This window comes from Elgaria multicarinata, chromosome 8 (assembly GCF_023053635.1).
Source record: "Elgaria multicarinata webbii isolate HBS135686 ecotype San Diego chromosome 8, rElgMul1.1.pri, whole genome shotgun sequence".
Taxonomy (NCBI): Eukaryota; Metazoa; Chordata; class Lepidosauria; order Squamata; family Anguidae; genus Elgaria; species Elgaria multicarinata.
Window position 1 is genome coordinate 68,283,599 of NC_086178.1, and position 144,179 is coordinate 68,427,777.

Genomic DNA, 144,179 nt, shown 5'->3' on the forward strand with positions numbered 1-144,179 from the left:
CTAAAAATATCAAATTTCATTTAAAGGTGAAAACATTAAAGCAAGTTACATAAACAGCCAAGCATTTTATGGAAGTGAATTAAAAAGAATTTTGAATTAACTGTTAGCCAAAGTTAACTTTTTTTGACAGTGAAAAATTAGAACAAAAGGGTTTTTTTGCCTGGGAGGGTGAAGCAAACTTTCAGTTTTCTACTTCCTCCCTACCACTTGAACACCCGATTATATATGAATTTCGTTGGAAGTAAAATCATCTAAGGGGATGTAAAATCTCATCTAAACAGATGATTTTACTTCCAACGAAATACATATTTAGTATTAAATTCCCACTAACTTGGAAGGCAAGGTACATTTTCATTTTTTTTGTACAGGGACAAAAGCTGATACATTACAAAGGTAAAGCCACAGGTAAAAACATACTGGTTTTAAGGTTTCTGTTTTTTAAAAAGTTTATTTTTAAAAAATCCTTGCGGTTTAATAAAGCCACTATAGAACCCATCTAGCTATACCAAATATTTGCCCAACTCGCTCTGCGGTTGATAAAAAAAAGGTGCTATTAACAGCCAGCGTGGAGGAGGTGAAGAGTGTCAGAGCATCCTGCTCATTGCAACACAATGATGGAGATGCCAACAAAAATCCAGCTGGCTAAATGAGCTCTTTACACATTGTCTCCCTAGTATTTATCCCTCGCACAGCAGCTGCAACAGCAGCGGTGGGGCCATCTGCGCCACAAGCGATAGTTTTCATGATTTCTTCCTGGACTTCTCTGAGCCAGACGCTTGCAAAAGTGCCCCGGGCTCTGCACAGAGACTTCATCTGAACATCATCCTTACAAGTTCCATGAATACAGAAGGGACGTATTTGCAAGCACTTGAGCTGAGTTTTGTTGCGGGAGGAGGAGGAACCGAGGTGACCAAAACGGGGTGCAGAATTGGGGTGGGGGCGCGGACAAACGAGCGAGTGAGTCAGGAAACGCTTTCTTTAACTGGTGGCTGCCAGGAGCGAGCAGTGTCCTAAAGTCGTGGTGGGGAGAGATAAGGATCTGGCGTGACGTCAAGGAGGAATCTGGTAAGTGGAGCTGCCCAGAGGCGCTGGGAGCTCTTTGGAGTTCGGTTGGAGTCCAAGCAGCAGCAGCAGAGCAGCAGCAGCAGGCAGGCAGACAGACGCGGACTGGGCAGGTTGTAAAGCTGTGGGGATCGTGGCGGCTGGGAAGCCTTGCGCGCCCACGAGGGTAAGTGAAGCCTCTGTAGCGTGGTGATGGAGTAGAACAGAAGGGGAGGGGGCATCACCAGTCGGGGCAATTATGCGGGCAAGAAAATGGGCGCGGAAAGTTAGTGCGAGTGTGCGGCGCGCGCCCGCATTTTGTTGTGTGGCTGGAACGGGGTGTGGAAACGAGGCGTGGGGAGGGGGGGGTCTGTGTGGAGAGGCACTGGGTGTCTGGGGGGCAACGGCTGAAGAAAGCAGGAGGAGTCGGCGGAAATTCGAGGATGTGGGCAGTGGTGCAGTCAGGGCTGGACCTAGGGGTCCACAGCCCAATAGGGGCCCAAATGACCTACCAGAAAGGAGCATAGCAAGCTGCATTATGCGGAGTCAGACCATTGGTCCATCTAGCTTAGTATTGTAGATACTGCCTGGCTGTGGCTTGCCAGGGATTCAGGCAAGATTTTTTGCTAGTCCTATCTGGAGATGCCAGAGAGGTGCCCTAACGCCGCCCCCCCCCCATTATTGTCTAGAACAGTGATCTTCAACTGGTGGTTCAGTCCACTTGGGTCACATCAAAGCTGTTGCCACCATGTTGGGCAATTGTGAGAATGGGTCCCATGTTGCAGGTTGGGAGTCTGAGGTGGGTCTCTGGTCTGGAACAGTTGAAGTCCACTGGTCTAGATTATTATCTATAGAGGCAGAGGAAGAAGCAAACTCCATTTTATTGCTGTAGCCAGTGCGATACTATCATTTAAATAAGATTAAAATGGAAAACTACACATGCTCAGCACGCAAACACTTTTATTACTACAACATATCAGGAATGTAGAAGGCTTTTAAAGCATGGTTAGACAGTGTGGGGTGGCTGAGAGAAGAAAATTAGTTGTGTGTTTCACAACTGAGTTAATTCTCTTACCATCCAAAGGGGCCTCATAAGACCATTAAGTCCAGGGTCTAAAATTACCTAACTGCCCTACTGGATGTGGGATAGAGTGGTTACACAATGGGGCAGCAGACAGTATGGGGCAGCAAGGATGTGGCGGTTGAGGGGGTGAGTTCAAAAGGAGAGAAGTGTGGCCATGAGAGAGTCAGTCCATCCATCTCAGGACTGTTGACACTGGCAGCAGCTGTGAAGGGTTTCAGGTAGGAGGTTTTCCAGCCCTAACTGAAGATGCAAAAAATTGCTACCCATTGTTAGACAGAAATGGCATTTACTGTAATTGGAATGAAAATTAACGACTTCTGCATCCAAAGCAAGCCACAACCCCTACTTCTGGGGCATTGTAAAGTAAACAGTGAAAATGTAAGAGTGATTGAGCTGAGACACAATTCTAGAGCTTGTTTTCAGCATCAGGGCTCATTTCGAATAAGAGAATGTTTCATAGCATGCACAAAATGCACTTCCTTCACTCAACACATCTAGGATTGGAAGGCAATGGTTCCAGGTCAGAAAAGGTGCTTTCAGGCAGGCTTGATTGGTGGCAACTCTGTTTTAACAGTTGGAGGGAAGGACAGCATTAGGAGAAAGGGAATTCAAGCACAGTGAACTGTAAGCCGAAGACAGTCCATGTGAAAACCAATTTACATGTATTTTGGGTAGTGACAGAGAACCTACTGTGTCTCTACCACATGATTGCTGAGACTCAAAACTAAGAGTTACTGGGCAGGTGGTAGCGGAACACACAAAGCAAAGCCATTTTGTGGATCAGTGCCATGAGGTGACTGCAGTAATCTGCTTTTCCTTTCTGGTTAGCCTTGTCTGTTTGTTTTTACGAAGATTTGCCAAAACAGATTAAGCAGTTGTAAATGCTTGCCAGAGAGAGTGCATGATAGTTTTACCTCTGTTTGGGGGTTTGAAGACATAGGGGGCACTTTGTGCAAACGGTATACTTAACCGTGTGTCTTCGGTATAGTGGACGTTGTTCTTACCTGTTGAATAAGGAAAGGAGTTAAGTTAATACAGTTTCTCCTATTTGCAAGTCAGAAATAGGGGGAGACTTCTGGGAGAAGAGCTTGGAGGGATTCATGAAGGTTGTGCTGGATCCTGTTCCCCTCCCCACTGCTTATCTATATTGGGTACCTTTTCCTTGTAGTCCAAGTTGCAGCATTAAACTTGGGATCTCTGGTCGGTGTTTGTGCCAGCAGCCTTGGAAACAGGTACCCTGAAGAGGTTCAGAGACATAAAATGTTACTAATCTGCTTTTCCTGTATTTCTTGTTAGCCTTGTCTGTTTGTTTTTATGCAGATTTGCCAAAACAGATTAAGCAGTTACAAATTAGAATTAGAGATTTTGGGGATTTGGGAACTGGGTGAAACAAACCACAATAAGAGAAATTTCTGAGTTATGGTAGAATGTGAACTTACATGCGTAGAATTTGGAGTTGATTGGTCATTGATGAATATTATCAATGGTCATGGAGATTATTATAAACAATGCAATAAGTGCTTGATTTTGCTTGGCTGGAGAGCTACAGAAGAAATTATTAACCTAGTCAGTCAACACTCATGTTTTTAATGCATCTAAACCTGCATTTTAATATGCCTGGATGCCTGGTGGGCTCCCTTCATTTCTAGCTTTATTTTATTTTTCTTTAAATCTTTCTTAATTGGACTTTGCGCAGTGTAGCTTGGATCCAGGATCTACTTTCCATATACAGAAGGACTGTGCTTACTGGTTGCCCCCCCCCCCAATGCAATTTACCCATTCAGCAGGAGAAATGGCTTCTTCTGTACAATAAATTGGAATGGTAATGCTGAAGGTAATTATGAGCGCTTGGCTGGAATAGTAATTTATGATTTGATTATTGATCACAGAAAAACACTTGTTTAAACAAAGATTATAAGTAGATCTCAAATTCAGAAGAAGCCATTTGACCCCCCCTCCTTATTATGCCTGGGAATGGAAAAGAAGCAAACACCTCTTACTTTAGTTGTGGCAGATTGGGAGTCACGTTCTCCCTTAAGACTGACATGAAAACAAAAAGAGATGATACTTTTTAATTCTGGATTAGTGTTAAAATATCATTTTTTATGTTTGCAGTATAAGCCATTACTCAAGGGAAACTAAACCATGGCTTGGAGTGAATTCGGTGTCCTCAGTTGGCTCAGAGAGAGTCGGCAATCCCGGAAACTAATCTTATTGATTGTCTTCATTGCTCTGCTCTTGGACAACATGCTGCTTACTGTAGTTGGTATGTAGATTTCCTCCCAATCCTACATCGTATTTATTTATTTGACAACTATTCAAGCATACAGGCTAAAATGGGTTGTATTTCTCTGAAAGTGCAACTGATTTTCTTATAAAGAAAGGCAATCATTTGGGATATATTCCCCAAACCATTTGAAATTTCCTATTACTACAAGTAGTATAGGAGTTTTATTTTTATGTATATTTGCATATACTATTGGATGATGTTTTGGATAAAATGTTATTCATAAGACTTAAACATAACAGTATTTTATTTCTGCAGCAGTTTCCTTCTTTTGTGGTTTTGCAAACCAAAATGATATGGAAGATAAAACTTGAGATGACTGTTTCTTTTTGATAGATTTGCAAAGCCACAGTATTTAGTAATCATAGATTATGAAAGTAGCAACAAATTTAGTTAATGCAGAAGCACAGGTTCTTAACCAACATTGGTTGGGGAGATAAATACTACAGCTACATTATAGTGGGACACTATTTTACTTCAGCAATGTATAATCAGTGCCAGATAGACTTAGGGCATGATTTCGCATGCAATTAACCCATAGTGAAATCCTTTCAAGTTAATATGCTCTTGTTTTTGCAACAGTTGCTTGTCTACTCATAGGAGCAAGTGTTAACCATGAAATAACACAATAATTTTGTTTTGACTCGGCTGTTGAGAGTTAATTGCTAATGGTCATTTGCTCATATAACCAATACTGAGTTTTGCCTTCTGTAATGAGGCTGCAAAAACAGGGGACATATTCACAATACAGTAAAGCTATAAACATGAGAAATGGACGCACAGCAACAACCTTACATTTATATGGCAGATCTGATTATGGCAGTCTAGTACAGCTCCTGTATGTGGATAAAGGTATCTAAACCAGAGTGAATACAACTAGATTATTTTGAAAACTTTTTTTAAAAGTGTGATATAAATAATTTAAATAAATGGAAATAAAAATTTAAAAATAAAGAGTAATTTCTAACATTTAAATTGGATTAGGGTTTTGTTGCTGTTTTAAATCCCATGTTATATTAACCTCTAAAAAATAACGTAGTTTACAATGAAATATCAGTTTGTTGCTAACATGTTAGAAGTCTACATACAATCTCTTAAAACTGAATCCAAGATCCTATATTAAATACATCAGCTAGGTTCAGACATAACATGAAACCATGCCTTTCGTAACCATAGTTAAGAATCCACACTATAGTTTGAACTTCCAGATGTATAAGAGGCAAATCATAAGTTACAGCTCTTTTTAGCTTTAGTTCCTCATCTGCTCAGAACTAGGCTTCATACTGTGTCTAGGATGCAGCAGCCTCATGAGGTGGACTAAAGAACCTAACTGTGGTTTGTCAGTGGTCTGTAATTTCATACAAACAAATCAGTGACCACATTCACACATCATGCTAAACCATGCCTTCATTTCATTCATTTATTACATTTCTATACTGTCCAATAGCCAAAGCTCTCTAAGCCATTTACAAAGATCAAAAACCTTAAAAATACAATACTACACATAATATAAAATGATTTACAGATAAACAGTCAATACACACACGCATATATATATATATATAACAATTTTAACAATCAATAAAAAATCCTAGGATCCGATTAAAAGCCCTATCATATGCTGTCAAATGCCTGAGAGTAGAGGAAAGTCTTAACCTAATGCCAAAAAGATAACAATGTTGGCGCTAGGCAGGCCTCATTGGGGTGATTGCATGAGCCTGAATGAGTCTTGGGTTCAAACACTCCACCATTCTTCTCCCATGCAGCTGAGAGAAAGAGTTTGGAAGCTTTTGCTTTCCCTTAACTGCTGTTTGTTGTGTTATCTTGTGCATCAAACTGGGCTTAACATTAACTATGATTAGTTTCAAACAACTAAATTTGAAATTGTGGTTTCTGAAGCTGGTTTGTTTAAATTAACTATAATTAGTCTTAAGCATAGTTCTTAGTTTCGAAAACAAGGGAAGCTGTGGATAAGGGAAAAGAGAAAGCAGAAACTTCTAGACTTGGCTTGGGCATGTGGGAGGAGGAGAGATGAGGTGGGAGTGCAAGAGCCCATGCTTTGCTGCTGTTTGTGCACATTGCACTAAACCAAGGATTAACAATATTGTGGTTAATCAGGCCTGTTGAGCTTCCTTGGTTTCCTCCAGGGGTGGAGCTTCCCACCAAGGAATCTGCTGGCAGAAAAGGTATGTGGCTTCACTTGGGAATGATTTCACTCAGGCCTGGATTGGACAGTTTGGAGTTATGCCCTATCCATATAAAGTAATGGGCTGCTCCTGGCTTGTACAACCAGAGGTGAAATGCTCCTTTGTAAAATAAATGTTCTATTTAGACATAAACCTGTATGTATTAATCATTAGAACTAGCAATCCATATGCATGCTCATTCGGAAAACATGTGCAAAAGATAATTGGAAACTTATTTTAATGCAGGCTTTTAAACCAGCCGTCTTTGGGGGTATGTGATTTAAGTCCACTCTAATCTAAACTATTTCTTCGCCTCAGTAACATCCTTGAGTAGCTGAGCAGCAGAGCTTTTCTGAGTGGTGAATGGGCTATTAAAATCAGGACTTATTCCAATTATGATGGAACCGGCAGAGGCTTGCTGTGATAAATTTACAAGGCATTTTGAGGATATAGTCACTCATGTTCACCTTGAACTTGATGCCATTCTTGATACAGCTCCTGATACAATTTCAGTTGATGTGGCCTGAGGATGTGAATGACCACCTTGTCCATCTTGGCTATTGTTAGCTGGAAGGGATCCAAGACAATGCCTCTTGAAGAGAGGGGGTGATCCCAGCTGCCTTGAATAAGGTGGTTGTGCAGGCTTTAATGACTTTGTATCCATGAGATTTTGATAACTATCGCACAGTTGCTAATATTTTTATTTATTTATTACATTTCAATACTGCCCAATAGCCAAAGATCCCTATTTGGGACAAGGTACTGGGGGAAATGGTGGTGGCTCAATTTCAGGAACTTTTAGATGACATAGATTATCTTGGTCCATTTCAATTTGGATTTAGGCTCAGTTTTGGATCTGAGTGGCTTTGGTCTCCCTAATGGATGACATCTGTCAGAGGAGAGATGGAGCGAGTATGAACGTGTTAATTCTCTTAGATCTCTCAGCAGCTTTTGATACCACTGTAAAGGAGTGAACATCAGATAGACTGTACATATACCAAGTAGCATAGAAGGGGTTAAGTGGTTTGGGTAGTTTTAGCATAGCATTTTTAAAATACAGAAGAACAGTACATATGATGGAAAATGATGATAATCTTATATACGTAAGCAGACTTTGGGTGTCTCAGAGCTCTCCACAGTAGCAAATAGGATTGCTCTGCTACAAAATTAAATTTGAAATCCATATATTATGGAGTTGATGCTCTTCTGTGTTCTTGTATCTCTCTCACCAGCACATTCACACAGCAGTGACAACATAGATTTCATTGTGCTGGCATGTCACACTTATAATTGATGTCATTGAAGAGATTTGCTAAAACAGGTTGTTCCGAGCTTCTCTACATGAGCAATTATTGCATGCTTGATTGGCCATTCATGGAAGTTTGCGGGTCCTTCACATGATCATAGAATCATAGAATAGTAGAGTTGGAAGGGGCCTATAAGGCCATCGAGTCCAACCCCCTGCTCAATGCAGAAATCCACCCTAAAGCATACCTGGCAGATGGTTGTCCAGCTGCCTCTTGAATGCCTCTAGTGTGGGAGAGACCACAACCTCCCTAGGTAACTGGTTCCATTGTCGTACTGCTCTAACAGTCAGGAAGTTTTTCCTGATGTCTAGCCGGAATCTGACTTCCTGTAACTTCAGCCCGTTATTCCATGTCCTGCACTCTGGGATGATCAAGAAGAGATCCTGATGCTGTTACCCTCCAGGATGTCTCCTGCACTTTACCTTGGTAATCTCACTTTTTTAAAAAATATGAAGATAATGCAGTATTTAAAATAATCGCGGATGTCCGCAATGTGTAAAGCTGGCATAGCACTATAATTCCACAACTATTTATTTATTTGAAACATTTCTTGGGCTCCTTTCATGGCAGAAGCCCTCCTAAGGCGGCTTACAGCAATAAAATACATAAAAAGTTAAAATATTAAAAGCAATAAAAACGTAAACACAATAAATAGCAATAAAAATCAGCAACAATGGATGCTACTAGATGGTGCTATTTCATTGAACGTAATAGCATTGCAAGAGGTGAAGTTTGTAATTCAAAATCACCTGGACGCTGTCTTTTTTTTTTTTTTATTAAATTTTTATTCATTTTCAACACTATATAAACATAGATAAACATTACCAAAATATAACTGAAACAAAACACAATAAGAAAAAAAAAACATCAAATATCTGCTGCATACATATTGAATGATTGTTGAGTACAAATATCAAAAACTATTACATATACCTTATCATACTACAACATCTTCGTTCTTAACATAAAAGTGCACCCCCCACCTCGGGATCATTCTTGAGTCCAAAATCTAATCGTTTCTTCTGCTGGTGGTTTCCCACTTCCCTTAGTAAACACAAACACTAGGAACTGTTTCCAAATTCGTTCGAACTCATTTATTTTAGTTACGCCTTTTCTCCACTTAATATTACATGTCAGTTTATCATTAATGGCTATGTCCCATACTTCTTTGTACCATTCCTCAATAGAATATTCCCCTTGGACCTTCCAGTTCCTAGCTACCATCAGTCGTGCTGCAACCAACAAATTCGATATCAGCTCTATAGTTCCTTTTCCACACTTTATATCTTCAAATAGTGACAGCAATGCTATTTTTGGTGTTTGTTCTATTTTCATTCCCACTATTTCTTCAATTTCTGAGAACACCATCTTCCATAATCTTTGTACATATTTGCATTGCCACCACATATGTAAATACGTTCCTTTTTCCCCACAACCTCTCCAACAATTTGCTGAATGTTGATCACTTATCTTATTCAATCTAACCGGGGTTAGGTACCACCTCCATAGGATTTTAAAATAATTCTCCTTTATTCTTACTGATAAACTTCTCAACACTCTTTGTTTCCATAGTCCCTCCCAGCTCTGTCGCCCTATTTGTATCTTCAAATCTGATTCCCAAACCATTTTCTCTGTATTCTCTCTAAACTCCTTCTCTAACAATATTTTATATATTTCACTCATTAATCCTTTTGAAACTATACTCCCTCCTTTCCCTTCCTCCTTACTTACTACTAATTCTTCAAACCTCGTCATCTTTCTGCACATTCTATTATCTTTAATCCACTTTTTATTCCATTGCTCTAATTGACCATATTCTAGCCAAGATAGTTTCTTCTCCTTTAACAAATTTTCCATATCCTCTCTTGTTTTAATATCTCTTACCCAATCCTTTAATCTTATTTTATTTTTCTCTTTTAATATTTTACATAATCTACCCTTTAGATCCTCTGGGAAATTCTTTAACATTATTATCGGTGCTAAGGGAGAGTTGCTCGGAAGCAGCTTCCCTTTAAATTTACTCCAAATTTCCCATTGAGTCCTCAGGAGTGGATTATCTATACTTCCAACCCACTTTCTTCCTCCGTCTTTAAAAAAAACATTCTCCAAATTCATCTCTACCTTATTTATGGTTTTTTCTTCCATCCAATATAAATCTCCTACTCCCATAATTGCTTCTACAACATGTCTTAATCTATTTGCTACGTAGTATAATTTTATGTTTGGGAGACCCATTCCCCCCTTTTTTTGGCTTAGGTACCAATTATTTTTATTCACTCTTGCTCTCTTTTCTCCATTACAATATTTATTAATAATATTTTGCCAACTTTTTATCTCGGTTTCTGATATTTTTATAGGTAACATTCTAAATACAAAATTAATTTTAGCTAATATCTTCATTTTTATTAAGGCTATTCTTCCGAACCAAGATAAATTTAATCTTTTATATTTCTCCAATTTCTCTAATACCTCTTTCTTTAACCTCGTTAAATTTTCCTTTTCAAGATTCTCTAAATTTTTTGTAATTTTAATTCCCAAATATTTAATCTCATTCTTAACTTTCAATTCCATTCCCTTAAATTCCCAATCCTTTTCTTCCTTCTTGGTATAGTTAAACAACATCATCTCTGATTTAGACCAATTTATTTTTAACCCTGTAATTTCCTCAAATTCCCTCAACTGATATTTAATTCTTTCTAATTTTCTTAATGGATTCTTAATGGTCAATAAAGTGTCATCCGCAAACATGTTTAACTTTATTTCCCTTACCTCTCCAATTCCTTCTAACTCTTCATCCTCCCTTAGTGCCTTCGCCAAAACTTCCATAACCATTACAAACAGGACCGGCGAGAGCGGACATCCTTGTCTTGTTCCTCTGGCTAGTCGTATCTTTTCAGTAAGTCCGTCATTTACCACCACTACCGCTGTATTTTGGGAATATAGCTGTTCTATTACATTTTTAAATTTATTTCCAAATCCCAATTTATCTATAATACTCTTTAGTGCCTGCCAGCTCACACAATCAAAAGCTTTAAAAATATCTAATGCCATAATACCTGCCTTAATATTTGCTTTTTTTATTACATTTATTACATTTAAAACTCTACCCACTAAATTATGCATATGCCTTCCTACCACAAACCCACATTGATCTGCTCCTATATATTCTGCCAAAAATTTATTTAGCCGTTTGGCCATAATAGATGTAAAAATTTTAGCATCCTGATTTATTAAAGAAATAGGTCTATAAGAATCGGGATTAGTCAAATCTTTATCTGGTTTTGGGATCAGAATTATCACTGAATGTTCCCATGATTCAGGTATCTTCTCTCCTGATAATATCCTATTATAAAGTTCCATTAATTTTGGAACTAAACAGTCTTTGAAGACCTTATAATATTCTGGACCCAAACCATCTGCTCCCGGTGATTTACCAACTTTTAACTTATCAATAACCTCTTCAACTTCTCTTTGAGTTATTACTGACTCCATTAACTCCTTATATTCTAATTTTATTCCCTTCTTTATAAACCTTCCAATATACTCCTCCACCTTTTCTTGTTGAATTTCTTTACCCTTATACAATTCCTGATAGAATTCCTGAAAATTTTTTATTTTAGCTTTCATTGCATGACAATAATTCCCTCGGCTATCTTTCAACGTTTCTATCCCATTCCTCCCTTTTTCTTTTTGTGTGAGCTTGGCAAGCAACCTCGAGTTCTTATCACTGTTTTCAAAATATTCCCTTTTCATATACATTAAATTCTTTTGAATCTCTTCTATATTTAAATTTTCTAATTGTTTCTTCTTAGCTTGTATTTCCACTAATTTATATTTATCTTTAACTCGCCAATATCTTTCCTCCAAGTTTTTAATTTCTATCTCTAACTTTTCCTGTTCTGCACGTTGTTGTCTTTTTAAACTACATGTTTCTCTAATACAGATTCCTCTTGCTACAGCCTTCATGGTGTCCCAAATGACTGACCCAGCTGTTCCTCCTTTTTCATTAATTTCCCATGACTCCGACAGTTCCTTCCGAATTTTATCTACTATTTTATGATATTTCAATATCTTTGTATTCAGCTTCCATCTATATGCCTCTTTATAATCTTTCTTAACTGTAAATTCTAGACTTAACAAGGCATGATCAGTTACTTTTATTACCCCCATTTCCATTTTACAAATCCTCGTTGCAAAATCTTTTGAAACAAATATATAATCTATCCTGGAGTATGTATGATGAACTGGGGAAAAGTATGAAAATCCAGGCCTATTCCCGTTAAGTAAACGCCACGAATCTAAATAATCATTTTCTTTTACTAATTTATTCAATATAGTCATATTGTTCCTCTTTTCAGCATTAGTGGGATTTGACCTGTCCCGTTTATTATCCATAACCATATTAAAATCCCCAGCTAATATAACATACCCCTCCTTAAATTCTTCTATTTCTTTAAACAACTTTATAAAAAACTCTCTATGCCTCTCATTTGGGGCATAAACATTAATCAAAGTATAGACCTTTCCCTCAATTTTACCTTTTAACATAAGATATCTGCCCTTATCATCCTTTTTTACTTCTTCTAATATAAACCCACTTTTTTTTGAAATCAAAGTGGCCACTCCATTTTTTTTCGATGTCCCTAATGACTTTTCATAATAGGCTAACCACTTTAATTTTATCATATTCGAATTCTCGGAGCCTTGGTGTGTCTCTTGGACCATTATAATATCTGATCCCTCTTTATTAAGCATTTGTTCTATTCTCTTCCTTTTCACGACTGCCCCCAAACCTTTAACATTGAGTGTTAATACCTTTATCTTTTTATCCATAATCAACCTTTTGAAATCTCTTCCGATCCCTTGTGCTCAGCAGTTCAAACTTGCTTACATAAAAAAACAAACTCCATACATAAAACCCCCACCCTCCTACCCCAATCCCTCCTCTCCTACCTTCCCCCCCTCCCCACCCCCCCACTCTAATCCCCCCCCATATCCCCGTGAGTCTAGTACTCCAGCCATCTACTTTAAAGGGGGGGGGAGGCAGTGCTGCGCCTGGCCGGCAGGTTTCTATATTAGCATTTCTATTTGCAATTATCTCCAAACATAATTAACAATTCCCTTACTCTCCAGATGTCCCAGCCTCATTCCCTCCCCCACCCACTCCAGCCCCATTTGCTTCCCCATCCAGACCCAGCCTCTTCAGCAATTCTTTACCTTGATCCAATGAGGTTACTCTGTGTTCCCTCCTCCCATATGTAAATCTTAAGAAAACCGGGTAACCCCATGCGTATGGAATTTTGTTCTGCATTAACATTCCAGTTATTGGTTTAATACTCCGTCTCCAATTTAATGTATGTTGAGAAAGATCATTATAAATTTGCACTGCTTTGCCTTTATATTGTAACTGGGTCAAAGATCTCAATTCTTTCATGATTTGCTCTTTTTTATAATAGTTACCAAATTTCACCAAAATATCTCTAGTCCCTTTGTAGTTTTGCCCCCCCACGCGGTGGACTCGGTCCAGATCCGATCCATCTATTGGTATGTCAGGCATCAGCTCTTTGAACCAGTTCAGAATGATTTCTCTAAGATCTTCTCCTTGTATCTGCTTCAGCTGCTTTATTCGAATCGAAGATCTACGAGATTGGTCTTCCAAGGCGATCAGACGTAATTCCCATTCCTTAAATTGAATATTTGTTGATTTTTCAAAGGCCTCTTGCTTCTTCTGGTCCAATTCCGCTTTTGCCTCTATCTCTTTGATCTTATCCGAGTTTTCTGCGGTCTTATCCGAAAGAACACGCATTTGTTGTCTAAATTCATTCATTTGCAGATCCATTTTTTTAAAAATGATGATATTATTCTCTACAATAACTGCCTTAATTTCTGCTAGGGAGGGAAAGTTGCTGTCCATTGCTTTTCCCCCTTCAGCCATATTCTTTTCTTTATTTGGTACTGTATCCAAAGAAACTGGGTCTATAACTTCGTCTTCCTGGTCTGTTCCAGGGGCTGTATCTTCCAGGTGGGAGAGGTGGGTTAAATTATGATTTGAAGGTTTCTTTTTTTGTATATTCAACTTTTCCCACTTCTTAATCTTTTTTTTAATGTTGGACATAGGACCCTTCTGAGTAGGGCATAAATCTTAGAGCCCCCACTTCCTTAGCAACTTTTACTGGCTTCTCTTCTATGTGCCAAACACACCACCTTCTTCCCGAGGGGGAGGAAATATATTCAGTTCACAACAGCATTCACTAGAGGGGATCAGATCCAATCATTCACAGTTTCTCAAAATCCCACATCTCCCTCATAGAATGCTGTTTCTTCCCCTTCACCCCCCCCTTCTCGGCACACCGCAAACAGCTTCCACTTTCCACTTTACAAAGATTACAGCAAACAACTTCAAAGCCAGTATTTCAATCTTTCCAACTTAAGATAAAGGATGAGAAGTGAGGATCGCTGTAAATCAGATCAACGTCTAACAAGCATAAGTTCTTTCTTTTCAAACTGCGACATCAATCATGTTACTTTCGGTTTCGCCTCTGCAGTTTATAAAGACATTCCGTCAAGCTCACCTCATCCCATCGGCTCTTCTCAACACTTTCCAGCTCCGATAGCTTTTATAATCATTTCCTGTCGTTTGCTCAAAGATTTATGCCCATTAGAAAATAGATAATTGCTTTTTCCGGCAACGCCGCTCAGAGCCTCAGAAGAAACCTGCCACCGCCATGGCTGCCAAGCTCCGCCCCCCCACCTGGACGCTGTCTGAAGAAGCCTGTAATAAATGCAGAAAGACTCCAGAAGAAGAAAGTCCGATAACTATTCTGTTTTTTCCTCTTAATGTAGAGACACCCTTTGTCTCATATTTTAGTGAAACATATATATTTTTTCTAAACAAAAAGCTAGCTTTGTCTTCACTATCCAGGGACTGCCACTTCAGAAGAGAGAGCTTTGGCTACTGGGTGGTTTAGAAATGTAATACATCTCTACCTATAAAGCTGAAAGTATGTGTGAGGGATGTATGTCCATAAATGTTTACTTCCAGATGAGTTAGAAAATTGAAATTTGGCACACTGATGCAATGTACCAGAAAAATAAAAAAAATGAAAAGTTGGGTTTTAAGTGTTTTTTTTAACATTTAATAAACCTACGTTTACACCTACAACTCCCAGCATTCCTTGGGCAGGAGGCCAGACTTTGGCAGCCATTGTAAGTGTGTGGGTCTGTGGCTGTTGCATGCCTTTCACAACCCAGACTCCTAAGGTTGGTCTTGAGTAGTCAACCCAATTCCACATAAAAGAAAACAACCCAAATAAATGGGCTGCATGCATTTGCAGTGCCTCCTTCCAACCGGTGTGCCTGCTTTTAAAATCATAGCTAGATACAACAGTGTGACACCGAGGCCGAACTCTGAACATGCTTGAAGGGATCCCATCCTGATACCGCTATTTTCTCATAATCTGGGGGAAGTGTGTGTGGGGGCTTCACTCTGAAGAGGGAGGGGGAAAAGGGAGGCACAGACCCAGCAAAGAGAGGGAAGTGCCTGGGCTAGCCCCGTCACTTCAGTACAGGCTCCTGATGGAGCACTTGGTGGGCAAGAAGCGCGGGCTGATGCAATCCCAGCAGGATTTAGCTGAGCTGGGTGCATCCACTGACAGCTGCTTACCTCCCCTCCTCAGCGATGCTACTCCTCGACGCTCTATCAAAGAGCAGCATCAGTAACAAGAAGATGTCTCAGAGGATGCAGGCACCTGCGGGCCACCAAAGGCATGCTGGGAAGTGTAGTACTGGCATGTAGAGTTGCTGATTTTAAATAAAGCATGGGTTAGCAAACCAGGTCACTATCTCTCAGTCCTAACTCAGCCCCCACTTTCGTGACCTCTTGCTAACTGTCTTTATTCTCCTTCTACCTGACTTTCTCCAACTGCCACTCACCCCGCCCAGCATTCCATTCTAGCCCCAGCTATCAGTCACTCCTCCATTTATACTTCTGTTACAATGGTATATAGTCAGGCTTTTACATACAAAAATTATAAACTTTATTTAGTAATTCCTGCATCTGTCTTGGGATGTTGTGGTTTAGTTATGACAAGGAAAAAAATGCAACATAAAAAATCTCATCAAGTTAAAAGGCCTTGGGGAAAAAAATCATTTGGCACTTAAAAGCCATTAATGCGGTCACTAGGCAAGCCTGCTGGGGAAAAGAAATCCACAAGCAGGGAGCCACAACTAAGAAGGCCCGCTCTCCAGCTGTATACCATCACACCTTAGATGTGTTCAAAGATGAACATGTTATTCAGAGACCAAGGCTTACGCCTACAACTCCTTGCAGGATTGTGAGGGTGAGAGAGGTAAAAAAAGATACGAATTTAATTTGTTTAAAAGTTAACCCACTGGCCTAGCACCGGCCTACTACTTTACGATGATTACCTCACAGAAATATTTTTAGGGCCCCCGAGAAATGCTGGGTATATCAGCAAGTAAATGAATAAAAATAGTGAAATAATCTGGAATGGGATTGGCTTTGAAAAATGACTTTCCAAATGATTTTAATCCTTGAAAGTTAGCATCAGTTTCCACTTGCCTCTCTCCATTATCCAGCTTTCCTAGCTACCTCAGTGCTTTGCATCTTTTTCTATGCAGTCCGTCCCACTTAAAAGCACCAAGTATCTATTCAAATAGTTATTTAACTAACACCCATTTTCACTATTACTAAAAAAAATAGCTCTAACAACAGCAACTGTATGAGTCAGGCTCTGAGACATTAGTATTCTTCCGTGTTTGATATTATATTCACGTAAAAGTTACCTTTTTATTCTTAAATTGAAAAAATATCGCTTTGTAAATATATTGCCATATCAGTAGTTATTCAGTAATGCACATGCTAAAGGCCTTTCACTTATCTCAGCACAAATGTTTCCTGAATAAATATAATTGTTGTCACAGTAAATAGATTCTGACATTTACAGGACATGATACATGTAAATGACTGTTTATTTTGTCACTAATAATCCCTGATAAGCATACTGTCTCACCTACTTTTATTATTTTAAAAGTTCTCATTCCTTCTTTAATTATTAATACAGTTAGAATGCAATTAGGATTTTAATCACATCCAGAATTTTACTTTTACCCTTTCTGCTTCATTGGCTCCTGTTTCACTGACTCCTAAAGTAATAAGGAATGATTTGAACATCAATGTCTGAACTCAAGTGGGTTAATATAAAATACAACAAATTTCCCTTCAGGATCACTGAATTGTATTATAAGCAATATACTTTATTAGCTCACATACCTCAACTTAAATGTCGTTCTGCTGCATATATTTATTACTGTTAGTAAAATAATTACAGCCAGTGTACCTAAATTCTATCAGTTGGATCCAGACTAACTTACTTGCACTTAAGCCCCATTGACATCAATGTGAAATGTTAGCTTTGACTTAAATCTGTTGATTTCAGTGGATACTAAGTGAAATTATATTAGTCTGGATCAGAGTCTAAATGTATAACCTTTATTTTTCTCTTTCAAACACTGAGTAAAACATTTTTAGAAGGAACATATTGGAAAAAAGACTTGCAGAAGGTAAATATACTGTTGATAGATGCTGATGGCAAGCTGTTGAGTTTTATCACAGTTCTTACATTGTACTGCAGACAAGAGGAATTAAGACAGAAAACACGAACATTACTCCTCAGCATAAAAAAAACTTACTTGTATTTTATTCTCCACTTTTGCTATATCAGTGTTTCCTTTGCCAGAGTAAATGAAACATAAGGCAGATAAAGTGGGAATTCCTTCGACCAGATTATGAAGGGGTGGTAATGCCCCTTGATGGTGGAAGTGGCTGGACTCTAGAATGCCCTCCTCAAAGAGAATGGACTAGCACTAATGTTGTATTCTTTTAGTTACACAATTAAAATGTTTTTATGTGCTGGGACATTTTATTTTGTTTACAGCTTAACATTTCTTTGGTTTTTAGCTGTTTGAGTTGCTGTTTTATTCCTGTTTTATTCCAAAAAGCTTGGTGCTTATTGTATTTTATATTGTCTTGTTGATGCTTCTTTTATCTTTGTACACCATTGTGGAACCCACTTTTGTTTATGAAGGCTAATCTACACATTTTTAAGAAAAATAAATAAAGGGATGCATGTTATTTTAATTCTTGGCTTTAAATGAGGAAGTATTTTTTCTTTTCTATTCAAAGTACCATTGGGCTTCTCTGGTATGGAGAAATCGACTTAGGCATGGCTTCTGCTCTCAATTTTCCAAAGATGTGTACATTCCCAAGCTTTCTCCTTATAGGAATGCATAGTAATTCTTGGGTTCCCAGGGTCACAGTACATCTCTGCCTACTCAGGGTCTTTTCATTGTCCACTATATCCTAGCAGTGTTTAAGGTATAGAAAATGAAATGGTGAGGCTCAAGTCTATCTGGATGTCCATCCCCCAATACCTAATGTATGTCAGGACTCTATTTGCTTGGTAGTGAGGGAAATTGGTCGGGAACTGTTTAATTTATTTTTCATACATATTTAGAGGTAGTCAGCCTGGTGCCCTTCAGATGTTTTGGACTCCATCTCCCCATAATCCCCAGCCAGTATGGCTAATGGTCAGAGATTATGGGAGTTGTAGCTCCAAACACCTGGAGGGCATCAGGCTGCAATGAAAACAGATGCTGAGCCGAATTCTGATGAGATCTGCTACAAGTTGTCCAGTGCACATGGAAGAGTAAAGAAATTCCCATAATTTTAGAACTGGGCAAGATGGATTTTTTCTTTCTCTCCAGTACCTATGTTCTTCCAGACAAGATAGGAGGATAACAAAGATGATTGTACCCCTGTTTGCTTAGGACATCCTACATATACATTGCAAGCAGCCCAATTTAGGATACAAATGTGAATTAGCTACTCTTTCTTTCTTTCTTTTTTTGACAAAGAATTCTATATAACCTGAAAACTAGCATAATCTTTATTCATATATTTTGGTCCAGTAAAGGTATAACCTTGTGTTTATTTTTGATGTTTTGATGATGGCATTTGTATGTCCCCCTCCCCACCCCCTATGATACTTGTTCTGCTTTCTTTTTCAGTGCCAATTATTCCTAGTTATCTGTACAGCATCAGACACCCCCAAAATGCAACAGAAATACAAACCATGAGACCAGAGACACCTTCATTAAGCCTAAACAGTTTTCAAAGTATTTTCTCCTATTATGACAACTCCACAATGGTTACTGGAAATCGCTCTGAAGGGACAAGGCCAAGAGATTTTTATCATACTCAGACAGAGCAAATGGTGGTAAATATGACTAAGATGACGTCATCATCATCATCATCATCATCATCATCATCATCTGACTGCCCAAAGGAAGACAAAGACCTGCTTAATGAAAATGTACAAGTTGGTTTGCTGTTTGCTTCCAAAGCCACTGTGCAGCTCCTCACTAACCCTTTTATAGGACCAATGACAAATAGGTAGGCTTTTTTTCTTATGTACTAAAGTGGCATTTAATACTAATATGTATGTGTGTGTGTGTATGTGCATTTCAAGCAGATTTTCTCTTTTATGCTTGTTGCATGTATATTCTTATTGAACTTTTAGAATGATTTTACTAATATATGCATTTGAATAGTGAATCTACAATATTTTGTAAGTAGCAGGAACTTCTATAAAGTAGCTCTTATTTTAAATAATTTTCAGTTTTTTTCCTTCTCTGCTCCCTGAATAGCACCTATTGGTAGAAATATTAATAGGAAAAGTGAACTTCTTTTGAGCCAGCTGAAGCATTAGAGTATGTGAAATAGAAATGAAATGCATGACAGTAGCTACACTAGTAAAACTCTTGCAGATTGATTTTGTCAGAACGCTTCAGTACCAGTTCACACGAATACCAATAGACTCCTAAGATTGGAGAGCCTCTGAATGTAGCTTTGATGCCATTTTACTTGTATCTTTCTGCATCACATGCAAAAATACAACCATCTTGCTCTGTAAAAAGTTTTGGGTTGGTTAATTCAAAACATATTTAAAATGTGAGAATGTGAGTGAGAGCCATGCACATCTTTCTAGCTATGCCTCCAAGTTCATTTGTTTTAAAGATTTATAAAACCCTGTTAAGGGAATAATCTTTTCAAGATGGTTTGTTTCAGCAGACATTGTCTTCAGGATAGGAGATGGAATCTACATGACAGATAGGGACGTCTGTTGCTAGGAAATATAGTTCTTTTTTGGCTCAATGGAATTGCAGCATGTACAACTCACTTTGCATCTGTGAGACGAGTTGTGGGCTGTTCCCTGAATTCCAGGAACTTTTTTGCGCATTTGGCAGGGGTGTAGGGAGGTTCTGCAGTTTGCGCAAATTCAGATGTAATTTGTGCCAATTGCTCACAAATGTCCCAGAAAATCCATGAACTGGCTCGACTCACTGCACAGTCATTTGGAACCAAAACAAAGTCCGGGGGCTTGGGTGGCGTAGTAAAATTCATCAAACAACACCCCACCCCCATCCCCCAAATGAATTTCTCTAACATCCCTAATCACAGAACATGGAGTGGCCAAGCCAGGAGCAAAAATAGCTGCAGATTGTGTAGACCGTCTTAGGTTGATTCAGTTGACAAGGTAAATTGTAACTGGCTTCATCTGAAAAGAAAACAAGTCAAGCAGGCTGATCTTAACCTGCTGCACTGGTGCGCCACCACACGAGCATCATAGCATAGTAAGATAATCACAGTCCTATATTTTCCCAGCATCAATCAAAAGCACATGCAAAAAAGCAGTAGTAACAAAAACAAATGTAGCAATAGTGACACCTACTCCCACGGAATCCTGGGAAGTGTCCCACCTACCAATCATGATAATGCTTGCTGGAGACAATCCTATTACCCATGCATGAAAAGCAGCAATCAACACACAGCAATTGCCGGAATGCTATTGTATAGATCCTAACTTGCCCATGAACATAATTTGAGAATAGGAGCACTCTTTAAACTATTAATACTTGATAATGTGTTCTACTCATTACTCACTGAGTTACATTATGAATTGTGTGATCCTCATTGTTGTAAATTAGTTTTACTGGGTTTATTAATACTATTGACATCGGCAACCCTACAATGGAATAAATTCTGGATCTGTGGCTTATTTTAAATGTTGTTATATTAAACAGATAAAAAGGTTGTTTTAGATGCATTAAAATGATGGTATAATGAAGCAAGATTATGTTTGCAACACATTTAGAACATTCATAAGTGCTGTTTAAATGCTAAGTATTGTTTTGTATTCAGCATTAACAAAATGTATAGATTTAAAAACAAACATGTCATTAGTTTTTGTTTAGGCTAAAAGCCTGATCCTCAGAACGTAGGAGGTTTGGCTCACCATATATGTATGTTGTGAAATTGCCTGACATGTAGACAGAATACTTGAGAGAACCTCATATCTAGTCTATGTAGGTGTTTTAGAAGCAGATCCATGTTTAATCTGAATATGTGTGCTGGGAGCTAGATGGGCAGAGAAAGGGAGTATTTGACTGAAGTTGCTTTAAATTGCCTAAACTTCCAACATTCATTTTTTAAATATTTATAAGGTTTTGTTTATTACATTATTTTGTTTATTAACATGTTGTTGTTATATGTATATGTTTACATGTCACCATCCTCAAGCCTTCTGAATAGGTTAGGTTAAACATCTATATTTAAAAAAGTTTATGAAAAACAAATGGTAAAGCAATTTGCATATTACATGAATGAGCTAGCCAGATTTCAGCATCTGTAAGTCCTATTGATGTCGATGAAAGCATGTTTGTGTAAATCTCTCCCTCTTTGAAATTTTAAAAGTGCTTAACTTTGGCTAGATCATGCAGGTTACTAGATATTAGTAAAAATATTAGCAAACTGCATCTGGTGCAACTATAATGAAATAAACAAATTTGTCACATGAGTAGCATTAGATCCTGACTTGTAGCAGGTGCTTTCTTCTTTGTCATTTTATTTGACTGCAACAGAACATCAATGGTTTACGCCATGATGTGATCTTGTTAATGAGCATTCTCATTACTAGAGAGTTTGTAGTCCTGGATCATTCTTGTCATGCAGTCTTAGCACTTTATACATATTATCGCAGACAACCGGTAAGTCATTTTCCTGAAGTAAGGAAACTACTTCTTCCATACTTTTTAAAGCTAGATATAGACCTTTTAAACATGGCAGATTCTGGGCTGATCCACATTTTCTATCGGTTAGTGAGGAAGTAAACATTTGAACCAGGCAACTATGATGAGAAATGTATTGGTCCAAAACCTCCAATATGCCAGAAAAATCAGTGACTTGCGTTGGAACTATCCATTACCCCAACATAGGGTTGCTGCTGAGAATGCATCTAAACATCCATTTCTGCCTCTTTTGGCCCATAATGGGGGATGTGTAGGACCCAGTTAATGCTTTGGGAACAGTTGGGTCTGGAGGAGAAACAACTGGGAGGCACATGTAAATTGCCCTTAACTTTCTAAAGGAAGAGCATTTGGGGCTTTCTAAAGGAAGAAATAATTATTTTAAAGCTTTTAAAAATAAAGGAAAGCACAAATAACAAACCAAAATATTGTGTTGGTTTTGTTTTCCAGGATAGGCTACCAGATTCCTATGTTTGCTGGCTTCTGCATCATGTTTGTTTCAACAATTAGTAAGTGCTGTTTTCATCTGCCTACATCTCCAAGTGCTGCAGTAGGGAGGGAGGGGCAGAAAGGAAGCAAGCTTTTATATTGCAGTACCTGCCAATCTTGGAGCAATTCGATATCCTATTGCTCTGGGGGTGCTTGAAACTATGAATAGAGAAATTGAACCAGTAGTTAGAAAAAAATCTTTTATATAACTTAGTTGTTCCATAACAATGTAGTATTTTTCTGTTTTTATTGCTTTAATTTTTAAATAATTATTTATTTTTGTGTACTTGTAATTGTTTATTGAGTATTTTAATAGTGATTTTAAATATTTTAGCATGTAAACCACTTAGAGATGTTGTTACGTCAAATGGTATACAAGTATAATAAATAAACACATAACTAAATAAAGTGATATAGACATGATCCCTCCTTACTTCATTGTTTTGGGCATGATCTCCTTGTCCAGTCCAACCCTTTCAACCAGCAGCACTCTAAGCAGAATGGGTGGAAAAAGTGTGTTCCAATTTCCACCTTACCTTCCTTCACTTGTCAAGCTGCAAGCAGCCATAGACAAATGGGGAGAGGAATACCTCTGGATGCCCCGCTGTCATTCAGCAGAGTGATCCTTCAAATTGTGTCCTTCTTCTATATTGTGATACATATTCACCATGGAAGTTTGAAATTGGCCTGGCTTTTCCTATGCTATTTTCAGCAAAGAATTTCTGCTTAAGAGATCAAACTATATCTTGGTTGGGATATGATGAATGTGTCTTGAAAGGTCTATACAGATGCAGCCTTAATAAAGATGTCCCCAATGCCTACATTTCTGTGTTTTGGGTTACCAGGAGGCTTAAACATAGGGGAAATAGTTCAACACTGATAAATCTACATCGAACAAGAGAAAATAATACAGATAGTACTGAATGTGTGGGGGCAGTCACTGAAAACTATTGGTTAAATTAAATGTGTTTTAATAACAATAAACATGCCTTTAACTTCTAAATTTAGTTAGATGGAATCCAATTTTTTCTTTAAAAGACCTTCCACCTTTTCCACAGTGTTTGCCTTTTCAGAAAGCTATACATTACTGTTTATAGCAAGATCGCTCCAAGGAGTAGGTTCTTCTTGTTCTTCGGTAGCTGGTAAGTACTAACATGTTTACGATACTATAGATTACTAGCTACAAGATCTGTCATTTTGAGCATTAATCATATTCCTGACTGTGTTTTGTCTATTAATTTTTATTATTAAGATTTATGTTCATTAAAATCAAATTTACTTTTAATCAATGTTTATATGATTAGATAGATATCCTCTACAATTTACACAACAACCATGTAAATGCAATGTGATAAATAATAAGGCAGTAGTGCGACCATTCCTGAATGAGTGCACTCTGGACCCAATGGTATATTTGACAACTGCTACCCAGTTGCAAAAGTTCCTTTTTTAGGGAAGGTACTAGAGAGGGTTGTAGTGGAACAACTGCATGCACTTTTGGAGGATACTGATTATCTAAATTCATTCCAGTCTGGGTTTTGACTTAGTGGAACTGAATCAGCCTTGGTTGCTCTGATGGATGACCTTTATTGACAGAGGGAGTGCAACCCTATTCATTCTGCTCTATCTCTCATCTGTTTTTGATACTTTTGACCATGGTGTCCTCCTGAATTGACTCCATAGTATAGCACTGTAGGCACTGTGCTACAGTCGTTCCAGTCTTACCTGCGGGGCGATTTCAGAGAAAAACATTGGGTGACCATTCCTTGGCCTCTTGGCAATTGAGCTATTGGGTTCCACAGAGTACTGTCTAGTACCGAGGGTTGTTTAACATCTATATGAAGCTGGTAGGAGTGGTCTTTAGGGGAATTGGAGCCAAGTGGCATCACTGTGACGTATGACTCAAGTGAGACTGTGCAAGTCCTGGGTTGGTGCCTAGCAATAATGGGCTGTAATGAGGGCCAATAAACTGAAACTGATTCTTGGCAAAACAGAAGCCCTGTGGGTGAGTGGTTCCTGGGTATATGCCTATTGCTTGTTCTGAATAGGATTGTATTTCCTCTGAATGATCGGGTTCATAATCTAGGGGTACTCCATCACTGATGCTGGAGGACTTAAGTAGCCGTGGTGGCTCAGAGTACCTTTTGCCAGCTTCAGCAGGTTTACCAGCTATGGTCTCTCCTGGACAGGGATAGCTTGGTCACAGTGGTACAGGCACTAGTAACCTCAAGACTAGATTTCTGCAATGTACTCTGTATGTGGTTGCCCTATAAGTTAGTCCGGATTTGGAACTAGTGCAGAACCCAGCAGCTCAGCTGTTGTTAGGAGCTGCCCGTTTTCAGCATGCAACTCTTTTGCTGAGGAAACTGCACTGGCTGCATATTTGCTAACGGGCCAAGTTTGGGTACTAGCATACAAAACCCTAAACAACTTGGGACCAGGATATCTGAGAATGCTCCTTCTCCCTTACCTGTCCAATCACTGAGTTCATCAGAGAGTGGTTCCATATGCACCTATGAACTCGTTGAAGTCCACCTGGAAAAGAGCCTTCAGTGTGGTGGCTCCCTTTCTATGGCACTCCATGCCTCTGGAGCTCAGGTGGGTGCCAACACTGTATTGTTTCCGGTGCCTCCTGAAAACAATTCTATTCCAGGATGCCTTCCTTGACTGACAAGCCATGGTTTTTATTGACATAGACAGATGTTGCAAATAAATAAAGTGTTTTTCTTGAGAATAATTACAGCATTTTCCTTGGTTTATTAATTATTATTTTTTAAGCCAGTGTCATAGATCAGATGGAATTAATATATGCTGTGCAATGGGGACAGTATTTTACTGCATGTAATCTGGGATTTCTTTCATTTTCATTGGGAAATTCCAGATTGTATCCAGTTGTGTCCTTCTGTCAACAGAATACTCGTTGATCAAGTAGAAGCTTCCATGAGCAGAACAGGGGTTCTTTCCCCTTACAAATCCCACCTTTTGCAGCACCCCCAACTCCCAACCCTCTAAAACAGATTGGGGGGTATGGAGAGGTGCAGAGGGAAGGCAGATTTTTAAAATATTGCTTTCTCCCCTTCTATTCATGGATGCCATTGCTTGATCAAAGACATTTCTGTGAGTGTGGGGGCAGGGGGCAAACACACACAATTGGATTTAAGAAGCTTGCAAAGGTCAGCTTATTCTATGTATGTTAATGTGCTTTCATGTGGTATGGCTGTTAGAATTACTGTGGGCTCATCTACACCTAAGGGTGTAGTGGGAGGGAGGGGGGAGGATCGCAGACTTACCTGCTTCCACGATCCTCCCCCAGCTTCTATATGGCCGTGCAACGTTCTGGAAGGGAAGAGGGGCGTGACAGGCGCCACTTCTTTTTTTAAGAAGAGGAGCCCAGTCTTGTGGCCCTGATCCAGGGAAAAAGACCCTCCACAGTCAACCTCACCATCCCAGGGATGGCGAGATTGCTGCCACCCCCCCCCCCCCCGAAGGACACGTAACCCCCTTGAACAGCTCCATGCCTGTTTTGAAAGCTGGAAGATGCGGGAAGAAGCCAGGATGGGTGTCCACACCCCCTCGGAGCTCAGAATCTTCCCAAGACTGCGGGAAAAATCAGGATAACCAAGGTCTCGGTTATCCCAGGGAAAATCTCGGCCTGTACCTGGTTGCCCCTGGGATCCCCTGTGTGACTTATGGATGCACAGGGATGCTCCTGAGCTGATCCTGGGATAATTGCATGATGGAGACACATGGCCTGTGTAATTTTCTGTTTCATTTCTAAACTGAAAACAAGGCAACTTATTAGCAACTTACCCTTTTTTGTTGTCTTTCTATGCAGGGATGGGTATGCTGGCTAGTGTGTATACTGATGATGAAGAAAGAGGCAATGCAATGGGGATTGCCTTAGGAGGCATGGCTATGGGGGTATTAGGTCAGTATAATAAAATTCACTGGAACAAAATGTGCAGTTTTAGAAAATTTGATGAGCAGCATTTTCATACAATGCTGAAACAATTCCACAATGCTCTTAAAGTGCAATAAATGCATGATTTAATTTTTTTGTATATAGTAATCTGTGTTTCTATATTGATATATTATGGAAATGGCATTCTCTAACTGTCCTTTCAGATTTGTTTTTTCGGCTGCAATCCTAGGCACATTTACCAGAAAGTAAGCACCATTCAATACTGTGGGACTTCCTTCTGAGTAAACATGCATAACATTTCAGTTTTAATTAAGTTATTTGATTCATGGTTGTTCCTCTGTGTTGGTGGTCAAAGAATTCAGTTTTTAACATACAGACACATCATTATCCTCACTTTTGTTTCATAGCTCATTTTAGTGGTATAGATAACATTTATGCTAGTTATTTTAACTTTAAAGGCTTTTGTAAATGCTAAGAGCAATGCTTACCCACACATCTCTGAATTTCCAGTGATAGTGTTTTCTCTCTGTAAAATTCAACAAATGCATGAGATTCCCAATGGCATGTTCAAGCAAACTCTCAAATGCGTCTTGTAGACAACAACCGTATGTCTCAACATTTCTGAAGCAATCTTTCATCAGTTTTTTCACTACCCAAGAAAGTGATACCCTCACTATTTCTGCAACTTTCCCCCTAATGGGATAAAATGTTTATATATAAATAGCAGGATGAATGTTTATATCAATAAAGAACTGCCATTAAAATTATTGATGGTTTTGCCACTGATTTTACTATGATTCAAGTCATCACTGAGAAAATTGACTTTATAAATGATAACTTTTCTCTCTTAGTCGGTCCACCTTTTGGAAGTGTGATGTATGAATTTGTTGGGAAGGCAGCTCCTTTCCTTGTGTTAGCAGCATTAGCTCTTTTTGATGGAGGTAAGTAGAATAAATGTTTATGTTTTGCTTTAATTGATGACTTTCTAATGAACATAATTGAAAAAATATCCCTAACTTGTGGTTCATTTTCCTGCAGCAATACAATTGCTAATTCTACAGCCATCTAGGGTACAACCAGAGGTAAGTATTTCAATAAAACAGTTCTTATTTTTTTAAAAAGAAAAAAAATGCTTATGTTACTCTTTTCCTAACTGTGGGTTTACCTGTTGACAGAGTCAGAAAGGAGCATCATTACTGACACTTTTGAGGGATCCATACATCCTTACTGCTGCAGGTATTTGCAGTTATTACACAGCTGCATTTTTTATTGTGGCCATTTTTGTTCTGTATTGGTAGTCTGTAGTGAAAAGGGAGTAAAAAGTGGCAAACATAGGATGCGTTTTGACAACACAGTAGTCAATGGTGGTTTAACAGACAACTCCATGGTTGATTATGATGCCATGTTTCTCGCCTGCCTAAGGGCCTCTACTTCCCTTGCTCGGCTCCGTCCATTTTCTTCTGCTGCCCCTTACTCCTGGAACGCTCTTCCAGAACATTTGAGAATTACAAGTTCAATCGCAGCTTTTAAAGCTCAACTAAAAACTTTTCTTTTTCCTAAAGCTTTTAAAACTTGATGTTGTGCAGACTTTATACTGTTAGTTTTACCCTACCCGGCACCTGCTTACCCTACCCTGTGCCTGTTTGCATTCTCTTCCCCTCCTTATTGTTTTACTATGATTTTATTAGATTGTAAGCCTATGCGGCAGAGTCTTGCTATTTACTGTTTTACTCTGTACAGCACCAGGTACATTGATGGTGCTATATAAATAAATAAATAAATAATAATAATAATAATAATAATAATAATAATAATAATAATAAACTGCCCAATAGCTTTGGCTATTGGGCAGTATAAAAATGTAATAAATAAATAAACAAACTGTGGTGAGGATTAAGGCTAGCATCGAGCAGATTATTAGTCAATGTTGTGTTTGATTAACACATCCCCTGCTCTGTCCTTTCCGCAGTTCTCAGGTTGGTATCCCATCAGCCATTGCTGCCCTAACTCTCTATCCCAGCAGCCATCACAATCCAGAGTCGTATCACCCAACTCATGAGCTCTTGTCTGAATACGGTTGCAAGATTCAATGCAGCAGTGGTTTTCGTCTCACTTTTTTAGGAGTTTGTCAATGGGAAAATAAGTAATTGTGAACAATTCCAGTGGGCAATACCTTTATTAGGAGCAACTAAAATCCCACAAAACTGTAAACTTTTGAATTCTCCAGTACTCTTGATTACTTCCCCCATCCCTCGCTTTTTGTACTATTTGGCCTGATGAGGAATTCTGGAGAACCCAAAAGTTTGCAGTGTAACTATATTGTTAATTCTGAACAGCCTTTACATGTATTGAAAGTGAAAAAGATTGTTAGCATTTGCCAAATCCCCCGATATATTGTTGAGTGAATTCTACTGAGTGTTGATTTATTGATTCAGCTGCCTTGTTGGCTTATACAAACCTGTTTTGCCCTACAACAGGGATGGGGAATGTGCAGTGCTCAGGTGTTTTTGGCTGTAACTACCAAGATCTCTCACTATTTCTTATGCTGGCTCGGGCTGGTAGGAATTTCAGTCCAATATCTAGAGGGCCACATGTCCCTAGAAACACTGGATGGAACAATTATGACTGGGAAATCTCACATGACCATAAGCTTATAAAAGAAGGGTCCAGTTCAGAGAAGGTTATTAACATTTAAGTATCATTAAAATTAATGGGTCATGTTAGTTGCAACTAACATTAAATTCCATTAATTTCAAGTGTGACTAGCTTTCTGTGGATTATTCTGAAAATTATATTAACTTCTTGTGTATTTATTGTGTGGAATTACATTAGGCTGTAACTTAATTGTTCGTGGCACTGTTCTAAATGAAATATTGTTAGTCCAAAATAACTGAGTATCAAAAATCACAAAGTGTCATTGCCTCCTTGTGACTGGGTTGCTTTATCTTTAAAGCAAGCAAGCAATGTTACAGAACTGAATGTCTTGGGTAGATAGATGGGGGATACGTTCAGAGAAATGTAAGATACTTTCAGGGAGAGGAAAGGAGATTCTTTAGGCACATATTTAAAGCTGTGGTTTAATACCTGACTGCAGTAGTAAGATAAAACTTAGCTATATTGTCTACTTATCAGGTTGCTTTCGGTAATCATTCTACATTATTGCATGTGCATGATCCAAGTTACAAAGGGTATTGATTGATCTTTGCTAAGCTTATTTAAGTGGAATGTCTCACTTAAGAAAAGAACAGAGCACAGTAGATGGCACTTGTTTTGCTTTTTCCATAAATATAAAGAAATATTTAAGTTCATGGCATTTAATTTACCACTCTTCATTTCGTATTACACCCATAGAGCTTTCAGTCTGTAGCCATATAAATAAAATAATTTTTTAAACCCTTATAAAAATGGAAGTGGCAGTAGTAAGATAGCAAGGAGCGGAAAGGGTTTTCGTTGCTCTTCCTGGCCTAGCCATTCCCAACAACCAACGAAAAAAATTGCTCTGCCAGGTTCAGACATCATGCTAAGACACCTTGAGAACAAGCCAGCTTAAACAACACTACCACAAGCCATGGGTTCTCAAAGTCGCTTGTGCAAAATTAGTCACAACAGGAAAACTGCTCCAGGTTCAGACATCACACCAAGCCTTAAGAAGTCGCCATGAAAACATGTCTTGCTTCTTTCTGTTTTTACTTTCATTGTTTGCAGTATATTGTAACCACATACAATATAGTCACATAATAGCGTTGAGTCAGTGAAGCTGTGATGCGCTTTGCCAATGCATTTATGTACTTATACTCTTCTAACCCCCTCCCCATCAGTGTATTAATATCTAAATTAGATTTTTCAAATTGCATCCCATATCTTTGCTTAATTTAGAAGACCATATTTCTAGAATGTGTGCGTTGTTGTTTTGTGAAGTGTAGTCTTTTTGCTCCCCAAAGTTTTCTTTTTTCAGCATCAGATACCTAGTTTCTTTGGACAGATCAAAATTTACTTCATTATGCTCATAGACATATGAGTTCTTCAGATACAGACTATGGTGGAAAGATCAAATTAGACATACCATTTTATCGTTCTTCGTAACAATAGTGCTGAGCTCTTGCTTCTTGCCCTCAGGATGATAGCACTAGTGAGACTACAACATCGTTTTAGAGATTCTGTATACACAGGCTAATGCATCTTGGCATATTTGAACAAAGAATGACAGCAGTGGTCATTTTGTGCTGAACTGTGTGATAAAAGAACCTTTTCCCAGGAGAAATATTTTCTCTGTGGCTTAGGACATATTAGACTTAGATAGATGAAAATATCCTTGAGCTTTAAATGGTTGCAGCATGAGCTTCCAAAAGAGCAAGTATTCACAACAAAAACCAGATGCAGCAAATTATTGACTGGGATTATTGACTTCGGATGATTGCATAGGGAGAAGAAGCCATCCCCTCCCCCCCTGTGCATGGTGCACATGACCACCATTTGAATAATTCCCCATGACGCGGTGCAGATTGGTGGGTTGACAGCAGTGGTCATATCCACCCTGCAATCCATGATTTCCAGAAGGGGTTGTAAAGTGGATCCGAAGCCAACCCTGCCGTACTGTGCATTAGGTTCAGATAACAGGCCAACCAGCGCTTCCTCACTGGGAATTATGCAAATGGTGGTCACGCATATGGCATGTGCGGGGGTGGGCGGAGAAGCTACGATGGCTTCTTCTCCATACACAATGGTCTGAATACCCCTACTAAATGGAGTATGCAAACTAGGTGTCACAGTCAGTGGTAAATCTCCTACTGGTATTAAAAATTGTGCATTGTCCCTACTAGGATTCAATATACTTTCTGAATGTGACTGCACTGAAATTTTTTGTTTCTACCTTGAAAATAGTGCAATCTTTTATTGTTTATACATTTGGACAGCTGGGACATATATAAAATTATAGGATTTAGTGATGTTTCTCCTACCCTAGCAATTTAGACATAATGAGTGTTGTATATTTGACAAGCAAGTCTTCAAAACACGTTTTATTTCTGTCGATGTTGCCCTTTCCAGATGTTGATTAGACTTTAAGTGAAATAATTCCTGCAATCTGTTTTCCATCTCTCTTCAAGGATCAATATGTTTTTCAAATATGGCAATTGCTATGCTGGAACCGGCACTTCCCATCTGGATGATGGAGACGATGTGTTCGAGAAAATGGCAACTTGGTAAAGTGCAATAAAGTATTTTCTTTGATTATTGTATCTTTGATCCTGAGAATGTTTGTGATAGACATCTCAGAACTTTTAGTAATATTTTGTTTTTGAAATCTGCCTCTAGCTAACTGAATATGTATCTGCACAGTATGTGCTACATATTACCAAGGATAGTGTGTATCATGCTACAACTTCATGCTACATCTGCAGAGTAACTAGGCTCAAAGGGGGTCTGCTGAGTATGAGCTAGAGCAGAGTCCCACTAGAAACATATGGATTGCCTAAATCAGTCTTGCTAAATCATTTTTAGGAAGTTCTTGCTCACCCTCTGTTTTACTCACCTGGATAGTTTCTTTTTCTCCTCTTCCTCAATGAATGTAAGCACAAAATGGATATAAGGAATTTTATACATAATGGGTTGTATCCAATGCTGTCTTTACCAGTGGAATGAAAACTGCTGGTAGAATGGATCCCCTTTCCCTCGAAAGCTACTGATGTATTCCAAAATATGCTCTGGGAGGCTGGGAGCTTCTCTTGCTATCAGTCTGTTTGCAAGCACAATTCAAAGTGCTGGTTATGACCTAGAAATCCCTATATGGCTTGGGAACTGGTGATTGTCTTTTCCCATACAAGTCTGAATCCCAACATCAGAGGCACATTTGGTGAAGTTGCAAGACAGGACCTTCTCAGTGGCTGTTCCTGCCTAGAACTCCCTTCTGAGGGAGGCAAGGTTGATCCCCTGGTGGTCCTCTCTTGTAGCCATTGGTAGGCAAAGACACTTTTCTTCAGGTGGGCCTTTGGCATGTAAGCCGGTTTGTTGCTGAAGGGCGTTTTAATTGGTTAGGTGCTGTCTATTTCTTTTACTGCTGTGGTCTTAATTGTGTGTTAAATTTGTTTTGATATATTTTAAGATTTTGTTTTTAATCTGTATTTTATTGTTATTAGATACCTTGAGCTACATTTTCAGTGGAAAGTCCTCAGTTTTTGGTGTAAAGTCAGGATACTGCAGCATGTGGCAGTGGTGGTCATGCACCACTTGGGGGATTCTTCGGGATTAAAAATGACTCTTGGAGCCCTGAAGTTGCCCACCTCTGATTTACATTGTGTGGGGGTGGGGGAGGGGAGGGAAGAGATCTGCTGCATTACTGTTTTGCTGTGGAGGTAGAGGGGCAGCTTTTTCTATATCCCTCCCATTGTAGTGGAAGGGAGGAGATTAAAAGTGCCATTTCTGTGAGCATGTCAGGGAAGCGCTGGGGTTTTGGACATGGCATTTTAACACTTGCTGCCAAAATGCTCTCAACATGCCCGTTTTCTCCCTGCTCTGCCGGTGGGTCATTACCAGCAGAACGCCTACACAGGTGAAGCTTTCCATCAGCATGTTTGGCTTCTTCCATGATATAGGTGTCATTCTACCAGCGCTCCTCCATCTTTACTAGTGGGGTAGCACTTATGCTGCTTCTTGTGACCCCTCAACTGACTTCCAGCAGAGGTTAGGATTATTCTTTAAGTGTGAATCACCACGGATGGTTTAACAAAACTGGATTGTTAAAAGTAGTGCTCTAATTCTGTTAATATCAACTCCCAAAATTTGACATGAGTACCATTTTATCATTAAAGTAGCATTCTTCTTAATTCTCCTTTTACTAAAAGTTCTTATTATTGTATTTAATTTGGAATATATTTTCCTTTCTTTGTTGTATACACGTTACACCCACCCACATCCACATACTGGTAGTATTATTTTTGAAGTATAATAATGCTTAAAATTTGATGGATAATCTTGCTAGATCTGACAAAAGGCTTGAAACAAACCGGATATTAGATTTTTTGGTTCAAGCTGTAGACCTTCATTAGATGTGTTCTAATCAAAACTGCTGTGCCTGAATTTATTACTTTTTCTAATGCTTCACTGAAACCATTGTTGATAAGATATCCCATTCCTATTTTTCAGGCGTTGCTTTCATTCCAGCCAGTGTCTCCTATCTGATTGGAACTAATATTTTTGGGGTTCTTGCACACAAAATGGGACGGTATGCTGAATTTACATATATCTAATTCCTTGACAGAGTTATGTGGTGTTTTCTAATTTTTCTTAAAACAGCTACTTGATAAAAAACACACAACATACTATGACTTTGGTGATAGTAAAAATCAATTTTTTATTTTAAAGCCATGTTATTACTTCAGTGTTATTAACTACAATACTGCTTGAGGAATACACATGTTTAGTGTCTACATGTTTTGCTGTCTAAAAGATAATGTTTCTCCTTTTATAGGTGGCTTTGTGCTCTAATTGGGATGATAATAGTGGGAATAAGCATTTTGTGTGTAAGTAAAAGTTGTTACTTCTCTACTTTGAAAATCAAGTTCTGTTCTTCATTTAGTTTATCAGTGGATCCGTCTCACTCCTTTGTGTATAGCAGTAGAATGGAACACAATGAACTGGTTTGCACATAACTTTAACCCATGGTTTCTTGCCCCACCCAAGGTTTGTTCTGGCAGATGGTCGAACAAAACCCCTCAATTCCTGGGTTGTTTGTTTCTCTCCTCCTTCCTTGCTCCTTCCCTGTACCCAAACAACTTTGCAATGCTATAGTATTGGCATGTAGAGTGGCTGGTTTTTATTTTCTTTTTTTTACACACTCTTGCCTGTCGCCTATGTAGCCTGGCAAAACAATCCAGTGTTTTGCATTTACGCATAATGACAATCCATGGCTTAAATAGCACAGAGTTCACAATTGAACAACAGACCATGGGTTCTTTTTCTGGGTAGTTCATGGTTAACAAACCATGGATTGTTAGCATGGCTGGGTTCGCACATCATGACAATCCAGAATTCAACAACCCAGGGCTTAAATAAAGAATGGGTTAGCATTATGTGTGAACCAGGTCAGTATTTGGAAATCAGTCAGGACACTAACTTTATTGAAACTGGAAGGGAAACTTCTGAATTTGAATGCAATTCTCTGAAAAGATACTGCCATTTCACTCTTTTGCTTTTATGCAGGAAAATATGGATAAAAGGCTGCAACAAGCTTCTAATATATTATTTATATATGAAGAGTGATCTGAACCCTCTTAATCATACTATATTTGTATATATCTTCCTCATCTACAGCAATACCTAATGAGCAGCACCATCACTATGACCTTTTAACTTTCCTTATACTGAATCTTTTAGCTGTAGGGCTTGTAGACTTTTAATTTTAAAAGCTGTTTGTTTTTTCATTAGTGATACTTATGTTGAAAGGAAGTATGTTCCATTGAATAAAGTGGAATTTCTTGTGCAAAGGATCAGGCTTGCGGAAGCATATTTGAACATCTGTTTTTTGTGTCATGTATAAATGTTGTTAATGTGGGAGAGAATTTTATTGGAAAAATAGTAATCAAATGTACATCCTTAGCCAGTGCACATTTTACACTAGTTACAAAGGAAATTTAAGATTTATGTGAAAATGAGCTATTATTCCAAAGCATTTCAGATCGAAGTGGACGTGTTATCTTTAATTTCAAAAGACCAGAGTTCTACAAAACTGACAAATACTATTAGAGTATAAATATTCCTGTGTGTGCGTGTACGTTTACACTTATGGGTTTCATTGCAAGAAAGCACAACAAGGAAGTCAATAGGAAGCCCATAAGTTATTATGGGAGTCGTACTGTCAGAGCCTACTGACAACAGTGCAATGTAATTGTATAGTTACAGTTTTATAATTGAAAACTTCTAGATGTGGACTGTGAAGTCAATATTATAAATGCCATAGTTTAGTAAAAGTGGTATAACTAATTTAAGCTAAAATTATACTTTTGCATAGCTCAACCCATTTTGTCACATAGAAAGTTAATAGGTTAGATGAGATAAACACAAGGCTGAAGTCTAATGAAAAGTATATGCTGCAACCTAGTTAAAGGTCTTATTTTTCATTTTGTTTCTTTTTCTATTTCCAGGTACCACTTGCTAAAAACATATATGGACTTATAGCACCAAATTTTGGGGTTGGCTTTGCCATTGGTAAGGAAAACAAATCCTGTGTAGCTGGAAATTTGATTTAAAGGAAAAAAGTGTAGCTGCAAAGTTATATGTTGTACTGACATAGCTATACAGAATCTGAACTTTAATATATATTTGTACGTACAGCGGTATAGATTTAGATCTCTGATATAGCTATACAGAATCTGCACTTTAATATATATTTGTAAATACCACTGTATAGATTTAGTTGCTATCACAACTACATCAGCCAATGGCCATAGTAGATCAGTAAAGTAACTAACAATGGGTAGGGTTTTGTTGGTTTGAACTTGATCAAACTGGACTCTGCTGAGGTCAATGGCAAAATGTGGGGCATGAACCATCCACCTATATCTGCAGTTGCACCCAGACTACCTATGTACATGACCCTGGGGAGGAGTGGGCCTTCTGGATGTACATTGGGGAGTTATGCACATGCCTTTCGTGGGTGACGATGGGAAAAGGGCTCAATGAACCTGTGGGTTGCCTCGCAGATACACTGCTTTGTATTCTAAATTTTAATGATTATGTTTCAGCATGTCACCCCTGCCAGTAAGGCCAGTGAGCAGGTTTTCCCAACTGAACTCTGAACATGAAAGAGTGCTATGTATGTCTTTTAAAATCCAGGGCAAGCTCCCCAGACTGTGCATGTGGAGATCATTTCTGAATTGGGCCTGCTTGTGTGCACTGCTAACAGGTGATCATCATCATCAAAGAAGAGTGTACCAATTATCTAGCACATCTTGCATTCAGCAGTGGGCATGAACCATTGCTATATGTGGAAAACTGGCTTTGGTGACACAACACTTAAAAAAAACCTTTGGAAATAATGCAAAGTAGCTTTTATATACATTCCCTATTGTTGCTTCCTTTCAAAAACCAATGTTTTATATTGCTTGGAATGTACAAAAGAGCAAATCACCAAGCTGTGTTCCAAGACAAGATATATAAACCTTCCCATCCTATGTCAAGCTAGAGTGTTTAGAGTGTGTTGACTACAGTAAAATTAAACAAATGTTTTTATTATATAGTATAGGAGTTGACAGATGGTGTACTAATTAGATATTCAGCTGGCATTCTGTAAAAACACAAAGGCTTTCATTAGATGTAGAAATTACATGCTGACATTTTGACACAGTGAATACCATGCAGGGTAATATTTTGATAAATCACCTCGTGGTTTTATTTTAATTACAAAGAAAACATCAACGCTACCACACAATTACCTGTTTTAAACCTAGCACAAGCATTCATGCTCTCAGGCATGAATACATGGCAGTAATGCATACTATGTGAGGTTCTGGCAATACATACGAAGTAGGTATAATTTCTCTGATAGATCCTCCACAGAACTGTTGTCTTTGTAACCTGCTTTAGTATACAACATTTTAAAGTGGAAGGTGACATGTGAGAGCTATGCTAGAGGTATCTTTGTCTACACTGAAATATTGCCTAGCTATTTAATGAATTTATTATATGAATTCAGCATCATAGCAGGGTATATAATTAATCTACCAGTTTAGGGGTATAAATATTGATGAACAATTTAAGATTGATATTGGAGAAACAAACTGGATCTAGATGGAATGATGGAATAATGGTGTCCATTATTTGGGTATATTGCTTTTTAATGAGATTTCAAGTCTGATAACTGGTAATCTTGACCTAGAAGAAACAACATAACAGAAAGATGTGAGGAAATGGGCTCATGGCAAGTTGTTATGGACAGAAACAATTGCCACTGTAAAAGTAAAGATAATGCCCAAATTTTTATTTTGTCCCTGTCCCTGTTTGTTTCACAAAAATATTGAATGGTATACAATCTTAATTTAATAAATTCATTTGGAATTATGGGACAACCCATTCGCAGAAGCAGAGTAATGTGATAGAACAAGATACACTACAGGGGGTGGATTGGGAGTAACTAACATCACAAAGTATTAACATGTGTGGCAGCATAGGATAGAGGGAACAGTATTTGTGTGTGTGTGTGTGTGTGTGTGTGTGTGTGTGTGTGTGTGTGCGCATGCACAATGGATTGTGGAACACAAGGAGGAAGATCAGCAATTAGCAGCTTGACTGTAGAGACCAAAATCTTATAGAAATGAAATTTGCAATGCATTTAATCAAGATAAATTTCTGAGATAAATTATGAAGAATAATTCTATCATATTCAGTATTAGATTTCAAATTGCAAGAGAAGGACTTTTGATCTATTGGTAGATTATAGTGTGTCTGTAATTTCACTGAAGATGGCAGATTTGTTGCACTCCATGATATAAGGCAAACATTTGTTTTAAGAGATGTCTGTTTCTTACAATACTTGCAAATTATGTGTTATATACATGTGATATAGTGGAATATTGATGTGTTCCAAACATTAATTACATTTGATGTATTGTTAAATTAAAAGATCAGAAAGGACATCCTGCTAAAATAGGATTCTCAGGATCTCTTCAATACTCATTACAGACAAGCTTCAAAGAATATAGGCTGGATCCAGCACTGTGCATAGTGGAATGCCGCATATTGGATGATGCCATGGAGGGAAGAGGGAAAGGGGAGTTTTGCCCTACAGCACCCTATGCCCCCTAAAAAACTTTGCTTTGGAGGGTTGAGGGCCCCACCAGAACAATGTGTATGGTGGTGCTGAGGGCTGCAGAGGGAAAAAGGAATCAGCAAAAATCGCCACCTAGATTTATTGGAAGAATGTTGCATAAGGGATTGATTGGGTATGAAATTTCATTGAGACCATTTGTTATATTATTAGTTACTTTTATTGTGTAAAGCTATATATACCTACTCAGAAGTAAGTCCCATTGAGTTCAGAGGGACTTACTTTCATGTAAGAGTGAATAGGACTGAAGCCTTAAAGTATTCGTAAAAACTGTCCATAGATGTCTGGTGGGCAATTTGCTAGCTACAGCATGAGTTGAACTAGGATTACATTGGAAATTATCATAGTTATCAACAGCAGAAGACTGGATGTGTAAACTATGGCCTACCATGCTTATGCTCAAACTGACTTATTTTAAATGCCCATGGAAAGTTTAGTGTAGTAATACTCACAGACACATCTGAGGGTTGATAGTTGAAGTGACTCGAAGCGACCAGAGCCACTTGAGAGAAGTTTATTGAGCATACACAGAGTTTAAGTAGGAAGATCTCTCCTCCTTCTTCCCCCTCCCTCTCAGCCGAAACTCCTTTGATCACCTTGCTTGTACCATGAATTCACATCTTTAATCCCCTCTGTTTGCTGAGTTAGTCTGCACCGTTGATAATAAAGTGCTTGACCTGGAGTTTATCAGGACATGTTTTATGGTTGATTAGAGGTCAATTCATAAGCCTGTTTTCCTAAACAGACTAAACAAGATTAAGAGTCAGTTGCCCTCTGGCCCCTGCATTCCAAGACAGTTTGCTGTCCGCAAATTCAGAGGCCAAATAGCGGACACTTATAATATTCCTACAGTTTAGGATAATAGCACCTTCTTGAAATCAAAATCCCTCTGACACTGTAAATTAATCTGAACAGAATATATTTATCATAAAAATGAACAATTAGTTCAGTATTACCAGTTCATTCTGTATGTTTGCTTTTAGGTTGTATTACAAAATGTGGAAAGAGTATATTTAACTTATTTCTTAAACACTTTTTTCTGCTTTATAATCAGGGATGGTTGATTCTTCAATGATGCCTATTATGGGTTACCTTGTTGATCTGCGTCATGTTTCAGTCTATGGGAGTGTTTATGCCATTGCAGATGTTGCATTTTGCATGGGATTTGCTTTAGGTAAGGGTTTACTTGAATTCAGTGGGGCTTACTTCCAGGTAAGTTGATCCTTTCAGATCTTTGCGCCCTTTTTATCCTCTACTGTTAGTTTTACTCCGTTTTTATCTAGTGTTGTTTTAACTATTATTTTATCTTGTATTTTGTAGGAATGGGAGAACGAGCAATGTTCAAGTCCATCAAAGTTCTCCCATTTTCTTCTGAACAGGAAATGTGAAAATTGTCCAACATGAAAAATGTGCACTTTCCTAAGCCTGCACCCCAAATGCACACTCCCCCTTCCCCATTCACTAAAGCATGAAAATGTTGCAGGAAAATGCACATTTTTTCAAGTGTGAACTTGCGCAAGTGTGCACTTTCAAATACGAACACAAGCTTAGGAATGTGTGAAAAATTCCCAATAATTACTTTCCTGCTCACATTTGTGTTCATGTTTGTGAATGAGATATGGTTTCATGATTTTTGAACAGGAGCTAAATTCTCATACATCCCTAGTATTTTATGGTTTTGATTTGTAACCAGAAAACTTCAGCTATTGGGTGGTATAGAAATTAAATTAAATAAATTATAAAGGCCTTGGAGCAGTAGTTAGTAACGGCAACTGCCTGACAAGGTACAGAAATAATGTGCCTGCTCCACAGAAGATGCACATAGATATGGTTAAGGTTGGAGAAGAAAGCAAGAAATGTCTGAGTTTCTCTCTTTGACAACATTAGCTCAATTAGAAAGAGGTCGCAATCATGCTGTTGTGGTTTTCTGAGGTAAAGCTTCAGAAAAAACACACCCTGCCTTTCTTTCCTCTCAGTTCCTGAAGTTATGGAAACCTTTGTCAACCTGTTTGCTTAGTGATGAAACAAGGACTTTGTACTAGAATTCAGTTTTTTAAAAAATGTATATTGAAATGGCAGTGTTTCCATTGACTTCAAAGGCCACATTTTATCAGTAATTTATGTCTACACACGTTTTTAAGCGTATTTTAATTCTGCTCACACAATGTTTTAGGCCAGGTCTCTTTCTTTTGTGTGCCCTCAGCCTTTTGAAAAACAATTTGTATTTCCAAAGGTCCATCTGTTGGTGGTGCCATTGCAAAGGCAATTGGGTTCCCATGGCTCATGACCATTATAGGAATTATTGACATCCTCTTTGCTCCTCTGTGCTTGTTTCTGCGCAGTCCACCTGCCAAGGAAGAAAAAATGGTAAGCACAATTCTTCTTTCTTCTCTGGATTTGATGCACGACTAATGTGTCTTCACTTCTGTGGCAAAATGGATTGGGTGGGAGTTTTAAACCTCCCCTAGCTATGTACATTGGTCCCAATCCAGCTTGGGAAGCTGCATGCTTACATTAAGGTAAAGAACGTGCAGAGGATCAGGTGCACGCTACTGTGCAGTTTAGTTCTGTCAAATCAATTTGAGATAGAATAATTTCACACACTAAAAGTTGAGGTGGTGGGACACTTGTCTCTCCACCATGATCCAAGGCCCTGAACACATGTGGCTTTCTGTTCTGGAATGCTGACTCAACCCTCTTCCCTTAGCAGAGTGGCTGAGCATGTCCATATATGGCAGCCATGAAGGTTGGAACTCCCAATGTCCCACCTGGTGCCTGAAAAAAACAGAGGTGCAAGGAACGTGTGTGCAGTGGCTTTGATTCTTTAGCATGCATAAATCAGAAAGGAGTATGAAGCAGGTGTTCCTGCCACTGGCAGTGATTAAAAAGAAAACCCAGCAGCAGAGAGGTTAAAAAAAGGTTTAATTGTTGCATATGATATTGGTCTGGGAAGTTGGGAGTTTGTAGGTGGGAATTACAAGTGGGCCTCTGCCCCATTCGTCCTAATGGACTAACTGCATCTGCTCATAAGAGAAGATTCTGTAAGATTTAGACCTGTATAAGATCCTAGCTTCATCTGTGACATAAAAGAAATGGAATGCTTGACCGTACAGAGGGAAGACTAAAAATTGAGGAATAGCAAGCCAGATTGGACCATACAGTCGTGTGAAAAAGAAAGTACACCCTCTTGGAATTGTATGATTTTACATATCAGGACATAATAACAATCATCTGTTCCTTAGCAGGTCTAAAAATTAGGTAAATACAACCTCAGATGAACAACAACACATGACATATTACACCGTGTCATGATTTATTTAACAGAAATAAAGCCAAAATGGTGAAGCCATGTGTCTGCTAAGTAGCAGACAGGTGCTGCTAATCAAATGCCCGTGATTAATTGCTCATCAGCAAGTATGACCTCTATAGAAGCCAAAGTTTTTTCAGTTTGCTGGTCTGGAGCATTCAGGTGTGTGTTAACACAATGCAAAGGAGTAAAGACATCAGCAATGACCTTAGAGAAGCAATTGCTGCTGCCCATCAATCCAGGAAGGGTTAGAAGGCCATTTCCAAACAATTTAAAGTCCATCATTGTACAGTGAGAAAGATGACTCAAAAGTGGAAAACATTCAAGACTGTTGCCAATCTTCCCAGGAGAGGACGTCCCAGCAAAATCACCCCAAGGTCAGACCGTGCAATGCTCAGAGAAATTGCAAAAAACCCAAGAGTTACATCTCAGACTCTACAGGCCTCAGTGAGCATGTTAAATGTTAAAGTTCATGACAGTACAATTAGAAAAAGACTGAACAAGTATGGTTTGTTTGGAAGGGTTGCCAGGAGAAAGCCTCTTCTCTCTTAAGAGTATGTGGCAGCACAGCTTAGGTTTGCAAAGTTGCATCTGAACAAACCACAAGACTTCTGGAAAAATGTCCTTTGGACAGACAAGACCAAAGTGGAGATGTTTGGCCATAATGCACAGCGAAAACCAAACACAGCATATCAGCACAAAGACCCCATACCAACTGTCAAGCACGGTGGTGGAGGGATGATGATTTGGGCTTGTTTTGCAGCCATTGAGTCGACCATGAACTCCTCTGTATACCAAAGTATTCGAGAGTCAAATGTGAGGCCATCTGTCCGACAGCTAAAGCTTGGCCGAAATTGGGTCATGCAACAGAACAATGATCCCAAGCACACCAGCAAATCTACAACAGAATGGCTGAAAAAGAAAAGAATCAAGGGGTTGCAATGGCCCAGTCAAAGTCCAGACCTCAACCCGATTGAAATTCTGTGGCGGGACCTTAAGAGAGCTGTGCATAAACAAATGCCCTCAAACCTCAATGAAGTGAAGCAATGTTGTAAAGAAGAGTGGGCCAAAATTCCTCCACAACGATGTGAGAGACTGATAAAGTCACACAGAAAACGATTACTTCAAGTTATTGCTGCTAAAGGTGGTTCTACAAGCTATTGAATCATAAGGTGTACTTACTTTTTCACACATGACTTCTCCATTTTGGCTTTATTTCTGTTAAATAAATCATGACACATATGTCATGTGTTGTTGTTCATCTGAGGTTGTATTTACAACACAAGGATGTAATTTTCAAATGGTCGAATAGGTTGTACATAATACATTATTAGATTTTTTCCTGATGTGGGTTGCGACTGACTAAAGTAAAAGTTTGTTGGTGGGAGCTTATCTAGAAAGGAGTTTGAGACTACTTCCTTCCCTAACAGTCCCTCATACTGCCTAACAAACTGTGCCCCAAACCTAAGGGAACATCCTGAGTGACAGAATAGTGAGAAAATCCCCAGGGAAGCCCCAGTGTACGCTTTGAAGTTCTTTGATCCTGGCCCATATCTAAAAGTAAGAGCCTTTTGTTGCAGACAGCAATAAAATGCTTATATATATATATATTAATGCATAGCTGTGTTCTTTTGTAGGCAATACTTATGGACCATAACTGTCACTTTAAAACCAAAATGTATACACAGAACAACATTGAGTCACATCCAATAGGTGATGATGAAGAAGAATCAGAAAGTGATGAGTAATGTCTAAAAGCCATATCAAGTAGTTTGATGTATACAACAGTGTTTCCTGTGAAACATCCCATCAAAAAGTTTTAGATGTATTGTACTTTTAATAGTGAAATAGTTCCAAAAAAACCAAAGGTATATTTATTTATTTATTTATTGCCCATGATTATGAAGCACTGCCTTATAAAAGGAAGAATATGTTTTTATAGGAGTTTGTTATAGTGTTGAATCTTTGTGTATTTAATATTAAGCACTATATTTTTGATTAACTGATTAGAGTACATATGTAAATCTAAATGCAGATCTATGCCTTTAAAATGATCATTCACAAATATTTCCCTTACTATTCCAGATGTTTCATTTTACTCATCAGCAGCAATGAGTGCCTGAAACAATGATAAATTGCCTGATAGTATATTAAGCAATGACTATAAAACACTTGTACTTGTCAAATAATTTTGCTTGAAACCATAAACTTTAATGCAAGCTCACCATAGTTATCAAAGATGCAACTTTCAGTAAGCAAAATTTGTTAATAGAGGAAAAACTTCATTTTAAAACAAAATGTGCTTTTGTGAAGGACGAGTTTGATAGAACTCCTTATTGGTTCATCTTTAGCTGGCACTAGTATGGGTGTTTATGAACCAATAGCAGGCATTGCACCCAAAAATGCTGTATGTTATATTTAATGCATCTCAGCTCTTATTTGTGCAACTCTGATTAAAGTTGGTACCCTCCAATATTGATGAAGAGTCCACCATCTGGTGTTTCAAGCAGGTGTTACTAGGGCTGCAAACCATGTATTAAATCCTCATTGCATAGGGAAAACCAGATACTTTACTTTACACTTCTCCTTACACCGTTTTTGGATGTATGGGGACAAACCCTTCTCTAAATGCAACCTAAGATGGCTCAGACAAGTATGTGCCAGTTTATACTATACTAGAAGCAGACTGGCCAACGTTTGAACTTCCTTACATGTGAATATATCCAAGATCATAAAAGACGTTAGTACAGGAGAAAAAGAAACTCTGATGTTTAAAGGCTTTATTTTGGAATGGTATTTTGGTACCGCTTAAAACTTAGTTTTTTAATTAATAGAGTTGCAAGATATAACTATCTTTTTAACATCTCCCAATAGACATTTTTGTTTCTGCAAACAAGACAAATTAAGGTATCCATTAGCTTTGCAGTCAAATGCAGCCTCCTTTACTTGTGGCTGGTGCTTGGACATGAGTAGAATGCAGTGAAATAGCCCCCATCCCAACTTATTCCTGCTCTAGAGCAGGGGGAGGTAGAAGGTGGATCTCCAGATATTTTGGACCAGTTCCAGAAGCCCCTGCCAGCATGGCCAGTGGTTAGGAATGCTGGAAGTTGATGTCTCAAACATCTGGAGGTCTACTTTCTGTCCACCTCTGCTGTGGAGAGAGTAAAGTACAGGACAGGGCTTTGGAGAGGAGAGGACTGAGTAGATTGAACTATGGGAGGCATGTATGTTGTAAATAAATGGCCAACACTGCAACCTATTGAGCCCTATTAAAGTAGTATAAAGCTGAGCTTATAGGAAGATGGATTATGCCCTTAATTGTGAAAATAAAAATCCAACTAATTCTAATTCATATCAAATATTTATGGAGTGTTGTATATATGTTATGTTGTTTGGAAAAAACATGATCTCTGTGCCTTCTTTCGTGTATCAGCAGATGGTTTATGTCTTAAAGCAGACACCCTGTTTACATAGTTTTGTAAAGTGTGGGTTGGGTAGAATCACCTTTTGTGAGCAGAGCCTTTTCATTTATGGAAGGAAGATCCTGGATCCAGCCCAGTATATATATTTTGGTCAAGGTATGAAATGCTGTAGATGATCTGTTCTTGTTTGTTGATAATTATGCAGAAAAAAGAACTTGGAATGTTATGATGTCCTAAAAAAATAAAAGCTAACAATTTGATGTTTGCTGCAGTTCATATATAAAATAATAGGAAGGCTCATAGTTTTTCACTGGGAAAAAATAAGGCTATGATTCATCATCCCATTGCACCGTTGCTGTGAAAGTTCATGACCCTGCTAAAGTTCAGGGGAAATTATTGCAATTCACACTCATTCATAGAAGCAGTTTTTAAGAGGCAGGGAAGAGAGAACAGGATATTTTCTGTTCTGCCCCATTGCCTTCACATTCGTAAGGATTAACTGAACAGCTCCATTCCTATAATGCAAAAACACTTGTGTCATGGAACGCGGTGGGGGGAGGGGTACAGTGACTGAAAATAGAAGAGTCACTCCTCTGATCCATGTATTTTGCAGAGGATGTTTCTTTGGCTGCAATGGAACCCTAGATACAAAACTACTATGTCTAATAGTAATACAGAATTCAGCTGCAGACACATTACTGAAATTAGTGGGGTTAACTACCAAATAAGTGGTTAAAGTTTCTGTTAGTTGGCACACTGGCACCTGATTATGACCTGATTATGATCATCATTATAAACAAAATGATGCCTATAATGCTATGTAAATTAAGCAGTCAATATACTTGAGTCCATTCTAATTCTTGACACATGGGGCCCATAAGAATACAACCTATCTTGTGCATATGTGCGCAACCTTCATTTATTTCAATGACGTATGCATAGGATGAAGTGCCACATGCTCACAGGAATTCAACAGAATGCATGTTAGATCGATTCATGCTGGATCAACTGCACTGATGGAAGTGTACTTCCCTGCTCCCTGAAAATGCTGCACAGAGTCAAGTCACCATGCTGAATGGGTGAGCTGTGGGGTCGGTGGATCCCCAAAAGTCAGGTGGAAGGACCTTCTGCAAATGGAATCCAACCCTTTGTATTTTGGTTCTGGCGCAGCGTATTTTTTAACATGGTTGGCCTGTAAAGTTCAGGATATTGTTTTATTCAATTATACAGTTCTTTCCACAAACTATTATTTATATTTTTAAGTGTTTGTCATTATTGATATGATTTTCTTTGTACATAGACGCTTCCCCCCCAAAAAAAACAGGCACTGCTTTGGTTTGGTGTTTTATGTTTTTGAATGTTTTTGAAAGGAACCAAGTATGAATCCAAAGGCCAGTAACCACTATTTCAAGTATTTCTTATACTTGTCCCAAGGGAGATGGTACTAATGAGAGCAATCGTAAATGTAGCCTTCAATATTGTGGTATGAGGACTTCAAAGCAAGGCAAATACCATAGTGGTGACATATCTTTCAAAAGTTAATCTGAAAATGTGTATGTATAAAGATTTAATTTCTCAAAAATGTTTTTAGGCACCTACATGCCTTAGGCATGTCTTGTAACAAGAGAGCATCATCACTGAAATCTTCCCTTTAAATGAAAAAGCATATAATTTTGTATGTGATTGTGGCTGCCTCTGTCTTTTTCACCCTGATATGCATGTGTCGAAGTAACAGGTTTCACATAAGGAGTATTGGTCTAACAGACACTAACCTGATGGGACAACACAATAGCTCACATTGGGTTAATTAACTTTCATGGCACCATGGCACATGCTGTTCTCTATTATGAATATGCAAGCCCCAGCCAGGGCTTGCCAGGGGTTATCGAATCATCTGAACCTGATGGCAAGGGTTATTTGATGATTAAACAAACCTTGCAAAACCTGTGGCCTTGTTTTAGGGTTATATAAGGGTTAACTCTCAACCTGTCGGCCAGGTTCACATGCCATGCCATGCCATTACAACTAGCCAGGACTTGCATATTCATAATGGCAGCTGGCACATACAGCAGCTCCTTGCAGGTAAATTAACCCATGATGGACTGTCATGTGAACTGGCCCAATCCGACATCACAAGAATTGCAGATCTGCTTATATGGAATTGTGAAGCAATACCAAACCTTTTGGTACTAAACCCCTGTTCAAGCTTAAGAACTTGCATTACCCAGTATGTATAAGACTCTGCTAATTAAAAGCCAACCTGAAACAGAATTGAGAAATCGCAAGGACCAACACATTTACATATAGATAAATTTGTTAAATTACCCTGGAGTTAGTGTTCAGAACTGATTTTCAAATGAGTTCCACTGAGACTTGCCAAGGGGTTCTCAAGCAAGAGATCAATAATGGTGAACAAGGGTCCTTGAAAAACATTTACTTACCAGTATTCATCCTCCCTAGGAACATGCAGCCACAGGAAGTATGCTTTTGGGCTAAGTTTCAGGCCTTAACTAGACCTAAGGTTTATCCTGGGATTGTCCCGGAGTCATCCCTGTTCATGTAAATTACATACAGGGGGTCCCAGGAGCAGGCAGGGACGACCCCGGTACAACCCTGGGATAAGGCCTCAGTTTACACAAAACGTCAGTGAGGCCCAACAAACAGGAGAAATTAGCATGCTATCTAGAACACATTCTTGAATCCTCTGTAATATGCCGAGTTCCTGTGGTGGACATGCGGAAGCTCCTTAGAAGGCCCCTCTGGAAAGGAACATAGAAAGCTGCCTTATATTGCCTACAACAGCTTTCCTAACTTGTTGCCTCCAGATATTTTGGACTACAATTCCCATTATCTCAGACAATAGGTTATGCTGTTTGGAGCTGATAGGAGTTAAAGACATTTCAACATTGACTGGTAGTGGTTCCCAGGGGTTTCAGACAGAAGTGTTTCTCAACTCTACCTGAAGGTATTAAAGAATGAACCTGTGAGTATTTTCAGGCAAAGCATATTCTCTACCACTGAAAGTGTTCACTGAATATAGACATTTTAGAAGCTATTGCTTTAGAACATGCCTTACACATACCTTTGTCTGCATGGGATGAAAAGATCACACTTCAGCTATGTATTGGAAATATCCTATACACATTAACAGCTTGTGACAGAGAAACTGAAAATTTATAAAAAAGTTTTATTAAAGCTTGTTTTCAGGATAAAATCATATCTGACAATCATTTCAGGCAGATTTCCATAAATATGTGCAAGTGTCAAGTAGTTACATACCACTACATGAAGATATTCTTGCTTTCAGTGGTATTTATTTTTAGCTATGTATGGTAAAGCACAGAAGCAAAGAATATAATAGGAATGTATTAATACAGCTTGCTTCTCAAGATCAGTGTTTATTATATTTTTTGTATGTTTTCCTTGTTACTACCATACAAGTTTGCCACCATTCTCACGCAACATTTAGAATATTGCACAACATTTAATTTATATTATACAATCATAATATTGATACCCAACTTTTCATGCCCATTTAATTAACTGATAAACTTATCAGATGTTATTTTGGAAAACCTAATGTCTACATTATTTCTGCAGCTGCTTCCTCATCAGCAAATGTTTAAAGGCAATGCCTGGACACAAGCTAAACATGAATTGAAAGTTTTCCCAGAACAGCTCTGCTGGTAAGCAACCCAGAAAATAAATGTTGAGAGACTGAATTCATTAAACACCATGCTGAACATTTTTGGGTTCAGTTTGGGAAATACCTGCATAAGTTACATAATAGAATCACGTAACTTACACAAGTATAGAACTGAACACTTGTTAGTATGGATTGTGTTCTCAATTTAGCAACTATTTGGTTAAGTTTTTTAAAACAGTGATCTGGTTCACATGTAATGACAACCTAGAGTATTGGTTGAGTATAAATTGTTGAATCATGGGTTGTGGTTAAATCATGGGTTATCATTACATACAAACTCTGCACTATGCTCTATGAGTTGCTAACCACAAACAACCCAGGAAGAGAACCCATAGTTTGCTGGGTTGTGAAACCTGGGTTGTTCATGGTAACAACTCAAGAGCTAAACCATAGTGCAGAATTCGCATGTGATGATAACCTATGATTAAACAACCCATAATTCAACAACAACCCATATTCAGGGCTGTCGTTACATGCAAACCAGGTCAGTGAGAATAAATTATTTTAAAGATTAAAAGAAGTAGGAGATGTTCACTCCCATAGCAGCAGCAAAGCAGATTAATTACATCACAATATTAGGGATTACTTGCCAATCAAGGTAATAATAATGAAGGCTGTACACACTTACCTGGAAGTAAGCCCTACTGAACTCAATGGGACTTACTTCTGAATAAGCAGGTATAGAATTGCACTGTTAAATATGCTAGTTTTAATATTTCTACAAAAGTATATGGTACAGTGCTAAAATGATGAATATGCACATGGAAAATGAAGCCTTAAGACATAGATTTCAACCCACAAAATAACATCTTCCACATCAGATCAGCTGAGGCTTTTCGAAAAGAGCTGACAAGTTCATCTGAATTTTGGTTGGGCTCAGGATCCAGTGAAAAAACTACATGCTATATTAAAAAGTTTAGCATCCAACTCATTTTTCTGTGTGTGATGGCATCCCAATCAGTGGAAAGTGAATCATTTTAGCAATCTTATTAAATGTCATCGTTTTAAACAGTAAATCTTTGAAGTTATAGATTTGTGGCAAAATCAATGCTTAAGTAAACAGAAAAGGCTACAGCTCAACCTCAATTTCTCTAACAAGTGTTTAAGCATTATTACATTATAGAGTGATATGTTCTATAAAGGTTTCATCTATATTTAAATAAACATAAAAATATTTTGCTGGCACATTCCCAATAAATTGCTATGCAACCTTGGTACAACTTACGTTTAGGCAAAATTTAATGCCCATGGTTTTTTAGGCGGGGGGCGGGGAAGATGAGCACCTACTGAGGGCCATTTCAAGAGTTTTGATCTAGATTTGCTTTAGAAGTTCATCCCTGTTGATGGTTCTACTAAATCCAATCAAGAAAATGTATTCAAGCATAGAACTAACTTTTCAAAATACATGAAAGAACAAAATTATGGAAAACAAGCATCCTGATATGTAATAACAACTTTACTAAATAATTGAAAATGAAGCCACAATATTGGCTATGATCCATGATTGGCAAAAAACCAAAAACCCTCTGAACATTGTTCCCCACATACAAATATATCAAAGAGCCAAATAATGAGACAGTCAAAATCTTCAGAACCTAGTCCCTCGATGGCTGCTATGGTATTCAAATATTTAAAACGGAATAATGAAAAGGAACCAACCTCCCCACCCCCAATATTAACATCAAATTTTAGAAAAAGAATAAATTAAAAATAATCTTCCAGTATAAAACCCAAAAATGTTGTTTAACACACAATTTGGACCAGCTTCTTCAACAAAAAAATGGTGGTACTGTACCGAGAAATAAAACTATACTGTTACACAACTTTTAAAAGAAAAACTGGAGAAGCAGCTTGTATACATTGTACCAGTGTTTAATTACATTTTGATGTATCTGATGTGGTTTTGATTAAGTGCAAAATATTTTCCCAGTTCATTCTCAAGGCTAAATGAATGCAGTATCAGTCTACTGATTCATCATGTGTTTCAAGTCTTTCTTCTTCTTTTAGTAGTCTTTCAAGTACTGGTGCCATCACCAGAGCGTTCTCATCTTCGTTATCTATTTCTTCTGTTAAGTTGTCATCGTCGTAATTATCCTCTTTTCTGGATTCCATGTCTAAAGCAGTATTTTCCAAAGCTTCTATATCTTCAATTCCCGCTTTATAATGAATCATAAGGAGTGTTAGGGCTTGCAGTCGTTCACCTGATTTAGCCAGTGCAGCATTCAGCAGCATTTTTTTCTTTGTATCGGTTGTTTCATGCTTTTCTCTAATTATAGAGTTATTGTTCTCCAGTTCTTGGTCTATTTCATTTTGCAGTTTTTCCAACATAACCTCTAATTTCTGGATTCTTTCCTCCGTAGGCAAACTTCTATAGAGGTCTCGGCCAATTTCTTTAACAGCAATGAAGACACTGTCATCAAGACCTCCCTCTTTTCTTGCTAACTTTATCCCTGTATTCTTTGACGGGCTACTTGGACCACCTTCATTATCACTACCTTCATTATCAGAAGCATGTGGTGTGTGCTTTGGTGAAGGTTCTGCTGCTTCAGATCCTTGCTCACTAACACGAACTTTTGGGACTTGACGAAGATTTAAAAATCGAGTGCTTGTATTGATGATGTGTCTTGTTAAACCTGTTGTTTTGTTTGCAGCTTTCAATTCGGAATCAACACGAGACGTTGCGGACTGAGTATCTTGGCTTTCTAATTTAAAAGAGCCTAGGACTCGTTCAAGACGTCTTGTGGCTCCTAAACAAAATGGCGCGTCAGTTAGACATTTTTCTTGACATTTTTTGTGGCAAACATATGCACAAACCACACACTGTGATGCTGCTTTTGTCCAAACTTTCTTTTTGCAATAGTCACACCAAGTTGGATTCTGAAACTGAGTGTCTTGAAAATTATGCTTGTTTTCAGTGTAAATAATTTGTCCAAAATAAGGATCCTCTTTTGGAAAAATGGGAGCTGATGCTTCTTCTGAAATATATTCTTTTTCTTTTTCCAGCAGAAAACTTGAGTCTTCTGGTTCACCCTCTTTTAAATATTTAAAATGTATAGTAATATCACCATAACAAAACTTTTCATTGAAACCCTTGTGTGAGGTCAAAGTACGCAATGCAGTTCTACTTACAGTAGCTTTAGGTGCAGGAGGATTTAATCTAAATTGTCTAATGTATTCCATGGAGGATGTAACTATACAATCTAAAGCTATTTCTTCAAGTTTTATGCTTTCATATCCTAAGCAGAGTAGACCACCTAGTTTGAAAGGGTCTCTACACCAAATGGCAACATTTAGGTACTTATGTTCTTTTCCTACTTCAAATATGTAGGAAGAAGCCTTTGTCCTTGCCCATTTACCTAATCGATTATGGTAAGGAATTTCTGGTGATTCCCATGAATCATGGTTTTCTATAGTTGACCTAGAACTCTGTGAGGATTGTGAAAATTCTGAAGATTCCTTTGATATTTCTAATTTGCTTGCAACTGGTTTGTTTGTAGTTGTTTTAGGAACCTGTGAAGACTCTGAAGGTTCCTTTACCATTTCTATTTTGCTTGCAACTGGTTTGTTTATAAGTAGAAATGATTTAGAACTCTGTGAAGTATCTGAAGTTTCCTTTGCCTGTTCTAGTTTGTTTACAACTAGTTTGGATCCTGAAGGTTCTTCCCCCACATCACTATTTTTTGTTAGCTTTTCTGAACTTTTATCTCCATTACTTGCAGGAAGTGGCAGCCTGTCTAGTTTCTCAGAAGATAAGTCACCAGTTTCTAACTTATTTTGAACTTCGTTAGGAAGTGGGGACACTTTAAGCTGTGGCCTAGGTGGTACAGGGGGTTTAATTATAGTTGTCTGTGACTGTTTGATTGTTTGCTGAGTTGCATCTAGATTTTCAGAATTTTTGGGAACTACTTGTTTGGCTGCCTCTTTGAAAAGTGTCTTTGTAGATGACTGCTGACTTACTAAATTTAACCTGCGACTTTGTACTGGTGATAGATTTCCAGGCTGTTTAACAGTAAGTGACACTGATGTATGCTTGGGGCTTGTCGTTGAAGGATCATCTCTGAATTCATTTGATTTTAGTTCATTTGCCAAGTCTTCAAATTCTAAATCCAGTTCTTTGTTATCAGTGTCTGTTGCTGAACAAAGTATGTCATAATCTGGAAACAAGGAGTCTTCCAACTGTACAAGGCTAGAGCCAACAGGTCTCTCATAGTATAATATGACTCTCTCACCAGCTTGTCTGATGAGTTTTAGCACCTGTATTGTTGATGTAATTCTAACTCCTGTTAAAAAACAAATCAAACCAAGAGTCAACAAAAATGAAAGAACATTATAAAAATGGATGAAAACAATGACAAACATCTAAACTCAGAGTGCTGCATGTGGGTACCTGGCAACAGATCTCTATGTCCCACATTCAGGGCTGCACATGCAGGTTACAACACTGAATTGAAAACTGCACGCACAGTGGTGAACATGACTGCTGGTGAGATCTGATAGCACTAATTACCTCTTGTAGGAGATGGGAGACTGAATCTAGACAACTTGCATAGGGTGGGGAGGCAGGAGCTCAAATTCAGTTCCCTATCCATCTAAACAGATGATTGGTCCTGTCAATGGTGACAGTGCAAACCACCTGGTCAGTAGCTAATCATGAAAAACATTTCTGAATTGAGGCTATTACAATCATTAAAACCTATCGCTCTTGCAGGAAGCCATGATAATTATTAACAAAAAATTGAACAGTGGATTTTTTTTCATTATTTCTACTCCACAGATAGTATCTTACAAAAATAAGACAAATTTCACTAATATACAAGAACACCATGTGTAGAAAAGCTTTATGGGTTGGAAAAGTCACATATGTGACTACTCTAACAAGGAGAAAGAACCAGTAGCCATGGAAGCAATATTGCACTGAAGCAACAAAAGCCAAGTAAAACAAGGGCATTGGAAAACAAGGGTTAGATAAAAAGGAAAAGATTCATGGAAGTTCTTCTATTCCACTAAAATATCTATTTTCAACCCCAAAATCAGAGGGAGAATATTTAGTTTAGCCCAGGGACAGGCAACGTTCTGCCTGTGAGCACCAAAGTAGCCTTGAACACCACCTTTGAGCTCACTGAAACACCCTACTCCTTTCAATATTTGTCTTGTTTCCATCTGCACATCCCAGGGAGGCTCTTGAACGAGTGTCTGGAGACTGTTTTGTGATGAATGAGGGTGAACAAACTGAAACAATCCAGACAAGATGGAGATACTGTGGCTTGGGAAACCAACTATTTTGGATGGAGGGTTACAACTGGTCTTAGATGGGGTTGCACTACCCCTAAACTACCAAGTCTGGGAGTCCTCCTGGACTCTGAGCTAACTGGGGAAACCCAGGTGGCTGCAGGGTCCAGGAGTTCATTCTACTAGTGTAGGCTGGTACTTCAGCTATGGCCTTATCTGGAGAGGATGGGTCTTGCCTCAGTTTTTCACACACAAGTCACATCCAGGCTGGACTACTGTAATGAGCTGTATGTGGGGCTGCCTTTGCAGATGGTTTGGAAAGCTAGTGCAGAATGTGGCCGCCTGAATATTGGTGGAGGTGAGGCGATTTGATCACATAATGTCTACATTGCACCAGCAGTGTATTTACCAGGGTATTTCCAAGCTGAATTCAAAGTGCTGGCCTTTAGAGCCCTAAATGGTTTGGGACCAAGTTACTTGAAGGATGACCTTCACCCATATCAGCCTGCCTGCACTTAGATCAAAAAGAGAGGCCCTTCTTGTTTATCTACCTGTGAAAGCAATTAGGTGGATAAGCACACGGAAGGGGGCCTTCTCTGGCCTCACACCTTTGGAACAAACTCCCATTGGAGGTCCGCCATGCACTGTCCATGCAGGCTTTTAAGAAGGACTCGAAAGCATAATTATTTAATTGTGGCCTCCTTGTGATATGAGCACTGTTGCTGCTATTGCCATTGTTGCTGGTTTATCGTGTTTATGTTTTTATTGCTTTTAATATTTTAATTGTTTAATGTATTTTATTGTTGTAAGATGCCTTGCAAGGGCTTCTGTCCTGAAAGGTGGCCAAGAAATGTTTTGAATGAATGAATGAATGACTGAATGAATACATTTTCTTACTGGGAAATGGGATTGCTTCAAAGTGAAGTGGGAGCCTCTAAGTGCTGCCACCTTAATTTCCCATGAATGCCTCTGTCCAGTTTACTTGCCCTTTGTGCCTAGCCAAGCCTGCCCTTTGTGCCTAGCCAAGCCTACCCATAGTAGCCACTTTATCATTGTGCCCAGGACAGTTCCTGAAATTTCCAAATGTGCCCATGGACTCATACCCCTGGTTTAGCCTAATGAAATTTACAAAGAGGTCATTTATCAAAGTATATTTGTGTCCTATGAAGTTGTGATACTCATGCAGATGTCTCTAAATACTTTCTTTTTGTGGCGCTTTGTGTAACGGCAGGCACAAAGTGTGACATTGGCCCTATTTGGATGTAATGGTGGCCTCATGAAGCTATTTAACCATGGTTATTTAACCATGGGTTAACTTGGGGTTGTTTAACCCATGAACAACTCCTAAGCGCCCCTGCATCATGGAAACAACCTATAAGTGTTGCTTTCGTAGGTTGTTCCAAGAAATTGAGAGTGGCTCAAATCCAGTACACATTCCTGCAATTTATGGGTTAAACAATTCACAATACTATTAGAATTCAGAATCACTCAATAACCTTGTCCAGACAACACACTAAGCCATGGTTAGGCTGCTAACCCTTTCACCGCAAGTGGTTATACTGAGCATGTTTAAACCATGGTTATGTATCCACCATGTTTAGGAATGGTTCACGTGACACGCTAACTCATAATGTTTAGCTTAAAATGCTTAACCACCATGGCTTAGCATGTTATCTGAACAGGGTCATAGAAACTCACAGGAAATAAAATACTACTTCACACAACACCTATGGAATTTGATGTGAACAAATGTGACAGCTACTGATTTAACTGACTTTAGCTATGATAGCTAAGTGGAATCTCAATGTTCAGAAGCGTTATGTGAGCAGGTGAAGGCTATTGCATTAATGCAGGATTGACAGTATGGCTGGGATTAAAACCTCATAGACCTGGTTCACACATAATGGTGGTAAATCATGGGTTAATTAATGATTTGCTGAGATTGCATACTGCCTCCATTCTGAATATACAATTCCTGATCAGCTCAATTCGAGACTGGTTCATGACATCTGAACCTGGATACTATAGGTTAATCTTGGGTCAAATAACCCAAAGGTAATCTGAGAACAAACCATGGGTTAATTTTGAATTGTCTAACCAACAATTAACCCATAGTGTCTGGTTTTGGACGTCATGGAGCAACCTCTGATTGGGCCGATTGAAGGCTGCATATGTAAAATGGTGGCAGCATACGCTGTGGCATATTGTTGGCAAATTAATCCATGACTTTCTACTGTTATGAGAGAACAGGGTCATACACAGATAGGCTGGAACTCTGAAGATGTTTCATAATGTAAGAAAGCTAAGGATAGAGAACCCAGAAAGAAGGAAACTGAAGGATTCATGCAGATTATGTACTGAAAAAGGAGAAGCCTAAAGTTAGGGTAGGTGAAGAATGATGCAAAAGACAGACAGGGAAATAAGGCAAGAAGGGACTAGTTAGAGAAGGGATTCTGAAAAAAAACTTGCTTAAAGTTGGGAGGGAAAGCAGTCTACGGGCAGAGAAAGACATGAGTATGAGGAAGCCTGGTCAAGAGACAGGGTAGCTAAACGAAGCAGAACGAAGTAAGCAGTAGCTGGCAAAGCAGAAACCTGAGGAAATAATGGCTGATGGATACATTGATTTGAAGCTAGGAAAAGTCAAGGAGAGAGCAAGACTGGGCCTATGTAGAACTAGCAGGAAGTGAATGGCAGGGAAAGGAAGACAACAGTGTAGACCGGGGAACCAAGAGTCTAGGCACTTAAGGGGAATTTCTGCCATTTGTGCCTGTATACTGTCATAACAATATTGTGACTTGATAATGCAAAGGGCACAAGAAGGGCCAAAGCAATTAAGGAGAGGGGAGAAAGCTGAATTTCACATATTGATTTGAACTAACTAGCCGATTCTTTGGCTGCAGGCATTTAGCCAAATGCAATCCACCAGAGCTATGTTGTGGTCTACCAGGTGATCAACAGTTCACCCTACTTTTTGGAGTGTCAAGTACGTTTACTAAGGTTTACTCAACTGTTGGTGAGCCACTAGACATGGCAGGTGGGTTGAATTCAACTTATTAGATCTTATTAGGCTTTATGCAGGCCTGATGTAAAGTTTAGTACAGTAGTTTTGCTACTTACCTCCAATAGCTATAAGTCTGTCCCCCCTCTGTAGATCAGCAGCTGCAGCAGCTGAATTTGGTATGACAGTCTCAACAACAACATGCCCTGTTTCTCCTTCCTTAACTTGTACTTGACGAAGAGTGAGTCCAACACCTGGTGAATTTCCTTTTATTAGTTCTACCTGCAAAGGCAGATAAATGTGAACAATCACCTTCATCGTATTAACAACATTAGATTCTATAATTTACAGAGTTCACTTGGTCAACACACTCACTTTTAGAAATATGACATCTCAAATAATTTTGCCACCATAAATTTGATTACCATTAGATAAATAAAAACATTTAAAATAAATAGTCCCTATTAATAGTCAATGACATGATTTTAAGTATGTGGAACCAAATGTAATGATGAGTAATTTAAATTTAGCAAATATGCTATCACTACTGTGCCAAACTGATCTATTAAGAGTAAAATGTGACTGTCTAGATGAGCTAAAGTTACTTTCTGTCAGTTAAAATATGCATTAATACTATTTCTAAAACAGTTCTGAATTGAGATTAAAATATGTACAGTTAAAAGCACCTACATAGATTTATAAAGCCCTTGGAAGCTGGTTTTACCAAAGGGTCAATTGGGTTGAGTTGGTTCTGTGTATGCAGGATTTGAAAGTGGTGTTGCCTAGTGCTTACTTCTGAAATATCTCCTAGAACTCTGCATTAAAAAAAATTGATTTAGAAAGTAATGTCAATTATGTCTCCTCTGCCTGGAGATGGAAGAAAATGCCAAATGTATACCTGTAGTGGACTCTGATCATTGGCACAAATAAAACAGAACGTACATCTAGATGCCCCCATTTCTACTCCTTGTCATTTCTGACAAAGAGGTTTCATAAATTAGCTTAGGAGAGGGCTATACTTCAGTGGAAGAGGACATGCTTAAATTCAATCTCTGGAATCTCAGTTAATCAGGTAGCAAGACTGTAAAAGTACTTTGACTAAGATCTTGGAATCCACTGTCACTTAGAATAGACACTAACCAGTTTAAGGCAGCTTCATATGTACAACATCTTGTATTTTACCAACACCTTAGAAAACATTTTAGTTAAAAATAGTTGTACTGTTGGAATATTGGATTTATATATAAAATGGGTTTATATTTTGCTTCTCATTTTGCCTGTGCTTATTTTAGGATTGCAAAGCACTAATTTTTCAGAAGACTCAGAAATAACCTGTTTTTGTGATATGCAAGTAGTAAACTCTCTAGCAATTAACATGAATTGCCCAGGAATTCCAAGTGGCAATTACAGGAGCAGAGAAGATACAAACAACTGCAACAGCAGGCAATCAACATTTAAGAGGACAATATTTACACCATGTTAAAAAAGGGGGTCCTCAGTTATATATACAGTCCTGCTGCTGCTCTTCCAAACAGAACAATTTAGGAGAATGAGGGTGTAACTTCTGATGAATTATTCTGATTCATTGACTTTTAGTTCTTACTAAATGCAGTGATGTTTTCTCAGTCCTGAAAAAATGGGAAGGATTGATTTTCACCCTTCAATTCTGATTGACTACTGGTAGAAAAGATTCCTCTAATATGTCACTAGAGCATGAATCAATCACTAGGAAACTGTTAAAGCCATGATGAACAAGCTCACGTAACACAGTAAGTGGAGTTTGATCTTGGGAAAAATATGAGATTCTATCTGAGATATAGGATAACTAGAGTTTATCTAAACTTGGCTGTTTTATAATATTTCCCAGGAAAAGAGTAGATGGGAAGGAACCTTACCGGACGTGCACAGTGGGTTGGTGGGGGAGGATTCCCACCAAAACTCTCTAAGCTATAGAAAGTTGCCGAAACAAGGCTCTGTGCAGGTGCAGAGCCCATATGTGAGATGCACAAAGACCACGAAGAAGAACATTAAGTCATACTCATGGACAAATTTAACCATAACTCTACTAACCTTAAATTTGTGTTTAAAAACATAATTTAAAGTGAGAGAGATAACTGCACCACATTTAGTAATCTAACATTTCATCTTTCATATATGCACCTGAAAACATTGTGCTTTTGATTTTTAAATAATTTATCTTTCATGTAAGCGTTCCCAAGAATAAGAAAAGTGTGTTCAGGAAAAGCTGCAAAGACCAAGGTTGTTATGGAGATTCTGAAAAGTGTGCCATATTTTTGCCCTTTTTGTTTCTGCTTGCAAACAGAAAGGGATCTATATTTCCTTATCATTTCAAGATCACTCAGTTCTGTCAATTTCCATAATGCATCAACAAGGAACTTTTATTTCCTACTGAGGAAATTTGTTAGCCTTCAAATGTCAGCAGAAAATCATGAAGAGTAAACCTCTGCTTTCATCACTGAACTCTTGCAGCTCATATCCTTTGACCTATATACTTTAATATCCTCTAAACAGCAGTGTGGTAAAATAATTAAAAGTGAAAAGATGTTGGCATTTAAATTATTTGATAGCTTAGAAAGGAGAATGCAAAGACAGAATTGGGTTTATATGCTATTAAAATTAAGCAATACTGTTTAGAATAAAAATATATAAAAATAGATTTAATTTATGGCTTTGTTTAGATGATAAATCACTATAGCCTGCTGCTTTCTTTTTTTTTTTTACTCCCACTTCCTTGGTGCAAAAACTGAACCGCCCAGAGAGCTTCGGCTATTGGGCGGTATAGAAATGCAATAAATAAATAAATAAATAAATAAATAAATAAATAAATAAAAATAGCACAGAACTAAAAGTGAGGACATAGCATTGCCTAAAGAAGAAGAAGAAAAAGCCTTAGTATTTTATATAGGGGATTTTGAACGAACATTTTTTGCTACTCACAGCTTGCCATTTTCCAGGAATAAAAGAAACCCACATTGGTTGCATAAGCTTGGCACAGTGAATCAGTATGCTAGATACTCCAAAACACTTGAAGTTGTCATGATTTTCCTTGTCCCCACAGAAAACAACTACAACTCCCAGCATGCCTTTTGCTCAGAGCTACGACCTCCTTCCCTTCTGCTCCCGATGGGGCCTAGTAACTGAGGCAGCCAACCCAGGCGCTCTCCCTTCAGGTCCAGGATGGTGAGCCACTTCCAGATGATGACTGCCACGGCCTGATAAATCTTTCCTCCCACCAATGGCTACTGAAGCAGAAGAGTGAATGGAGAATGACTGACAGCTAAGGCTAGAATGGAATGGTGGGGGGAGTTAGTGGCTGTTGGGGAAAGTCAGTTAGTGGGGGCTGAATTAGGACTGAGAGATAGAGATGCCAGTACTACACCTCCCATCATGCCTTTGGCAGCCCTCAGGTCCCCATGTCCTCTTAGAGGCGCTTTCCTCTTCTTGTGGCTGATGCTGCTCCTTGACAGAGCATCATGGAATAGCATTGCCAAGGAGGGGAGGTAAGTGTCTGTCAGTGGACACACACAACTCCGGCCAAGTCCTGCTGGGACAGCCTCAGCCCACACTTCTTACCCACAAATTGCTCCATAAAGATCCTGTACTGAAGGGCCGGGACTGGGCCGGGCACTTGCCTCCCTTCATCAAACTTGTTTCTGGCCATGCACAGAGTGCTTCCCTTTCCTCCTTCCCTCCCTCCAAAGGGTGAAGGCTGTGCGTGTGCTTCCCTCAGTTTCAGAGAAAACCGATATAAGGATGGGGTGCCTTTGAGCATGTCCAGAGTTCGGCCTCTCAAAGATATGTTGTTATATCTAGTTATGATTTTAAAACCACACATGGCAGGTGGGAGGAGGCACCACAAATGGATGCAGCCCATTTATGTGGGTCGTTTCCTTTCATGTGGAATTGGGTTGACTGCTTGAGACTGAGCTTAGGAATCACAGTGGCTGCCAAAGGCCAGTAAGTCTGGCCTCCCACCCAAGGCATGCTGGGAGTCCCGTCCAAGGCATGTTGAGAATTGTAGGTGTAAACCTAGGTTTTTTATTAAATACTTTAAAAAATACTTAAAACCCCCAAATTCATGTTTTTAGACTTTTTTCTGATCCATGTACAGGAAGACCTGTCTGGGTGAACAGCATTAAGGCATATGTGGAGGTGGGTAAACATTTCCGGACATACAAAACACTCTCATACTTTCTGCTTTATAGGTAGAGATGATTTAGATTAATTGGCACACACACACTCAGGATCACCCACTCCAAAACACATGCACACACACATCCATTCACTCAAACAACCAGGCACCCTGTTCACCCATACACTCACACACACATGCCTTAGTCTTTCCTGCTACTTGCTTCTTCTCTTGCTGCTGCTGTTCCTCCTCTCCAGGAGAAGGCTAGATTGGCCCTGGTGGGGCTGGAGGACGCATTCCTGGAAGTCCAGGAATGCGTCCTCCAGCCCCACCAGGGCCAATCTCAGCCTTGTTCTGGGCCAGCACGATCGCGCCAGCCAAGGAGGCCAGATCGGCGCTGGGAGATGCGTTCCTAGAATTTCAGGAACGCATCCTCTGGCCCTTTTCCCTGGTAAACTGGGGCCCAGTCCCTATTGCTCCGGAGATCTCTGTTTTTCCGTAGGTCTCCGGGGTTTTCCAGGTCATCTGGTCACCCTAACATACACAAAACACTAGCCTATTATTGGAACCTTGTATCTAGGCTGCAATACAATGCAGAACGCCATACCATTGTGGTTCTGGTTGATCCCTATTTTCTTCCTCCTGTGTGCAACTGCCTTATTTTATTTGTATGCTATAGGCAGGAATAAGACTGAAAATATCCAATTGTATGCCAAAGTACCAGGGAAGTTTTGTTTGTTTATTTATTTATTTATTTTATTACATTTATATACTGCCCCACAGCCGAAGCTCTCTGGGGTTTTTGTTGGGGTTGTAATGGTTCTGCTTTTTGGGTAAGGAAAAGTAAATATATTACTTATGTTGTAAATGGTGCCCGAACATCTAATGGGACATGGTTACCTAACTTGAGTCCTTTTCCAGGATATTATATGCAGTGGATGATGAGACCTCAGTACAATTATGAGTTCACTGTCTTAGCAGGTCATTATTTTGTCTGTGCGAATAAAGCATGCGAACACCTCCCCTCAGGATGGGGAGGCATGTGTTATTACCTACTATTAGAGTGCTTGACCATCTTCCTGAAGGTAAAATCAGAAATGCTAGAATGCCAGAGAAGAAATAAAATCAAGTCCACTCACTGATGGTTAAGTGCTTGCAAGCGTATTTCCTATGTATGGTGCCACTGCTATATTAAATCTACTACTAATGCTGTCACAAATACAGAATTGAAGCAAATGGTCAGTGTTATGCAGAAAGAAATGCTTGAGTAAGAGAAAGAGAGAGAGGTTGAACTATTGATGGCAATGCAAGTTTAATCTGATTGGTGGGCCTAGAAGGCCCAAAGGGGGAAATGAGAAAACAAGGCCAGAAGCCTTGATATACTTGCTGTGAATGTAGGCTGGTTCTTGGAAGTGAACTGCATGATGGGATTGGAATAATGAATGTGCTGTAATGGTAACATTATTATATTAGTAAGGAAATGCTTAATTGGAATTTCTAACTATCAAGACCTCTTGATATAGCAGAAGACAAATAAACTAGCTTGATAAGGAGGACTGACCACACAGGTAAATCTGACATTGCCAGAAGACTTATGGGTCATCTGTTGATAAGGTATAATGAAATTTTCTTTGATCTGTTTTTGTTTTGCTTTAGAACTTTGCTAACTGCTAATTGGTTAAGATGTTACTATGTATGAATATACCTGCTTTTCACACTGCCAGTTGAGAAGTTCTTTCTCTATACAGCTGTATTACGATCAATAAAACAGAGTTGCCTTACAACCAAAGTGGATTTTTATCTTTGACACCATGCTTTTCAAAAGTAATTCAAAACCAAACAAATTACTCAGAAACTGCCTTCTTTACTTGGGTCAAGAAAACAAACACTGTTATCATTCTTTCAAACAGGTCATATTGTTTACAAAAAGAATTAGCTTTCATGCCGAGGTCACCTCTATTGCAGTGACAAGTGATTTTAGCTAATCAATTCCAAATGAAATATGGCTGTCTGCAAATAATATTTAAAACTCCCTTTTGTGTCTAACATTTAGACAAGCAACAGAGCAGATTACCATGTGAACACAGAATAGATTGTCAGCACAGCACATCTGTGAAAATATAAATACTCCCCAATTGGTTTTTAAAAGTTTTATAGCTGATTTAGGAAAAGAAACAAATTTATATCATACACTGCCTTATATTTTGTTACAAAACATGTTTTGCAATGCAATGCAATATTAAACCACCCTGACATAAAAGGACTCAGATTTCTATTGATCTACTGAACAAAAGGGAAAAGATATGGCTAGCTCTTACTTTTTAATTCTACTTCACCACATCTTTTCATAGAAAAGGGTAGCAGAACCGACTGTCAATTGGGCTATGCAAAGTTATATGTTTCGGAAGTTACAAACTATGGTTACAAACACAAGTTTAATTAGCTCCTAACCAACTGACTAACAACATATGCAGGTACCAGTTAACCAGCTCTTATCACACTGACTCAAGACACGTGCCTTCAAAGATCACTGCATGATTATTCCTACCTTAACAGCACCCATTCTCCTGTAAATACTTTAACGTTTGCCATTCTATGTTTGAGCAAAGAGAGTGCCCTAGGATCTAAAAAATCTGTACACAAGTGTTAAACACTTCCAGGTAAGGACTGTAGTTCAATGACAAAGCATGCGCTTTGCCTGCAAAAGGTTAAAGTTTCAGTCCTTGGCATTACCAGGTGGGGCTGAGAATGACCTGTGATTGAACCCCTTGGAGAACCACTTCCAGTCACTGGCCGGGTTCAGATGATCAGTGGGGAAAAATAAGCCACTGTGCATTACCAGGTGGGGCTGGGAAAGACCCACGATTCCTGCCCTGCACCTGTCATTTCCCTAATAACCCTTGCTGTAGCTCAGGATGCTGTGTTGTCCAAACCTGGGGACACTGTGCAGCAGGAATGGCTTTCAAACTATCCCACAACCCATTGCTTGAGGCTGAATATAGGTTGAGTGTGGGTTGTCGTTGAACTGTAGATTCTTGTGTTGTCTGAACCCAGCCTCAATTACAAACCATGGTTTGTTAACCATGAACAATTCACAGTTCACAACCCAACAATAAATCATGAGTTATCTTCATGGGTTGTTTGTGGGATGCTGCATTTGCTTCAATCCCTTTCTGCTTATGTGTCGGCCTTCACTTTGGTTGATCAGCCATCCTGGTTCTATTTTATTTAAAGCTCAAATGAAACTAAAAGAATAAAAGTAATTATGCTTTCTAGAAAGGCTAGTTTAAAGGGCTGAAAACACCAATCATTATTAATGGGACTATGTTCTGTCTTGTATAGAATTATGATGGCGGTGGTGGTGATGATGATGCCATGTGGGGTTCACAGAACCTTACAAAGTAACTGAGCAAATGTTAGGTCCCTGACCTAAATTTTGATGGATGGAGTGAGAGAAGACAACATAGAAAGGATCTGTGCAATTTCAACTACACACTTTGGAGGAACTCCCTTTTCCTACACCTTGCAGAAAAAAGTAGGGTTTGAAGGGAGATAGGGATTTGAACTAAGAAAGAAACAGTGCCATGTAAATTTTGTGGGAGCTCTGAGCGGAAAAGCATCAAGAAGTAAAGACAACATGAATTAAAGTCAAGGGGCTGGAGAGAAGGGGTTGGATTTGGTCTGGATTCCCCCCCCCGCGCCCATTTTGCCAGAATTAGCGTGTTTTTTTTTAAAAAAATTATCCTGTAAATATATCAATAATGACATTTAGTCCTAAATGAAGGTGTTATAGGAAAAAAATGCAACATGTAAAAATCTGATCTTTCCTCACTATACTCTGCCTTAGATAGAAGACACGGAATTTCACATTTCTGTGATTAATTAGGTTTCCTGTACTTCCTTGTGGAGAAAAGTTAGGCTTAGGGGAAAATGGCAAGGAAAATGACAAGACGAGGCTGCATATAGGTTAAGTTGTGCACAGTTGCAAAGAACTGGGTGAGAAATAATAGTATGAGAAAGAAGAATAGTAAAAGAAAGAAGGGGCGCAGTAGTGCAATTCGGAAGCACCAAAATTGGGGGAATTACTTCGTTTGCCCACCAAAAAAGGGGGGACTATTGTTTCTTACCCAGTCCTTTGCAACTGTGTGCAAATTATCATATAAGTAGCATTGTCTTGTCAATTTCTTTGTATGCTACGTACTCGACTTTGTTGCTCCAGGCAAAATTTCACATATTGGAAAGTTATATGTGTACACTTATGTTCTGACAAAAAATTTTTAGGACGGTCTGACAAAAATAAAAATAGGAACACATCTGCATACTTCTGAAGCACCAAAACAATTTTATTTATTTATTACATTTACATAAAGCCTTTTTTCCTTCAAAGAACCCAAGGCGGTGTATATAATCATCTGCCTCTCTATTTTTACATAATCCTCCAAAACAATAAAAGGTGGAGAATGAAATGGGGGTAGCGCTTGCAGTGGGGAGGGGTCCAGGGTGAAGAGACAAGATGGGTGCTGCTGTAAAGGAGTCTGAGATATGTGCTGGAAGATTGAAAGGGCAAGAACAAGTCATGAGAAGTTCAATCGTCAGTCAGGCATACCTTGGGTTCTCCCAACCCACCATGGCTTATTCACAGGGTGGCTTTGCATGATGTGCGAAGCCACCCACTGTCTATTCTGACTGGCAGCAGCTGTCCAGCATTTCAAGAATAGATGCTTCACATCACCTGTTAACTAATCCTTCTAACTGGAGATGCCAGGGATTGAACCAAGGGACTCTGCATGCACAGCATATACTCTACCACTAAACTACAGTTTCTTCCCTAAAAGTCTTCAGTCTCTGACTTTGGTTAGGTAGTAATGTCACTTAGGACAAACAATCAGATATGGCTATGTAGAATCATGAAGTGGACATGGTCATATGCAACATAAATTACAGAATGTTATATAGTCCTCAAGTCTCAGAACTATTCCCCATTGTGTTACATATACTAAGTTTTACAAAAGTGACATTTTCAAAAACGTTGGGTTCCCCCTCCCCCTTAATCTCAGTTCTCTTCTTTGATAGGATTAAAGACTGAAATGGCAGACTTCAGTAAACGCAGTAAATTGCTAACAGTGAGAGGTATTTGACTGAATCTTAGACTTTGCTATTTTCCCATTATTACAAATTTGGCGCAGCTTAAGACACCATTTCTCATTTCAGACACAGATAAATTTAATGTTACTACCACAAGTAAATATTTTAATTCAAGTCTTTGAGAAAATCACATTTTATTAGCGAATATATCATATCACATTACTACAATTTCTGTAATGAAAAAAAGACAGGCTAGCCCAATAAGTCTAGAGATCCTGGTGGGTTATGGTGTGCTGATGGCCATTTTGAGTATTCAATCCCCAGTGGGGATTGCAATGGTTTTTTGTGTCATCCAAACCCAGGCATCAGGGGTTGTTTGACCATTAAACAACCTTCAAATAATGCTACAACAGACAATGGTGGGCTGCAGTGATCATGCGAACGAGCCAAGTGATACAATGGACTACATTTTTTTGGCTAGTTTACACATAACACGAATCTATTCAGCTTTATGAGGATGAGCCAATGCAAGCCTTAATCAGGTACACTCACCCCTCCTTTCCTGCAGTGTGGTCACAAGGGGATTGTATGCTTCTGCTTCCATTTTAGTTTAACCTACAGTTTAGTGTTTCAATTCTAAAGTATGATTAATTTTAATTATGTTTAGTGAGAACAGGCCATCTTCATAACTCATGGTTTGAAGTTAGCTTGTTTCCACTAATAACTGTTAAGACTAAACACAGTTTATTCAGACAGATCTGACAAGTGGCTCGTTCTTGTAATATTAAGACCTGGTTCGCATGATCACTGCAGCATACCTATTCAAGTCAGTGCTGCCATGGATTCTCATGTCACGAATTTCCAGGATTAAGTTTTAACAGATGGCTTTCTAACATGCGAAATATCATTTAGCAGATAACATCTTAAAACCTATAGAAAGCCCCCAAGTCCTTGCTTTTTCACACATTCAGCTGGGTTAACAACAGCCTCATCTTGACAGGTTGAAAACGTGCAATCCAAATGATTACATTCTTGACACCTCATACTTGGTGACCTCACATATATAGTATTCCATCTGAAGTATATAACCTATGAAGAGTTGCACAGTAGTATTGATTCCATCTGTAGCTTGAGCATGCTTCTATTTCACTATACTTTCCTCCACGTCAACAATGACATTGTGCAGCCACAACTACATCCCCATTATATTTGTGCATTTAGTTTTCCTATGAAATGCATATTCCTTTACAATGTTGTAAGTTATTTAGAAACCTTTGGCTTTTAGTACATAGACTATGTGCAAAATTGCCCTCTTAAAACTTATATTGAACCAAGTACACAATATTCTCCATTTGCTCGAAACTGTTATGTCTGCATTGTAACTAACATTTTAAGTGATGTACTGGACAGGTTTAATAACCTAGAATCTTCAAAATCAATTATGTACCAATACGCCATAATGTCACTACTGTTTGTTGCTGTGTATCAAACTGTCTAATGTATCTTCATTGCTAATATAATAAAAACTGAAAATGCCAACCCAAGACAGATTAGTATTTTTCTAGAAAAAAATACTACAGTACACAATTGATAATAAAAATAAAAAGCTGTTTCTCCACAAACTTCTGAATGCATTTAGGTCTTCCATAACTTTATAAAATAGTTATTGTTTGAAAATATCTGGGCCTTTCTGTCAGTTGCCATTTAGGGTGTGTAATCCTTTGCATGTTGAAGAAGAAAGAAGTCCCACAACTTCCAGCATTCGCCAGGCAAACATGCTTGTAGGATTGCACCTGTAATTTATATTACACAGATTTCCATTATCCTTAATACCGTGTTCTGTTGAACTCAATGATTTCAATGGAACTGAATTCTATATGAGGCTAACTGTTTAAACTTTAGCAATGGGGAAATAGATTGCTCATTATTACTTATGCAAGCTATGTACTGTAGCTGGTGTTCCCAACTGCCTATCAGATACACCAAACATGCACTATGGATTGTTCACAAAAAACCCTACAGTGAGTAACTTGTTATCCATCTTGAGTTTGCTTGTCGTGCAAATGCACCCAATGCTTCTCTCTCTCCACTATTTCTTTTGAGATACATGTGATCCAAGAATGGCTCAGAATGCACAGTTTCCTTTGGTAAATAATATGGTGTGATGTTTCCTGAGCTAAAATTGTTTGTATAACTAGAACCTGAAGTGAGTGGTCAGTACATTCCATTACCTGCAAATACTCAACTAGGACCTTCAGTCTTGGAATGGGTAGGGATCTTACTCCATGTAAGGTGAAAGTCTACCATGCACCCCTCCCTTGTGATTTCAAGGACTCACTGTTCTTAAAATTGTCCCCTTCCAGATTGCACCAGGTATCAAAGTAGTATCAACATCAAGGCAGGGAGGAGATGCTTTGGCTACCCTGAGAATTTGATTGAAGGGCAAAGGATCAATCCCAACAATAAACAATTCACATCATGGGTTAGAGTGTTTCTTGGGTGCTTGACAGTGGCCTTAGAGATAGCTTTGTCCTCAGATATTCAGAATTGTTCCACTTGTAGAGATTGAAAGGAACATCTTGAAACCTGGATGTTCCTGCAAGATGAGTTCTAGCTTTCTTCACAACTTTTCCTTCTTCTTTCCTGGGAATAGTGGGTAAAGCCCCCTCCCTTTTTGTCATTAAACCTGGATTTTAAGAGAATAGGCTCTAGCAACTTGCCAAAGAGTTTAGTCCCCACTGGATGTAAGTGCCAGCTGGATCACTTTTAGATTCTGCATTAACTATCTAGCCCCTAAACTTGATATTCCTCTTGACTACTACTTTGGATGCTATGCTGTTAGAGCCTAGGGTGCTCAAATGTAAGCCAGCCTGGGAAAGAAAGGAAAATGGATGGAGGCATCTCATGCTGTAGCACTTGAATCAAAATTTAAAACTGGACTCCAGCTGCCAGTCTGTAAGATTCCTGGAAGATTAATTACTGTAAAATGTACTGCTAAAAGGAAAAATACAGATGACAATAGGGCATTGGAATGAGGAAGTTTATCCATAAGATCCTTTGACAGGGTATAAAATTTGCAAGCTTACTTGATTGGGTATTTTTACTTGATAGGGTGAGCCCACTCCTCTTTGGAGTAGTTTCCAGAGAAGTCTGAGTCATATTACAAAAAAAATTGAAATCCCTTTAAGACATGAGGGTTATTTGCAGGATAAAAAGCTTTACTTGGGAGTCTATCAAAAAGGCTGATGAGAAAGAGCCTGATCTACAATTGCTACATGAATTTCGGTCCCTCCCCTGGATAATGCGGCTACCCCAGTTCCTTTCTATTTATTTATTTATTTATTACATTTTTATACCAGGCATCTAGTGTCCAGGCATTCACTTTCAGAGCACTCCATGTCTTCCTCCTCCATCCTGGGAGAGATGGTTTCAAGGGGAGGCACATTGACAACACTGGGGGGCTAGTTTTGAAAGAGGTAGATTAGGTAATTGACCACTAAGCTGTGGCATCTTGGCAACCTAAGTAAACTGAAAGGCTCTATGTTTCAATGAATCTTTTGTCTCTAAACACCCAGAACAGGTGTGGAAGGAGTCATAGCTGTCTCTTTGATGTTTCTTGCTCTGATGAGAATACTTATGGACCAATTTGCTGCATTTTATGTAGCAGCAACAAACACTCCCTATTAGGAGGCTACTGAGAGAAAGGGCAGGGCTATCCTTTGAGGAACTGCCTGTGCTTTTAAAGCATTCATCCCTCTTGCTCTCTTTTGTTCTAGTTTTCCTTAGTCATTAAACTTCCAAGCCAGGCTAAGGACTCTGCATAAAACCATGTCCTGCCATTAGGAGAACTGTGTCCTATGGAGCGATTAGAATCCACAGTAAGATTTACAGAAGAAGGCCCCAACAATCCAAGACGGCATCCTGAAGCATCAGCAGTTCACATGCAGAGGTTCCTCTAAGTAGGTATCAGCAGAAGCTTGGATAATGGTAGGGTAAAAAAAAAAGTGGAGAAATCCCATGGAATGGGCTTCTTTAGCAAGATAGGCGTTACCAACTGCTTTCCTGTTCAACATTCCTTGCCCAGGAAGGAGGGGTTGGAGCCTCAGTGATCGTCCCTCCCAAACAGCTGGCTACTCACACTTATCCTACTTAGCTTGCCCTGCCTAACTTCATTAAGGAGGACCTCAGGTGAAGTGAGAGATAGAACTGATGCAGTCCATAGAATCATAGAATAGCAGAGTTGGAAGGGGCCTACAAGGCCATCGAGTCCAAGCCCCTGCTCAATGCAGGAATCCACCCTAAAGCATATCTGACAGATGGTTGTCCAGCTGCCTCTTGAAGGCCTCTAGTGTGGGAGAACCCACAACCTCCCTAGGTAACTGATTCCATTGTCGTACTGCTCTAACAGTCAGGAAGTTGTTCCTGATGTCCAGCCGGAATCTGGCTTCCTTTAACTTGAGCCCGTTATTCCGTGTCCTGCACTCTGGGAGGATCGAGAAGAGATCCTGGCCCTCCTCTGTGTGACAACCTTTTAAGTATTTGAAGAGTGCTATCATGACTCCTCTTCTTCAGGCTAAACATGCCCAGTTCTTTCAGTCTTTCCTCATAGGGCTTTGTTTCCAGTCCCCTGATCACCCTGGTTGCCCTCCTCTGAACACGCTCCAGCTTGTCTGTGTCCTTTTTGAATTGTGGAGCCCAGAAATGGACGCAATACTCTAGATGAGGCCTAACCAGGGCCGAATAGAGAGGAACCAGTACCTCACGTGATTTGGAAGCTATGCTTCTATTAATGCAGCCCAAAATAGCATTTGCCTTTCTTGCAGCCATATCGCACTGTTGGCTCATATTCAGCTTGTGATCTACAACAATTCCAAGATCCTTCTTGTTTGTAGTATTGCTGAGCCAAGTATTCCCCATCTTGTAACTGTGCCTTTGGTTTCTATTTCCTAAATGTAGAACTTGGCATTTATCCCTATTAAATTTCATTCTGTTGTTTTCAGCCCAGCACTCCAGCCTATCAAGATCACTTTGAAGTTTGTTTCTGTCTTCCAGGGTATTAGCTATCCCACCCAATTTGGTGTTATCTGCAAATTTGATAAGCGTTCCCTGCATCTCCTCGTCCAAATCATTAATAAAAATGTTGAAGAGCACTGGGCCCAGGACTGAGCCCTGCGGTACCCCACTCGTTGCCTCCCCCCAGTTTGAGAAGGTTCCATTGATAAGTACTCTTTGAATCCGATTCTATAGCCAACTGTGAAACCACCTAATAGTTGTTCCATCTAGCCCAATTAGCTAGTTTGTTAATCAGAATATCATGGGGCACTCTGTCAAAAGCTTTGCTGAAGTAAAGATATATGATGTCCACAGCATTCCCACAGTCCACAAGGGAGGTTATCCTATCAAAAAATGAGATCAAATTAGTCTGACAGAATTTGTTCCTGACAAATCCATGTTGGCTTCTAGTAATCACTGCATTGATTTCAAGGTGTTTACAGATTGACTTCTTTATAATCTGCTCCAGAATTTTCCCAGAGATGGATGCCAGACTGACTGGTCTGTAGTTCCCAGGTTCCTCCTTTTTGCTCTTTTTGAAGATAGGGACAACGATAGCCCTCCTCCAGTCGTCCGGCACCTCACCCGTCTTCCATGATTTTGCAAAGATAATTGACAAAGGTTCTGAGAGTTCTTCTGCTAGCTCCTTCATTACTCTAGGATGCAGTTCATCGGGCCCTGGAGATTTGAACTCATTCAAGGAAATTAGGTGTTCTTTGACCATTTGTTTATCAATCTCAAACTGCAATCCTGCCCCCTCAACTTCTGCTTCACTTTTTCCAGGGCTGTCATAGACCCGCTTTTGGGAGAAGACTGAGGCAAAGTAGGAATTGAGCACTTCAGCCTCTTCTTTGTCATCAATTTGCCATCCTCATTAAGCAGTTGAACCACCATTTCTTTCCTCTGTCCTCCAGAGTTCCCGTAACTGCCACTTTATCCACTAAGTCATCCCTATTGGTCAATATCAAGTCAAGGATTGCTGATCCTCTAGTTCCTTCTACCACTTTCTGTAGAAGAAAGTTATCACCCATACATGTCAGGAATTTCTTAGAAGGGCCGCTTTTGGCAGTATTGGTCTCCCAACAGATATCAGGGTAATTGAAGTCCCCCATCACTACTACATCACACTTCCTTGAAACATTGGTAATTTCTCAAAAGTTTCATCCTCGTCTTCTCCTTGATTGGGTGGTCGGTAGTAGACTCCGATTATCATGTTCTTTTTATTTCTTGCCCCATTTATTTTAATCCAGATGCTCTCGACAGGGCTCCCAGTCTGATCCGCCTGTATTTCTGTGCAGGGATAGGTATTTTTAACATATAGTGCAACTCCACCTCCCTTTCTATTTCTTCTGTTCTTTTTGAACAAGTTATATCCTTCAATTGCTATATTCCAGTCATGGGAGTCATCCCAAGTTTCAGTTATACCTATCAAGTCGTATTTGCCTTCATGTAATAAGAGTTCAAGTTCATTCTGTTTGTTTCCCATGCTCTGGGCATTAGTATATAGACACCGAAGACCATGTGTTTTATAGTCTGGCTTTGTTCCTACATTGTTGCGGACACTATTTTGGGGCACTATTGGAGCTGTTCTCTGTACTGTGGTGCATTGGCCTTCATCCATTGTTGCCTCGAAGTTTACGTCTCCCGCCCCCGTAAGATTCAGTTTAAAGCCCTCCTGATCAAGTTCTACATGCTGTGGCTGAACACATTCTTTCCAGCCTTTGTGAGGTGCAACCCATCCCTTGCCAGAACTCTTCAGTTGTTTATCTTGGAGAGGCTCAAACTGGCCTCAAAAAGCAGAAAAAGACAGGCCTTGCAAAAGAAACCACTCCCTTGAGATGAAGTTATCAATCTTAATTTTGCCTTTGATCAACCCAGGAAGAGTGACTTCCCAATAGTCCATTAATATCTTGATCCAGTTTAAGCATTTTTTCAACTGGCATTCAGCAAATAGTACTTCATCAACATAATACTTTACATTATGAATAATCTATCGGGGTAATTGCTTACCCAAAAATATAGCAGAGTGCGAAATAGCAGCAGCGTAGAGTCTGGAAATGGTTTCAGCTTGAATTTAGGAACAAAAAGAAGCACTCACGGTCTTTGGTCAGTAAGAAGCTTTACTGACACTAAATAAATTACTTACAGAATAAATGGTCATATATACAGTCCTTTCACCAATAGTACAGCAACAACGTAGCAGTATAACATCAGCAGTAAGTTCCAGCAGTAAGTTCCAGCAGTAGGTTCCAGCAGTAAGTTCCAGCAGTAAGAAGCCATACAACATGGACTTCTTAAATACACTTTTCTCCTTGGCCCAATTAACCAATAGTCTCTTCATCTTGTACATCTCGTACCGCACGTAGGCCAGGGAAGAATCTGCTTCATACTGGACTTCTCCTGGCAGAGACAATCTGGCCAAGGACATCTTTTTAACTCTTTAGAGTCCTTTTCCTTCTGTGGTTAAAAACCTAACCACAACACCCTTTCATTTTTAACTACAGAAAAAATACAATTTACATTTCATTACATTTCACCTGTAAGAAATCAACTTTACATGTTTACAACAATCTCAACATTGTGTACATTTTTCTGTGTGTTACATTTCCCAGAGACTTATTTATATGTAAGCTTTTCTTTTCTTCTTCTTCCAAGCACTGTTGAAAAACTTTGTGCTTTGGGGCGTTGAACTACTTTGCAATCTTCCAACTTGCAAACTTTCAGCAATTTTAAAACTTTCTGCTTCTGGCTTTTTAGGTAATTTCCTTTGGAAACTTTTCTACCTCTACACCAAGGTAACACCTAACTTTCCCCAGAGACTTCAGTTTCAACCCTTCCTGCAGCTTTGGGCTGAGTTTTCTTGAATGTGGTCTTGGGAACTCCCTGCCACCAGTAGACGAACCACTAGCTCCACAATCATGTACTCTTTTGCTTGCCCCTTTGCATACAGACACGTGTGTTTGAAAACACCCCCTTTCAGTTTTCGCTGCCTGAAAACACTTTTCTTGCTCTTGTTCAGACAATTTCAACACATCACTGTAACACTCTCAGGTTCAGACTTCACATAACACACACTGAATTCATCTGAATACTTTAAAGGTGGAATTCCTTTGTTTTTTCTTTGTGAACGACGAGGTACACTGGAAATTTCTTCCTCCCTTTCATTTCCCTCCTCCCTTCCACTTTTGGGAGTGGAAACACTTTTCTCAGAGATGTGAGGGCTCTGAGAAGTTAACCCCTGAGTTACTGTTTTCTCCTGGTTGTTCACGGTTTCTAACAGAACTTGGGAACCTTGTATCCTGTCCCAACCTGCCTCCTGAAAAGTAGCAGACCTAGAAACAACCACCTTCCCATGACTTAGGGAAAAACGCCAAGATTTGGATTGCATGCCAGAATAACCCACAAAACGTAATTTCACAGACTTGGTTTCACCTTTAGATCTTTTGGACTTTGGGATATGCACGTATGCCCAAGACCCCCATGTTCTCAAGTGAGACAAATCTGGCTTTGAACCAAAAAGTAAACAGTAAGGCGAACTGCCTGTAACCCTGCTCCAGGTTCTATTACACAAATAGTTTGCGGTTAAAAATGCTTCTCCCCACAAATCTTGCTCAGCGTTTGCATCAGCCATGAGAGAATCTTTCTTCATTTGAAGTACTCCAATTCTTCTCTCAATTGACCCATTTTGAAAAGGAGTTTGGGGATCTATTAACCTGTGTGTGATTCCTGTTTTCCTAAACCACTCACAGAACCTTCCAGAAACAAACTCACCCCCACGGTCCGACTGCACAGAAATAATGGGCTTGTTAAAGAACTTTTCCGCCCAAGTTTTCCAATCCCTAAAAGTTTCAAAAGCTTCTGATTTTCGCTTCAGTAAATAACACCAACTAAAGCGTGTGTAATCATCCAGAATTACAAGCACGTAACTGGATCCCCCTTGTGTAGGCGTGAATGGCCCTACCAAGTCAATAAACACCAGTTCAAAAGGCTTTTGTGACACCCTGTCACTTTTCCTGCAGATGTTCTGCACCCGGGATTTGGTCTGATGACAGATTGAACAATCCAAGAAATTTTTACAGTTTCGCAAGCTTAACCCTGTACACACTTGAGGCATGTGACTTAACACTTTAAAACTTGCGTGACCTAAACGCCTGTGCAACTCATGAACACAATTTTTATGGTCTGGCACGTTACCAGTTTGTGCCACCCTTTCTTTACCTGCACCCATGTAAAACAGTCCATTTTTAACATGTCCCAGTGCCACATTTTGTCCATCCTTAATCACTTGGCACTCATCCTTCTGAAACGTAACAACGTATCCTTCAGACGTTAGAGCACTAACAGAAAGGAGACAAAAATCTAAATCTGGAACATACAGAACCTGTTCACACTCCTTTTGCAGACATGGAACGTAGCAACAGCCAATTCCTTCCACCCTCGACGTTCGTCCATCTGCAAGCGTGATTGACTTCACCTTGCTTGGTTCCAACTTCCGAAACGCCTCTGGATTATTAGAAATTGTTCTGGACGACGCAGAATCAATCAGCCAAACCTCTTGGGCCTCGTTACACCTCACTGTGGCTGAAACAAATGCATTCGAGCATTCCTTCTCCTCTCCAGCCTGTGTAACTCCCTTCTTCCTCTTTTTACAGAAGCGTTTGATATGACCCGGCTGTTTGCAAAAATAACACTTTCTTATTGCAACTGCGGTTCTCTCCACATTGTTGTCTTGGAAACACTTATCTTTCTGCATTCTTTCTCTGCTGCCAAGGGCTGACTGCTTAACCCTTTCCTGGCAGTTTTCCTCCTTCCTGGAAAGACGCCGTTTCTCTTCTTGGAGCAAACGACCCGTCAAATAATGAAGAGTGAGTTCATCAGTCTTCATACTTTCCAGACTGGTTGTCAGAATGTCCCAGCTTTGAGGCAACGACCCCAAAATCAGGTAGCACTTATGCTCTTCCGTAAAAACGATTCCGACCTCCTGCAACTGGACAAATAGAGATCTCACCTGTTGGAGATGATTTGCCAAACTTCCAGCCTCCTCCAACTTTAACCGATACAGCTCTCTGGTGAGGCTCAGCCGTGTGCTTGCCGACGCACGCACATAAATCTGTCTCAGCGCATTCCAGCTGTCTCTTGCCGTCTCATCTCTGTTGATATGGACAATTTGCGAGTCCTCCATACTCAAGACAATGTTTGCTTTGGCCCTTTCATTCTGCTCTTCCCACACTTGTGCTTCTTGAGCAGTCTGACCAACCGGCCTTGGGACACTCACGACGTTCCAACATCTGTCCCGCTTCAAAAACATTTCCATCTTGAATGACCACGTTAAGTAATTTCTCTCATTCAGCCGTTCCACCGGAATACTGGATGCCATCTGAACCTGGGCCATCCTCACCGGCTGGGCTGGAGCGCGACTCACACTGGATACAGACCCGTCTGAGCTCGATGAACTGCCTGAGCTCGACTCCGTCTTTCCCTCCAGCGTTCCTTTGCTCTCAAGCTTTCCAGCAACCAAAAATTATGCCTTCCAGACTTTCTCTGGGCGCATAACCTATCGGGGTAATTGCTTACCCAAAAATATAGCAGAGTGCGAAATAGCAGCAGCGTAGAGTCTGGAAATGGTTTCAGCTTGAATTTAGGAACAAAAAGAAGCACTCACGGTCTTTGGTCAGTAAGAAGCTTTACTGACACTAAATAAATTACTTACAGAATAAATGGTCATATATACAGTCCTTTCACCAATAGTACAGCAACAACGTAGCAGTATAACATCAGCAGTAAGTTCCAGCAGTAAGTTCCAGCAGTAGGTTCCAGCAGTAAGTTCCAGCAGTAAGAAGCCATACAACATGGACTTCTTAAATACACTTTTCTCCTTGGCCCAATTAACCAATAGTCTCTTCATCTTGTACATCTCGTACCGCACGTAGGCCAGGGAAGAATCTGCTTCATACTGGACTTCTCCTGGCAGAGACAATCTGGCCAAGGACATCTTTTTAACTCTTTAGAGTCCTTTTCCTTCTGTGGTTAAAAACCTAACCACAACATAATCATCTTGCAAGTTAAGAAAAACTAAACTAAGCTAACATTTTAAAACACAGTATTATCTTTCCTACTGCTCTAATTCACAAATTTCTGTTCCTCAGTCTGGACCATATGAATAGCAATACTGCCACCTGGTGTTAATATGTATCTACAATATTAAATAGGAAACACACGGAAACACACACACACACACACACACACAAGATAGTGGACCAAGATTTAGAAAGTACAGAACTGGGCTGTGGGAAGGCAGTGACATACATTTAGCAAAAAATTAGAAACAATTTACCTACCCAAGTGCCATCTGCCCATACATTTCATGAATACATTTGCTATAAACATTGTCAAATTTTCTATTATCCAAGCTTATCTGCCATTAGACCACTCATGAAATATTTTTTATTTTTATTATCTCCCACTCTTCCTTATAGAAGCTCACAGTTCTCACCTTTTCATCCTCACAGCAAACCTGTGAGGTAGGTATGGGTGAGATAGCAACTGGCCTAAGATCACTAAGGTTGCAATCCTATGCATGTTGAGAAAGAAAAAAAAGGATGAGAAGCTGGAGAATGCTGGGAGTTGTAGGACTTTTTCTGTCTAAACGTGCATAGAATTGTGCATGTGAAAATACAAAGTAAAGTTTGCAGCCACATGGGGATTTGGATTTAGTCCCCGCCCCCCGACTATGTCCAACATTCTAGCTCACTACACTCTAGATGAAAGGTGACACACCTTGACAACCAGATCTAAATGCAGTTAATCTGTAGAACGTGTATCAGAAACTAGCACATATATTCTAAAACAGGTAAAGTATAGGAAATTAAGGTGCGAAGGTGTGCCATACTTTAATTTGTTTAAATTGGTAGATTAATCAATGAATGCTTTACTAAATTCACAAGTGGAACAAAGATTTCTTCTGCTTTGGTTCTGATGTGGAACTTTAGGGAACTTTTAAAGTATTACAAGATAACTAGTCTTAAATAAGTAGTATTATTTGTTTTTATTAAAGTGTAAGCTGATCTGAAAAATGCATCTATTTAGGCAATATGTACATTTCCAGAACAATTCTATCATTTGCTGCAGAGAGCTCAGACATCAAAGCCTCTAACAAATCAAAGCCCTGCCGGTGCAAGCTCAGAAGGACCTAAAAGAGAAAGGAGTGGCTTTTCCCACTGATTGTTTTCCTACCTGGGCTTTAGTGCTGCTTTTTTTTTTTTTTTAATAATTCCAATAGGAGGGAATTGATCGCCACCAGTTCCAGGCTGGCATAGATCAGAACCCAGTTTGAAGATGTCTCTGGGTGCCATTAGTGCTCCCAGCATCCCCCTGGCACACCCCAGTCCTCCCTTTCCCTCTTCCGACTTCAGAAAATAAGCTACTGCAGAGGTTTCCATGGAGACTAAAAGGGGGCATCTAAGGCCTGCCACCACAGGATTACAACCTTAAAATTATTAATTGGGTAGAAGTCAGATAATCAACCAACTAATAATTCTACAAAATTGACAGCCTTAAAAATAACATTTGTGAAAAGTCAAAAGCAACCACCTCAGAGGGAAAATACTCTACATTCTTATTAACTGGAGTTGATGCTTTCAGTTTGTTCCCAAAGCATTGCTCAGGAGGAATAGAGAAACATTAGCTTAAACTGTTTCCCTCTACATCAGGCATGGCAACCTTGGGGGCTCCAGTGGACAATTTCAACAGCCCAGAACCCCTGGAGGCTGCACCACGGTCATATGCTGCTGAATTGAGCATCAGCTAAAACTACTGAAGGCTTATTTTCAGAGTAAAGATACATTATAATCTAACGCTAGAACTTAACTCTCTGTTGACATAACTGTATTGGGCGGATGGGGGGGCGGTTTGTGAGTTTCAGGGATGGATCATGGATTTATATATATTATGTTTATGGCATTCCTTCACTGCTGTATATCTGAACAAAGTATGAATTAAGTAGAAGATTACATAGAAATTTCAAATGGATATTTTTTAAAGTGCAGAGGTTGCCTTTTGATCATATTTGATTAATTCCTTGAGGATAACAAGTGGATACTTCAAATTTGAATGTACTTGCTGGCTAAATTATTGTTCAGTCAACTGAAATGGGGTCAAACATGGTCCAACAAATAAGAATGATACAAAATAGCATATGCAATTTACCGTCTTAATAGTAGTTCTTTGTTTTTCTTCCCACACTTTCTCACTCAATTCAAATGTGCAATGAATAGTTACTTCCCTCTCATAGGATCCAAAAATAAGTAATCTGGAATACAAAAGCATTAGCAGCATTAAAACAAGCTTATATTCAATCATTTTAAGAGTTCATTATTTATAATTTGTTTAGTACACTAACTTTAATAGAATTTGCTAACATTAATTCAGTTGCGTAGCTATGTCCACATATTTCTACAATTCAAAGACAGCATATAACATTAGAAGTTGAATATGGCATTGGCACCCTCTAGTGGGAAAGGAAGATGATTCAATGTGTTTAGATCTACAGTTTCCCCTTTTCTCTGACAGGTAATATAACTAGACAGCAAGCATAATCTTACACTATTATTATTATTATTATTATTTATTTACATAGCACCATCAATATTGCAGCATAGTGAGAAAATCAGCTGTTAGGTGTTATTATTGGCATAGTTCTCAAGGAAAATAACAGCATACTTCCTTGTTTCGACATGCACAGCAGGCATCATGTAAGAGACATGCATTTAAATACTGGTTTTTTTAAAAAAAAAAGTCTTCTGCCCAATTAGTTATGACTACCTTTTTAATAAAGGGAATTTAAACCAATTAATCTAATCTGGCGATTTGTTAGGGCTGCACATGTTTATGTAAAGATTCTGCATTTTATATTAACAATAGTCTCTGGATTCAGCTTTCTCATTTGCTATTTAACGGGTTGACTACAATCTTTCAGTATTATGACTGCTACATAAGCTGGGAGGAGGGGGATGTATAAAAGATGAAGGAACCCTTGATGGTCTTCTGTACCATGTACACTCCCTTTTTTGTGCAGCCTATCAGAGTTTATAGTTCTAATTAAAACATGTTGGCACAGGGTAGTGTTTTTCTTTATAGAGTTTACCTGTAACTATTCTTCAAGCAATCACATTCACTTTCCACCTATGGGCAGTGATGTTGGATTTCTGGGGGAAAATCAATTGGAAAATTTTCTGGGGGGTAAAATCCAGAAAACTTTCTAATACAAATTATTTTAATTTGTATAGGGTCATTTGATTTGAAAAATTTTCAGGTTGCTCCTATCAGAGTGGGTGGAATACTCTATGTGGAGTTTTGGGAAGAAAAATTCACGGTAAGGAAATTTCTATTTTCTCCAGAGTTCCACAGAAGACATTCTTTCACTTTGGGACATAACAAAACAGTACATCAACAGGCCAAGCAAGGGGCCAGTGTTCAATGCACCAGCTCCTTTTGCAATACTTTGCACCAAAAGGCAGTGTCTGGTGAAAAAGCAGTATTAATTTTGTAATGTTTAACAAATGTGTGAACTGATGCAGACATGGTTGCCTTACATATGTCCAGGCTGGGAAAACTTCCCTAAAAGGTGGCGGACACTGATGCCCCCTCAGTAAATGAGCAGTGATCTCTCCCAGGAGGGTCTTCCCTAATGTTTGATAGGTCAGCACAATGCATTCTTTCAGAAATGGAAGATTTTGACATCTTAGTCCCCAAGGTCTTGGGAATCAAAGGAAATGAACAATGAACTAGAAATCCTGTGGGCAGCGGTCTTATCTAAATAGAACCTCAGTGCCCTTCTCACATCTAATTTATGCCAGCTTTGTTCTTTTGGATGTACTGGCTTAGGACAGAATGATAGAAGAGAAATTTCCTGGGATCTATATAAAGCAGAACTAATCTTGGGGATGAAGTAAGGCTCGGTATAAAGTGCCACCTTATCATCATGAAAAATACACAATTGTGGATCAGCCAAGAAGGCTCGTAACTCCGAAACTCTCCTTAACCCAGTTATAGCCACTAAAAAGACTGTTTTAAGCATGACCAACTTAAAAGAAAACATGGCCAGTGATCTGAACGGGCTACCCATCAGTGCTATAAGAACTCAGTTCAGGTTCCAGGTAGGAAAGAGCCTTTTAAGGACATTTTGAGATGCAGCTGAGATGAAATGGGAGGACTCCCTTCGCATCCCAGCACATTGCTAAGCACAGCTTCTTGCCTCTTAATTGTACTCATTTGTTGTTTATTCGTTCAGTCGTTTCCGACTCTTCGTGACTTCATGGACCAGCCCACGCCAGAGCTTTCTGTCGGCTGTCGCCACCCCCAGAATATCATCAAGTCTGTCACCTCCAGAATATCATCCATCCATCTTGCCCTTGGTCGGCCCCTCTTCCTTTTGCCTTCCACTTTCCCTAGCATCAGCCTCTTCTCCAGGGTATCCTGTCTTCTCATTATGTGGCCAAAGTACTTCAGTTTTGCCTTTAATACCATTCCCTCAAGTGAGCAGTCTGGCTTTATTTCCTGGAGTATGGACTGGTTTGATCTTCTTGCAGTCCACGGCACTCTCAGAATTTTCCTCCAACACCACAGTTCAAAAGCATCTATCTTCCTTTGCTCAGCCTTCCTTATGGTCCAGCTCTCGCAGGCATAGGTTACTACGGGGAATACCATTGCTTTAACTATGCGGACCTTTGTTGTCAGTGTGGTGTCTCTGCTCTTAACTATTTTATCAAGATTTGTCATTGCTCTCCTCCCAAGAAGTAAACGTCTTCTGATTTCCTGGCTGCAGTCAGCGTCTGCAGTAATCTTTGTGCCCAGAAATACAAAGTCTGTCACTGCCTCCACGTTTTCTCCCTCTATTTGCCAGTTATCAATCAAGCTAGTTGCCATAATCTTGTTTTTTTTTGAGGTTTAACTGCAAATGCAGGTTGCTTACCTGTAACTGTAGTTCTTCGAGTGGTCATCTATGCATTCACACATATGGGCTTTGCGCCTGCGCAGAGACCAGACCGGAACCTTCTCTAGCTGAGTGGAACGTTTTTGGCGGGAACCCCTCCCCCCACGCTACCGCGCATGTCCATGGGGTTCCCGCCCTTACCTCAGTTTACAGGAGTCCGACGTTGTGCCCCCATAAACATGAGTGTAAATAAAATAAGGTACATTCCACAATAAAACAGTGTCATTTGTAAGTCTCACACCACCAAGTGGGGATGGTGGGTGGGTTGTGTGAATGCATAGATGACCACTCGAAGAACTACAGTTACAGGTAAGCAACCTGCATTTCTTCTTCGTGGTCTCTATGCATCACACATATGGGCGAGTAGCAAGCTGACATACCTTTGGAGGTGGGTTGGTGCATCATCTGAAGATCTCTGAAAGCACTGTCCTCCCAAATGAGCAGTCCTGCCTCGCACGGGTGTCCAAACTGTAGTGCTTGACAAACGTGGATGGAGTGGACCACGTTGCGGCTCTACAGACTTCAGTCAGTGGAACACCTCTGGTGAAAGCCACCGACGTTGAAACAGCTCTGGTGGAATGAGCTGTTACAGGTTTCACTAACTCTAATTTAGCAATAGAGTAGGCCAATTCTATTGTCTCCACTATCCAGCGTGACAGTCGTTGGCAGGAGACAGGGAGTCCCTTAGAAGGCTCACCATAACAAATAAACAGTTGCTTTGTCTTTCTAAATGTCTCTGTCCTGTCTTTGTAAAAAGCAAGAGCCCTTCTTACATCCAGAGTATGCAAAGAAGACTCAAGAGGTGTAGTTGGATTAGGAAAGAAAGCAGGTAAAGAAATATGCTGGGACAGATGAAAAGTAGACACTACCTTTGGCAAGAAAGCTGGGTCTGTGCGTAGCACAACCTTGTCCTTATGAAAGATAGTGTATGGAACATCTATCCTAAGAGCTTTGAGCTCACTTGCACGTCTTGCTGATGTGATGGCTACTAAAAAGACAACCTTTAAAGTAAGTAGCCTAAGGTCTGTCGAAGCCATAGGCTCGAAGGGTTTGCGTGTCAGTGCTTGCAGCACAACTGACAGGCTCCATGGCGGCACGATACTCTTCACAGTCGGTATCGTGTTCTTCAGACCTCTTAGAAATTTCTTGGTTGTTGGATGGGTAAAAGGTGTAAACCCATCTATACCTTGGTGAAAAGATGTAATCGCAGCAAGGTGAACCCTGATGGATGCGAGCTTAAGTCCCTGCTGGAAAAGTGTCAATAAATAATTAAGGATGAAGGGCAAGTGGCAAGATTCTGGTGTTTGATCTTGTACTGAAGCAAAGTTCCGAAATCTTTGCCACTTTGCTGCATAAGTTTTCCTAGTGGAAGGCTTTAGCGCTGCCAATATAATGTGATCCACAGTCAAAGTTCTAGTTGCAGAGGAGGAGTTGCTGTTATCCTCCATGCAGTCATCTTGAGGGTCGACAGATCTGCGTGTCGAACCCTGCCCTGGTGTCGAGACAGTAACTTCGGTGTCGACGGGAGCCTGATGTAATCCCCTCTCGATAACCGAAGAGCGTGGGAGAACCACGTCTGTCGAGGCCACCACGGCGTGATCAGGATGCAATCGGAGTTGTCCATCTGGATCTTGGCTATCACTCTTGTCAAAAGTGGAAAGGGAGGAAACATGTACAGAAGATTTCCTCTCCAAGTCCTGGTGAAAGCGTCTCCTAGAGAGCGCTTTCCTTTTCCTGCCCTGCTGCAAAACTTGGCGCAGACTGCGTTGTCTTTGGTAGCGAAGACATCGACAACAGGACGGCCCCAGTACCGAAAAAGGCTTTCCCGCACTTCTACGTCGAGCTCCCACTCGTGGTCGACATGGAAGGATCTGCTGAGAGAGTCCGCAACGACGTTCTCCTTGCCGGCTACATGGATCGCAGTCAGGTAAGTCCTTCTCTTTATGCACCAGTTCCATATCCTGAGTGCAGAACGGTTCAGGGGGTGTGATCTTGTTCCACCCTGCCTGTTGATGTATGCCACTACAGTAGTATTGTCTGTCGCGATCAAGACATTCTTGCCCTCGATCATCTGTGCGAATGCTTTTACTGCATTTTCTACTGCCAGGAGTTCGAGATGGTTGATGTGATGCTCCGTCTGTGATCGAGGCCAACGACCCTGAGAGGTTAAGGAGCTGCAATGGGCTCCCCATCCTTCTAAGGATGCATCCGTGGTGATCGTTACCGAAGGCGCCTGTTGTTGGAATGGAACGCCTTCGAGAAGAGTCGACATCGAGAACCACCATTTCAGCGATGCCCTGACTTGCTTCGGTAACGAAAGGTAAGTTCGTCGAGCATTGAGCCTGAGATCGAAAGTTCTTAAAAACCAGGCCTGCAATACCCTCATTCTGAGTCTTGCAAACCTGATGACTGCCGTAGTGGCTGCCATCAGGCCTAATAGTCTCTGGACTGTCCAAGCCGATACTTTCCGCCGGCTCTCGATGTCGATGGCTAACTGCTGCAAGGTGTTTGCCCTGGCTAAAGGTAAGTATGCTCTCCCGTCTCGAGAGGATAGGGTTACCCCTATGAAGTCCAATCTCTGCTGTGGAGTCAAAATGGACTTTTCGTGGTTGACCCACAGCCCCAACGAGTCCAACAGGTTGAGGGTGGTTAGTATATCCGACTGGAGCGCCTCGCTGCTGTCCGCTACGAGGAGCCAATCGTCCAGGTATGGATAAACATAGATGCCTTTTTGCCTTAGGTGGGCGCATACCACCGCCATGACCTTCGTGAAGACCCTCGGCGCCGTGGCCAACCCGAACGGAAGAACGGTGAACTGGTACTGGGATGCACCGATCGAAAACCGAAGGTAAGCTTGATGCGACTTCCTGATGGAAATGTGGAAGTACGCATCCTTCAGATCCACCACTGCAAACCAAACTCCTTTCTGTAGAAGCTGCAGAATTGAAGTAACCGTTGTCATACGGAACTTCCTCGGGGTGATGAACTTGTTCAGCTGTCTTAAGTCCATGATCGGTCGAAGACCTCCATCTTTCTTCGGGACCGTGAAGTAACGAGAGAAAAATCCCTGATTGAGTTCCTCTGCGGGCACGGGAGAGATGGCTCCTTTCGATAGCAAAGTCTGTACTTCGAGTAGCAGAGGAGGGGATGGAGTCGTTACTTTCACGCCGGAAAAAGGAGGGAGGGCATCGAGCTCGATGGCATAGCCCGAGTTGATGATAGTGAGCACCCAGGAGTCTGTTGTTATTAACTCCCATTGATGGTAATGGGGTGCTAGGCGGTTCGCAAAAGGGGGTGGATCTGGAGCCGAGGAGTCAAACCCGCTGCTTCTTAGAGAAGTCGGGCTGACGCTTTTCCTGTTGGAAACGGCTCTGATAAGGCCGCTTCCTTTGAAGTTGTTGCTGCTGCTGCCTTGGCTGCTGGTATTGGGGCCGTTGTTGTGGAGGAGGTCTTATCCATCTCTTCTGTCGGTATTGAGTCTGTGGAGGAGGAGCAGTAAACCCCATCTTTTTGGCTGTTGTTCTCGCCTTGTAGATAGAGTCCAGCGTCTCGTCGGTCTTTGTATTAAATAGACCTTCGCCATCGAATGGCATGCTCTCTATCCTCCCTTTCGTTTCTTGAGTAAGATTGGCTGATCTAAGCCAAGCGTGCCTCCTCAAAGAAATGGCCCCCATCATCGACTTTGAGTGGCAATCCACCTGATGTCGAGCGGTAGACAATTGCTGCCTTGCTATGGCTGTCGCTTCATTCTGGAATACTCTTGCGAGCTCCTTCTTATCCTCCGGAAGATGTTCGCATAGAGAACCCATCTTTTCCCAAAGGAAAATCTGATATCTCGCCATCGTTGCCTCGTACACCGATGCTCTGATGCCCAAAGATGAGGACGAGTAAACTCTCCTGCCAGTTTGGTCCAATTTCCTCCCCTCTCTATCGACAGGTGCAGAATGAGTCTTTTGTGACTGTCCCTGTGCCGATTCCACTACAATGGAATTCGGCTTAGGATGTTGAAGCAAAAATTGTGCATCCTCTTCCTTAACTTTATAGAGTGTCTCCAATCTCTTTGATGTTGCCTGTGTCACTGCAGGGGTTTTCCATGACAGTTGAGCCGTTTGTTTCAAGGCTTGAGGAACAGGAATGGCCAAACGTTGGTTCGTTGTCGACTGAAAGACATCATAAATTGGGTCGACTACCGATTCATCTGTTTCCTGTATGTCAAGTCCCAATGCTCTGGACATCCTAAGCATATGGTCCGAAAAACGAACCATATCGTCCGAAGGAGAGGACGGGTCTGTATCATCGATTACATCGTCAGGTGAAGGGGCAGCTGGAGCAACTGAATGTTCAGATTCAGAATCGGAAGGATAGTTATCCTCTGGTGAGGATAACGTCACCACTTGCAGACCATGTTGATCATCTTGCGGTAGCACAGTAGCGGATGCAGCAGATGGTATTGCTTGCTGTGCACGGTGTCGAGGCGTCGATACCGTCGACATTAACTGAGCGGATGGAGAAGGCAGAGGCAACTGGCAGACTCTTGTTGTTGGAGGAGGTTGTGCATAATAACCTTCCTGCTGGTAGTAACCTTGATCCCCTTGAAAATATTGTTGAGGACGGTATCTTTCCCAGTCATAATATCTAGGCTGGGAATCAGAGTACTGCGATGCTCTGTCCCAATCTGTTCTTGAGGTCCGTCTTGGGGAAGGCTGTACGAGTTCTTGCGGCCTCATAGGTTGCCGAGCGGACGTTACCGACACTGAATCCCGAATTTCACCCTCTGATAAACTTGGAGGACATGTCGGTACCGTGGCCGTCGGTACTGACATAGATCTTGGTACCGAAGGTGACCTCGGTATCGAAGTGGTCGGTACGGCAGGAGGCGTGGAATGGCTCTTGGCCGATTCCCGATGTCGAGGTGACGGTACGGTGGATTTCTCCACATCCCTCTTTTTCTTCTTCTTCTTTTTCTTCTCCGGCTCAGAAGAAGATATCAGAGTTCTGGCTGTTTTATGGATTGTCTTAGCCATAGAACTCGATAAAGACCGACCAGGCGTGAGGGGTATCTCAGCCCTATTTGCTCTGGTCTGCACTTCAGTGCTATGGTCTGACGGTTTCTCCGCAACAGTCTTTGTAACTGCCGTTTTACGGGCAACAGACTTATGAACCGCCGTTCTTTCCATCGAAGGGGCCTCTGTGGCCTTGAGAGCCTTCTCCCAAAGTACGGAGCGGAGTCGGTCTGCTCGGTGTTTTCTGGTTTGTTTGGTAAAAGACATACAATGGTGGCAGGTCTCTACCACATGTCCCTCTCCCAAACAGATAATGCACAAAGAATGGCCGTCAGACGGAGGGAGCTTAGCTCCGCACTTGACGCACTTTCTAAATGGTGCTTTGATTGCCATAAAGGCCTCACACGACCGAAGTCGCTGAGGAGAAATCTAACTACAAAAATCTTTTTTTTTTTTTTTTTTTATATAGATAAAGAGAGAAAAAGGACGAAAAAGAAGAAAGCTGAAGAAAAGGTAAGCTAGAAAAGTATTTTAAATAGATCAACAGAGAAAACGCTAGAGATAAAGTTTTTCGGTCTAGGCACAACGGCGGACGACGAAGAACTGAGGTAAGGGCGGGAACCCCATGGACATGCGCGGTAGCGTGGGGGGAGGGGTTCCCGCCAAAAACGTTCCACTCAGCTAGAGAAGGTTCCGGTCTGGTCTCTGCGCAGGCGCAAAGCCCATATGTGTGATGCATAGAGACCACGAAGAAGAACCCGGCTTTTGCACTTTCTTCTTTCACCTTTGTCATAAGGCTCCTCAGCTCCACCTCGCTTTCAGCCATCAAAGTGGTGTCATCTGCATATCTGAGGTTGTTAATGTTTCTTCCTGCAATTTTAACTCCAGCCTTGGATTCGTCAAGCCCAGCACGTCGCATGATGTGTTCTGCATACAAGTTAAATAGATAAGGTGAGAGTATACAACCCTGCCGTACTCCTTTCCCAATCTTAAACCAGTCCGTTGTTCCGTGGTCTGTTCTTACCGTTGCTACTTGTTCGTTATACAGATTCCTCAGGAGGCAGACAAGATGACTTGGTATCCCCATACCACCAAGAACTTGCCACAGTTTGTTATGATCCACACAGTCAAAGGCTTTAGAATAGTCGATAAAACAGAAATAGATGTTTTTCTGGAACTCCCTGGCTTTCTCCATTATCCAGCGGATATTGGCAATTTGGTCTCTAGTTCCTCTGCCTTTTCTAAACCCAGCTTGTACATCTGGCAATTCTCGCTCCATGAATTGCTGGAGTCTACCTTGCAGGATCTTGAGCATTACCTTGCTGGCATGTGAAATAAGTGCCACTGTCCGATAGTTGGAACATTCTTTAGTGTTTCCCTTTTTTGGTATGGGGATATAAGTTGATTTTTTCCAGTCTGATGGCCATTCTTGTGTACTCATTGTACTCATACTCAGACCCTTATCTAGCTCCACCTGTAGAAAACCCAACATTCCTTGTACACTTCCAGCAGCCTGAGACCTATCATTCTTCTGACACCAAACCAAAGAAGCCTACCAATTGGTACTATATACCCTATTAGTGGAACCATCTGGAAGACAGAAGGGTCTTAAGAACAGTCTTCTGCTGCCCTAGCTTCAACAACCACCGAGAGCCGCCCAGAGAGCTCCGGCTATTGGGCGGTATAAAAATGTAATAAATAAATAAATAAATAAATAAATAAATAAACAAACCACTGCCTTTCAGCCTGACGGCTGTTAGTTTAAAAAGGTCTGGATGTGGATATAGCACAGGACCCTAGAGAAGCAGATTTTTATTGCTGGGCAGTCACCATGGATCCCAGATCGACATGTTTATCAGTTCTGGAAACCATGGGCACCTGGGCCAATATGGGACCACCAGGATGACTTCTGCTCAAGTTTTCCCAATTTTGTGTATAACTTTGGGAAGAAGTTCTATTGGGAAAAAAGCAACAGTAGCCCTTCTGTTCACAGAATCACTAGAGCATCTGTGCCTGCTTCTGAATGACATGGGAAACTTGAAAAGAATGTGGGAACCTGTGCATTGTGAGGCATAGCAAACAGATCTATTTTCCAAGCCTTCTGGTCAGGATATGAAAGATTTGAGCTTTGAGTGCCCATTCAGATTCCTTGAGAGACATCCAGCTCAACCATTATATTGTAAAATTGGTCACTCATGCTAGATGTTCCGCTGAGATGGACTTGAGGGAGCCCCCTGTCCACATTAGGAGTTTCCAGGCCAACTTCTTCAGCATTGAGGATTTCATCCCTCTCAGATTGTTGATATAGGCTTTTGTTGTAGTATGGTCTGTCCGTACCACGACATGGCTGCCCAACAGGAGTGAATGAACAGTGGAAGTCTGTTGGCATCAGGAAGACTGGTGTTTCTTCTCATCCTTAATGGTGGAGGAAGGATAGCTGGAGGACTGACTTTTCCCTGAGGGCCTACTTCCATTTGTTCTTGAAACCAACTAAGGAACTGTTTCCTTGTGTGGTCTTGTTACCTCGAAATGAAGACTACTGCTGCCTGGACTTTCAGACATCCTTTTTATTGGTCGACAAGATCTTTTTCTTATTCCTCATTTCAATCAACACTACCTCCAGCAGAATGTCAAAATGTTTCATTCCTCTGAAGGTAGAATTAGCAAGCCTGTATTGTGAACCAAGGTCTGCATCCCAAAGACATAACCAAATGTTCCTTCTGGTCGTGAAATTGGATGCCATGGCTCTAGCATTGAACTGCAAGGAGAGCATTTGTATGTGCAATTTTCTTGAGAACATCTTTTAATGGTTTTGGTGTGGACTCTGGCCCTGCCATCTCTTCTGTCCACAGATAAACTGCTCTCAAGAAAAAATGAATTGGTAGCTGATGCCCTGAAGGCTGCAGCAGAGGATTCTAACATCCTGCGGAGTATTGCCCTCACACATTTGTCACATGGATCTTTAGGTCCCCCTTCCCCATCAGCAGGAATTGCTGCATAGGAAGTGAGTGCTGCAACTGGAGCATCTACCATAGGGATCTTCAGCAAATACATAGCCTTGCTTGGAAGGGAGTAGAGTTTATCTGCCAGCTTATGGATTGACTTGGGTTGGGGTATGTGTGTTACCCAATCTGCTTTCCAGGACTCCTCAAAAGAATGGAGTAGGGAGGCCATCATAGGCTTTGTAGAGGCCTGAGGGAAAGCAGCCCTATCCCTTTTTGCACTGAAGTGCCTGTGGTTTCGGATGGTACAGTGGTGTCCCCAGAAAACTGGAGTCTCCTAGATGCCTTGATCAGCACTACTAGGAACAGTTCTGGATTAAAGAGTCTTTGAGTTGAAAGGCTCAAGCTCCTCCTCAGAGAGATGCCCTTCATCTTTGCCACTGTTTTCTGAGTCAGACTCATCTTCAATAGAAGAAAGTTTAAACTTTTCACTACTGCTTCCTCTACTCCAAGTCCTTAAGTGGGCTTGTTGCCTTCTTGAGCCCATTTCTCTTCCTTGCCTTGTTGACGGAGCAGGAGGAGGAGGGGTAGGGCTAGCTGAACCTCTTGAGATGGATGCCAAAGGGGAGCCCTCGTCGGAGCTAGAGGAGATGGATCTACGGTTGCATTTGTAGCTGTGGGAAGACCTCCGCCTAGAACTATAGTGCTTCTTTCTCTTTTTATGGGGAGAAAGAGAAGCCAAGGAAGTTCCCTCCCCTTGGTTGGGAGAGCCTTTGAAACCTGCAGGGAAACCAGGTTCTGAACCCAGGCTGCAAACTGAGCGATGGCCCCTTCCCCTGGAAGGGCTGGCATTGGGGGTGGGCCTGCAACATAGAATTTGCACCCTGATCATCAGGCCCATCTATACCTGCTCAGCCTCCAACTGAGGCTTCCAAGTCCAATCTAGGACTGGTGCTTCTTTTGCCATGATTGAGAAGATCAGTGGGGCAATTGAGGCTTGACGTTCTCTGCCTGCCCATTAGAGAGAGAAGGGAGAGGAGTGGAGCACAGTCGGTTGTCCTCCTGGCTGCCACAGCTGTTGCTTGCTCTGAGGCTGCAGTGAAAAAGGCCTGGGAAATGCAAAGGAGCTGCAGCGTGAGTGCCTGCTTTGGCAGCTGTCTTTCAAACTGAATTAAGGTCAGCTGTTTGTGAGTCTATCCCTTGGAAATCTATATGAAGCTGTATCCCTGCTAAGGTGAGGTGAGGAAGAACAACTAGCTTCCCAAAACATAAAAGCAAAAGGAAAGGAAAAACTTGGCCTAAAGCAACTAAAAAGCTAGGCTGTTCAGAGCACCAGCTCAACTTGACCACACGGCTGACTAGACAGAGCCAGTCTGGGAGGGCAGGATGAACTCCTCCACCTGAAGAAATGACAAATCAACTCACTGGACCATGTAGACAAATATCTACATGGTCCAGTGGGAGGTACCATCCCAAATTGGGAAAAATGCCCTCTGTGGAGCTCTGCAGAACATTCATGTTTGTTGTTAAATGTGATTGAGCAGTGTTCCTATACAAACTTGAATACAGCAGGACTCACTTCCAATTAAACATGCACAGGATTTCACTATTCTATATACTGCTACATTCATATTCTATATACACTATTGATAATTCACAATCTATTTAGAATAATAACAAAATGAAAAGGTTATTCTTATTTTGCATGGTAATTTGAAATGATGCAACATTAGTAAGAAGAAAATGTGCTAATGATAGCCGTTATCAGCAGCTCACAAGGAACTTTGGAATAAAGTGAGTAAGATTAGACATGCACTAGAAGACAAGCAGACAACTGGAAAGGAAAACAAATTTAAGAACTAGTTTTACTTGTGTGTAATGGTTAGCAAAATCTTTAACTTACTTTTAAGAGCTACAGCCCAAATCCACGATCCAGTTCAACTCAAGCGCTTGAATTTATGACACACAATGAAACCAGAGGTTCAGATTATACCAAGGACATACCTTGTACATTCTATTAAGGTAACCTTCAGTCGTCCTTCTGTTACTGAGAAATCTTGTACATTTAGACTACGATCTACATATTCTCCAGGTGGCACAACTTGAAATGGAAAAAACGGCTTGAACCTAATTAAAAAAAAAAAGAATACATACAAGTCACTTTTTTTGGAACTATTATTTTTTTAGTAGCTCAATGTGCAATTACAAGATTGTGAAAGGAAGCAATTATAAAATTACAAATGGAATAATACCAAGACTAATCATGGGTTCAAGGTTGGGAAGCAGAAGAGAGAAAGAAGATTTTTCTTTCCATCCTTTGCCCTCCTCTGGTGGGTCTCTCCAGCATTCAGCTCTGTGGGATTCAGTCATTGCAGCATAGGGATCCAGAGGCTTCTACATCTACATAAAACCACAGGGGGATGTCATTCAGAGGTTTGGGCTGCAGTGTCACCAACAGGCAGGTGAAGCTAAGCCAGCTCAATTTTGTTTCCAACTTAGGTGGGCACAAAGCCTCCCAAAAGTGCTCCTCCACACAGCGCCTGATAAAGAGGCCCACAAGGGCCAGATCAGGCTGCGAGTCCAAGCTTTCCCATCCCTGATTTCAGTCAAAAATGCCTTTTAATATATCATCCATTTTATCCACCATAAGTTCAACAGTTCTTTCTGTGGAAAGCTAACAGTGCAGGAAATAAATCTTCCAGACCCCCTTTTCAGGAACGCACAGTTTGTGATCCCTAGATGCATATATTCTCTCTCAACAAGCTCAAAATTAAAGTATTTTCCATCACAAACAAATCTCAGGAAGAATCATGATTGAAAATCCCTTGTTTTTCAATGGCATTTTGCTTTACTGACTGAATTGCTTTGCAACCAGGTCACAATGCAATAAAAGACTTGTTCAGCATGCTTTTTGGGGGGGTGGGGGTGGGGAATCATGTATATTACATCAATCTCTTTACCTCTAGTGGGTCTACTGATTACTCTCTCTACCTTATGTAAGTCAAAGCTCTTTAGAAATGTAAGATTCTAGGCTTAATACATTACTTGCTTTACTTCTTAAAGTTGAAAAAGAAAAGAAAAAGACACATTTAAATAATTCATGTACAATCCCCAACAATTATACCATGCTTCATAACTATTCTATGAAAAGGTTAGCAAAATGATTTTCCTATTTAATGTATACCATGGCATATGCCAGCTTTCTCCAACCTTAATTTTGTGAACCGCCCAGAGAGCTTCGGCTATTGGGCGGTATAAAAATGTAATAAATAAATAAATAAATAGGGTCCTCCAGATGTTTTGGACTTCAACTCCCAATTAGCTTCACCCTACCCGGTGCCTGTTTACCCTACCCTGTGCCTGTTTGCATTCTCTTTCCCTCCTTATTGTTTACTACAACTTTATTAGATTGTAAGCCTATGCGTCAGAGTCTTGCTATTTACTGTGTAATCTGTACAGCACCATGTACATTGATGGTGCTATATAAATAAATAAATAAATAAATAAATAATAATAATAATAAATAGTTCCAGCCAGTATGGCCAATGGTAGGAATGCTGAGGTTGTAATCCAAAACATCTGGAGAGCACCAGATTGAAGAAGACTGGCATAGGCTTACACAGCTTCATTGGTATAATTGACCACAATTACAGAAAATTTTATCTACCATGCTTTGCTGAAATTCAGCAAATACTGCATGTGGCAGATCAAAATCCATTACACTAGTCACTACAGCAAGCTTCAATTTGAAGGGAAATTGTACATATAAAAATGAATAATGTTTGCACAACTGGGATAATTCTTAAAGTTATGAGATCACAGTAAAAACTCAGTTAACTATGTTTTTGAAAATAGGTAAAACTGAAGTTACACATAACTAATTCTAAATTTAGAGTGAAATCAAGTTGTGTCCATCCACTGACAAAGCAGCACCTACTAGCAGAGTTGATCCCACCCCCCCACCCCACTACAGCTCCTCATCCTCTAGAGCAGATTTCCAGAGGGTGTAGGGGGAGCAAAGTACGGGAAAGGTCTATCATGCAAGCAGAATCTCATTCATGCAACACTGGATGTAGGCCTAAAACTGAAATCCTAAAGCTACATATCCTTACCTGGGAGAAAGTAAACATGCACAGGATACTGCTGCTGCATTCTTTTATCTACAATGACTCTTCCAGACCTATTACTCAAACTTATTTCCCATGCTTTTCCAATTTTTTCTGCAGCTTGAAGCAAGTACAGTAATAATATAATGCTAGTTAGAGAAGATCCAATGAAATGAATGGGATTAAGTTAGTCATGATTAACTGAAGTCCCATTCATTTCAATAGATCTACACTAAGTAGAGCTTTAGTTGGATTCTTCCCATAATGCTATACTTTTTTTAATGAAATCACTCCTAACACTTTCTAATCTCAACTGTCTCTGTCAGTGTCATATCACTTAAATCTTCATCTCATGCATGCACTTTCATTGACTTCTATGTCACAGGAGAATATCAAATGACAGGATTGTGTAACAAGCCTTTATGGTGAGATTCAGAACAAATGTGTCCTCCTCACATGGGATAGTGTTTCTTCAAAACCAATTTGTCTTGTAAATAAATCCAACAGTTCCTCATAGTATTTTTAATCATGTTTATTACCAAGGCAATAGGTTCATAGTAGGGACTTGTACAATGTCCCGGTCACATAAGATGTGACTGCTGCAATGCATTTTGCATGAGGCTGGCTTGATAACTGTCCAAAAGGCCATATCTGTTGCAGAGTTGATGGGTGCAGGAAGCCAAGAAAAAATTATACCAGTGCTTCAGAACTAGAGTGGTCTGCTATAGCCAAGGATTCTGTTGTTTGACTACATTCACAGTGCAAATTAAGTAACCTTATCAAGATGTTCCAGTATATATTATTGCTGTTTAAGCACAGAAGGTAGGTTGGAATGTGAAACATTTTTCAATATGGAACTTCCAATAAGGAAGTGTCATCCCCAGGAAGCAGTTTGTGAATTCAATGTAAAATCATTTCGAAGCCTTACATAATTTATAATTGGATTTTCTCATATGAGAGAGAGAGAGAGAGAGAGAGAGAGAAGAAAAACATTTGCAGCTTTAGCCAGATCAATTTCCCACCCAGCAAAAAACACAGAACCTGTTCTTCAGCTAATTTTAGCTGAACTGTAATGCTTAAAACATCACACAGGGCTGTTCCAAGAATTGTTTGCTCTTTCACTAGCACAACTCCTCAACCTGCTTCAGTTCTTCAAGTCTTGTCCACTTTCTTGCTGTCTGGGCTCTCAATCCACTTCTCTACCATGATAATGTGACCTCTGCAACAAGAGGCAGTATTCCACTGGTGTGACTTCACCCCTTCTGCTGATGAATCGGCTGTGCTACTAACCATATCACACATGCCTAGGAAGGACTAGCATGTGGCAGGCACATGGGCTACTTGCATAATGCTGATCTAGTCAGACTTCTAGGAAATTAAACACACATACAAACTTAAAAACAAAAGACAGTTTCCTAGTCACTGTTGTACAGACTAGAGAAATATGGTGAGATTCTCAGAGTCTCATTCCCCAACTCTTTAAACTCCAGTCCCAATTGTACAATTGTCTCATCTTTCATTTCTAATAAATATTATTTTATTTTCCTACCAGGCCACATCACTGTCTCAAACTATCACCACTTCTGCTAATGGAAAACCCCCAGCTATAAGCACAATCCAATTTAAACAAGAAGAGTTCAATTGCCTCCAATATTAATATTTTTCGTTCTAATTTTATTTATTTAAAATACCCTACCTGCCCACAAATGGTCTTCAAGGTGGCTTACATACAAACATTAACATAAGATAAGGATAAAACGCAACCTAAAATGAACAGCAGAGCAGCATCATTATTAACATATAAAAAACATGATCTGTGTAGTAGTTATATCTTGCCTGGGGCAACATAATAGTTTTCACCTGGTGTCTAAATAGATAATAAAGTTTTTGCCAGACAAATGTGTCTGTGGAAAGCATTACATAATCAGAATATCAAGGAAGATTAAGGATGTTTACTGGTAGCCATCAGTGAACTGGTAGCCGCCTACCCTACACAAAGATATGGGTATTAGGAGCAGAGCCTTAGCTGATAGCCTTAGTAGATGGGCAGGATCATATGAGAATAGGTAATCTTTCAAATTGCCGGATCATACACAATGTAAGGCTTCATAGGTCAAATCCAGCACTTCAAACTGCACCCAGAAACAAAATGGAAACATTTCAACAGTGGCAAAATGTAATCAACATGGTGGGCCCAGGTTAATAATCTGATCACCATGTTCTGAACCAGTCAAAGTTTCTGAATGATTTTTATAGGCAGCTCAATGTATTTAATCTGGAAGCTACAACTTGCAAGTTATCTATACCTTGATATGTTTTCCAAGAGACATAGTTCACACACCAACTAAAAAATGATAAAGGGCACCTGAAGCCACAGATGCCACTTGGGCACCCTACCAACTCTGGTTGGTGGCCCAGCTACGCTCCTATCTGGACAGGGATAACTTAGCTTCAGTTGTCCATACTCTGGTAACTTCCAAATTAGATTACTGCAATGCCCTCTACATGGGGCAGCCATTGAAGACGGTTCGGAAGCTGCAGCTTGTGCAAAATGCAGCGGCCAGATTGATAGCTGAAACAGGGAGGTTTGAGCATATAACACTGATTCTGGCCCACTGCATTGGCTGCCTATACGTTTCTGAGCCCAATTCAAGGTGCTGGTTTTAACCTATAAAGCCCTACATGGCTTGGGACCACAATACCTGATGGAACACCTCTCCCGACATGAACCTACCTGTACACTGTGCTCAACATCTAAGGTCCTCCTCCGAGTGCCTACTCCGAGGGAAGCTCGGAGGATGGCAACAAGGGAGAGGGCCTTCTTGGTGGTGGCCCCCCGACTGTGGAATAATCTCCCCGATGAGGCTTGCCTGGCGCCAGGTCAAGACTTTTCTCTTCTCCCAGGCATTTTAACATTTTAGCAGCATTTAACAATGTTAAGTTTGTTTTAATGTACCCCAGAACTGTTGTTTTTAAATGGATACTGCTGTTTTTATACTGTTGTTTTTATGTTTCTGATGGTTTTTAAATTTTGTATACTTTTTAATGTTTACCATTTTTAACTGTTGTAAACTGCCCAGAGAGCTTCGGCTATGGGGCGGTATATAAATATAATAAATAAATAAATATAAAGCAAGAAGGGCTAAAAGCACCTTCCTTGCTCTCAGAGTTATTAGTCAGCTCCTTGAGGCAAGTGCTACTCCAACTACCATATTTCTTTGATTCGAAGACGCCATCGATTGTAAAACACACACTAATTTCAGTACCACCAACAGAAAAAAAGCTTTGATTCTAAAAAATAATAAATGCACCCGCGATTCTAAGATGCACCCCGTTTTTAGAGATGTTTATATGGGGGGGAAAGTGTCTCTTAGAATCAAAGAAATATGATAGAATTGGCCACAATACTATCTCCACAGTCAACTACATCACCAGTCAACCACAGGCTTGTTGCAGTCACTTCTCACTAGCACCTCTTAGCTTGTTTCAACTGCTGGTTTATCAATGAGAAACTAAAAATTTGTCTTTATACCTTTGGTTCATTAGCTATGTAAACAAGACCATGGTCAGTAGCAATACAAAGAAAGGCCAGAATGGATGCCCATTATCATAATGCTAGACAAGGACATGTTGGTGTGCAAAGAACAGAAATCCTAATCAGGGACCCAAAGAAAACTGCCCAAAGAAACCTCAGAAATAAGTCTTGTTGATTTCAATAAAGCTTACTCACAGATAAATGAATATAGGATTGGGGCCTCTTCACATCTGTTCACCTTACTCTAGCAACCCCCTCCTGACAAGGACAACTATGCACTCACCAGAACCTGACCTCGTGGATCATGCAACCAGCAGGTGCTCTCCAGAAAGATGCTTTCAGAGCCTAGGAGATCCAGACACTCAAACAAGTCAAGCCAAGCCATGCTATACCCTCAAATATTATCTTGCTGGAACAGAACAATTCTGGGACAAGACAATACTTTGCAATCAACCTGACATAACAGTCATAAACAAAAAAAAAAAAAACCACCTACCTCATTGATATAGCAATACCAAATGACAAAAAGGTTGCAGAAGAGGAAAAGAGAGAGAAAATATACTCCACAAGCTATGGAAGTTAAAGAACTATGGCAATAGGAAAAAGTTACAATTCTTCAGTTAGTCACCAGCATCACATCAATTTATTTTATTTTTTTACAGAAAACTTTCAGAAACTAGGCCTACTAAAATACATCCACACCAACATCCAGAAAGCACTCATACTTAAAACATGTTCAATAGTCAGGAAATTTATGATTCAGTAAAAGACAGCATGACTTGACAAAGCTCGTCATGTTCATCTAGAAAAACCACAACAAGCAAGACAAGAGATATTATTAATAACAACAACAATGGCAACACTGGGTTTGTGGAGGTTATTTTTAAAGAAGGATGAACAATTATCAGCAATTGTTACAAAATATACGTCATGCCAATTATATCAAAACAATTGGAGAGGAAGGTCTATGGGTCAAAATGCATTATTAAAAAAATGAATTACTATCTTCTAGCACCAATTAGAGACCCACTTCTTCCTTTGCTCTACGGAGCAAGTAGGCACAAATAACTCAAGCAAGTGAGCCAAACCACATACCACAGAGGATGGCTAAAAACAACTATGTTGGGAAAGAATTTCCTTCATGACTCAAAATTCCTGATCCCAAGTATGATGACCCAGCAAAGGTTTTAGGAAATCTCGCTCATATTGGCATAAGTTGAGATATTTTGCTGGTCAGAATATTCATCAGTAGAACTCCAAAGGAAATACCTTAATGGGAAACTTGCCAGTGAGATACTGTGGCAAGGCATTTGTAAATTTCCACCCTCCCTTCAAAGACCCTAGAGTGATGTTGTGCAACCTAGGCCATGCACGTTTACTCAGAATTAAGTCCCACGTTAGTGGCTAAGGTGTTGGACTGGGAGTCGGAAGATCCGGGTTCTAGTCCCCACTTGGCCATGGAAACCCACTTGGTGACTTTGGGCCAGTCACATGCTCTCATCCCAACCTACCTCACAGGGTTGTTGTTGTGAGGATAACATGGAGAGGAGGAGGATTATGTACGCTGCCTTGGGTTCCTTGGAGGAAAAAAGGCAGAATATAAATGTAATTAATAAATAAATTTACTCCAAGGGTTCCAACTATGTGTGCATAGGATTACTGCCACTTATTATCAACACTCACCCTCAGTTTCCATTGCAAAAGTATATTATTTATTTATTTATTTATTTAGAGTATTCTTATCCCGCACCTCAGCCAAAAGTCTCTCGGAGCGGCTTACAATGTATCAATAAAGAAGACAGTCCCTACCCTCAGGCCTACATTCTAAAAAAAAAGACATGACACACAAGGAAAAGTGGGTGGGGAGGGAAGAGGGAGAAAATAAAAAGAAATTAAGGAGACTGTTTAGGCTGGTGGGAAGGCCCTGCTCCATCCTCTCATCTCCCAATGGAGGGGCAAACCAACAGCTCCTTCTTCACCACAAGGTGAAGATGTTAGACCTGTGGGGGGTGGGGGCTGGGGTCCAACTGAAGCAGGCTCTGATGGTCCCTGCCTGCTCCAGTCTCCCTCGCATCTTCTTCCCCACAGGGTGAAGATGGCAGTTAGCCCTGTGGGGAAGAAGATGCGAGGGAGACTGGAGCAGGCAGGGACCATCAGACTGGATCAGGCAGAGACCCATTACAGTTGGGCTGCAATCCAGAATTACACTTTCCTGGGAGTAAGCCTCACTGGACATAGGTGTGACTTACTTCTGAGTAAACACACACGGGATGGTACTATTAAACATTTGAATCAACAGGACATAAAATATTAATTTCAACAGTACTGTGCACGCAGTATTTAATGGGAAGTAAAAGTTTTAAATTCCTCTACACTTCCAATTAGGAACTAAACTTCTTTTCCCAACTGTTTTCCCTTTCTTTCTGTTCCCAAAACCAGGTGTGCCCCTTACTCACAAATTTTCTAAAGCAGCGGTTCTCAACCTGTGGGTCGGGACCCCTTTGGGGGTCGAACGACCCTTTCACAGGGGTCGCCTAAGACCATTGGAAAACACATATTTCCGATGGTTTAGGAAACTGTATTGACTGAACTATGTCATGTATCATCTTTTGTATTATTAAAGCTATTGTTATGTATTATTTTCATTAGCAAACCATCCCATGACAATGGATCGTGTAGAGAAGAACGAAAATAATTTTATGGTTGGGGGTCACCACAACATGAGGAACTGTATTAAAGGGTCGCGGCATTAGGAAGGTTGAGAACCACTGTTCTAAAGCCAGTGCTTAGGCAACGAAACCAAACTATCTTCCTCAATGAGCCAAACAAAGTTTTAACTACTTATTTTAGAAATTACAGAGCCTAAAATCTTGACTGAACTTTGGTTACAGCCCCCAAAATCCCAACATGTGCTTTATTTCTCTCTCCACCATCCGCCTCCCTTGGCCCAGGACTCTATCCTACCATTTTCCTTGCTCCTCGAACTCCCTTCCTTCTCTTTTTGCTAAATCCAAGTCAGTCAGGCCAGCCGAGTCTCTAAATGCATTGGGCACCAGCCTCCCCCCCCCCTCCCAACCGCCCAAGCAGCATCCACTCACTCACTCACTCCCTGCTCTTACTGAAAGCCTTAACAATGAGGTAGGGGGAAGTGAGTGTGTGTGTGTGCGTGCATGCACAAGCAGCGGCAGCCCTGTTACCAGGCCTTTGAAGATAAGGTCATAGCACCTCTATTTTTCCTATATCTATGGCTGAAAAATACAGCAGCCATAAAGGGCCATTCCTTTTTAACGCGAATGCAGTTTGTGGCCATAGTTATAGGAAAAATTGAGAGCTGCCATGACCATAACTTTATAGGCCGTTTGGGTGGGGAGGGAGGAAGAAATCCAAATTTTCCTCCAAATTTCACCACACACACACTTCCTGGATTTGTAAGCAAAAATCCTGACAAATCTTAGTTTTTCCTGTCATTTGGTCACTCCACCTGTCCCAATTCAATACTAATAGTTATACTACACTGCCTCAACTACTATTTACTCTTGGCTACTACAACAGGAAGATAGATGCAGCCTGACCCCCTGCATGTTTATTCAGAAGCAAGTCTGACTGAATTCAATGGAACTTGCAACACAAACCTTATTTATTTATTAAAACATTTATATCCTGCCCTATATCATAAAGATCTTAGGGTGGCATAAAATCATACATATAAAATAGAATATACAATTCTAAAACAAATTAAACCATTAATATGTTAAAACCAATATGAAATTTTAAAACAGTAAAATCCAATTAAAACAAGTCAATGTGCAGGCTGGTGGATTTAGCCATCAAAGACTCTGTTAAAAAGCTACGTCTTAACCTGGCACCAAAATGAAGCCAGTGCCAGCACCAGTCGGGCCTCCAGCGGGAGGGCATTCCACAGCCGGGGTGCCACAACAGAGAAAGCCCTCTCCCATACCCCACCATAGTGTATATCTTGCATTGGTGGGGCATGGAGAAGGGCTCCTCCAAGAGATCTCAGGCAGGCAAATATAGGGAGAGGCGTTACTTCAAGTATTGAGGTCCCAAGCTGTTTAGGGTTTTCAAAGTCATTACCAACACCTTGAATTCCGACCGGAAATGTATTGGCAGCCAGTGCAATTCCTTTAAGATCGGTGTTATATGGTCTCTATGAGATGTTCCAGTTAGCAATCTAGCTGCTGCATTTTGCACTAGTGCAACTTCCAAGTCATCTTCAAGGGCAGCCCCAGGTAGAGTGCATTGCAGTAGTCTAATCAGGAAATTACCAGTGCATGTATTACTATGGCTAGGTTATCCCTATCCAGGAAAGGCTGTAGTTGGTGGATCAGCCAAAGCTTACCCCAATTACTCCGGGCCACGGAGTCCACCTGGGCCTCCAGTGACAAGCATGGATCTAGGAGTACTCCCAAACTACACACCTGCTCCTTCAGAGGGAGTGCAACCCCTTCCGGAACAGGTCGCTTACCCAATTCCCGGACTCAGGAACCACCAACCTTAGAAATTTGCTCAAAGTTCCTTTATTTAATGCCTCCAAAAATATATTTTTCTAGACATTGTAAAATCGCAAACACAGCAATGCATTATAAAACCAATAGACATAACAAAACACCAGAAAATGTGATATGGATGCAAAAACTAAAACCATAATCAGATACTGCAGAAATTAAAATAGTAAATCTTAAAACAATGAGGCTTACTCCTATGTACAGTGGTGGCCAAAACTGTGGACACTCTGAAATTTTCATGTTTCATGTTCAACTTTGCATGCTTATAGAAAATGTTCTGTTTCACGAAATTCAAATGTTTATATATCAATTGAAAGAGAATTTAATGCTGAATTCAATACAAAAAAAGAATGCAAATATCTGCAGTACAAAAAAAAGTTATGCTTACTTTAATCTAAAACTAAACACAGGTGTGATTGAGTGAAGAAGCGGATTGGAATTGCAAACCCTACTGGCCAATCACAGTCCTTGTTCTGGGGACCAATCACATGGCAGTAGCTGCGATACATCATGTTTCAAGTTGGGGAAATTCAGTTTTGCTGTTTGTTCTGTAACTGCAGTGCAATTGGAGATTGTGTGAATATTTGAAAAAATTCTCAAATTAAAAGTGTTCGTACGTACATCATAAATAGAGAAATGGCACCAAAGAAAAAAGTTGATTGGACACACAGGAAAGGAATCAGGATTGTTGTATTATGCGAATCAGGTCTTTCAATTGATATATGAACACTTGAATTTAGTGAAACAGAACATTTTCTATAAGCATGAAAAGTTGCAAAACATGAAAATTTCAAAAAGTGTCCACAATTTTGGCTACCACTGTAAGTGGGTATAAAAGCGCAGTCTTACTTCCAAATTAAATGTACATAGAACTGCTGCCATAATGTAATTTGCATTGTGTGGCCAGTTAAATTTCCAGTTATGAGTGCCAATACAATCATTATATGAACATGCATAACTTCTTAAATATACTTGCTGTTTTTACTTTTACAAGTTTGTTAAACTACTACAAATTTCCCTGTTGCTCCTTTTTTTAGCACACACCTTTTTTCGACACACAGACTCAACAACATAAGCTAATATCTCACCCCAGATTCTAAATAAACAACATCTTTGAGAACCTCTTATTTTGTTGACATTTTAAGAAGGTACCATGGAAAACAGAAATTAAGTGATGCCAATATGATCTCAACTAAAGTTGCAAATTCCATGCATACTTTAAAGTAAGTACCAACTAGTTAAGTCACACAATAGCTCTTCTTCATCACCTCCCATGTCTCTAGAAAAGCCTCTCTGGAGGATCAGGGAATCCTTTTGAACAGTGGGGCTGCAGAGGGAGGGTTAATTGCCAAACATCAGACAAAGTCACTTTACACTAGCAAGGAAATGGAAAGATTCATTGTGTAAGTGGCCTTCAGCTCAAGCAGCCTCCAGATCCAATCCACGGTGCTGGGGATATAACTTACCACAGCATCTACAACTTCTCTGTAGCTGTGACAAGGGCTGTAGAAAATACAAAATACAAATATAGAAAATACAAAATAGGAGTTGAGCATCCTAACAAAATTTTGTCTATTTTCAAGAAGCGGATTTGTTGCATTCTAAGATATCTAAGGGCAAGACTCCCTCAATATTGTCTTGGAGAGAGATAATGTTGACTTAATTTTCAGTCTAAATCTAATATTTCAGAATCTGTCATCTGCTTTACAATTAGATTAACTAATTTTTGCCAAAGAATTGGCACTTTGTTCAAAACAATATGAAAATCAGTACTACACCTTACTGCAGCTTTGTCCTCACCAACCGCTTATGATTATCCTATCAAATGTAACAGTGGAAACACCAGTTGTCAGAATCCCCCTTCTATGCAATTCTTAAAGGCATAGCAGTTCTCTCAGGTCCAACATCTGGCAGCCCTATGACCCTTTGGTTCCCTAGCTCACACCCCACCAGCCTTTTCCTCAAATCTCTTGTATCTGCCATATGCCTATCCCTCAGGTTCCTGCTTTCTTTCAGCTATCTTGCCTGTGAGCTTCTACCCCTTAGGTTCCCTACCCTCTGGGGCCTTTTTGTAGTAAGGCTTCCGGTCCTTAGATTACACCATACACTTTTTTTCAATAAGGTATGTAAGAGATTTTAAGCTGAGACAGACAACTAACATGTTGACTGTTTTTTCATAACCTGGGCAATGGACCTTTTGTTAGAGACCTTGCTTCCCTGAGCAATTGGAATGTTCCATTCCATCACAGCAGCTCAGCAAACTAATTTATGAGGCATGAGCACCAAACAAAACATTACAGTGTAGATTATGTTAAATTCAATAAACAAAAAACGTACGGTTTATAAAACAACGTTAAGGACGTACACTTTTCCACCAAGCACCAAAAAGCGGGGAAATAGGGAGTTAAGGCTCACCAGCCTTAACACCACATCCTCCCTAAGGAGGCAGAAAGTACCAGTGAAATTCTCATTCTCACAAAGCAGATAAACCATGAAGACAGGATGGAGAATAGGATATGCAGAGGTGACTGTGGGGTTGTGGAAAACTGATGATGAACAACTTAGAGCCACCTACTTCTTTTTTTGTTTAGAGCAGCCCTTCCCCAACCTAGTGCCCTCCAAAGGTGTTGCTATACTAGAGTGACCACATTTAAAAGAGGGCAGGGCTCCTGCAGCTTTCACTGTTGTGATGAAGAGAGAATTTCACCAGGTGCTGCATGCATACAAATGACACCTGCTGAAATGTCCTTTTCAATACAACTGTTAAAGATACAGGAGCCCTGTCCTCCTTTGCATATGGTCACCCTAAATATCTGCTTGGTGTCGATGAGCCCATGGTTGTGGCTTTCTTCCAGACTGATGCTCTGAACATGGCTAAAGTTTCTCTGCACTGAAGGTGTGGGGAACCTTTGGCCTCACCTATCGCGATGGATTACGGACCCTATCATGCCCTATCATATTTAACGGTTTTTAATGCTTTATGTGTGTATGTTCTGTGTTTTAGAATTTTAAATTTTGTATACTCGTTTTTATCTTAATTTTAGAATTTCTGTAAACCGCCCAGAGAGCCCTGGCTATGGGAGCGGTATATAAGTGCAATAAATAAATAAATAAAATGCCCAACTATTGCCTGTGGCTGATGGGAGTCAAACACCCAACAATATCTGGAGGGCGGAAGTTTTCCCAACCCTGCCTCTGTTTGCTTTGGGAATAATTATAGATGGGTATGAAAGGACCAAAGGGCAAAGCTCTTCTGAAGCAGGTGGATTCCTACATTGAGAAGGGGGTTGGACTGGATGGCCTTGTAGGCCCTTTCCAACTCTGCTATTCTATGATTCTGTGAACATGGGCAGAGTGCATTGGGCTTTACCCAGGGCGTGTGTGTGTGTTGAGGCTTACTCCAGAGAAAACCCACATGGGCCAGGTTCTCTCCAGGGGAGTAGGCTGTGCCCGCGGGGAACCCTAAGGCGGCGGCTGCAGGTCCTGGGGGGGATGGCAGTGGCCCCGGCTCCGACTGTGGCTCCGGCTCCAGTGGCTCCGGTTGAGGCGGCCCCGGCACGGCTCTGGAGTACCTCGCAGCAGGGCGGCATGGTGGGACGAGAGCAGCAGCTTGGCCGAGGGCGCCTCGCACAGCCGGGCCACCTCCTCCTCGCGCAGCCTGGCCTGGCCCAGCAGCACCGCGGCCGGCAGCAGCGACGGGTCCGAGAGCAGCAGCGGCGGCGCTGAGAGGGCCAGGGAGGCTGCGGCCATGGAGGCCTCGCCCGAGGACACAGCGGCTCCTGCTCCTCCCGGCGCTGCCTCGGCCACCACCACCGCCACCTCCTCCTCCTCGCTCTCGCTGTGGCCGCCCACGTTCCCCAACCCAAACCCCACGTCACTTACCTGCTCCGTCGATAGCAGGTCCGGGTTTAAATTGATCCCCTGGCTCCACAGGAAGCTGGGCCAATTTTTTTAGCCCAGCTTCCGGTGAAACCGGGGGTTCCATTTAATCCTGGGCCGGCCGTCGGAGGAGGAGGTAACTCCATCCTCCCACCCACCCCCCAGCCTGGCCCCCCTGCTTGCTCGCCCCCGCCCCCCACCCCCTGGTGGCAGCGAAGTACGGCGGCAGCAACAGGGGCCAGGGAATCCCCACCCACCCCCCACCAGCCCGTCCCAGCCTGCCCCGGCCTACCGCCGCTACAGGAACTACGGCGGCAGCGGCGGGGCCAGGGAAGCCCAACCCCCACCTACGACACTTACCTCCTCCTCCGTTGGCAGGCCGGGTGGAAATCGAGCCCCTGGCTTCACCAGAAGCTAAGCCAAAGATGGGGGCTCCATTTCCACCCAGCCTGCCAACGGAGGAGGTAAGTTGCTCCTCTCCCCCCCCCCCCCCCGGCCTGGGACCACCACCAAAAATTGCGGCGACAGCAGCGGGGCCAGGCAAGACCCCCCCAACCCCCAATGTCCCATCTCGCCCCGCCTAGGCCTACCGCCGTCACCGCCAAAACTACGGCGGCGGGGCCAGGCAACCCCCTGCTCGTGCCCCCCCCGCGCGCTCACGCCCCGTCTCATCGCGCCTGGGCCTACCGCTGCCAAAACTGCAATTGCGGCCTTGCTTCTGGGTGGAGCCGGGGGCTCAATTGAAACCCGGGCCTGCCGCCAACGGACCAGGTAAGTCACCCCCCCGGTCCCCGCCACCACGCCTGGGCCCGCCGCCGCACGAACTGCAGCGGCGGCTCCAGGCAAGGCCCCCCCAACTTACCTTATCCGTCGGGGATGAGCACAGGCCGCGCTCTCCCTGCTTCTCCCCCCTCCCTCTGGGGAATCTGACGCTGACGCACATGCGTTAGCTTATCAGATTCCCCAAAGGAAAACATGGGGATTTTAAAAAATTAATAAAAAATTGATGGAATGGTCTTTTGAAAAAAGAAAGGCCATTCCATCAATGGGGAGTATAGGGCAATGCAATCCTACTAATGGATTGCATGGGGAGGCTTCCAATTTGGCGCTATAAGTGCACAAAAAATGGTCGCCAACCCGGAAGTAAGTCTGATCACTTTGAAACAGACATGCTTCCCCCCCTTTTTCTGCTTTAAACTCCCATCCAGCCCTCAATAGTTCACCAATCTTCCTGAAACGCGCAGGGTATGTAAAGCCAGCATTTCTTTCTGGCAGTACTGCGTTTCAGAAAGATTGTTGAAATATTTTTCATTTTAGGCTGCTAGGTTGACCCACCCCCAGTAACTCCATTTAACATGGCAGAATGCTCGTTTTACTGACAGTCCTTAACTACAGGGAACACGACTGTGTTCCCTGTAATATAGCTTCATAAAGAACTGTCTCAAAAGCAAAGAACATAAACTGTATTTGTGGCTTATGCTTTCTGTGCAATATACTGGCAACTTTCAGAATGCAGTAAGGTAGAAGATTAACATACTGATTCCAGAAAGGGTCTTCTCCAATTAGCTAGTTTACTTGATATATAAATAACTTTTAAGCACAACATTAGTTAGCTTCTAGTTTAAGTGACACATGACCTACTATAACATCTCTGTAGCAATCTCTAGCTGATATATCCAACATTGCTCACCCCCCCAATAATATTTATTTAATAAATAAGATATATGACTCCAAAGTAATTTTGTTGATTCTGATTCCTGCTGTGGTGTGTGTGTGTGTGTGTGTGTGTGTATCTACATTATCTCTTATAAATATGGTGAGGTATTCAACAGAGGCAAGTTAAGAGTGTATTAATCCTGAGTTAGAAAGATCTGAGGAAATAGCATGTATGTAACTGCAATGAGGATTCACCTTATTCCTTAAAGATACTGTAAGCAGATAACTGTCAGATAAAACTGATATGCCATACTAGGTAAACAATCACACTGACAACCAAACTTTAAGCATCGGCCACTATAAGCTTAAACTAATAGAGCCACTGCAAAACTTGCCAATTTCAGTTTGAAATAACATTCATGCAAGTTAAAATCATATTACTCAAATGCAACAAAAGGTAAAGTTTTCCCATTTTATGTAACAGACTTAATGTCCTTAATATATACAGAACTCCCTCACTGATTTATCTGTGCTAAGCAGATTAGGTATCTAATGGATGAACTCACAAGACCTTGAATTAGAAAATACAGCAGCTGTCAAATTTCTCATATTACTGATATAGAAATAATTTTTCATAGAACCAGGTGTAAAAGGTAAGCTAAAAGCAGAAACCAATTCCTAAATTGCAAGATGGCAATTGCTGGTAGGAGGTGTGAAGGACTTATAGAGGTAGGACTTAGAAAAAAGTGACAGAAACTAGAGTGACTATTTAAGAGCTCTAGACCACACAGTTGAAGAGACAGAGGTTGCAAAATTTCCCATACTGACCTGAACCCAAAAAGCAAAATAAACACCAGGCATACCTAAATGTTTTAACAAACTACATCAACATCTGTATGTTTAAGGTTTGGGTGCTAGACAACCAATTTTATAGCTTTGTTACATTACAAAGGAAATAAACGATGAAGAAAAATTACATACTAGGATTTTATTTTAGTTTCAGGAAATGTCCTTTCAGCTTGCATTCTTGCTATTTAGCTAGCATGCAATTACTGAGGTTGTAAAAGTGGACTTCAAATTAAGTTTTATTTATTTATTTATCTATCCTGTTGAAAGTTTTTCCAGAATAGTTGGTTGTTGTTTTTCCTTAAATAAGTTTTTTTTGTGTTTTTTTTAAAATCAGCAATATAAGTGGCATCTCATCCCAGATCTCTCCAAGATTTTTCCAAGGGAATTCAGAGATGCACTAAAGAGACATGGAATTCCATGGAATTCCACAGGCAAAGTCTCAAGGGCATGTCACTAATCATCAACATCTATAACGGAGATGCAAAATGTGCACACACACACCCAACCCTGCCTGGTGCCCTATTCACCCAGAACAGGAAAAACACTTTAGGAACTTTCTTCATGGTTCTTGCCCTAGAAACGTCATTCCTAGAATATCCCCAGAGCATTTTAGAAAGCAACGCTCAAAGGCTCTTGCCTCCTTCCTAGGATGCTCAAGAATGGGAGTTGAATGCAGTAACCATAGAGCCTGTTCCTACAGTGTTCCCAACTCCCTTTGCTGTTGCTGAAAAAGGTCCAGATAAGACAGTGTGGAATGTCAGGATCTTTCAGCAGAAAGTGGATTAGAGGAGGGAGAAAGGCTAGGAACTAGGATGGCTTGTTTGAGAACTGAGGTTTCTGGGAGGAGTGTTTATCTGACCAAAGCAGGTGCCAGTCCTCTGATATGCTCTTGAGCAGGAGTTAAATTTAAGTGAACAAGCAGTGTGTAAACTGTATGTGAATGTGCATGTGAACACACGTGTAATGCCCAGCAGATACCTGATACAGCCCTCAGGACCAAAAAGTTGTGCATCTCTGATCTATAAGCACCTACCAACAAACAAGCATACTCAATGAATTTCTTTCTTATGAACAATGGATAGATCTTCCTGTTGTGTCTCCCACAGCTCATGGGTAATTACTTCAAAATCTGCTAAGGAATGTAAAAAGTCAATAGCGGAAGTTGTTCTAAGCACAAAACAATTATGGCAGGGATAGGGAACATTCAGCCCACGGGCTGAATGTGGCCCACAGGTATTCCCCATCCAGCCCGCCAGCTTCTTCTTCAGACTCTGGTCTTCAGTCAGACAGGGAAAAACTCTATTGGTGATCAGCTGCTGATCAGAAATTAGAGCTTTTCCTCGCAAGGGAGAGTAGGTGCAGCCTGGGGAAGAAACTGCTTAGTCAAGTCATTCAGTCCTGCTAACTTCTGAGACATTTCTCTAAAATGGACACCTTATGGACACCTCCATAATGGACACTCTTATGGACACCTCCATAAGATTGATTTGCTAAAACAGTGGATTCAAGGTCCCAAAAGATGCAAGTGATTTTATACTGAAAATGTCAAGCAAATAAATCACAGCAGCCCACCAAGGGTTCAACCATCTCCTTCTGGCCAACAAATAATAGGCCCCAAACTATCTGGAAAGGTCCGCCAGTCAGTATAGGGAGGATCTAACAGAGGCAGTGAAACAGCACTCCTTCGTTGCCTTCACTGCCACTAAGTAGGCTTGATATGGATCATGTACTAGTTGTCGATTGCCTTCATCAGGTGTCTCCACTTGTGTTCTAGTATTCTCCCAGCTTGCTTCATTGCCTTAAGCTATGGAGTATACCATGAAGCCATCCAGAAAGTGCTAAGTAAGAGAAGATGCTCAGGAGTGATTGTGTCAACCATGCTGGTCATATTTTCCACAGGTTGACCAGGTCTTCAAAAGAAGCACCAGTCTTGTCATCTGAAAAATCCTTCAGAACCATCTGGAAACCAGTTGGATCCATCAGCCTCCTGGCTGACAACAGCCTGGGAGATCTCAACACCAAATTCAGGACCACTTCTGTTAGTTCATGCAGGGAGACTGCTGGGTAGTGAACCACAGAATTCCTAACCTGCCCCGCTCACCCAATGTAAGATACAGCAATCTAAACCTGAAATCAAATGGACAGGAAGAGAAAGATATAATTCCTGTAGACCACAGTGATACCCATCCCACTCTTTGAGCCTGCTTTGTGCTGCAGAATCCAGGTGGACACAACTGTTCACCGACACAGGTCTTGATTACACATCTAGGGTGGAATCCGCATTCATGATCAGCAAGCAAAAGCATGCACTTAAAAGGTGCTATTTAGCATCTGGATGCCAACAATACTGTTTCTCACCATATGCGTTCTTATCAACTAAAAGGTAACTCATGTATGACTTTTTTAAAAAAATAGGGCTGGAGCGCCTTTCTCTATGGAGAAAGGCTGCAATGTTTGGGGCTTTTTTACTTTACAAAAAAAAAGGCAAGAAAGGCAAAACATGCTAGAAGTTGATGGATGGTGTGGAAAACGGAGATATTATTTCTCCTTCATAATTCTATAAATCATATAATTCCAGGAAACTGATTGGCAGGAGATGCAGGACAGACAAAAGAAAGTTATTTATACACACAATACATTTATGGAACTCACTGCCACAGGGTGTGATGGATACCACTAGTTTAGATATTTTGAAAAGGAAATTAGACACATTCATGGCCAAGATTGGAGATAATATGCCAGTTGATGGGGATCAACAACAGGAGAGTGCTTCATGTCCTACTTGTGGACTTCCCAGAGGCAACTGTTTTTCCTCTGCGAGAAACAGGATGTTGGATTAGACCGACCATATTCCAATCTAGCAGGACTCTACTAAGTTAATTTTTCCTTCCACAGCTAGCACCATTATATTCATCCAGTAATTCCTTTGTGGAACTTCTTATAACAGTGTGCCAAACATAGGAGACCACAGGTACAGAATAAAGTGGCTCGTAACTAACGTTATTAAAATGTGTATTTAGCCAACACTACTTATACGTCTTCCGCAAGAAAGAGCTGCATGGGAGACAAAGGTTTTCCCCCTTTGAATGGCATGTTGTTGAACATGCACATTCACAAAACAGGTTTTAGAAAGTAAAACCTTGCATGTCACCTTCAATACAATAGATGTTTGCTCCAGAGAACATATCGCCCCGATTCAAAGAACATTCTTCTTTTGGTAAGTTTATTTTTCCATTTTTCCTGGTAATCACATTTAAGTGCTAATTAGTGTTTCCTTAGGCAAATCAATTAACATTTTATTCAGTCTGTAGAAAATTACAGTCAAGAAAACCCACACAAAGTATGCTCAAAGGCAGTTTCAGAGTGTGTGCTTCTTAAATGTCAGTACTTACTAGCTGTTGGAAAACAGAATGCAAATCTATATAAACAATCCAATAACTATTTACTGTTCTATAGTAATAAACTTCTTACAATTAGCATGTGTGCAACTTGCTGACTTTGATTAGGTCAAATTTGACTTAGGGTGCAATCCTATGCATATTTAGAAAGAAAAAAGTCCTACAACTCCCAACATGCCCCAGCCAGCCTGCTGGAAGTTGTCAGGCTTTTTTCTGTCTAAATGAGCATAGGATTGCACCCTTAAGTAATCCTTAGGAAAGTTGCTACAGGCTATTCTAATCTTTCCATCAAAACAGATTTCTTAAAAGGAAGTCATGGTATATCTGATTTTCATCAGCTTTTCACATTAGTTTTAAACATAGAACACACACTCTTGTCACTACAGCCTCCTACTGTTAACTGCTCATCCCCCAAATTACATTTATACTATGCAGAAGGGGCTGGCAAATGTGCAAGTAACTTTTTAAGTTTTCATACTCTACATTCATTCTTTTCAGAACTTTCAACTCTTTTGACTTTTTAGTTACTTCTTAAAGCGAAACATGCATTTCATGTGAGGTTTTGTACATAATTCCATCAATTTTACTTCTTCCCTTGAATGTCTTCATTGAAGTACCTCTTTAAAGTGGAGTAACTAATACCCTGATTTTCTTCAATCTTATTAATTTGTAAACAGGCTCCCTAACAACATAATGGCATTATAACTTTCTCATTTTCACCCAGAGAATTTGAAATCACTCACTTTTTAAATCAAGGCTGCATACACACAAAGGCATATTAAAAAGAAGGGCTAGCAACCAAATCCTTCCTTCCTGCTGCAACACCACAGCTATGCTACCTGCACCATGGAGAAGAGCAATAGTCTAAAACAAGGATGTGGAACCTCCACCCATGTCAGCCCTCCCCATTCGGCTGTCAAATGCCTCCAGTGAGGCCCATCCCCCAAGCCCCATCCCTTTGGGTAATGGAAAGGGGGCAGGAGAGCCACAGGTCAGTCACCTTCAGGCAGCAGCTCAGACATCTTCACTCATCCCTTGCCCTTCCCATCAGGTCAGGTGAGGGGTGAGCCAAGCCAGCTCAACAGGAGTAGCTATTTCTAGTGCTTTAACCCATTATGTCAAAGTACAAGTGAAGCCAGCTTGGTGTATATATGAATAGGGTCTGGGCATGCATTTCAGGGGAGCACATGCCAGTAGTGGGGGTGGCTCCAAACACTGTTGCCACATAGCCCCCAAAATGCTTGTTCAGTTGGAGTCAATTTGGCACAGCCTCCCTACACCTGGCCTAACATCGCAGATGTAAGGTTTAATTCAGACACAATGGAGGTCCAGTTGGTCAGTAGAAAGGCCAAACTGGGATTTAGAGTACAAAGTGCTCTAGATGGGGTTGCACTCGCTTCTAAAGGATCAGGTACACAGCTTGGGGTTGCTCTTGGATCTAGTGCTGCTCCGGGACGTTAAAGGTGACAGAGAAACAATTTTAGGTACATAGATGCTAGAAATTGAGTCTTCTATACTCAGGAACTACATACTATGAGAAAAACTATCCAGCCTCTCCCAGTACCTTGCATGGTAGCTACTGTAGCATTCAGAATGTATATTTATTTATTTAAAACATTTATATCCCACCCTATATTAATAAGATCTCAGGGTGGCGTACAGATAAAAGCATACAGTATAAAACAGCAAATATACACAGCTAAAAACAAATTAAACCATAAACCAAGTTAAAACAATATATAATTTAAAAGCAGTAAAACTACTAAACAGTTAAAACAATGTACAAACTTAGTGAATATCTGATACTGAGAACCATCTCCAAATGAGTATACTTGCTTTCTTAATACTAAATTCAAGTACTTTATTAGTATAAAGTTCTGAAAATAGTACTTGGGTTTGCAATATGCATTCCTTTTTGGTAGTTGCACCTTCAGTTACAAGGAAGGAAGGCCTCACTTCCTCAGTGATGACCTTCTAGTAGCTGGTAAAAACTTTCCTTTTTAGGAAAGCGTTTAGTATGAGATTTTAACTTACTTTTTTGATCTGTCCCTGTTTTGGGAATATTTTAAATATTTTGATTGCTGTTAATTTCTGATGTTTTTGTTTTAATATTTAATATTTAGATGTTTTAACTATTACATTTTTTATTTATTACTTTTGTGTTTAGCTGTCATATACTCCTGTGAGAAAAGGGCATGTGTTTAAAAAAATATTTGTTTTTGAAACTCAAAGGCACACATGCATGATCTAATATTAAGATATAACATAATGCTGATAAACCCTGTAGTACTAATATTCAGAATAAAGAGGATGGGAGGGCAGCAGAGAGGGGGAAATAACTCTTTTCAGTACAACTTATGGGTGAAGTAGAATTTCCACCTGTGTTAGCAATTAACTCCACAAGTATTTGTGATTGGCAGCAGTCCTATACATGTCTACATAGAATTATGTCCTACTGAGTTCAATGGGACTTAGCCCCAAGTAAGTGGGTACAGGAGTGCATGCCTAGAATACTAAGCCAGTTGTGAGAGGCAGCTGATCTAAACTACATACTACCAGAACACAAGGCTATTGTTTTTCGAATATAGTATAAATGTACAAAAAGCCTTGTTGTTTTAAATGTCAAAAGTAAACAAATTAGTCAGGAATAAGAGCAGCTGACACTAGATGGGCAGCAATTCTTATTTACTTTGTAAAGCACCAAACATACTTAAAAGGAAATCATAACCATCTCTTGAAAATTCTAGGAAGTTCCTGAGGTTTACCATTTTTTTTTGCACCCTTGCAACCTTTAATCACCATTCCATAAATCCACTCCACTCAAGTGTTTCTGCCCCACATACTCAGCACAAAGATACCACTCTTGCGTTATTCATAAACTGAGGAAGACCTACTGAATGGCAACATGGAGGCAGAAGTGTTCCTCCTTTCCTCATTGCTCTGCAGTTGAGAGAGTACAAAGGGGGTCATTTTTCTTACTAGGCTTCCACAGGATGGAGCATCAGCAATGAGGAGCTGTTGTCTCCTCTTGAAAAAGAAGGAACACTTGTTGTTTTCTCTACAGAGAACTGGGTAGGGGGCTCTCCTTTTCTGCAATGCTCTTGCAGAATTAAAGGTTCATAGAGTTGGAAGGAGCCTTGTAGGCCTTTGAGTCAACCTCCCAGCAAATCCAGAGTTAGTATCTCCAACAGATGGTAACTCAGCTGCTGCTCAAATACCTCCAGTAGGGGAAAGCCTGTCCCCCATTATTTCTATTGTCAAACTGCTCTAATCATTAATACATTTCTTCTAATATTCAATCTAATGGGCTTAAGTAGATTTCAGTTGAGAGAGTAGATTTAGTCGTGGCTTCTGAGGCAGCAGAAAACAAGTCTCTGCTTTCTTCTATGTGACAGCTCTTCAGGATTTATTCTTGACAAATCCATTCTGGCTTCTATTAATCACTGCATTGTTATCAAGATACTTACAAGCTGAACTCTTTGATCTGTTCTAGTAAATTCTCTGATATGAAAGTTAGACTGATTGGTCTGTAGTTCCCCTGATTCCCTCCTCATCCCCCCTTTTTGAATATTGGGCCACTTCCCTGTCTCTAGAGACATGACACCTCACCTGTTCTCCAAGATTTCTCAAAGATGATAGATATTCTGAGAGTACATCAGCAATTTGTCTGGCCCTGAAGACTGGAACTCATTTAAGGTAACTAGTTATTTTCTCATCGACTCCTCATCAATCTTGAACTACAATTCTGACCCCCTCACCAGTTGTGTTACTTATGTGAGATTGCACACAGTTCCCCTTGTAGGAAAAGCCTGGAGCAAAATACAAGTTGAGCAGTTCTACCATCACTTTTTCACTCATCAACATTTCACAATCCTAACATTTCACAATCCTTATTGAGAAGCAGCCCTAGTCTTCTTCCTCTTCAAACATACCTGAAAAATCCCATTTTGTTGCTCTTAATGTCTCTTGCCAGCCTCAGCTCAATTTGAGCTTTAGCTTTCCCCAATACTGCCAGTACAAGTCTACTCATTTGTACTTGCCCTTGGTCATCTGTCCATCCCTCTGTTTCTTATATATGTCTTTCATCACATCACTAAGCTTTCTGAGCAGACACATTGCTGTTTTTACATGACTCCCATTTCTCTCTCTCACTGGAATTATTTGCAACTGCACTATTAGTAACGCTTTCTCTTCTGGAACTCCTACACATATTGGTTTTGATTCCCCATTTATATATCTAACTATGAAATGTGACCTAGCATTTTTCTGAGATTAAAATCAGCTTTCCTGAAAAGCAAGGTACGTATTTGACTACTCTCACATTTTGCTTTCCATAAGATCAAAAATTCCAGAAGGCTGCCAAAAGCAGCAGTGCTGCTACAGCTTTCTTCAAGAGTCCAGCGTGAGGAACAGAATGGGTAAGCTGTACTACTAGATCAATGGCTAATAAACCAACCCAAAAATTCATGGATGCAACCCACTCACCCTCCTCTTTTATCAACACTTTTTGACAGCATTTTTGTGAATGCTGCAAATATCCTTACAGTATTTCTTAGGAGTTTGTAAACAGAAAGTTTTCCTTCCCTTCCCCCACTGGCATGTGACTTAAAGCGTATTTTCTTTCCACCTTACCTGATTTTATAGTGAGGTAAAGTATGCTTGCGCCTAATAACTTTCTTGAACTGACTGACAATGATGGAAGTAAGTTGTGGCAAAGGCCTTCCTTCAAATTGTGACTTGACTTCAAGGTCAATCACAGGTTCATCAACAAAGGTGAAGGACCAGTGCGTGAAGGGTAAACGAGTGAAGACCAGCCTCAGCCGACCCACCACTCTAGAGATCTTGGCAAAGAGATATGCTGACTTGCCGAAGACAAGGTCAGCATCAATGGCCAAGTGGAAGCCACCACTGTACTCAACGTCAACCTCAAAGTCCAGCTCCTCAGGGCAGCCTTCCTCACTACAGGTCACCGGCCTCAGGATCTTGATGTTTTTAAAAAGCGGCACGACGTTACCAAATGATACATCCCGCAGGCTGAGCCCCTCCAGCACCTTTCCCGTCATCTTGGTCTGCAGCAGTTCCTCAAATTCCACCTTGATCTTCTTCGTGACCCAATGCCTGAGAAGTGAAGTGTCCTTGAGCTCCCTGAAGAGAAAGAGGCAGATAGCATTGAGCCAGTAGAGGGTCTCCTCAGTACATTCCACAAAGGAGGAGGGGTTCTCCTGGAGCGGCGGGGGCAGCAGGGAGTTCTTGGAGTTCGGCTCGGCTTTGGAGGGGGACTGGTTGGGAGCCGCCGCCGCCGCCGCCTCCTGCCCGGCCCCAACGAAGCCCGCAAAGTACTCCTTGAGGCAGGTGTGGGGAGTGACCCTGGCGGCGAAGGCGCTGGTGCTGGGATTCGGGGTGGCCCCTTCGGGGGGTTCGGTCTTCCTCCGGTAGAAGAGCAGGACCTGAAACAGCAGCGTGAGGCAGGAGCCCAGCAGAGCCGACAGCAGTATTCCATACACCGACAGCATCGCCTCGCCTCAGCGCCCCTCGCCGCCTCAGACAAACGCACCACGACTCCGGCTAAGCCCTGTGGCCCTCGCCACCTCACGCCGCACCCGACGGCGCCGCCAGCGCTACAGCCAACCCCGCCACCTCCATCTTGCGGGCAGCGACCTGAGGGAAACGGCCACCGCACTCTGCCAGGAAGGGAAGCTCTTGGTCGCCCCCTCAAGCCTTTCCAGACAGCCAGCTGCCTCCGCCGTGGCGCGCACAACTCCTGCCTCCTTCCTCATACAGCGGCAACAGCGGCATCCGGGTCTTTCTTCCTTCCCCTTCCTTCCTCCTTTCCCTTCCGCTGCCCCCCTTTCCCAAAGAGGAGAGACCAACAGCTACTTCTTTCCCTTATGTCTAGATTGGAGGAACTGGGGCGGTCCGGGGGGTTACGTCATGGGGCACGACGTCCCGCGTGCTGACCTCATAATACTGCGGAGGGAGGGAGGAAAAAAAATAAGGTGAAAAAAACTGTGGAATGTGCGCGTGCGTGTTTGTTTCTCTCGCTCTCCCCATTACGTTTCTATTATACGCACAGTACAGGACTGCCTGAGAGGTGTTCTGCTGGTAGGCCACGGCTTGTCTGCCTGAGGGCCTTCGAAGCGTTGTCAAGCTTTGCAGGAAGGTAACAGCAGGATGAGTCCCGTCTCTCCACGGTTTCTAGACACATTTGGGCGGGAGGGGTATTTTCTTCATTAGCATACGATGCGAAAGATGCGGGGGAATAATAACACAAGTTCTGAAGCAGGATCGCCCCCACCTTTGCTGCCGCTCCTTGGCAGCCCAGCTGCCCCAACAGAATAATTGCAGCCAGCGCCGTTATCCTTCACCAACATGCTCCCATCACTGACCTCATTGAAAACTGCTCCCTTTTGGTTCGGATTAGCTAGTTGGCTAATTAGGAAACACTGGCGGAGAAAATAACTGGCACAGATTCTAGGAAAAATATTACAGCATGCAAGTCGCATTTCACTGAACATACCCAATTCAAGCAGGAAGTAGATGAACCCCAAAATGATTTGCAATGATTTGGGTCTATCTAATCAACACCAGCAATGTAGAGCAGACAATTCAAAGTGATCCTTTGTTTGTTTGTTTCCATTCAGAAACAAATGCAAAAATAAAACACAAAATGGTATAAAGTCTTGTTAAGTGTCAATAGGGTCTCTGTGAGAATGAAAGAAGGCCAAATCAAAATCTTGTGAGTGAGGGAGAATGCCTTCATTTACTTTTTTAAAACAAGGCCTTTAGCCTCAAGGATATGGTACTTGTGTTTCATCATACATTCAAATAAAAAAAATATTACGTGTATACAGTCTACAGACCAATTACACAAGCTGAGGTTGTGGTGAGTGGCCAAGAAAAATCTTGGGGTTGTGGACAGTTCAAAGAAAATGTCAACCCAGTGTGCAGCTGCTGTGAAATCACCAAATTCCATGTTATGTTAGGCATAATAAGAAAAGGAACTGAAAATAAAACTGCCAATAATGTATTGCCCTTATACAAATCTATGGTGTGACCGCATTTAGAATACTGTGTACAGTTCTGATCATTGCATCTAAAAAAGGATATTATAGAGTTGGAAAAGGTGCAGAAAAGGGCAACTAAAATGACAAGGGCTGGAGCAACTGCCCTATGAGGAAAGGTTATAATGTCTGGGACTGTTAAGATTAGAAAAAAGACAAGTAATGGGAGACATGATAAAGTGTTCAAAATTATGCATGATGTGGATGGCTAAGGAGATATTTTTCTTTCTCTTTTATAATACTAGAACCTGAGATCATCCCAAAGTTGATTGGTGGGAGGTTAAGGGACAGATAAAATGAAATACGTGTTCACAAAGTGCACAGTTCAACTATGAGATTCAGTGTAGTGATTGCCACCAATTTGGAATACTTTAAAAGGGGATTGGACAAATTCATGGAGGATTAGGCTATCAATGGCTACTAGTTGCTGGGGAACATGTCCTACTTGTAGGTTGCCCACATGCAACTGATTGCTGTATGAACAGAATACTGGACTAGAGGACCTCTTCTTATATTATTACAATGCAGAATTAAAAACTGAGGGTGCATCCAGACAAGGTTTTTATAGCACCAGCACCCTGCTGCATTCATGGACATTTACCCGGAGGAATGGGGTGTCCAGACAATGCTGCCTTCTCATGACCCTCTTGTGTTTTCTTACAATGTCTTCCATTTTTTTCCCTTAATGCAAAACATTAGTTAAAGGGAAAAAGATGGATGAGTTGCACAATGCCTTGTGAATGCTAGTGTGAAGAGCCCTTCGACTGGAAGCACCCTAAAGCTGCAATTCTATACACACTTACCTCAGAGTAAATCTAATTATGTAAATGTAATTATGCTGTTACAAAGAGTTGAATACAACTAATGTAGCATAGTCTTCCTAATAGTTTATCTGGGCCTGAATCACATAGAAGATGTACAACTTGAATTTACTGCTATTTAAATTATTAACAGATATATGCTTTAATTCTAATACATAAAATGTGAGAGTATGCCATTGTGATGGTCCCCCTTGGCCCTAGGACCCTTCTTAATCCACCTGCTGCCATGGGAGAGACATCTACCCTCCACTGGGTATTCTCCTGGATCACGTCACTACTTTTGCGACTCCAAAGGACCCAGCTCAGGTGCACAAGTTAGGGCTATAGATGCCAAGTCTCTCTCTGTGGCGTGCCTGCTTCAGCTTAGGCCCCACAGCAGCCCAGATCAACACCTTTACCCAAACCTTCTCCCTTCCGCTGCCACCATAGATTTCACCCGTACCCTTTCCCAGGTACTTCACTGTCCACATCAGGATTAAATAAATGATATTTATTTAACAAGAAGATTGTTCAGGTTCAAAGCATATTGGTTTCCTTCAGTGACAAGCGTATGGTTAAAAGCACAGAGCGTAATGGTTTCTTTGGTTCATTCACTTAAACGTTTCACAATATAACTTTCAGTAGTCCTCCTGCCTACTCTACCCACTCTACTCTATCCTCTTCCCATACTCTGATCTCCCAAAACACGCAAACCCTTCTTAACTTTCTCTCTCCACACTACCTCAGAAGCAGTTCTCTTTTATTCAGCTCAATCTTCCGACTCCTCCCCCTCACACAGCCAATCCAGGCACTCCCCACCAACATCCAATCAACACTCACCTTCATCCAGCACTCATTAACCCTTTCAGGACTCATACTTACCAATCTGCAGCATACACACTGTAAGTACTACCGTACCTTTTAAACTCTATAATTCTTAATACTTTATACGTTACAACTTAACTTTAAACAGTAAAACATCACAGCCATCCTCATAAAAGGGGGGCTTAGGAAAAGCTACTCTGCAACCAGTAAAATGCTCCTGGAAGTATTCCAGTTAATTCAACAGGAAATATAATATGTACATATGTGCAGCTACATTTCCGAGTTCACTCTAGTGTTGCCAAATGCTTTATATAGCCTGTTCCCAATATTCTCTTTTGCCCAACTCTGCATGTGACATCACTGAGTGTGTCAGAGTTATAGAAACTGAAATTGGCTTCTAGCAGTGGAGGGGGCAAGTCATCTGAGGGAGAGGGAGGGAAGTAATTCATCAGAGTTTGCTTCCCTACTAGCCAAAAATTCGGGTACGTCCTCCCTCCCTCTCCACCTGTTCAGTTTTACCTTTGTTCTCTGCCTACTGTTGTTCCACTTGAAGCAGTTTTCCAAACCAAATATGGCCAGGATGGTTCCCTCCTTTTCCTAGGCCCGGGATGGGGGACTGAAAAAAGGGAGGTTGGATTTTGAATTTTCCCAAGGACCTTTTCCCTAGAAAAATTGAACAACATTGAGTTGTGAAATAATTTTCTTTTAGAATGATGAATAAAAAAAATTAAGGCAAGGAGTTCATAAATTGCTACCCAACTTTTACTTCCCCAAATGATTTCTAAAAACTATGTATTAGGAAGCCTTTAAAATCAATCTAGAAATATAAAATTTATTAAAAAAATCCAGCACAGTTAGTCCTTCTAATCCTTATTAAAAGTATTGATCTAATGTATATTTTACTGAGAGACATTTAGGGATGCTCCAAGTCCTCAGTTTTCCAACATGTATGTTGACTTACTGTATCATAATACATGAGGAAAATGTGCATCCCACACATTTTCATTTTTGTTCAGTAGAGTTCTGCGTTTCTGGGCTGGGTCTGGTTTGATGCTGTATCAGGGCATGGCTAGACGAGGGGGGTGGAAGGGGAGAATACCGCAATATGGTGATCACGCGATCCTCCCCCTCAGTCTACATGCGGTGTAAGATGTCCCGGGAGGAACAGGACATTGCACCCGCCATTTTGTTTGTTTTGTTTTTATCAGAAAAGAGCGCATGAGCGGTCGATTGCAAAAGTAAGTGGGGTTTTTTGTTGTTGTTGTTTTTTAAAAATCCCGTTCCCTCCACCCCACCCCGATGGGCATGGAGCTCCTGAAGTGTCCCAGATCCTTGTGGTTACTCACGAGGAGCCAGGACAAACCGGGTCAGACAGCCGAGACTGTGGGAAAAGTCAGGATTAACGGGTATGCCAATATCCCGGGAAAAGGGAGGGATCATCCTTCCCTGCTCCCGGGATCCCCTGTGTGTCCTGTGGACACACAGGGATGATCCCGGGGCGATCCCCGGGATATCAGCAGGTCTAGACATGCCCCCAGTCATCTTGAAGTAAGAGAAAAACTACATTATCCTGCCACGGCCACCATGTGCAATGGAAAAATGTGTAGGTTATCGCACCTATTTGTCTTCCAAATAAACAAACAAAAACCACTTTGAGACTTTGGGCTATGAAACTCACTGGCACTTAATAAAGTTCCCAATTCAACCCTACCTGTAGAAAATGTTGCCTCAACTATAAAATCTTTAACAAAAATAAACCCCCGGTTCGTAAAAGAAACTCAGTAGCCTTCTTCCTATGGATTAGGCATAGCATTGATACTACTACTAGAGATAATCTTTCAAAATGAACAAAAATTAGGATGTATATTAAGGAGAATTATTTACAAAAGGGAACAAAGTATCACTCCTCAAGTAATTGGGTGAGATTGCTTATAAGTTCTTAAATATGCTTAGGGCAGGGTTCCCCAATGTGGTGTCCACGGGTGCCATTGCACCCACAGGCACCGTCAACAGCACCTATGAATGGGTCCCCAATGAGATGCCTGTGGGCACCTGAAAATATTTCTTCCCCACATTTTGTTAAGATACATACATGGATTTGTATGAAACACATACAGCTTTGTAGCAATTATACATTGGGCTGCAACAAAAATGAACCAAACATCCAAATAAGTATCCATTAGAAGGTGCTGTCTCTATGCCACCTTTTCAAATATTGAAAGTATTAAAAGGTCCTGAATCCATTGCATTATAGGAGGTAAGTGTTTATCCGTACAAAGTAATATCAGGCTTTTAGCTTCAAAAGAGTGCAGAAAATCCATTTACGCTGACCATTTGTTAATTTCCATGAAGCAGGTAAATAATTTAAATGGGCGTGTACATTAGTGAATATTAAAGACTGTTCCAGTACAAAAGAATTATGTGTAATAACCTTCCTGCAAAAAGAAGCAACTATTGGATATTGCCAAAACATATGTTTAAAAGAAATATTAGCTGTATTGCACTGGCAGCAATTAGCAGAGTTAGATAATCACTTATGAAAGAGATGTTGCAGTCTCCGATAGACAGAGAGCCAATGGTTTTGCAGAATAAGACGCAACTTAAGATCCATAGAAATGAAAGGTAGACACCAAAACATTTTGTGGTGGTGCCCACAGCCATCTCAAATTGCCAAATGTGCCCCCAGGTCCAAAAGGGTTGGGGATCCCTAGATTAGGGCACAATCCTATTGGTTGTGTCCCCATTAAAAGGAAAACACAAAATCCAGAAGCTTCTCAGTATCCAGCTCTCTGCCAATTTTTGCCTACCCACCCTCCTTTTGTTTCATTTTCTTCTAGATGGCCTCTGAGCTCATCTAGAGGAAGCATGCTGCCAGGGACGGGGCTAGGGCTGGAGAAGCCATAGGATTCCCAATATCCTGGCCTTTCCCTTCCCGTCCCCTCTCCTGCCCACCCACTTGAACATCTCCTTTCTGACCTCTATGGGGTCCTCTGAGGCTGCCTTTGAAGCCTTGGTAAGCAAACGTCTTGGTTCTTTCTGCAGCGACTGTGAGGGTAAAGGGGAGGGACAAGGGACCCGGTTTGGAGTCCCCCTCCTGAAATTGTAGTAGTGGCTATGGCTTCAGGAGGGGAATCTGAAAAATCCTATGGTCCCTGCAACACTCTCCAGGGACCATAGGACTGATCTTTCTGTTAACATTCCTAATAGGTAAGAGAGTCTTTTCCGACTAAATAATCTCTCAGTAGCTTTTCTTTCAGACTAGATTTCCCTAAACTCCACCCCAACCAATTCTTCACAAAGAGGAATGGATGCTATACATCACGCTTCATCTGCCTCCACTTCTTGCTGTGTCACCTGGCTTCTAGGATGGTTCAGATGTTTCTCAGTTTACTTTTAAATTTTCTTAATTTTAATGAATTTCCTTCCACATATACCCTCACCCTCCAAAAAACCCTGAGAGGAAAAAGATTGGGGTTTTTTTCATGGCTTCAAAGTGTACGAACATTTAACTTCTCTAGGAGAGCTGGTTCTGATCTTAGAATCTGTTTGTACTAGGGCTCTGATCCGCTTCTCTTCGGTTCGGAGAAGCAATAGCGGAGCGGCCTGATTCGCCTCCGTTACAGGCGGAGGAGAAGCGGATCTTGTGGCTAGTGAAGCATGGCGAAGAGAAGCAACCAGAAGCGAATAATTCACTTTTACACGGAGCACTCCACCCGCAATTTTGGATATTTTCCCCATAGGATTGCATTGCGGAAAAGATTAGTGTATAACTTTTTTGTTTTTCAAGCTACCTCCTTGAAACTGAATGTGCTTAGGGAGTTGTGGGTGGGGGTCATTTGTGCCTATTTTAGCACTTTTCGTGCTGCGGTTTGCTTGCCATATTTTTTTAAAAAAATAGGGTAAAAAAAGTGGGAGGGGGTACCTTTTTTGAAGCGCTGAGAGGCAGATTCAACTCCCAATCGTGATCACCTGATGAAGCATCCTCCAATCCCAAAGTTGGAGGGGGGGATAAGCAAAACGGGATACTTAGTAACTTGGAACACTGGGAAACTTTTCTTTCTTAGTCTTTGAATGGACTTTTCCCAGTGTTTTTTGAAACAGTAGCCCCACCAAACGCACAAACACAACCTTAAATCATATACTAAGCAAATAAATAACAGATAGGAAACACAGCACTGCTACCCACCCTAATCTTGGTGAACAAATGAATAGATGTGGTGCAAGGGGATGAGGTCCCCTAGGGCATGTGGACATGCCCAGTGCGCACTCCTGTCCTTGGAGGGTAAACAGAACGCTCCAAAGGTTAACCAGTAGAAGCTACCTAATGCCTGTCATGAGTTGAAGTGTAAGGTAGCTTCTGAAAGACTGGTACCTAGACAGGGCCAGTCAAATTGGCACAGTTCCCCCTCCCCCTGGGCACATCCACTTTCCTCTTACTGATAAAAGACAGACATAGCCTTTAAAAAAAATAAAAATAAAAATCTTGTTGTTTTGATTCAGCAACACTGCTGCTTTTAATTCCACCCCTCCTGTGTGTATTTATTACATTTATTATACACCCCATAGCCCAAGCTCTCCTGGCTTTCCCTCTTCAGTGAAGTCTGGCAGGCTTTCATTGTGGTTCAACTCCTTATTGTTGTGGTTATTATTATTACTATTACTATTAATATTAGTACTGCTACTATTAACGTTATTAATGGCTGTGATCACAGTGCAGTCAATCAACTCTGAAGCAAGGATCACAAAGCTTTACTCTTATCCTCCTAGCCTCCTAGTTATGAGATGCAAAAGAAAAGGCATCTCTCTGTGCTGCTCCTGCCTCACAGGGACGGTTTGCATTACTGGCTTTGAAACAATCCTTGGCTCACTTCCTTGTGCCCCCAGAAATGTCTGCTGCATGCCTGCCTTCCCGCCTCTGCCTGGGTGCTGTTGTGGTGGGGTATCTGCTGGGACTTACTTCCCCATAGATCTATGGCATAGTTGTACATCTCTGCCTGCCTCTCTGCCCTCCTGGTGCCTGGGAGATGTACTACATGATGGGCTTTGTGGTTCAACCCCACAAGCCTCTGGCATGCTTGCTCCCAGTGCTACAGGGGCATGCTGGCTGTCCTCCTCTGTGCCCGCCTCACAGGGACGGTTTGAAGCAACCCTTGGTTCACTTACTTACTCCTGGCTCCTGGGAGATGTACCCGAGGATGGGCTTTGTGGTTCAACCCCACAAACTGTCCTCCTCTGTGCCCGCCCCACAGGGATGGTTTGTGCGTGTCTTGTTTTGACTCAGGGTATTCTTCCTTGTGATAAAGGCAGCTGCATTGCATGCTCACCCTGTTTAAGATTTCTTGGTGTGTGTGTGCATTTTAAGTGTTTCACCTGAGATGAAGATCCTTATTTAGAAAAAATCTTTATTCCCCCAAGTCATCTGTCCTATTATGGGCAAGCGCTTTGCAATGGATCCTTATGGTTTCTCTATGGAGAATTCAGTGCTATTATTGATTGCTCTGGGCCCGCACTTTGCAATGGATCCTTATGGGCTGGTATGGAAAGATGTCGGAGTAAATCCCATTTCTGAAAATGGGGTGTAGGATTTTCAAAAATTCCCCCAAAATCAGTGGAGGCTTGGATTGACTTCCAACTGGGCACAAAGGTGGACACATCAATAAGCTGTCATGGTGCCGATTTTGAAATTTCTAACATGAAAACTGACGGAGTTCTAGCATGGTACTTGAATTGGGGTGAGTTAAAAGGGGGGAAAAACCTGCCAAAAATCAGGGGATGATGGGCTTTCCTTGAAGCTTGCCATGAATGTGGATCTAGATGGCATCTGTGAGGGTGTCCACTTCCAAGTTTGTATCTGTAAAACTGTTGGAGTAAATCCCATTTCTGAAAATGGGGTGTCAGATTTTCAAAAATCCCCCAAAGATCCGCGGATGCTCAGATTTGCTTCCAACTCGGCACGAATGTGGATACATGGATAAGCTGTCATGGTGGCGATTTTGAGGTTTCTAACGTTTACAGTGACGAAGATATCGAAAGGGGTGTGAATTCAGGGGTGTGTGTGATGCTTTAAAGGTTAAAAAATTGCCAAAAATCAGGGGATGATGGGATTTGCTTGAAGCTTGCCATGAATGTGGATCTAGAAGGCATCTGTGAGGGTGCCCACTTCCAAGTTTGTATCTGTAAAAATTTCGGAGTAAATCCCATTCCTGAAAATGGGGTGTCGGATATTCAAAATTTTTCCGAAAATCAGGGGATGCTTGGATTTGCTTGAGGCTTGGCATGAATATGTATACATGGATAAGCTCTCATGGTGCCTATTTTGAGGTTTCTAACGTTAACAGAAAAAAGTTATAGGTGTTTGGATTTCAATGCAAGTCCATGGGGGAGGGGGAACGGAGCTCTGATTCGGATCCGGAGCTCCGCAGCGAAGTGAAGTGGCCATAGGCGGATCACTGCGGAGAGGAGCGGACCCAATCCAGAAGTTGCGAATCTGGAAGAGAAGCGGATTGGGCGGGGGGGTGTGTGTGTCCGTGCACAGCCCTAGTTTGTACCACTTCGCAGAAAAAGACAGACCTATAAGCTTCCACAGCAAAGCCTCCGTCCCTCTGCATCAACATACATGTCCTCTGTGATATATTTTCATGATGATAACAAATATATATGCTAAATTATCACTGAAAATGTATTTTAACCATCTAGTTTTGTTCTGAACTTTACCGGAGTTAATTTCATTTTTCTGTAAACATTTTCTACTCTTTTCTGAAATAGACATAAAATAATATCTATTTACCTTCCTAAGGACATTTTCTCAGATCTTTCTTACAGTCCAAATCCTTTTTGTTATTTTCTGTAATACATTTAAAGTGTAATTACACTGAAATCAATAAGCCTTAGATGTTCCACAACCTCGGATGTGTTTTCCATACTTGGCTCATTTCCCAGATTGGTGCTGAATAGTCTAGAACTGACATTAGATGTCCAACAAACTGCGCTCGCGCACACACACACACATACACACACACATGAAACCTACTTTTTCATGAGAGTGACTCTAATGCATTCTTCTTCTTTGCAACAGGTGGGAAATCATGCAATAAAGGAGATTCATTATTTATCCCTAGGGTGCCAGTAAAGATCCTGAGAAACATTGCATTTTTGAATAACGAACAAACAAAAGGGGCATCTTATTGTGCATGTGGAACTGATACTGAAATGAACAGAGAAGGTTCTAGAAACAGCAATTCCATGTACATATCAAAGTACACACAGAGCTTTGGATTAGTCATAGCACTGAAGAAGACTCCATATGGCTTCTGCAAAGGCAAATCCTCCTTCATTAACCTTGATTTTTGGGGAGCATCAACAAGCGTGTGGATAGTGGTGGTCCAACAGACTTTATTTATTTATTTAGGCTTTCAAAGGATTTGCGATAAATTCCCTCATGAAAGACTCCTGAGCAGATTTAGCAGTCATGGGATAAGAGGAGAGGTCCTCTTAAAAAGCATCAGTCCTAATACAGATTCTTGGGGCACACTACTGTATACATCTTTCCATTGCAAGATCTAGCCATTTATATTTACTCTATGCTTTCTGCTCGTTAACCACTTATCAATCTTTTGGATCACATCTCAAAAATTAAGGCATGAGTTACCTTACTAACAGCATGACTGCTAATGATACAGGGAGCTCCTACTTAAACATAGTCAGGGCTATGCACACTCTGTACATGAAACATTCTGCCAAATCAAAGAGTGTGTACTTATGATTTCTTATCAGTTACTTAAGGCATCATTAATCTGTGTTAAGGACATAAGAGCCATGCTGGATCAGACCTAAAGTGTATCCAGCCCAGCATTCAATTCCCACAGCAGCAAATCAGATGTCTACGGGAAGACCACAAGCAGGACATGAATGAAACCGCACCCTTCCACTCAGTTCCCCAGCAACTGGTATAATCAGGTATACTGCCTCTGATACTGGAAGTAATATATAACCATCATGACTAGCAGCCATTGACAGCCTTATCCTACATGAATTTCTCCAGTCCCCTTTTAAAGCCATCCAAGTTGGTTCCCATTACTAAATCTTGTGGTAGCATATTCCATAGTATGTGAGAAGTAGTACTTTTATCTCTTGAACCTTGAACTAATCTCTTGAACTAATCAACTTCATTGAATGACCCTGGATTCTAGTATTATGAGGCTCCACACTATGCATAATTTTATACACTTTTATCAGATCCCCGTTGTTCACTTTTTTTCTAAGCTAAAGAGCCACAAGGATTGTAAGAGTAAGGTCCCATCTTTCCTGATGGGAACTTACTGTAGTCCCTTGTCATTTTAGTTGCCCTTTTCTGCACCTTTTCCAAGTCTACAATATTGTTTTTGAGATGTGATCAGAGCTGTACACAGTATTCCAATAGAGGTGATTTGTATAATCACCAAAGATTTGTATGAGGGCAGTATGATACTATTTTATTTTTAATTCCTTTCCTAATGATTTCCAACATGGAATATACCTTTTTCACAGCAACTTCACACTGGGTGAACATTTTCATTAAGTTATCCACCACAAACCTAAGATTGGTTGTTTGATCAGTCACGGACTCTTTCAGCATATATGTAAAATTAAGATTTTTTTTAAAAATATGCATCACTACATTTGCTTACACTGAACTTCATTTGTCATTGTAATGCTCATTCCCCTATTTTAGAGAGCTGTATTTGAAGCTCTTCTCACTTCCTCTTTTGCTTCAACCACCGTAAATAATTTGGTGTCATCAGTAAACATGGTCATCTCACTGCTCACTCCTAGCTCCATATCATTTATAAATAAATTAAAAAGCACAGGTTCCACTGCAGGATTTTGTGGGACCCCATTGTTTTCATCCTTCCATTGCAAGAATTGTCCATTCATTCCTAGAATGTCATCAGATTGGGGGGGGGAATTGTGTTTCCTTACCTTCACTTCCCCCCCCCCACACACACACTAATGTCTTACTGTACTTCCTCTTTCTTAACACAGGAGAAGAAAGAAGAAGTAAGCAATGACCATGTGGCCCATTCAGTGGATGTTTTTATCGCACCACTTTTCCTGCACGCAGCAGGAAACGGTAGCACACTCTGTTTCAAACCCCCCCACCCACCCAGGATTTAAATGGGTCTATTTTGTGACAGAAAAAAGGCAAGAAGGAGCGGGAGACACATGGGAGGTGGACAACGTCGTCAAAAGGAGCCGCAAACTTTCGTAAGTGGGGAGTAGCGAGAATGCAATAATACACTCATCTGATAATGCTCTGACTCCTGTTCTTTAACTCTTTAACTCAATCTGCCTGTAATTTCCTGGATCCCCCTTTTTAAAAACCACTGCTACATTCACCATTTTCATGTCCTCTGGAACAGAGGCTGATCTTTTTCTTTTTCTTTTTTCCTTAATTTTTAATTTTTCCCCCAACAGCACCTATATAGACATCATATATAATACATATAAGTAAAGGTATACATGAAACAACTACCATTGCACTGAAAACATTTAAGGGTGAGGTTAAGGTACATTTTTAGCCCTCAAAATGAACAGAGGCTGATCTTAAAGACATGAATCATATTGTTAGAAGATTAGCATTCATATTTTAGGTCTTTAAGATACCATCTAGACCCGATGATTTGTTTGTTTTCAATTTTTCAACAAGGTTTAGTAAACCTGGTTGTGCACACTTGCTTAAAGACTAAGAAGAACCTTATTGGATCAGAACAAGGTCCATCTAGTCCAGCATTCTTTACAAGAATCCTAACACTAGATAAACACAATGGACTTCAGTCTACTTTCTGCCTACCACTACTCTGAAAGTAATTTACATTCTGCACTAGGAAAAGCAGAGTTCAATGGCAAATTTGCACATATTTGTCTATTCTGTTTTTGCTAGTCATAGAAATTGGCAAAGACCTATAGGACCTTGGGTCTTTTGTGTGGCCATTGACTATTCAACAGCCAGTCATCCTTAACTTCTAATGTCTAATTCTTGACTACACTATTTCAAGCTGATTTTCACAGCCTTCAGGACTAGGAACTTTTCAAATTTAAGTAACTCAGGACATTAAATGATGTGTCTGATACCAAATGCTTTGTTTGTGCAGTGGAATTATAGAAATGCACGGCATTAGGGTATTTAACCATTATAAAACTAACCAGCATGGAGGATTTTATTTGGGATGTTGCCCTTGGTGATCATATAATTGTGTAGTTGATAGCCTTAAGAACATGTTCTGGAATGACCAAAAGCAGTCAGTATGCCTGCCTAGAAAGCCCTCTCATGCTTATCCAGGAGCAACTGGCATGATGCCTCACGTATGGGTCCACAATGTACCTTTGCAAAGATACTTTTCTGAAAGCATCCATTGATGCTAATTTAAACCATCTGATGATCTGAAATTCATATATTTATATTAACTGGTAAGTGTTACAAGGTCAGTTAAAGCATAGTTTAGTTGCATTGCATTGCCATGCTGCTTCATAAAACAGCTGCTCCAACTATCTAAAATCTGTATCTGTTTGTGCCATTAATACTTACTCATCCCCATGTTACTGGTGATTTAATAATTGCTTATGTTGGCTGCCAAGTATCCTTCTCACCAGAGAATCATATCTAAATACTAGCAAAAAGCAAAGTGCATATTTTGTATATTGTCTGTTACACAATTTCTATGTATTTGCAGTGCACGAAGGCACATTGCTTGAAGTATTTATTCAATGTCAATCACTGGTTTCAATCCAAATCTCTCTGCTCTGTAATTCAGATGCTTTACAGAAGTGGAATAATTATATAAACACACAAAAATGTTTTTTCTGCTAATGCATTTATCTAAGACAACATCTTTACAAATTAAGACTATCTAACAGCACTGCTGGGTCAGATCAAGGGATTATCTAATCCAGAGGTGGACAGAAGATAGATCAGATAGGTCTTTCATTGACACATCAATAGATGTTTTGCAGTAGGTCAGCAAGGGATTCTGGCATTGAATTGTTTAACAATAGCAACAAAGGTGTATTTCCTCCTCTTCCCAATTAGATTGTTCAGATAATAATAATAATAATAATAATAATAATAATAATAATAATAATAATAATATATTTCTTACCCACCTCTCCACTTGGATCGAGGCAGGGAACAACAGTGAATATAAAACACATTAAAAACTGATTAAAAACATAGCATACATGATTAAAACATCCTTAAAATGGATCTATAGTAACTCAGGTGAGGATTTGTATTTATATATGGAAATCATCCCAGCGTATGGCTCATCACCTGCAGTAGGTAACTGACCCTATCTCCTGAATCACCATTTTGCATTTGGCTCCACCTATAACCACTTATTTCATAGCTGGTTCCAGTTGGTGGATCTTGGGGTTCTAATAGCTCCACACCCACACACAAAGTAGGTTTTAGGAGCTTGAACTTCCCACATCAGATCTGGTTGAACAGTAGCCAGCCAGAATCTTCTAGGAGGCCCACAAGTAGGGCATGAAGGCAACACCCACTCCTGCAGTTTGCTTCTCACCAGCTGGTATTCAGAGACATAATCTGCAACTGGGAGGTCCATTTAGCTGCCATGCCTAATAGTTGTTGATGGACCTATTCTCCATGAATTTATTTAATCCTCGTCTAAACCATTGATCATTGACATGTTTTGTATTTCATTCAGTATTGCCACATAATCCCTATTTTAAAAGCTGTCTTTTATTTTACTTACTTACTTGAAATGGTTAAGATTATTCTTTTCTTTAAATAAATTTGGGGGGGGCGCCTTTTCAGTGGTGACCCCCAGATTATAGAATGCTCTCCCTAGAAAGGTCCACCTGGTGCCTACTTTGTTGACTGTTTGGCAGTAGGTGAAGTTCTTTTTTTGATTCTCCCATGCCTTAACAGAATATTTTTAAATTACTGCTTGTAATACTGCCCATGCACTAGCAAAACCTACTGCTAGCACAAAAGGAAGGTAGTGGTTCCTGAAGCAATTGGGGGTGGGCATGTCAACAGAGCTCACAGAAGAGAGTTCCCTTGACCTGCTCCACCCCGTTCTGGGAATGAGCATTTCTACTTGTTTCTAGAGTTGCTTTAGGAAGATGTAGTCCGTATTGTGCTAGTGGTTGGGCTCAACGGAATGAGTGGAGGCAGAGTGGCAGTATTGGATACTGCCCATTATTTTTAATTATGTATTTAAAACTATGTTTGACTATCATATTTTCCCATGTTTTAGCTGCTTTGATATTTAAAAACGGTTTTGAATTGTTGCTCTTTTTTGAATTCTTTTAATGTGTTCTATCGTTGGTTTTATTGCATCTGTTGTGTGTGTGTCACCCTGAGAGCTTTAGCTGTGGGATGACTCATAAAATAAATGAATAGATAAATGGATTAAATGATTACCCATAGCAAACAACTTCATAACATAAGGCAAGGGTCCCCAACCTTTTTGGACCCGTGGGAGAATTTGAGATACTGCTATTATGGGCACCACCACACAATACCTAATCAGCGAATCACTGCTTTGGTGTCTACCTTTTGCATCTGTGGATTTTAGGCTGTGTCTTATTCAGCAAAACCTTTTGCTTCCTGTTTATTGGACATTGCAGTCTCTTTAATACGGGTTTGTCGAATTCAGCTAATTGCTGCCAGTGCAATACAACTAATAATTCTTTTAAACATGTATTTTGGCAATGTCTAGTAGTTGCTTCTTTTTGCAGGGAGGTTATGACACTGAAAAAAAATTGTACCGGAACAGTCTTTACTATTCGCTAATGTGTACGCTCTTTGAAATTATTGATTTGTTTCACAGAAATTAACAAATGGTCGGTGTAAATGAACCCTCTGCATTATTTTGACTACTAAAAGCTGTAATGGAAGTCAGGGTCCACCTGACGTCCCTGCAAGGTAGGCTGCATTGAGAGGGCCCGACATAAGGTGTGTTCTTTATTTATGGCACAATGGTACTTGAATGCCTTTTGTTTTTAAACTGAAGCTGGAAACCCTATCTATGCCTAACCATTTTATGCAAGGGTGGCTAAAGGTGCTGACTGGCACAACTGTCTAGCCCTCCAATGTTGCATGACATATCTGGATGCAGTTGCCGGGGTGGCACATAGTGCCGAAATTAATGTTAAGGAATATGGATCGATCCACCTTGGCCAGCTAAGCAAGGCACATTACTGCAAGGGAGAAAGAGGATCAACAGATGTCCTTTGGTGTCTTCTTACTCTGTTAATTCTGTGCTTTTGAAAAGGGAGCTTTGGCCATTGTGATTGCTAGCATCTTTAGTTCCAAATAATTCTAAAAAAAATCTTACTCCTAAAGTGTGTAGATTTATCTTGCAGTGTAAATTCTGAAAATTCCCAGCTATGCATGTCCTAAGAAAGTGCCATTTTTCATTATTGTTTTTCCTCTGCAGATCACATGAAGTGTCTGGCAAGTCACCCTTACTTTACATTATATGTGATTAGCAGAAATGCAGAATGTGGAGTCCAGTCAAGCACAGTGAGTGGAACTTAGTTAAATAAACAACCAAGGGGCAGATACAGTTTGATTACTTACCCGAAGGATCATATAACTCTTGGATTTCAGAGTTGTTACACTTATGAGATTAACATTTAGGACCATTAGCATGAATTATGTTTATATGTACATTGCTCAGCAGTAGTGTAAGTATATATATGCTACAGTAGGAGCACATGTATTTCTTTTATTATTAATATATAAATATAACTTAATGGGAGGGGGAGGCAGTCATGTTAATTGACTTTCTGAGCTACTAACCTTTGTGGTTCATTAGCTTTAGACATAGGCCTTGCAACACTGTGCCATGTAGAAATAATGTACTTTAGCTGGAAACAAAGCACAGTAAATGCAGCACGGTATTCATCCATTATTCAGTTCATAAATATACACACCCCTCTATTTGTTCTTTAGAGAGTTTTAGGAAGCAGGATGATTAAAGGCAGAGGAAGAGAGGTTTGCAGATAAACATGCATAATAAAAGGCTGAGGAAGAAGAAAGAGCTGGTATTAAATATAAATGGAGAACTGATACCTAAACTGCATGCTGTGGCTGTATTAAAATGCATCTAAACCAGCCTTGCTCAACCTGCTGCTGTCCAGATGGAGTAAAATTCCCACCATCATTAGTCTGCATAACTATGCTGGCTGGACATGATGGAAGTTGTAGTCCAATACATCTAGATGGCAACAGGTTGAGGAAGGCTGATCTAAGCCACAGAGCGAGAGGAGGGGGACTTCAGAGCCCCCCCCCCTCAGGACCCACAGAGGGCAAATGCCAAAAAAGATACATTTTTGCTTTAAAACAAGGTTCATGGGGAGCACAGACCTTGTTTTAATGCAAACCTGCATTCCTGAAGCACTGTTAATAGCCAAGGATATTCCAGTGGTATGTTTCCATGGGAGCTAATCGTTAGATGAAATTGTTTAAGATCTTTGACTAGCTGGCAAATATCTGAAAGGGGATATGCCTTTCCCCCCAGCATTCCTAGCTAAGGTAATGTAATCTTAGTCCATATGTGAAAAGAAATAATAGACTGAGAGAGGCCGAGTATGGCCTAGTTTGCATGTAATAACAAACCAGAACATGGGTTGAATATGGATTGTTGTTGAATTGTGTGTTGTCATTATGTGAGAATCCTGCACTATGGTTAGCTATAGGTGGTTAACCATGAATACTCCAGAAAGAGAACACATGGTTTGTTGCTGGGTTGTGAATTCTGAGTTGTTTGTGATTAACAAACCATAGTTAATGTTGTCGACCGAATCAGCTCCCTGTGAGTAGCCGCGTACAGACAATAGAAACACTCCAGGTGGTTTAAAAGAAAACTTTACTTAGCAACATTTAACATATCCTACGATGGGATGGCTTGGTTCCCCCATCGTGGTCAGCACACCATGCAGGTGGGTAAAAACAGCAGAATGAAGAAGAAGGAAGAAGGAGGGAGGAGACAGGAAGTAGCAAGACAAGTATTGTAGCAATCCCCTCCCACCCTGTAGGTGTTTGTTAACCCTTTAGCCTCAGGTCAGTGACCTGTGGCCTGAGTTCTGCTAACAGTTAAACCATAGTGCCAGGTTTGCACTAAAGAAGGAGGGCCTTCTTTAATTATCTTAATGCATGCACAGATTGATGTGGGAGGAGGTGCTTTGGATTCCAAGCCCTTTAGGGATAAGCACCAGCAACTTGAACTTGGATTAGTAATGAATAGACAGCCAATATAGCTCCTTCAGAACTGATGTGGTACAACTCCACCTAAAGCAAACTGGATAGAATTCTAACAGCTATATTCTGTACTAGTTGGAGCTTCCAAAATGCTTTCAAAGGGAACCCCATGTATAATACTTTTCTGAATCCATGGTCTTTACTATAACAGGAACAAGAGTTAGTATTCCATCTTCCATCAAAGAACATGTATCTATAACTGTGGCCTGCGGACCCATGGTTAATTGTTCTAACCAGTTTATCTTATCAAAATAATTTCAGCCAAGGAGCTTGCCAAAAGACATCGTACTCCTAAAGCATAACAGGGAACTATTTTGCACACAATACTGTTCTTTGTAGTCTGCCTATCATCACTGTATTCGTTGTAAAGAGGTTTAGTCAAATCTCCATGAAATCTAAATAACTCCTGTTTACCTGGGATTCAGAGAAAGAATGGTCCAAGAGTTGACTCACTTTTTCCTGAGTACAATGTGGGTGAGCATTCAAGATGAACACAAAAAGGGAGAATAGTCTCAGGATGCTATAAACAAATTTATGTAAAAGCCCAACTCATTTCAGCCTCTTGCTTTTTATTAGGCCTTCTTCAGGGGATTGTGACAATGTCTGCAGAAATTATTTGCAACAAATTGTCTTGCTATAAACAATGACAACCCTTTTTGTGTCCACCTTTTCCTGCACATTCTCATGACTCTCGAGACTCCAAATCTCCTACCCAACTTTGCAGGATTCTACAACTCAAATGCCATGGACCCCCTGAAACCAATCCTACATGAAAGAGTGGAACCATTGTTTCATTGTGGCCTCCAAAAGCAACCCACGGAATTGGTCAAATAAGATACCATGCATGATGGTATCAAAAGGCATTGTGATTCGGACCCCCTGAGGCGACTCAGCCTTGCACAGCCGGCACCCAGGAAAGCCGGTAGCATGGACAGCTGTGAGTCCTTTGGACTCACCTCCCTCTCCCTGCTAACCTGCCGCCATTGCCGCTGCCTCACTCCTGCTGCAATCACCACCACCACCACCACCTTGCTCCTGCCATTGCCACCTCACTCCTGCCACCATTGCCACCACTCCTGCATCTGAGAACCAGGGCGCGATTTTAAGATATCGCGGGGCCTCTGATTAGTACCATAGTTTGTGGCCATAGAGGTACTAAACAGTTTAAAATCACAGCCTGGTTCTCAGATGTGGCAGCGATAGCAGCAGGAGCAATGGGGCAGCGATGGTGCAGGAGTGATATGGTGGCAGGTGAGCAGGGAGAGCGGCCCAGTGCTGCTGCAAAGTGGCCCGAGGCACTCTGAGCTTCAGTGCTGATTGGCTTCGGGGCACCTCGGGCTGACCCAGAACCAACTCGGAACCAAGGCAAGGTGGGCTGAATCAGCCCACCTCGCCTTGGTTTCAGGGATTCGGCCTGAGGTGGTGCACAGTCCTAATGGAAAGCTTACAATCTACATTGGCTTGCTCCTGCCTCTTCTCTGTTAATTGAATCAACTATCTGAGTGAGATATATAAAAAGGTTTCAAATAAAGGGTGATTTAAGAACAAAGGAAGAAAGAACAACGTACGCTTTGTGGCTGTACAGCTAGCAATATAAAAACATATTTGTTATTAACATTATCAATTTTGTTATTATTACTTTCCCCCCAAAATAGTAAGGCTCAGAGGGCAGAGTTTTGTTCTAATGTGCTTCTGTTTGCCACAAGGTTTTTTCTGTTTCCCCTGTTTAATTTGAAAAACAAAAGATGTCTGGAAGCAATTTTTGTGGCCTTAAAATAAATTGTCCTATGTCCAAATATGTAGGTACTTAGGGCTCTGTTTTACAAAACATTTAGAATACAGGAGTACAGTACAGAAGTCTGGAGTATAAAACGCACACTCTTGACATATGAAGGGAGCAGACTTTGCCACATTCCCCTTAAAATATAAAACAAGGGAGCAGGGCCAGCACTGCCATAGAGGCCAGTCAGGCGACCGCCTAGAGCGCCAAGGTAAGGGGGGCGCCGAACACCGCGCCTGGAAGTCGCCCTCCCACTCCCAGAGCCGCTCTAGCCGAGCGAGGGCAGCTTCCGGGCACGCCATTCTGAAGCCGCCCTCCACCCCGCCCCCCTCAGCATCCTGGCTTGGCTTTGGCTGGGCAGGCGCCCAGCTGAAGCCAAGCTGGGACACTGGGGTGGGGGTGGGGGCGGATGGACAGCTTCATGTTCTGGCTTCCGGGCATGCCGGACGTTAGAACGTGGAGCTGTCCGCCCTCTCCCCCACCCCAGTGTCCTGCCCAGCTGCAGCCAAGTCGGGACACACGTTCTGACTTTGGGAAAGGTAACGCGGCCTCCATCCCCACCTGTCTCCTCCTACCGGGGGTGGGGGTGGGGGGTATGCTGAGGTTGGGGTGTGTGTGTGTGAAAGTAGCTCAACTTGGCTGGGGCGCAAAATAGCCTGGCACCGGCCCTGCAAGGGAGCCCTGATTCTTTCCCACTCAGCACCTTTATGTAGTTTAAAGGGGGAAACTACATTTCTAACTTGCATCATCACTGGCATGGGTGGTGGTGCCCACGATCCACCCGCCCACATGAGCATCCACACCAAGATAATCCAGCAACCCCTTACGCAAGTCCCTTTCACTGATATTTCCACAAGCAGCAGCAAGAGGGTTTAGTACAATAATTTCCCCACTTTCCTCACCCTTCAGTACAAAGCTAGCCCAAAGGGACTTGCATAAACCAGCACCCGAGAGGCAGTCCAACAGCAGTTGAAATTATATACTGAATTGTGAAGTAGAGCAACTGTGTCGCAACGGAAGTCCCTCAGAACTGGATGGTTCTCTTCCCATTTCCTTGCTTAACTTAAAACCAGGCTTATTGTTTAGAGATATGAGAGCAATGGGTAAATCCTTAAGAGTGAACAGAGGTCAGGCTAATCCATTTTTTGCCTGTGCACCTGCTTTCCTTGTTAAGCTTCGTCCCCATCTCACCTACACTGTCAGTGTCAATTTGGCTGAGTGTTTCTAAATCAGTGCTGCAGATGCCTGTTAGCTGCTGTGCAGTGTCTAATCAGAACAGTGTAGGGCTCTTGCCAAATAAAGAAATAAAACAGCCCCCAAGCATCCCTGTTTGGCTTTAGTGTCATTCTAATCTCCACTACAACAACCCTGAAGTACTAGATACAACCTGGGAGGCTCTGGAAAGGCTAAAGATCCCCCTGCTCTGACTCATGTGCTATAGATTGCTAATCTCAAAGTAATTGTCTGTGTTTAATTTTATATTAGAGGTCTGTATGCCTTAATACCACCTCTTTGCCAGCTGTTCAGTGCATCTGATGTTCTGATTTGCGCTCTATTGCACTTTCTGACTGAGGGCTCCATCACACGTGGGAAAACACGCTCACTACCGTCGCTTCCCCGCTCCTGGTTTCATTGCTCAGTTACTTCCTGTTTCAAAACTGGAAGTAAACAACGAGCACGAGGCCCATTCAGTTGGGCGTTCTAATCACGCTGCTTCTCCTGCACACGGCAGGAGAGAGCAGCAACTTCCGGTTGTAAAAATATTTCAGACTTTCTGGGGGGTTTCATGTGGTGCAAGGAAGGCCAGAAGGGGCGCGGGAGGCAGACAACGTCATGTGAGGGACCTGCGAAAAATCTGTGAGTGTCCAGTAACGAGTGTGCAATAAAATGTTCGCTGGATGGAGCTTTGAGTGAAACCTTTATGGAAGGGTTTTTGAAATACATTTTATCTCAGAAATGTTTCACATCCCTTGAGTAGGTTGAGCATGACACCTCTTGCTTTTTGACTAATTGTTTCTTTCTTCTCAGCAGTACTAGGCATTTATAGGCTGCTCGTCAAGTGCTCAAACAAAGAGCTACACAGGTAGAGGCAGGTATTCTTAATCCCATATTTCACCTTCACAGGTGAAGCTTGCTTGTATCAATGTCTGGGTGTCCAGGCTGCTGCATAGCTTGGGGCCATGGGAAAGCCATCTCAGAATTATTATATCTGAACACGTTATTGACTCTGTCCTGCCCCAACTCTACCAAAACATCAATAAAGATCAGACTGTACTCTGTGACTCATTACCATTGGTCATAAAGCCTGAGGTTAAAAGATTGTATCACATTCATTTCAGAGTGTTCTGATGTAGAGTTCTGGCTAGTCATAAAATTCAGGTGCAAATAGAAAATCATCTGAAAGGTGGTTATTTGGAAGCAAAGCCTGTTTCTCTAAGTCTGTCTTATGTTGGTGTTCTCAGCTCTGGATACCTATTGAAAACATGGATCCACTTCCATTTTCAGAAGAGCATTCTAGGATTCTTCGTTATTGTATTAACAAGGGAAAGTAAGAAGAACTGAAGAGTGCTGTGGTTGCTTACGTATTTCCTTCCTTTGTGGTTTTGTTGCTCAGTGACAACATTTCCTTGTCATTTTTCTGACAAGTTCATACCGGATTGGGGAAGGGTCATGCTTCAGTGTAGAGCATATGCTTTGGGTGCATCTTTCCTCATCTTGGTGCCCTCCAGATATTTTGGACTTCAATTTCTGTCAGCCCCTGCCAGCAGGGCCAATGCTCAGGAATCCTCTAAGTTGCAGTTCAAACCAACTGGAAGGCACCAGTTTGGGAAAGGCTGCAGTAGATCCTATGTTCAATCACGAGCATCTCCAGGTAGGGCTGGGAAGAATGTCTGCTCATCAGTGTGGACAATAATGAGCTGGATGGACCAATAGTATGATGCAGTATAAGGCACATTCCTACATTCTAAATCAGCAAGCTGGGCTTTTAAAATGCTGTCTTTCTCCAGTACTAATACAAGGATTATTTGACAGCATTCCAGATGTGGAATATCATAGAATCATAGAATCATAGAATAGCAGAGTTGGAAGGGGCCTACAAGGCCATCTAGTCCAACCCCCTGCTCAATGCAGGAATCCACCCTAAAGCATCCCTGACAGATGGTTGTCCAATATGATAGAATAGAACCTATATCCTGCAAGAATTAGTACCTACACTACAGAGCTACTTCATGCCTGCGTCTCCCAAGTGGGAGCAGTGATTAATTTTTCTTTTAAGTGTCACATTTCACTGCCTAACAAGAATTGCGCATTTAGCAGGATCAACCACCAGACTGGGTGAGGTTACATCATTGCCCCAGTCATTTTCTGGTCATTTTATTTATATGGGAGGTAGAGGAGGGGAGAGAGAGAGAGGATAATGCATTACAAAAGGAAAAAGTGGACAGTGGATTTCTTTTGTTTAGAGAAACCATGAATGCATGATTGACTGAACATAGTAACATAGCTTCCAAATTTGCAGGGCAAACTTTGTGTCTACCAAACCACAGTCCTGAAAGTTATTAGCCGTTTGCATGCCTTGCAGGTGTGAGAAGAACTTCTCTAGGCCTGGATGGTGAAGCAGGGGCATCATCCTTGGCCTCTGCTTGCATCCTTCACTGCAATCTCCCACCTGAAAGTAAAGGTGAAAGAAGCAACTTCTTCATTTGCTGCTGTCATGCCATCCAGAATGGAGGGGGGGAGGAGGTGCTACTCAGAGTCCTGCTCAAGCTACACTGCTAATATTCCTTCTCAGTTTACAAGTGTCGAGTTACTGTAATCAGTTGACCATGCATTTGACTCACTGCAGCAATTCTTTTCTATGTCCCTGGGCGGATAGCCAAGGCTGAATGTTGCTTGCACACAAAATACAAAATTTTGCATCAAAGACTTCACACTATTCCTAGAATATATTTCGATTTTTCTGAAGTGCACCAAACAATAACTTGTTAAACATGATTTTTTCTTTGTATTTGAATGTCGTTTGGAATACTGGTTAAGGCGAGGAAGAATAAGAGCATTCACATAGGACAAAAGATGGTGTTCTACTGTTTATCTGCTCCTGGAAGAAACTTGCCCCCGCTCCCTACCGCCTGCCCAAAGACTGCTCGCTAGTGCATATCAAGCTCCAGCTCATTTAGCTGATTGTTAAAATCCTATCTCCCTTTTTGGTGTTTGAATGTTCCCACACAGCCCCTTTAAAAAACCACTAAAGGGATAATTTCGGTAGTCCATCTTGTGGAGAACCCAAATTGGATCACCCACACTAAGTTTCAGCTCATTAGCTGTATTTTAGGTGTCCCATCCCACTGTTTGGTGTTTGGATGGTCCCATGCAGCTCCTTTAAAATCACTCTTGGTAGTGCATCTTGTGGAGAACCTAAATGGGAACTTGGTTTGAGCTCATTTGGTTGAGTTTTGGACACTTTAAATCCATTCCCAGTTTGGAGAGATCCTTTTGCAGCTCGTCACAATTCCTTTTTGTTTTCATCACCCTAAATAATTTGGTGTCTTCAACAGACATGAGCACTTCACTGCTCATGCCTAATTCTAGATAATTCATGATCAAGTTGAAAAGCACCACTCTCAATACAGATCCTTGTGGGACTCCACTCTTTACATCCCTATGTCAGGAGAATTTACCATTTATTCTTACACTCTGCTTTTAGAATTCCAACATTTAGAATGTGGGGAGGCAGAGAAACCGCATAAAAGCCAGGAAACCACCAAACAACGGGCAGTTGGGGGAAAGGGGTGGGGCCATATGGGAAACCCTGGAGAGCAGGATTGGAACCCCAGGCAGCCTGGATTTGGCCCAAGAGCCTGAGGTTCAACACCCCTGATTTAGTGTTGAGATGTTTTAAAAGGGATTCCCTTCTCCCACGCTTGTGTGCAATTTCCTGTCTTCCTTGTTGTGTGCATTGTATAACTGTGTTACACATACACACAGTTGATTTACTGCTATTTTCATTGATCATTTAAACTGCAAAACTGGGAGGAAAATGTATTCTTGTTGTAGGTTTGGAATCCGCTGCTGCTTCATAATATATTACATATGTCTTCACCTTCTCTATAGCAAGTATCTGAATCCTCCCTCCACTCTTAAAATAACTATCTTACTCATTTTGAAGAAAGGTATTAAACTGGTTTGGCCAGTCTGATTACAAATACATGTGCCCAGAGAGCTTAAAATGAGGAAGAGAAGTAGAAAATGGACTAGAGAAAGAGGAACAATTTTGGGGGACTAGCTGGAGAGGCACTTCAGGGCCTGTATTCATTTATTTATATTAGGGTGACCATATGAAAAGGAGGACAGGGCTCCTGTATCTTTAACAGTTGCATAGAAAAGGGAATTTCAGCAGGTGTCATTTGTATATATGGAGAACCTGGTGAAATTCCCTCTTCATCACACCAGTTAATGCTGCAGGAGCTATACTAGAGTGACCAGTTTAAAAGAGGGCAGGGCACCTGCAGCTTTAACTGTTGAGATGAAGAGGAAATTTCACCAGGTTCCCTATATATACAAAGGACACCTGCAGAAATTCCCTTTTCAATAGAACTGTTAAAGATACAGGAGCCCAGTCCTCCTTTTCATATGGTCAGCCTAATTTATATTTAGTAAAACATTTGTATCCCACTGGGATCTCAGGGCATAGAGGCAAGCTGGACTGATGCTGCTTTGGAACTAGCAATTCCTATTTGCTGTTTACCTTCTCAAACTGTATATTTCTGCATTTACGACTGGCTCCTTTAGATGGCAACCACGTGATTTTGAATCCAAAACTTCTCTTCTAGGCAATGCTATTCTGTTCAATGAAACAGCAGCATCTAGTGGTGGAGTTACAGTGTTATGCCATGCTGGGGACATTTAAATACTGTCGTGATTCCAAGCCATCCCACTGAGATGCAAGACAAAGAGGTCTGCTGTGTAATCCTCAAAGCTTTATTCAGCAAATAAGCATCTCTTCACACTAAACAAAGGCAGTTGCTGTTTCAATTAAAAGAGAGAGTTTTCCGTGCAGTCCAAGAGCTACTTTAGCCCAGGGAGGGTCTTATTCGAAAAGTCTTTGGTGAGTGGCTAGCCTGGTAGACTGTCTCTCACTTGCTGAAAACTCCACCCACTTGATCCTGCAGCAGACTCTGAGATCTGTCAACTCTGAAGATGTCTCCCCTCTCCCTCCAACAGTGGCTGAGTTCCCAGGGACTGGGGGAAGGATGGGCTCTGAGTTGTTGGCTTCTCCTAGAAAGATTTCCCTTTGATGACTTCTTCTTC

At 40.8% G+C, this 144,179-nt stretch overlaps 2 protein-coding genes across 2 annotated transcripts; one reads left to right on the forward strand and one right to left on the reverse strand.

Annotated features, from left to right (window-relative positions):
* Positions 1-4,270: 4,270 nt before the first annotated feature.
* SLC18A2 (solute carrier family 18 member A2) lies at positions 4,271-43,408 on the forward strand. The gene is made up of 15 exons (XM_063132710.1): positions 4,271-4,391; positions 18,994-19,378; positions 22,522-22,580; positions 23,619-23,702; positions 26,396-26,488; positions 27,334-27,423; positions 27,521-27,564; positions 27,658-27,718; positions 31,588-31,683; positions 33,623-33,701; positions 33,948-33,999; positions 35,620-35,683; positions 39,355-39,474; positions 40,534-40,667; positions 43,245-43,408. The coding sequence occupies exons 1-15, from the start codon at positions 4,271-4,273 to the stop codon at positions 43,353-43,355; spliced, it is 1,593 nt and encodes a 530-aa protein (XP_062988780.1). The 3' UTR covers positions 43,356-43,408.
* Positions 43,409-48,196: 4,788 nt separating this feature from the next.
* Positions 48,197-117,942, reverse strand: PDZD8 (PDZ domain containing 8). Its single transcript, XM_063132707.1, has 5 exons — positions 116,769-117,942; positions 92,192-92,314; positions 79,458-79,560; positions 57,082-57,244; positions 48,197-53,015 (listed from the first exon to the last, which is right to left on the reverse strand). Exons 1-5 carry the CDS (start codon positions 117,647-117,649, stop codon positions 50,695-50,697), a joined length of 3,591 nt encoding a protein of 1,196 aa, XP_062988777.1. The 5' UTR covers positions 117,650-117,942; the 3' UTR covers positions 48,197-50,694.
* Between the last annotated feature and the right edge of the window lie 26,237 nt (positions 117,943-144,179).

What these genes read in the sequence shown, in the direction of transcription:
- SLC18A2 (XM_063132710.1), top strand. Translation starts at nt 4,271, where the DNA reads ATGGCTTGGAGTGAATTCGGTGTCCTCAGTTGGCTCAGAGAGAGTCGG. An exon ending in CATGGCTATGGGGGTATTAG is followed by an intron (nt 26,489 to 27,333) that starts GTCAGTATAATA and finishes TTTCTCTCTTAG; the next exon opens with TCGGTCCACCTTTTGGAAGT. An exon ending in TTCGAGAAAATGGCAACTTG is followed by an intron (nt 31,684 to 33,622) that starts GTAAAGTGCAAT and finishes CCTATTTTTCAG; the next exon opens with GCGTTGCTTTCATTCCAGCC.
- PDZD8 (XM_063132707.1), bottom strand. Translation starts at nt 117,649, where the DNA reads ATGCTGTCGGTGTATGGAATACTGCTGTCGGCTCTGCTGGGCTCCTGC. An exon ending in ACCTTAATAGAATGTACAAG is followed by an intron (nt 79,561 to 92,191) that starts GTATGTCCTTGG and finishes TTTGTATTCCAG; the next exon opens with ATTACTTATTTTTGGATCCT. An exon ending in AAAGAACTACTATTAAGACG is followed by an intron (nt 57,245 to 79,457) that starts GTAAATTGCATA and finishes CTGCCTTTGCAG; the next exon opens with GTAGAACTAATAAAAGGAAA.